Here is a 144,179-nt window from a genome sequence, read left to right as displayed (position 1 = left end):
CCTGTCTCCAAATTAAGGATAAATGATGTTATACGAGTGAGGCCCTGATCCAGTACAATTGGTGTCATTATGGAAAAACATCAGAGGTCTTCTATGCATGTACAGAGAAAAAGCCATGTGAGGATACACCAAAATGGTGGCCATCTGCAACCAAGCAAGAAAGGCATCAGGGAAAGCCAAACCTGCTGACAACCTGGTCTTAGACTTCTAGGTTTCAGAATGGTAAGAAATAAATTTCTGTTGTTTAAGTCACCCATTCTGGGTTGTTTTGTTATGGCAAATCTGGAATACTAACACAGATACCAGATCCCTAATATAATTTCCCCTATTAGAAGATGCTTGAAACTCCACTGTAAGTACTCTTCTTAAATTACTTAAAAGGTCACAACCGAGGAAAAAGTACCTGCTATTTGGGACACTAAAAAACTAGATAGAAACATACAATCTTACAAGCTTAACATGTTAAGGAAAGACTCCAACGTAACCACGACATCTGAGGAAAAAATGACACCTCAGGAAGAAGAGAGCCAGAAAAGAGTGTCCCAAATTCTGTATATAAGCTCTGCTCAAATCTCTGGCAAACTCTTGAAACATGTTTGCACAGGGAAAACTACAATCAGCCTAGATAAGTCTAGAGTAAATAAAATGAAACTTCAGCTACTGCTCTCTTACAGGAAGACCAAATTTTCTGTTTGAGCTGAGCCAAACTGACAAAAAGAAATCAGTATCTTCAAAAAAATAAATAAATAAATAACAACTGACATTACCAAAAATGGCAGAGTAGAGAACTTCAAATCTTCATCCCCCCATTAAAGCGACTGACAAGCTGACAAAAATAGAAAAAAAAAAAAAAAAGTCAGCATCAACTTTTTCAGAACTCTGGAATCTAATCAAAGACTTACAACATCTAAGAGAACACTTAATAAAGAAGGAAACTACTGAATTTTGGTAAGAGAGGACTGTAGCATTTATCTTATTCACCTAAAATTCCCCACCATCCACTCCTAGATCAGGTGGTAACCATGAAGATGGTGTCCCAGATTCCTGATGAAGCTGCTAGTGACAAGAGTGAGCAATATGAACCTTGTTCTTAAACAACTGTGGTTGTGTTTTTCACCTCTCTAGTAGCCCCCTGAGGGATCAGCTCAGGGGCTTCTCTACTCCCTCCCTACCCCATACACTTTGGAGCTTTCTCAGGCCTGAAGGGTGTTGGGAATATAAAATTGTGCAGTTCCTTTGGAAAACAGTTTAGAGTTTCCTCAAAGATATTTTTTTTATTTTTTTTATTTTTTATTTTTTATAAACATATAATGCATTTTTATCCCCAGGGGTACAGGTCTGTGAATCACCAGGTTTACACACTTCACAGCACTCACCATAGTACATACCCTCCCCAATGTCCATAACCCCACCCCCCTCTCCCAATCCCCCTCCCCCATCTCCCAATCCCCCTCCCCCCAGCAACCCTCAGTTTGTTTTGTGAGATTAAGAGTCACTTATGGTTTGTCTCCTTCCCAATCCCATCTTGTTTCATTTATTCTTCTCCTATCCCCTTAGCCCCCCATGTTGCATCTCCTCTCCCTCATATCAGGGAGATCATATGATAGTTGTCTTTCTCTGATGGACTTATTTCGCTAAGCATGATACCCTCTACTTCTAGCCACGTTGTCGCAAATGGCAAGAATTTCATTTCTTTTGATGGCTGCATAGTACTCCATTGTGTATATATACCACATCTTCTTTATCCATTCATCTGTTGATGGACATCCAGGTTCTTTCCATAGTTTGGCTGAGTTTCCTCAAAGATTTAAGCAGAGAATTAATGTATAACCCAAAAATTCCAATCATAGGTACATATCCAAAAGAATTGAAAACAGGTTTTCAAACAAAAACTTGTACATGAATGTTTCTAGCAGCACTATGCACAATAGCCAAAAGGTAGAAACAACCCAAATGTCCATCAACTGGTGAATGGGTAAAAAATATATAGCATATCTATATTGAGCAGAATATTATACAGCCATAAAAAGGAATGAAATACTCAAGACATACAACAACATGTATTAACCTTAAAAATATAATGCTAAGTTAAAGAAGCCAGACATATATATATTTACATCAAATATACAGAGTAGGCAAATACATAAGAAAGAATGCAGATTAGTGATTTCCAGAGGATGGGGAGAGGGGAGAATGAGAAGTGAGTAATCAACTGGCACAGGTTTCCGTTTAGAAGATGACAATGTTCTGGAACTAGACAGCAGTGACAGTTATACAATATTGTGAATATACTAAATGTTAGTAAATTGTACACTTTTAAAATGGTTAAAATGTAGCATTTTATGTTTTATGAATTTTACCATAATTCATTTATTATAACTAATATTGCAGGATATGAAATCATTATACAAAAATCTGCTGCACCTCTATACCCTAATAACAAACTATCAGTAAGAGAAACTAAGAAAACAATCCACTTATAATTGCATCAAAAAGAATAAAATATCTAGAAATAAATATAACCAAGGAGGTGAAAGACTTATATACTAAAAACTATAAGACATAAAGTAAGAAATTGAACTAGATTAAAAAAATGGAAAAATATTCTGTGATCATGGACTGGAATAATTAATATTGTTAAAATGTCCATAATACCCAAAGCAATCTACAGATACAATGCAATCCTTATCAAAATTCCAATGGTATTTTTCACAGAAATAGAAAAACAATTTTAAATTTGTATGGAATCACAAAACACCCCAAATTCCCAAAGCAATCTTGAAAGAAAAGAACAAAGCTGAAGACATCACACTTCCTGATTTCAAACTCTATTACAAAGCTATAATAATTAAAAACAGTATAGTTAATGGCATAAAAACAGACACATTAATCAATGGAAAAAGAATAGTGAGCCCAGAAATAAATTCACACATATATATGCAAGAAAGGATCCAAGAATAATGGAGAAAGGACAGTCTCTTCAAAATGGTGCTGGAAAAACTAGATAGCCATATGCAAAAGAATGGAACTGGACTTTCCTATACCATATACAAAAGTTAAATGGATTAAAGATATGAATGTAATACCTGAAACCATAAAAGCTCAAGAAGAAAACATAGGTGGTAAGCTCCTTAACCTAAGTTTTGACAATGATTTTTTTTAATCTGACACCAAAAATAAAAACGAAAGCAAAAATATCAAGTAGGACAATATGAAACTAAAAAGCTTCTGCACAACATACAACAATCAACAAGATAAAAAGTTAACCTAGTAAATAGGAAAAGATATTTGCAGAACATAGATTTGGTAAAGGGTTAACATCCAAAATATATAAAGAAGTCATACAATCCAATAGCAAAAACACAAATAATCCTATTTAAAAATTGAGAAAAGATGTGAACAGACCTTTTTCCAGAGATGTACAAATGGCCAACAAGTACATGAAAAGATGCTCAATATCCTTAATCTTCAGGAAAATGAGGGGTACCTGGGTAGCTCAGTTGGTTAAGTGTCTGCCTTTGGCTTGGGTTATGATCCTAGTGTCCTGGGACAGAGCCCAATGTCAGGCTCCCCGTTTGGTGGGGAGCCTGCTTTTCCCTCTCCCTCTGTTGCTCCCCTGCTTATGCTTGCTCTATCTCTGTGTCAAATAAATAAATAAAATCTTTTTAAAAATCTTCAGGGAGGGGCAGCTGGGTGGCTCAGTGGGTTAAGCCTCTGCCTTCGGCTCAGGTCATGATCTCAGGGTCTTGGGATCGAACCCCGCATTGGGCTCTCTCCTTGGCAGGGAGCCTGCTTCCCCTTCTCTCTCTGCCTGTCTCTCTGCCCATTTGTGACCTCTTTCTGTCAAATAAAAAAATAAAATATTTTAAAAAAATAAAAAATAAAAAAAAATTAAAATCTTCAGGAAAACAAAAATCAAACTCATAGTGAGATATCACCTCACACCTAGTGAGGCTACTAGAATGGCTAATATCAAAAAGAAAAAAAAAAGTTTTGGTGAAGATATGGAAAAAAGGGAACCTTGTGCACTCTGCATGGGAATGAAAATTGGTGCAGCAACTATGGAAAACAGTTTGGAGGTTTCTCATAAAATTAAAAATAGAATTACCGATATTATTCACCAATTCCACTTCTGAGTATTTTTAGGAAGACAATGAAAACACTAATTTGAAAAGATATATGCATTCCCATGCTCATTGTAGCACTCTTTAAAATAGGAAAGATATGAAAACAATCTAAGTGTCCAATGATAGATGAATGGGTAATGAAATTATGATATACTGATATATATAGAGATATACATATATCAACATATATATATCACATTCTTCAGCTTTAACAAGGAATGAAATCTTGTCATTTGCAACAACATGGATGGACTTGAGGGTTTTATGCTAAGTAAAATAAGTCTGACAGAGGAAAAAAATAGTGTATGATCTCACCTTTATTTGCAATCTTTAAAAAAGTATAAAAAAGATCATAGATACAAAAAACAGATTAGTGGTTGCCAGAGGCAAAAAGTGGAGGGTGAAAGAAATGGGTGAAGGGGATCAAAGGTTAAAAAAAAAAAGTCTTTAATTAAAAAATACGTTAAACAAATTTTTAAGCATAAAATGTCCAGGATATAATCTATAATCACTTAACATACGAAAAAAGAAAAACACACACACACAAAAAAAAAAACATGACTTATACTCAAAAAAAGGACAGGAAAATGTGCCCTCAGGATGACCTGGACATTAGCAAACAATGATTTTAAAGTTTAAAAACTATGCCTAAGTACATAAAGGAAAATATGTTTGTAACAAATGAAAATATGACAAATCTCAGTAGAAAAATAAAAACTATATAAAAGAAACAAACAGAAACCCCTGAGTTAAAAAATGAAATATGTGGGTAAAAATTTCATGTTCATGAATAAGAAAATTCAATATTGATAAACTATCAAGTCTTCCAAATGTGATCTATAAATCCAACGCAATCACAACCAAAATACCAGAAAATTATTGTGGATATTACAAACTGATTTGAAAGTTCATAAGGAAACACAAAAGACCAAGAATAGCCTTACACAATAGTGAAGTAGAAGAGCAAAGTCAAAGGCCTGACACTACCTAACTTCAAGACTTACAATAAAGTTATAGTAATTAAGACAGTGCAATATTGGTGAAAGAATAGAGTATAAGGAATAACACAGAGGACATTGGGAGACAGAGAGGAGAAGTGAGTTGGGGGAAATTGGAGGCAGAAACAAACCATGAGAGACTGTGGACTCTGAGAAACAAACTGAGGGTTTTGTAGGGGAGAGGGTGGAGGGTTGGGTGAGCCTGGTTGTGGGTATTATGGAGGGTATGTGTTGCATGGAGCACTGGATGTGGTGCATAAACAATAAATTTTGGAACACTGAAAAAAATTAAATTAAATTTTTTTAAAAAAGGAAGAAAGAAAGAATAGATAAGCAGATCTATGAAACAGATTACAGAGCCCAGAAATATATCCACATTTATATAATCAACTGATCCTTAACAAAAATTCAAAGGCAATTCAACAAAGAAAGGATATCCTTTTGAGGAATGGTGGGAGAATAACTGCACATTAAAAAAATATACATGCAAAGGAAAAGAAAAAAGAAATCTAAACACAGACTTTCCACCTTTCAAAATATTAATTCAAAATGGCTCATAGACCTAAATGTAAAAAACAAAGCTACATATAAAATATAATATAGGAGAATATAATCTAGGAAAAAAGGTAGGTGACCAGCGTTTGACTGATTTTTTTAGACACAAAACCAAAAGCGAAATCATGAGGAAAAAAAAAAAAAATTGTATGTCATTGAAATTTAAATCTTCTGCTCTGTGAGGACACTATTAAAAGAATGAAAAGAAAAGCCCAAGACTTAAAGAAAACATCACCATCTGAAATAACTTTTATCCAACATATACCAATAATTTTTTTTTAAAGATTTTATTTATTTATTTGACAGACAGAGATCACAAGTAGGCAGAGAGGCAGGCAGAGAGAGAGAGGAGGAAGCAGGCTCCCTGCTGAGCAGAGAGCCCAACGCGGGGCTCGATCCCAGGATGCTGGGATCATGACCTGAGCCAAAGGCAGAGGCTTTAACCCACTGCGCCACCCAGGCGCCCCTATACCAATAATTCTTAAAACACAACAATAAAAAAAAATTGAAAATAGGGAGATTCAGGGGTGCCTGAGTGGCTCAGTTGTTAAGCATCTGCCCTCAGCTTAAGTCATAATCCCAGGGTCCCTGGATCAAGCTCAGCTTTGGGCTCCCTGCTCAGCAGGAAGCCTGCATCTCCCTCTCCCACTCCTCCTGCTTGTGTTCCCTCTCTCTCTCTGTGTCAAATAAATAAATAAAATCTTAAAAAAAAAAAAAAACAGGGAGATTCATGAGATTCTTTGATGGACTCTACCCTATTACCAGTGCCACCATTCCATCACCAAAATTGTTCTAAAAAAACTGAAATGACCCATTAGGGAAAACTAGGGCTATTAGTGTGGGTGATGCTGTGGGCTTGTCATATTTGGCCTGTTTATTACATTGAGGTATATTTCCTCTATGCCCAGTTTGAGTTTTTACCATGAAAGGATGTTGAATTACATCAAATGTTTCATCTACAACTATTAAGATATTTATGACTTTTATCCTTCATTCTGTGAACATGTATCACACTTATTAATCTATGTATGTTGAACCATCCTTGCATCTCAGGGGTAAATCCTTCATGATCATGGGGTATAATCCTTTCAATATTCTGTTAAATTCAGTTTGCTAGTATTTTGTGGGTGCTGGTACCCCATAATAATGTTTTCTTAATCCTAGTATTCAATCTTCATTTTCCTTCATTTCCAACAAAGTATAGGCAGGTAAAAATCACAAGATATTTGCAAGAAATCTACAGCATGAAAGAGAAAACTTGTGGGAAATACAGAAAAAAAATTGTCTCTGGATGAAAAAGCAAGAATTCAGAGAAACAAAGAAAACAATTTCAGAAGTATGCCCTGATTGAAGTAGACTTTGCTGAGCCAAATATTTTAAACTTATCTCTTGTTTGATACACTGGGATTCTAACACTTTGGAACAATATACCATGATAAAATTTGGAATGGATAAAAGCTATGCTCTTCTTGAATTCTCATTAAAAAATCATGTCATAGGGGTGCCTGGGTGGCTCAGTGGGTTAAGCCGCTGCCTTCGGCTCAGGTCATAATCTCAGGGTCCTGGGATCGAGCCCCACATCGGGCTCTCTGCTCAGCGGGGAGCCTGCTTCCTCCTCTCTCTCTGCCTGCCTCTCTGCCTGCTTGTGATCTCTGTCTGTCAAATAAATAAATAAAAAAATCTTAAAAAAAAAAAAAATCATGTCATATATCCTCAGAGATAAAAGTACTCTAAGGACTGTTATATTCAACTCTAAACTATTAAAAAATGTAGATGGATGGAATATTTGCTTGTTATAAAAGAAAAATTAACAAAAGTGACTAAAAAAGAAGTAAACAAACTGAATAGAATAAACTGAAGTGGCAAAGGTCTACATTTCCAGTTTTTATCAATAAGTGAAAGAAAGAGAAAGAAAAAGAAACCAGGCCCAAAAAGCCTTTACTTGCTATCTTCTACAAAACCATCAAGTTACAATTACCATGTTATTACATTTTTTATAAGTGATATTTTTGTTTTATTAATTTAACAGTATTTTCTAATTTCCTTTCTGATTTCTTTTGACCCATTGGTTATTTTGAAGTGTGTTGTTTAATTTCCCCAATTTCTTTCTGTTACTGATTTCTACTTTCATCCTATTGTCATCAGAGAATATACATTGTATGATTTCAATTCCTTAAATTAACAAGAACTGTTTTTATAGACTAACATTAAGATGTTAACGGCAATTCCCAAACCACTGAAGAAAATAACTTTAAGACACATAGTAAAAGAAGTGACAATTGATATTTTCTGTACCAGAAAATATCTATTCAACACAAAAGAAAGGAGTAATGGAGGATTGGAAAATCAAAAAAAAAAAAAGACATGATATATTAAAAACAGCAAAATGGCATGTGTAATACATACCTTATTAGTAAGTATATTAAGTGTAAAGAGATTAAACCCTCCAATTAAAGGGCAAAAATTGCCAAAATGAAACAAAGAAACATGATCCAGTTATATGCTTTATACGAGAGACACACTTCAGATTCAAAGACACGAACAGGTTGAAAGAGAATGGAAAAAGATATACCATGCAAAAGAAATGAAAAGAGCTAGAGTAACAATATTAACATCAAACAAAATAGAACTGAAGACAAAAATTGTTATTAAAGGGTTTCCTGGGTTGCTCAGTCACTTAAGTGTCTGCCTTCAAGCCAGATCATGATCCCAGGGTCCTAGGATTGAGTCCCACATCAGGTTCCCTGCTCGGTGGGGAGTCTGTTTCTCCCTCTCCCTCTGCCCCTCTCCCTAGCTTGTTCTCTTTCTCTCTCTTTCAAATAAACTATTTAAAAAATTGTATTAGAGACAAAGAATGACATTGTATAGTGATAGAAAATGTCAACCAAGAAGATACAACATTTGTAAATTACATAAGCAACTAACAACAGAGCCCCAAAATGCAGGAATAAAAAACTGACGGAATTAAAGAAAGAAACAGATAATTCAACAGCAATAGTTGGAAATTCCAATACCCTCATTTTCAGTAGCTAGACATAAAATCAGTAAGGAAATTGAAGCCTTAAACAACACTATAAACCAACTAGACCTAACAGACACCTATAGAACACTCCATTCTATAACAGAAAAATACATATTCCACTCTAGTACACATGGAATATTCTCTAAAATAGACCATATGTTAGTCCATAAAACAATTCTCATTAAATTTAAGGAACTGAAATCATAAAGACTGTATTCTCTGATGACAATCCTTATTCAGGTAAACTCCATGAGAGTTTATCCCATAGGACTACATATAAATCTATTTAGGTTTGCAGTAATATTATGGCAAACTAGTTTGTTCTCTTTCTCCCTCCACCCTCCTCTCTCCTTATTTCTCTCTTTCCTCCCTCCTTATCAACTGTAAATTCAAAATGCCACATAATCTTGTCCATTCCATTTATAGTCTATGTTATAAGAGCTCCCAAGGAAAATTATATCCATGAAGCCAGAGATCCCTTACTACCATTCAGCTGTGTTCCTCCTCATTGGAAGTAAATGGAATAACTATCATTTGTTCTTTCAAGCAAGGTATGCAAGATTTTCTATGTCCATTTCAAGAAAACGAGCAATATTTTTGCAACAAAGGAAAAAAACTTGTAATTTCTTCATATTTTTTGTTAAGAGCCTTATATTTATTTGTTTATAATCAGATCTTGCTAGTTTTTAATAATTGCTATAAGGAACAAGGAGACTTTGGATTTCAGTGATGGTGGCCAAAGTAATTTAGATCATCCTACCAACAAAGAAAAAAACTGGAAAGAATAGATAACATACATAAAACATTGACCTGGATGAGTCAGGAGAGCTAAGAAGATTATCAAGGAGAGCGAACAAGATTAAAGAGTAACTTATCTGAGATAATGGGGAAGTCAGAGATTCAGAGAGGTTATCCAAACATTGCCTCTTTTGCCTTGATGGCATTTGTCAGTTTTGGGTGAAGTGACTGAGATACTGAAGAACACTTTCTGATAGGCTTAGCAGCAAGGATGACAAAATTGATTCCAGGCTTCCCAATGATAGGAGCCCCAGCAAACTATCTGTCTTTATATTCGCACTCCCAAAAAGCTGTACAATCAGTCTTATGAAACATGCCGTCCATGTGGTAAGGAAATGAGACTTCCTTTCAAAAGCCATATGAGTAAGCCATCTTGAAAGAGCTCCCTTTAGCCACATAAAGCCTTTAGATGACTACAGCTCTGGCCAACATCTCAACTGCAGCCTCATGAGACAGCCTGAGCCAGAATTATGATTGTTCCATAATTCTTGATCTAAGAAACTATGTAATAACTAATATTTGTTGCTTTAAGCTATAAATTTTGGGTTGATTTGTTAGTCAGAGATAACAAATTCACAGAGTTAAAAAAAGCAGATACAGTAAGAAGTTTTTACATGCATCTAAGGTTTCAGAATAAGAAAAAACACTAAACAGGGTAAAAATAATACCTAAAGAAATATGATGGAGAATTTTTCAAACTGAAAACAAAACTCCATAGGTTTATGAAGAAAAACTATCTCCAAGAAATGCAAATTAAAAAAAATACATATCTAGGTATATTATATTTAAATTGCTGGAAAAAACAAAAACTTGAAAGCACATCCCCCCCAAAATGATACACATACAAAATTATACTGAGAGGTTTCTTCTCAACAGAATAAAATGAGAGCTGGAGACAATGAAATGGCCTATTTAAAGTGATAAAAGAAATAAGCTATTAATCTACAACTATATACATAGTAAATATATCCTTTAATAATTAAAACAAAATAAAGATATTTCCAATCAAACAAAAATTGTAGGTCACAAACAGGCCTACAATAAAGAAATACTAAAATTATTTTAGTATTCAGGTGAAAGGAATATGGTCACAGGAAGAGGCATGGAAATAAAAAAAAGAAAAATTTAAAAAAAAATAAAGAACAATACTATATGGGTAAATCTTAGTGAATATTAACAGTAAAAAATAAAAATAAAGTTTTCAGTATTTAAATACATGAATAATTAAAATACACAACACAAGAGGCAGGAAGGAGAAAAGAAATGGCGTTAAGTATTAACGTATATTAGATTCTAGTAAGTTAAAGATCCATACTGTACTATCAAGAACAGCCACCACAAGAACTGTAAAAGAGTATTAACCAACAAGAAATAGAGCAGAGATGGAATTTTTTAAAAATACTTTATTTACTGTGCAGAAGCTTTTTATTGGTATTGATATTGGTCTGTAACTCTCCTTTTTGATAGGGGTCTTTGCCTCATTTTGTGATCAGGATAACATTGACCTCATAGAGTTTGGAAGTTTTCCTTCTGTTGCTATTTTTTTTTAAACAGTCTCAGAATAGGTATTAATTCTTCTTTAAATGTATGGTAGAATTCCTCTGGGAAGCCATCTAGCCCTGGACTCCTGTTTTCTGGGAGGTCAAAAAATGGGCAGAAGACATGAACAGACACTTCTCCAAAGAAAACATACAAATGGCTAACAGACACATGAAAAACTGTTCACCATCACTAGCTATCAAGGAACTACAAATCAAAACCACATTGAGAGACCACCTTACACCAGTTAGAATGGCAAAAAATAACAAAACAGGAAACAACAAATGTTGGTGAGGATGTGGAGAAAGGGGAACCCTCGTACACTGTTGGTGGGAATACAAGCTGGTACAGCCACTTTGGAAAGCCGTACGGAGGTTCCTCAAGTTGTTAAAGATAGAGCTACCCTACAACCCAGCAATTGCTTTACTGGGTGTTTACACCAAAGATATAGATGTAGTGAAAAGAAGGGGCATATGCACCCCAATGTTAATAGCAGCAATGTCCACAGTAGCCAAACTGTGGAAGGAGCTGAGATGCTCTTCAACAAATGAATGGATAAAGAAGTTGTGGTACATATATACAATGGGATATTACTCAGCCATTGGAAAGGATGAATACCCACCATTTGCATCGACATGGATGGAACTGGAGGAGATTATGCTAAGTGAAATAAGTCAAGAAGAGAAAGACAATTATCATATGGTTTCATTCATATGTGGAACATAAGGAACAGCATGGAGAACCATAGGGGAAAAGAAGGGACAAATGAAAGAGGAGAAATCAGAGAGGGAGATGACTATGAGAGACTATGGAGTCCAGGAAACTGAGGGTTTCAGAAGAGCAAGGAGTTGGGGGATGGGGTTGCCAGGTGACAGGTATTGAGGAGAGCATGTGTTGTGATGAATAATGGGTGTTATACACAACCAATGAATCACTGAACACTACATCAAAAACTAACGATGTACTATATAGTGGCTAACTGAACATAATACAAATAAATAAATAAAACAAACAGACTTTATTTATGTGTGAGAGAGAGAGAGCATGTACAAGCAGGGCAGGCAGGAGGGCAGAGGGAGAGAAACAGGGAGAAGCAGACTCCCCACCTAGCAGGAAGCCAGATGCAGGGCTCAATTCCAAAACCCTGAGGTCATGACCTAGCTCCATCCCAGGACCCTGAGATCATGACCCGTGCCAAAGGCAGGTGCTTTACCAACTGAGCCACCCATGTACCCCAACGATGGAATTGAAAACAAGCAAACAAACAAAAAAACACTTGACTAATCCAAAAGAAGATAAGAAAGGAACACTGTGGCTAAATTCTCTGCTCAGGTTGTCACAAGGCTGAAACTAAGGTATCAGCCTGGGCTGAAATCTCATCTGAGGCTTGGGGGCCTCTTCCCAACTCAGTGAAATTGTTGGCAGAATTCATTTCTTGCAGGTATAGAACTAAAATCCCATTTTCTTACTATCTGCCGCTTCCAGTCAGCGACAGGAGAAGAATTAGGCACAAACAAGTCAGCTGAAAAAGATTGGGCCAGGGGACAACAGTCGAAAAGACTGCTGCCACGAGCAACTCCACAGTCACTTTTATTAGATAGAAACAATAGCCAACAGAAGGACCGATGAAAGTCAAACGTTAGTCACCTGTCTTGCAGACAAGCAAGGAGGAGGACAAACTTTAGAGTTAACCAAGTACATTCAAAGGACTCATCTGAAAAACAACGGGTGCTTCTGGGAAGAGAAAGGAACGATAACGGAAAAAGGGAAGCAGGCGGTATTTCGTTCCACCTTGAGCTGACCGGGCGTTCCGGGGTGCTCGGCTTCAAAACAGGCGAAGAAGGCCCAACGTGAGTTTTGCACAGCCGTGCCTTTTTGCCTTTTTTCCCCCCCGCCACTGGTTCGTCATGAACAAGAGGAAGAAGTTCAAATTCGAACCGGTCCCACCTATCATCAACTTCGAGGGTCTCACCTTAAAGAACACTCAGGTCACATTACCTGGGACAGACAGAGCAAAGATTCCAACTTGGAGCCAGATAAAGAAACTGACCAAGAAAGCGGAGGAAGTTCTGGAGAGTGAGCAACGTCCTCTCACCTTTAACAACATGGCGGTAACTATGATGGCTCTCATCACTGTAGCCTCCTCAGAAGCACGCGAAAATCTCTCCAAAAACTGAAAAATCAAGAAGCTGAAAAATCAAGAAGCTGCAAAATCAACTTTTCTACTCCTTCACAAACAAAAGGGGGGAGATGCTACTGCCCCTCGGAACAATTTGTTACTTAAACTATAATCCCTGGAGGATTTTACTAGTTGCCAAGCACATTAGACATTTAGACATTTTACTAGTTGCCAAGCACATTAGACACATTTAGAAAAACATATACTGGCAACAGGTCTTTGGGGAGAAGGACGATATAAGACCGTGAAGCTGGGCAGCTGGGGATGCCTGGCTCACTCAGGGCGGAAGGCCGCCCCTTCAGAGAAGCGGGGCAGCCGGGAACGCCCGGCCCGCCCAGGGCGGAATGCCTCTTGCTTCAGGGAAGACGAGCACCCAGGAACGCCCGGTCAGCTCAAGGTGGAACGAAATACCGCCTGCTTCCCTTTTCCGTTATCGCTCCTTTCTCTTCCCAGAAGCACCCGTTTTTAGATGAGTCCTTTGAATGTGCTTGGTTAACTATAAAATCCTCCAGAGGTTATAGTTTAAGTAACGAATTGTTGCGAGGGGCAGTAGCAACTATCAGCTCCTACAGGTTGTTCTCAGCTCACAAAAGCCATCTTCAAGTCCTAACCATAGGCCTTGTGAACCGTAACAGCTTACTTCTTCAAAGCAAGCAGGAGGTTCTCACTCAGGTCTACTAGACAGTTCCCTACAGAAAGTAATGTAACCACAGGAATGACTATCTAATCACCTTTTGCCATATTACCTAATCTAATCAAGGGGCAATGAGCCCACTGTGTTCACAGGTCCAGCTCACACCCAAGGGGATAAAATCGTAGAGTAGGTAAACACCAGTGCCTGGAAATCTTGGGAACTAACTTAGAATTTGACTTAGCAGAGTGTGGACTGTGGGGAGGCAGATGATCTAAAGGAATAGGAAAACCTCGAATGGACACATATAACTGGAAAATGGAATAAAACAGATTGAGGAATGGTGGCAAGAGGAAAAAGAGCTGAGGAAACAGCACTGGGGGAACTGGGAAAGCTAAGAGCTTTGTTTGGCAATGTATTTTGTGTGAAGCAAACAGTATTCTTTTGACTATTAAGAACTTAGTCCCTCTTCAAATATTTTCTTCAGAGATTGCCATAATTATCTTAATTTCTTTCAATAAATTGTATGTGCGCTTATTTTTGTTTCTTATTTTTATGTTTTTTTCACTGTTGTTCATATCAATGCAAATCTGTGCTCAGAATGAAACAACATAAGCCAACATTACTTACTGGAAATATCAGGCTTAGGACTCAAACAGACCTTAAATCAAATCTCTAGTCCTTCACTTACTGGCTAAATTTTATTTTTTATTTTTAAACCACCACATGTGCCTATGCTAACTGATGTTACTTACTTTAGTGTGTGATCAAGATACTGCCTCTAATAGACTGGTTTATCTCCTATAATCTGGTTAAGTGATAGCTGTGATCACCAGCCTATCCAGATTGACACCAAAATAACTAAACATGGTTAACTGCTTCATTAAATTCCTTATGGATAAATTCCCTAATGTCCCTATGGTCACACATATTAAAGAGGATATCTATTACTGTCTAAAGTATATACTAAATGTCAGCTTCTAGGGACACCTGGGTGGCTCAATTGGTTAAGCAGCTGGCTTCGGCTCAAATCATGATCCCAGGTCCTGGGATGTAGCCCCACATCAGCCTCCTTGCCCAGTAGGCTTCTCCCTCTCCCCCTGATTGTGCTCTATCTCTCTCACTGTGTCAAATAAATAAATAAAATATTTTATAAATGTCAGCTTCTAGTATTATAATTTTTATTATTTCTTCCACCCTGGTAAACAAAGTAGCAAATATGAAGTTGTGATCTAAAAAACAGAAAAGTGCAGCTGAGACATGTCAGGAAGGGAGTTCATAATAAGATAATACTTCCCAGCTAAGACTGCAAAAGCACCAGAGGGGCTGAGGTTGCTGTCCATCTTAACCATTGATGTTTTCTCAGGGCTTTGCACATAATAAGTGCTCAATGAATATGATACCTAATAAATGAAAACAATATTCTATGTGTAATGCCAGTTGTATTTATGGTGCATGATGGCCTTATTAAGGGGTCCAGCTTCAGAGTAAAGGTAGAAGACCCACTTGTCAGAAAGTCAAGGGTTGGAAGAGCTTAGAAGGGTTGGGAAATAAATTATGTTCTTGCTGGAAGATATTATAAGTAATTGATTCATTCCTTTTACAAATATCCTTCGGTCACTTTCTATGTTCAAATATTATAATAGATGACATAGAAACATGATTTCAACTGTCAAAAATCTTCAGTTCAATAGAGAAAATACTCACATACCAATAATTACTATACAAGGCTAGATGTGGGAAGTGGCATGTGTAACACAAACAAAATTATACAGAAGTTCCGAGAAAAGAAAGATCACTTTAGACCATGGATTGGCTAACTAAGGCCCATGAGTCAAATTCATCCTGCAACTTGTTTTTGTCAAGGTCCATGAGCTAAAGATAGTTTTCACATTTTTGATAAAACAAAGAATAAATAGACTATATGAGGCCTATAAAGCCTCATTTTACTATCTGTTCCTTTACATAAAGTTTGCGAACACCTTTCATAATGAACAAAGAAGAATAAACAAAGTCAGCTTCACAGAAGGTACATTTGATCTGGGCCTTTCACGGATGGACAGAGATGAGACCGGTAAAGGGCACTTGGAATAGAGAGAATGACTTGAGTAAAAGCCCAGGGGCAGTGAACTTCAAAGCACATCTGGAGAATGATGGCGATGCATCCTGTTTGGTGGGACAACAGGTTTATGAAGGGAGAAGTGGAAGAGTCTGGAATGACCCTCGTGGTGGGTAAGCTAAGGAAGTTGACTATGCGGTAATCAAGGATATCACACTCTATATATCATGGCGTTTTTGCAATGGCCTCTCTTCAAGGACTCGAAAGATAAGAGTAAAGATGATTTTCCACAGTAGAGCACTATAGTAATGAGATTTTTATAACAATTAGCCAGAAAAAAATCTCATGCTTCATTCCGGCCAAGAAATAACTTACGACGGCAACATGTATTCTCCTAACTTTACCCTGGATCAAACTGAAACTCCCAAATGGGTGCCTAAAGACACCTTGCTTTATTACATCTCGCCTCCTCCATCATCTACCTCCCTGAAAATGTGATTTACAATGGGACTTCAGACAGACCCTCCAGTGTAGCTTTGTTTCACATGACACTATGTTATTAATGCATGACACTATGTTATTAATAATATTCACCAACAAGTCTAGACCCACTATTTCTCCCTCATTTAGTGGCAATCTCCTGCAATCCAATAATTGTGCTTGTCTGTCTGGACCCAGCACAAGATGCACTTACACAGACTGTTCTGTTGGTCAGTTCCATTTTCTGACAGCTCAGCAGGGAGGGCTTGATTTATTCAATGCATAAAGCTGCTACATACAAGTGGAATCCTGGCTAGGGAAGGGGGGAAAAGAACTGAGAAATACAACAGAAAAAGACATGCAAAGATGGAAAGAAATGGAGGATTGGCTGGAAAATCTCCATTTGCAAAAAGGTGCTGAGGCTACCCCAATTTCCAGGTCCCCTGAAATCCTGAGTGATTCAATTTTCCTTCCTCACAGACTGAAAGCAGAACCTTTATTCACAAGTACATGTCTCCTAAATGCTGTCACTCTGGCCAAACATATTTTAGTTCTCTGACTGACCCTCTACTCCTACTGCAGACTAAATAAGGACAATAGTTCTTGTAATTAAAAAGCAAAGAAGGAGGGGGAGGAATCAAGATTGTGGAGGAGTAGCAGGGTAAGATGACATCAGGTCGCAGGAGTTCAGTTAGTTATCAAACCAGTCCAAACACCTACGGATCCAACAGGAGATCGAAGAGAAGAAGAACAGCAATTCTAAAAACAGAAAATTGACTACTTTTTTAAAGGTAGGATGTGTAGGGAAGTAAATCTGAAGCAACGGGAAGATAGACAGCAGAGGGAGGGGCCAGCTCCAATCAAGTGGCGGAGCAACGGAGCACAAAATCAGAACTTTTAAAAGTCTGCTCCACTGAGGGACATCGCTCCAGAGGCTAAGTGGGGGCAGAGCCCCTGCGGGGATAGCATGGTCGCAGGTCCCAAGGGGTCACATAAAGATCAGGGGTGTATGAGTGTAGCAGAGCTCACAGGTATCAAAGCAGGGAAGCCAGCTACAGAGACGGAGCCAAGGAATGAGCTCTCAGCTCCAGGTTACCTTAAACAATGATTCGAGCCACAGTCAGGCCCCTGCTCTTTGAGCAGGGACCCCACAAGTGGCAGATCTGGGAGACCAACCTTCATCCGCCGAAAGGGCAGAGTGGCAGAACTGCTGGGTTTGGAAACTCCAAATGGTGCTGTGTGCCAGAGACAGAAACGCTCGGCCACAGGCCAGGTGAGCTCAGAGCAGCCAGAAACCAGGGAGATGGAAGTGATTGAGCATTTTTCTCCAAGGGCGCACTAAAGAGTGGGGCCCTGAACTCTCGGCTCCTCCGGGCCAGAGTTTGGGAGGCCGCCATTTTCATTCCTGTCCTCCAGAGCTCTACGGTAAGCATTCAGGGAACAAAAGCTCCTGAGAGCAAACCAGAGCAGATTACTTAGCCCAGCCCCTGGCAGGGGCAGCACAATTCCACCTCCAGCGAAGACACTTGAGAATCACTACAACAGGCCCCTCCCGCAGAAGATCAGCAAGAACATTCAGACTAGACCAAACTCACTGATCAAGGAGAACAGTGGATTTCCAGCAGAGGGAAAAGCAAAGCATGGAATTCATGGCTTTCTCCCCATAATTCTTCAGTCTTGCAAAGATAATTAAATTTTCTTAATTTTTTTTCTTATTCTAATTTTTTTAAACTTTTATTCTTTCCTCTTTTAATGTGTTTTTAACTAGTTCATCTTAATAATACCTTTCTTAAAAAAATCTTTTTAAACCTTCATTATTATAGTCATATTTTATCCTTCATTATATTTAAGTTTATTTTTTGTACACATATAGGGTTTTTTCTTTTAAAAATTTTTGGGATACAACTTCTTCTAATAGATCAAAATATACCCTAAATCTAGCAGAGAGCTTTGTTCTAGTCTCCAACCTGAGCAAATTCTCTCCACTTTCTTTTCCTTTCTTTTCCCAACCAACTTATCTTATCAACTCCTTTATTATTTTTTAAAAGATTTTATTTATTTATTTGACAGAAAGAGATCACAAGTAGGCAGAGAGATAGGCAGAGAGAGAGGAGGAAGCAGGCTCCCTGCTGAGCAGAGAGCCTGATGTGGGGCTCAATCCCAGGACTCTGGGATCATGACCTGAGCTTAAGGCAGAGGCTTTAACCAACTGAGCCACACAGGCACCCCTCAACTCCTTTTTTAGAATTTTTTTTTAAATTATCATCTTTACAGTCATATTCCATCCCTTCATTGTTTTTACCCTTATTTTTGTGTATATACATAAGTATTTCTTTCTTTAAAATTTTGGGAGGTAGTTTCTTCTTTTTTTTTTTTAAGATTTTATTTATTTATTTGATGGACAGAAATCACAAGTAGGCAGAGAGGCAGGCAGAGAGAGAGGAGGAAGCAGGCTCCCTGCTGAGCAGAGAGCCTGATGTGGGGCTCGATCCCAGGACTCTGGGATCATGACCTGAGCCTAAGGCAGAGGCTTTAACCAAATGAGCCACACAGGCGCCCCTCAACTCCTTTTTTAGAATTTTTTTTTTAATTATCATCTTTATAGTCATATTCCATCCCTTCATTGTGTTTACCCTTATTTTTGTGTATATACATAAGTATTTCTTTCTTTAAAATTTTGGGAGGTAGTTTCTTCTTTTTTTTTTTAAGATTTTATTTATTTATTTGAGAGACAGAGATCACAAGTAGGCAGAGAGGCAGGCAGAGAGAGGGGGGAAGCAGGCTCCCTGCTGAGCAGAGAGACCGATGCGGGGCTCAATCCCAGGACCCTGAGATCATGACCTGAGCCAAAGGCAGAGGCCTAACCCACTGAGCCACCCAGGTGCCCCATGGGAGGTAGTTTCTTCTAAGAGACCAAAATACATACAAAATCAAGTGGGTGGCTCTGTTCTATTCACCAGTCTAATATATATATATACGTATGTATGTATTTTTTTTAATTAAAAAAAATTTTTTTAACTTCTTTTTATCCCCTATCTTCTCCCCCTGTTTTGGGGTCTCTTCTGATTTGGTTAACACATATTTTTCTGGGGTCTTTGCCATGCTTTTAGTATTTTATTCTCTCATTCATATATTCTTATCTGGATAAAATGACAAGGCAGAAAAACTCACCACAAAAAAAAAGAACAAGAGGCAGTACCAAAGGCTAGGGACCTAATCAAAACAGACATTGGTAATGTGTCAGATCTAGAGTTCAGAATGAGGATTCTCAAGGTGCTAGCTGGGCTTGAAAAAGGCATAGGAGATGCTAGAGAAACTCTGTCTGGAGAAATAAAAGCCCTTTCTGGAGAAATAAAAGAACTAAAATCTAACAAAGCTGAAGTCAAAAAAGCTATAATGAGGTGCAATAAAAAATGGAGGTTCTTACTGCTAGGATAAATGAGGCAGAAGAGAGAATGAGTGATATAGAAGACCAAATGATGGAAAATAAAAAAGCTAAGCAAAAGAGAGACAAACAACTACTGGATCACAAGGGAAGAATTCAAGAGGTAAGTGATACCACAAGATGAAACAATATTAGAATAACTGGGATTCCAGAAGAAGAAGAAAGGGGGGGAAGAAGGTATATTGGAGAGAATTATTATAGAGAATTTCCCTAAAATGGCAAAGGGAACAAGCATCAAAATCCAGGAGGCACAGAGAATCCCTCTCAAAATCAATAAGATTTGGTCCACGCCCCATCATCTAATAGTAAAACTTATAAGGCTTAGTGACAAAGAGAAAATCCTGAAAGTAGCCCAGGACAAGAAGTCTGTAACATACAATGGTAAAAATACTACAATGGCAGCAGTCTTATCCACAGAGACCTGGCAGGCCAGAAAGAACTGGCATGATATAGTCAGAGCACTAAATGAGAAAAATATGCAGCCAAGAATACTATATCCAGCGAGGCTATCATTGAAAATAGAAGGAGAGACAGTTACCGGAGGCGGCGGGGCAGCAACAGCGGTGAGCGGGTCCTTGTGGCCTAGAAAAATCCTGCAAAAATGTCTCTGTACCCATATCTTGAAGACCTGAAGGTAGACAAACTTATTCAGGCTCAAAATGCCTTTTCTGCAAACCCTGGCAACCCAGCAATTTTGTCTGAAGCTTCTGCTCCCATTTCTCAAGATGGAAATCTATACCCTAAATTGTATCCAGAACTCTCCCATTACATGGGCTTGAGTTTAAATGAAGAAGAAATCCGTTCAAATATGGCTGTGGTCCCTGGAGCACCAGTTCAGGGGCAGTTGGTATCAAGACCTTCCTGTATGAACTATATGGTGGCTCCTGTAACTGGTAATGATGTTGGAACTCGTAGAGCAGAAATTAAGCAAGGGATTCGTGAAGTCACTTTGTGTAAGGATCAAGATGGGAAAATTGGGCTCAGGCTTAAATCAATAGATAATGATATATTTGTTCAGCTGGTCCAGGCAAATTCTCTAGCCTCATTGGTTGGTCTGAGATTTGGGGACCAAGTACTCCAGATCAATGGGGAAAACTGTGCAGGCTGGAGCTCTGATAAAGCACACAAGGTGCTCAAACAGGCTTTTGGAGAGATTACTATGACAGTTACCATGCACAAGGATAGTACTGGACATGTTGGCTTTATCTTTAAAAATGGAAAGAAAACATCCATAAGGAAAGATAGTCCTACAGCCAGAAATGGTCTTCTCACAGAACATAACATCTGTGAAGTCAACGGACAGAATGTCATTGGGCTGAAGGATTCTCAAACTGCAGACATACTGTCAATATCTGAGACTGCAGTTACTATTAAAATCATGCCTGCTTTTATCTTTGAACATATTATTAAATGGATGGCACCAAACACTATGAAAAGCCTGATGGACCACATCATTCCTGAGGTTTAAAAGTCATGGCACAATGGAAACTTCACTGAACTGCAGTTTACTTCTTGGGCAACTTAACTTTATATTACGCTTTCCAGAAGCCAGAAAGCATATGCTGCATGAAGACCTTTCTATCTTACATTATGGCTGGGAATCTTACTCTTTTGATTGGATATCTTGTTCACACTTCAAGATTGTTGTAGACTTAAACTGGTTTTACAGATGTGAAACTTTGGACAAATTTACTGATTTTCACAGAGTAGTTTTTCTACTGGATAAACCTGATGCTTTTACAAGCCATTATGATTACAATGACTGATACAGGCTTAGCTCTGTGTTAGAACCAATCACCTTTATCTTACATGTCTAATAGTGCTGTTCATATTACTTTAGTTCTATGGTATAATTGTATTTTTAATGTGTAACCATAGTACATGTAGAATGACTGCTTTTGATGGTTATTTTAGTTCTCTGTGTGTTTGCATGCGCACATGTGTGCATGTAAAACACCAATTAAGTATACTGGTTTCATTCCATGTAAGCATTATACAGTATATGTAGGTTGCTAGAGATTGTGTTGATCATCATTTAATTATAACTAACTTTATTTAATATGCTTCAACTGTCGCCTTAACTGTGTTAAGCATCTAGAATAAAAGCCAAAATATAACTATTGCTGCCTTTCTAAAACTCAAAATGCAGTTCTGTGTTAAACTGAAATAAATGTACACTATCCCAGAACAATGTAATGGTGCACACTGAGCTACAGCATAGCTGCTTAGTTCCATTTGAGATTTTCTAGTCAATTGTGTAATGGAAATTTCTTTCTTCTAAAAGAAATTTCTGGTATTGCTTTCTGAGAAATGCTTCACTACATATTAAATGTAAAAATTCTTATACCAAATAGGATAAACTTTTGACTCCCTTTATTCATTTATAGATTAAGTGGAATAATACCTAATTTTGTCTTTAACATTCTGTAACCTCACTACTTTGGGATGGTCTTAGGATTTTTCCCAGATAATTTGTTCCATTTCCTGACCCCTCCCTACAAAATGGAAGTGACACTTTATCCTAATTTTTTTTCTTTATGGTTTATGCCTATTTCATCTTAATTAAATGTATATGAATAAAGTAGAAAAAAAAGAAAATAGAAGGAAAGATAAAAAGCTTCTAGGACAAATAAAAACTAAAAGAATTTGCAAACACCAAACCAGCCCTACCGAAATATTGAAAGGGGTCCTCTAAGCAAAGAGAGAGCCTAAAAGTAGTAGACCAGAAAGGAACAGACACAATATACAGTAACAGTCACCTTATAGGCAATACAATGGCACTAAATTCATATCTCTCAATAGTTACCCTGAATGTAAATGGGCTAAATGCCCCAATCAAAAGACACAGGTAAGAGAATGGATAAAAAAACAAAACCTGTCAATATGCTGTCTACAAGAAACTCATTTTAGACCCATATTTAAAGTGGGGGGTGGAAAACAATTTACCATGCTAATGGACATCAAAAGAAAGCTAGAGTGGCAATCCTAATTTCAGATAAATTAGATTTTAAGCCAAAGACTATAATAAGAGATGAGGAAGGACACTATATCATACTCAAAGGGTCTGTCCAACAAGATTAAATATTCATAGATATTTAACTATCTATGTGCCTAATATGGGAGCAGCCAACTATATAAACCAATTAATAACAAAATCAAAGTAACACATCAACAATAATACAATAATAGTAGGGGACCTTAATACCCCCCCACTGAAATGGACAGATCATCCAAGCAAATGATCAACAAGGAAATAAAGGCCTTAAATGACACACTGGACCAGATGGACATCACAGATATATTCAGAACTTTTCACCCCAAAGCAACAGAATACACATTCTTCTCTAGTGTACATGGAACATTCTCCAGAGTAGATCACATCCTGGGTCACAAATCAGGTCTCAACTGGTACCAAAAGATTGGGATTATTCCCTGCATATTTTCAGACCACAAAGCTCTGAAGCTAGAACTCAATCACATGAGGAAATTTAGAAAGAACCCAAATACATGGAGGCTAAAGAGCATCCTTCTAAAGAATGAATGGGTCAACCAGTAAATTAAAGAAGAATTGAAAAAAGTCATGGAAACAAATGATAATGAAAACACAACGGTTCAAAATCTGTGAAACACTGCAAAGGCAGTCCTGAGAGGAAAATATATAGTGATACAATCCTTTCTCAAGAGACAAGAAATGTCTCAAGTACACAACCTAACCCTACACCTAAAGGAGCTGGATAAAGAAGAGCAAAGAAAGCCTAAACCCAGCAGAAGAAGAGAAATCATAAAGATCAGAGCAGAAATCAATGAAATAGAAACCAAAAAAACAACAGAGCAAATCAATGAAACTAGGAGCTGGTTCTTTGAAAGAATTAATAAGATTGATAAACCCCTGGCCAGACTTATCAAAAAGAAAAGAGAAAGGACCCAAATTAGCAAAATCATGAATAAAAGAGGAGACATCACAACCAACACCAAAAAAATACAAACAATTATAAGAACATAACATAAGCAACTATATGCCAGCAAACTTGACAATCTGGAAGAAATGGGTGCATTTCTAGAGATGGATAAACTACCAAAACTGAACCACAAAGAAATAGAAAACCTAAAGAGACCAATAACCAATAAGGAAATTGAAGCAGTCATCAAAAATCTCCCAAAAACCAAGAGCTCAGGGCCAGATGGCTTCCCAGGGGAATTCTACCAAGCATTTAAAGAAGAAATCATTCCTATTCTCCTGAAACTGTTCCAAAAAATAGAAATGGAAGGAAAACTTCCCAACTCATTTCATGAGGCCAGCATTACCTTGATCCCAAAACCAGACAAAGACCCTACCAAAAAGGAGAATTACAGACCAATATCCTTGATGAACACAGATGCAAAAATTCTCACCAAAAAACTAGCCAATAGGATCCAACAGTACATTAAAAGGATTATTCACCATGACCAAGTGGGATTTATTCCTGGGCTGAAAGGTTGGTTCAACATCTGCAAATCAATTAATGTGATACAATACATTAATAAAAGAAAGAACAAGAACCATATGATACTCTCAATAGATGCTGAAAAAGCATTTGACAAAGTACAGCATCCTTTCTTGATCAAAACTCTTCAAAGTGTAGGGATGGAGGGCACATACCTCAATATCATCAAAGCCATCTATGAAAAAACCCACCGCAAATATCATTCTCAATGGAGAAAAACTAAGAGCTTTTCCGCTAAGGTCAGGAACACAGCAGGGATGTCCACTATCACCACTGCTATTCAACATTGTATAGAAGTCCTAGCCTCAGCAATCGGACAACAAAAAGAAGCTAAAGACATCCAAAGAGGCAAAGAAGAAGTCAAACTCTCACTCTTTGCAGATGATATGATACTATATGTGGAAAACCCAAAAGACTCCACTCCAAAACTGTTAGAACTCATACAGGAATTCAGTAAAGTGTTAGGATATAAAATCGAGGCGTGGAAATCAGTTGCATTTCTATACACCAACAGCAACACAGAAGAAAAGAAATTAAGGAGTCAATCCCATTTACAAGTGCACCAAAAACCATAAGATACCTAGGAATAAACCTAACCAAGGAGGCAAAGAATCTATACTCAGAAAACTATAAAGTACTCATGAAAGAAATTGAGGAAGACACAAAGAAATGGAAAAACATTCCATGCTCATGGATTGGAAGAAAGAAAGAAATATTGTGAAAATGACTACCTAAAGCAATCTATACATTTAATTCAATCCTATCAAAATACCATCAATTTTTTTCAAAGAAATGGAACAAATAATCCTAAAATTTACATGGAACCAGAAAAGACCTCAAATAGCGAGAGGAATGTTGAAAATGAAAGCCAAAGTTGGTGGCATCACAATTCCAGACTTCAAGCTCTATTACACAGCTATAATCATCATGACACTATGGTACTAGCACAAAAACAGATACATAGATCAATGGAACAGAAGAGAGAGTCCAGAAATCGACCCTCAACTCTATGGTCAACTAATCTTAGACCAAGCAAGAAAGAATGTCCAATGGAAAAAGACAGTCTCTTCAACAAATGGTGATGGGAAAATTGGACAGTCACATGCAAAAGAACTAAATCGAACCATTACCTTACACCATACATAAAAATGGACTCAAAATGGATGAAGGACCTCAATGTAAGACAGGAATCCATCAAAATCCTTGAGCAGATCACAGGTAGCAACCTCTTCGACCTCAGCCACAGCAACTTCTTCCTAGAAACATCACCAAAGGCAAGAGAAGCAAGGGCAAAAATGAACTATTAGGGCTTCATCAAGATCAAAATCTTTTGCACAGCAAAGGAAACAGTCAACAAAACCAAAAGACAACCGACAGAATGGGAGCTATCAGATAAAGGGCTAGTATCCAAAATCTACAAAGAACTTATCAAACTCAACACCCAAAGAACAAATGATCCAGTCAAGAAATAGGCAGAAGAGATGAACAGACATTTCAGTAAAGAAGACATCTAAATGGCCAACAGACACATTAAAATGTGGTCCACATCACTCAGCATCAGGGAAATACAAATCAAAACCACAATGAGATACCACCTCACACCAGTCAGAAAGGCTAAAATTAATAAGTCAGGAAATGACAGATGCTGGCGAGAATGCGGAGAAAGGGGAACCCTCCTACACTATTGGTAGGAATGCAAGCTGGTGCAACCACTCTGGAAAACAGCATGGAGGTTCCCTAAAAAGTTGAAAATAGAGCTACCCTATGACCCATGAATCACACTACTGGATATTTACCCTAGGATATAAATGTACTGATCCAAAGGGGTACGTGCACCTGAATGTTTATAGCAGCAAAGTCCACAAAGGTCAAACTATGGGACGAACCTACATGTCCATCAACAGATGAATGGATAAAGAAGATGTGTTATATATATACAATAGAATACTACGCAGCCATCAAAAGAAATGAAATCTTGTTATTTGTGACATGGATGGAACTAGAGGGTATTATGCTGAGCAAAATAAGTCAATCAGAGAAAGATAATTATCATATGATCTCTCTTATATGAGGAATTTGAGAGGCAGGGCAGGAGTAATGGGGGCTAGGGAACGAAAAAAATGAAACAAGATGCGATCAGGAGGGAGACAAACCATAAGAGACTCTCAATCTCAGGAAACAAACTGAGGGTTGCTGGGGTTGGGGGGGTAGGGACAGGGTGGCTGGGTTATGGACATTGGGGAGGATATGTGCTATGGTGAGTGCTGTGAAATGTGTAAGACTGATGATTCACAGACCTGTACCCCTGAGACAAATAATATATTATATGCCAATTAAGAAAAAAAAAAGAAAATGGTAAGAAATTTCTACTTTATATCCTAAGAGAAATTGTGGTAGAAAATCAAATTGAGAAAAGGAAGAAACATATTAAAAGCTGAACGGGACCCAATTAAGATTCAGTGGTGGAAAAAAAAAAATGGAACTGTACAAGAGTAAACGTGATGATGACTATGAAGATCCCAAAGATGCTGAAGCCATCAAAGAGACCCAGTTGTATATGAAAGACTTCAATCTGCAGACAGCCTGAGACTATAAGATACCTCAACATATGAGAATAAATGCCACCAAGAAGAAAGAGAAACTGGGACAGCTAGACCCCATGATCCTCAAAGAGAATGCACATGAATAGGTGAATCCTCTCTCTCCAAGACCTCACAGTGGCTGTCATCAAGGAAATAAAGTGGCTGGTACAAGAACTGAAGAGCACTCAGTCAATTCTTCTCCTATCCAAGCATACCTCTATTCCCCAAATCCCCCAGATACATCCAGGAAAAAGTCCAGAAAAGAGATTTCAGTATGATGATGAAACTCTCCTAGTTTTAAGGAATAGCAGATGAAGTGTCAGGATGAAAAGGCAGTGTCTTGCAGGCTCAAATGGAGGATTCCTCAGACTCTCTTCTGGAAAGGACAGTGCTCTGATGACACGACATTCATTGTCTAGATCCTCAAAGGCATCAACACTCAGCCTAGATACTCCAAAGTTAATGGAATTTGAAAAAGCAGATCCAACTGATGTGAAGCTGAAGACTGTGAAAAGGAATGAGATTCAACACTTGTACATTCAACAGTATTTGACCAACAGGATCAAGGATCTGTTGCTTTTGATGCAGAACTCTATCTACCAAGACATCAGAAACTAAAACTAGATATTCAGATGAAATGATCTGACCTGCACCATATCACATTATTTCAAGAAATGTTTCTCCTCAAGAATTTTGAGAAACAAAAATGTACTTCAAGAGCACATTAATTCATTAGACAGAGAGGAACCAGATATGCAATGGAAAATAAATGAAACTCTTAACAAGATGGAAGAGAAAAAGAATGAAATTTCCAAGCTCCAGGACCAAGAAAAGGTACTCTATACCAGCGTCCAAGCTTCCATTGGAGAAAACAATAAATTTGCTAATTTCCTCATTAAGGTCTTAAAGAGTATTAAGTGGATGAAGAAAAAGAAGGTTGAAGGAGATGCTGATGATGTTGATGACAGTGATGAATCAAGTGAAGAAGAATCCACCTGGGAAAGTGATGAGGATGAATATGAATCTCATTATGAGGTTTTTGATGATTCTATTTGCCCAACAAATTGTGATATGGGTCTTTTTGACCTGGCCCTTCAACTCTAAGAGAAAGGCTGGACACTAAGGAGGTCTTAGCTGAAGAAAAGAACATTATCAATAACCTCAAAAAGGAATATGACACAATCCAAAAAAGTAAAAATTGTGGCAAGTAACCTGAATGTAGTGAAGAAGGCCCTAGAGGTCTACCAATGAGAGATGCAGAAGTACCTGAATGAACTGCCAGTTGTGATTCCACTCAAGCTCCACTGGATTGAGCATGCGGTATTTGGAGAAATACCTAATGGTCCTTCTGGAACCTTGGTCTTTTCTAACCATTCCTTGGGATGGTCATAAGAACAAATTGTACAACACTATGAGGAAAATTCCAAGCAACGAAAACTTAACAAAGAATGTTGGAAGAGGTGTAAACAGCTTATCTAAGAAGAGAGAGAGACAATGAAAAGGATAAGCAAAATGGAAGAAACAGTTCATCAAATAATGATCAGCAAGTTTGGCTGCGGGATACACCCAGAAACCCTTCAGACAGTTTCTGTGAATTAACACTTGAAGAGCTAAAGATCAAGAAACTCTGAAAGGAATTATTGAATGCAAAGGAAGACATGGTAGGAAAAACTTGCTCAAGTACAGTGGGCATTGATGACAAAGACAAAGGAATACACCAAAAGCTTCATCGGATGAATGATTAATGTATCAAAAAGAGAAACATAATTCTTGGTTGAATATACTCCAAAACCAGCAGAGTAATGGCTTCCAGGCCCAAGGAAAGCAGATACTGTGGCAAGGGAGAAGGTCACAAAACAGCTCCAAGCCCAGACAGAAAAGAGGAAGAGGTTGTTCTTTTGCATCAGAAAGGTGGTCTTACCCTCTCACCCATACAGCCTCTACAAGAGAATAAGATGAAGCCATGCATGGGCCTTTAAGTTTGCCTTTTTTCTCAAATCCATCCAAGATTTCTGACATATAGCTTATCAGAAGTTCTGTTTGCTTGCCACGTGCAACAATCCTATTATTTTAAGTGAACTTACCAAAAAGTCTAAGACCAGATCTAGTCATAAAGTTTTAATAATTTTTCTCCGTTTGGTTATCTTAGAAAAGACTCTAGGGGTACCTGGGTGGCTCAGTCGTTAAGTGTCTGCCTTCGGCTCAGGTCATAATCCCAGGGTCCTGGGATCGAGGCCTGTACCAGGCTTCCAGCTCAGTAGGAAGCCTGCTTCTCCCTCTCCCAATCTCACTGCTTGTGTTCCCTCGCTGGCTGTTTCTCTCTGTGTCAAATAAATAAAATATTAAAAAAAGAAGAAGAAGAAGAACTGACTATAGTACCCAACATCTACTTCCAACTGAACTGAACCATTTTAGATCATTTTGGAACCCACTGGATTGAATATGGAGTCTTAGAAGGCTGTATTTTAAAACTGCAAGAAAGCATCTGTAACATATTGTGTTTTAAGAAATTTGTCTCTTGGTTATCTCAAGGCTTAGCCATTGGCACGACAAACTATCACTTAACAATCTGTGAGAAAACTTGACTTTTTTTAATCCTTGAAAAATAAACTCTGATGTTAAGTATTCTTTGAGAGGACAAAAAAGAAAAGCACAATCCCAAGGGAGAGGAAGTGAATGAATCCCAAGGGAGAGGAAGTGAATGAAAACTTGGACAAAGTAGCCATCAAAAGAAAAAGGGACAAATCAGGCACGTAGGCCAAGCAGCCCTAATTCCTTAGAGTTGGTAATTTGTAGCTGAAGATGGATTCAGGGCCATCAGAAAAACAAAACAATGCAGCAGAACTCATCTTTGTGAGAAATACGACACAGAGGAATATATTTCCTTTTTTTTTTTTTAAGGATTTTATTTGTTTATTTGACAGAGGGAGAGAGCACAACCAAGGAGAGCAGCAGGCAGAGGGAGAGGAGGAAGCAGGCTCCCCGCCAGCCCGCTGGGATCATGACTTAAGCCAAAGGCAGATGCTTAACTAACTGAGCCACCCAGGTGCCTAGAGGAATATATTTCCTCGGTATCTATTGGGTTGACAGAATAACCTCATCTCATTGGAGCCTATAACTGAAAGAATAATGAGACTCTCTAAAATTGTGGGGCCAGGTTAGAGAACTTTGACCTGAGCTGGGAAGAGCTAAATTAGAGAATACAGGGTTGAGGAGAAAAGCTGAAGTAAAAATAGTATGCTCTCTGAGCAGTTATGTTATTTAGATACTATATGCTTTACACATATTATCTAACTTCATTCTTAATACAATGAAGCACTAGTATTACTTTGACTTTACAGAGGAGGAAACAAATTATGTAACTATTCTTTTATTGAACATTTGTTCCATTTTTTCTATGCTGAATTAAACATTCATTTCATATTCTTAAAAAGAAAGGAAAAGCACAAACTATTTGCCAACAATATCTTAGAACAAGAAACGCAAATCAGAATTCTGACATTGTTAACTTCACAGAGCAGTTATTTGAGGGCTCAAAATGCAAGACATGAAGACAGAGCAGTTTGCTTTGGACTTGCAGAAAGCAGGAGACTACCTAGATTCCTGAATCCCCTCTGGTTTCAGCAAACTCATCAGCTCTGAATGGATCAGAGCAGTATGTTTTAACAAAATGGAGGAGGCTTTTATCTAAAGGAGGCTTTTCTCTAAAGATATTTGCAGCTCTACTAATATTCTAAGTAGTCCCATAGTTTCTCGTGTCATGTCATTTTCTTTCAGGTTCTATTCAAGTCATTCACTGGGGGTTTTTTTACTCATTTTTTAAAGATTCTTTATTTATTTGACAGCAAGTGAGCACAAGTACGGGGCATGGCAGAGGGCGAAGGAGAAGCAGGGACTCCCTGCTGGGAGTCTGCTGAGGGGCTGGATCCAGGATCCCAGGACTCTGGGATCATGACCTGAGTCCAAGGCAGGCCCTTAACTGACTGAGCCACCCAGGTGCCCCTCATTTGCTTTTTTTAATACAGGTCTAAAAGTAATGATAGGTTAGGGACACCTGGGTGGCTCAGGGGGTTAAACGACTGCCTTTAGCTCAGGTCATGATCCCAGGGTCCTGAGATGGAGTCCCGCATGGGGCTCCTTGCTCAGCCAAGAGTCTGCTTCTCCCTCTTCCTCTGACTGCCACTTTGCCTGCCTGTGCTAGAGCTCTCTCTCTCTCTCTGATAAATAAATAAATAAAATCTTTTTTAAAATAAATAAAAGTAATGATAGGTTAAATCACTCTGAGAGATCATCTCTAACAATCACTTTTGATTGTGCATAACAATTTAAACCAATTTGAGAGTGTCATTTTCATTTCAGGCTAAGGGGTCGTGGGAATTCATGGCTATACCCATCTAAGAATGATCTTACGGATATTTGGATTCTTATTAGTGATAGAACATAGCACTTAAGATTCAAAGCTCTATGGATACATATTAATGAGCTACTCCACTGAGCTGTCCCAGAATATAAATTGATTACCAAGAAAGAAAGGTGAAGAAGGCAATATAGCATCAATGCAGAAAGTGACTTAGCGATGTCAAGTCCTCCTAACCTGAAAAGGCTTCTGTTCTGTCCCCGAAATTATATAGGATTTGTTTCCTTTCGAAGATTCTTTCATATTCCTATTTAAGAGGTCTGAATAGATTGTACCTATTACTATAAATCTTTGGTGTAGTTGCTTCTCTATTGGAGAACCTTTATCACTTTCTCGCTGTACGCCCTAAACTATGTTTGCCTTTCAAGCACATAAAAAATGTGCTAGTCATAAAAAAGTAACAATAAACAAATAAATACACACTAAATTCAATGTGTATTTGGTGTGCATATGTGTGTGTTTCTGTGTGTGTGTGTGTGTGTGTGTGTGTCCAAGTATGTATTTGTTCTCTGGGTCACAATATAAAATGTATTTCTTACTAAGAGTCATGGTCAAGAAGTATTTGAAGGGCACAATCAAGAACACTTCTCTGTACTCTCACCTCTCACTTATTCCTCCCCAAGAAGTGATTTACCTGACTGGCAAATTTGGGAGAAGAAATTGAGCCGAGTCCTTTCTCATTCTCTTATCCCACAAGTTCTCTCTTTTGTCTTTTCTTACTCTCTGTAGTAGGCTAAATAAAAGCCACCCAAAAGATCAGGTCCTAAAATCAGGAATCTGTAAAGGATAGCTCTCTTTTTTAAAAAAAGATTTTATTTGACAGAGATCACACATAGGCAGAGAGGCAGGCAGAGAGAGGAGGAAGCAGGCTCCCTGCTGAGGAGAGCCTGATGTGGGGCTCAATCCCAGGACCATGGGAACATGACCTGAGCTGAAGGCAGAGGCTTTAACCCACTGAGCCACGCAGGTGCCCCTGTAAATGATATCTTATACAGCAACGTCTTTGCAGCTATGATTAAGTTAAGGATTTTGAGATGTGGAGATTATCTGGAATTATAGGATTATAGGATTAAATCCAATTATATGTATCCTTTAAAAGGGAGGAAGGGGAGAATCTATACACAAAGAAAGCCAATATGAGTAGAGAGTGATTTCAAGATACTGACCTTCCTTGAAGATTGAAGTGATGCGTCACAAGTCAAGGAATGCTGGCAGTCATCAGAAGCTAGAAGAAGCAATGAATGATTATCCATTCATCAGTTTGTGGAAATTTCAAAAGATTACTTTTATAGCTTCCTTCCAAGTCCTTAGTGGGAAGGGAGAAGATTATCAGACTTACAACCATGAGTGAGGTATGAGAATTGGAAGGGCCTCTGCACACCAATTTGTACTTCAACATGCCTCATAATAATAATGGCCAACACACTAAGTGATAATGACATGCAGAGTATACCATGTACATAATTCTCTATCCTCACAAAAATTTGGTGAGGTAGTCGTCATTACCTTTGTTTTACACATGAGAAAACTCAGAGTCAGAAATAACTTATCCAAAGTCATACAACCCTAGTGAAAGAACTAGGTTGTACATCTATTTTGACTTGCCTCCACAAACAGCCCTATCCATTTCAAGTGTCTCCCTACATTGCCTATCCTTGGTTTCCTAAGACTGGGCTTCTGTATGTTAACCTGTTCCTCAGGCAAGCTATGTGCTGTAGTATACATAATAAAAATTCTTTACATAAGAAATTTTGGTTGACAATAAATTACATTAAAAAATTTCAGGGCTAGAATTCTTAAAGACCCAAATGCAGAATCTTTTTACAGATGGGTAAAACAAAGCCAGCAAATTTGCATACTTGTCTAATATGCAGCCAGCTCATCAAAGCAGAATTTCATTGCAGTGTAAACCGATTGCTAATACTTTGTAAGTTCTAAGTGGAAAGCAACTCCAAACTTACTTGATCATCCAAACATTGTTAAACTTCCATTAATGTCTCCATTACTTTCCTCTTCTCAAGCATTTATGGAGGGATATATGAAACTAATACCCTGTAATGGCAACACCAAACCCTAGTTTTGGGGGAGAGGAAGCGAAATTTTAAACAGCATTTTTCAGTTGTGGGGGATTTGGGAATCCCATGATCAGAATATTAACGGACTTTGAAGTGATAATTCCATTCTACAAAACCCTAAATATTTACACAAGGTCCTGCCAAGTCACAAATTAAAATTCTTTGAAGTTAAGAGAATGCTACCGAGCACCCCTTAAACACATTTTGGTTTGTAGTTTGGTTTTCTGGGACATATTCTCGTCTGCCATACTGGCTTGCCACGTATTTATTTCGCTTCACGGTGTAACTGTTACGGCATTTTTAAGGATATTCATTACCCCTGTCAGTTATAAACAAAATAAAAGGCGAATGCAAGTGCTGAAAAGTGAGGGGAGGGGAAATGTGGGCTCGGAACGCGTTCTGAGTAAGGCTACACAGTATTTGTTTTCGCCCTTCTGCACCAATACCTTTCCCCACAGGAATTTCCAAACACCTTCATTCCGGTAGCAAAGGGCAAAACACACAGAGGCACCAGCTGGGAGCCCAGATAAGTAGGCGATCCGCCCACCCACCAACCAATCTGAAGTCGTTTTCTGCACCTGCCCACTGCTTGAACGCCCTTTCCCCTCTGGCCCGCTGCGGCCCCGTTTTTACGACAGTTTTCCGACCTTTTTGCGGCCTCTACTGCCGTATTTCCGGGGGCTTCAGTGTCTGGGCGGTTTGTATCTGTTGGTGGTGGCCGCGTTGCTGTCTGTTGGAGGAGTGGAAATTGGTGGCTGCGGCCTTGGGGCTGGGATGAACCGCACTCTCGGTGGAGGCCGGGGAGCCAAGCCAGAGCCATGGTGAGTCGCCCTTCTGGTCTCCTTAGCAATCTCAGGCCCAGGACTCAATCTCATGTCGCGACCTCGGAGGAGGGGAGCCGAGGTTGTGTCCGCGCTGCGACTGTTGGCTGCAGATGTAGGGCCCAGAGAGCCACACCCCTCCAGGACACAATCCTTGAGGGCCTTTAGGTTCTTACATGGCTCTTCTGCAGGGGACTCCAGTCCCTGGTTCGTCTTCCCCGTGGTTTAGTGATTAGTAGAAACGCATTTGATTATACTTGCCCTTCCCTTGACACAGCTCACAGTACCTTCTCTGCTTCGCTCTTTCTCCTTGGCCCTTGCCGGCACATCTTTTCTCGATTCCTGAATACATTTGGGCTTCCGTACAGTGAGGGTGAGACGACACAGTGCCAGAGGCGCTGTGAAAAGCTAGTCTTCTAGGTAAGCCCACGTTTAACGGTGAAACATGTTGTCAACATACTGCAGTGACTTTAAATAGTTCGCTAGCGGTAACTTTTTTTCCATTGTTCTTGATTGAACATTAATGTAGCTTCATCTGCCCTGAGGTGAAAGAGGTTTTTAAAGGGATGGTAGTCGTCATCTTCACTGTTGTAAAAGTAAATTAAACAAATCCTCTCGCTCTTATCTTTAACAGTGAAAATCCATACTTTACAATGAGTTGGAGATAAAAGTTGCAGTCCTTTTAAAGGATGATGGGCAGACTATTTTCTCCCTATAAGTTGTTTTTCCCTTTGAAATAAAACTTAAAGAGTTTGGGATGGGACAATGGGTATGATAGGGAAGGGTGAGAATTCCAGAAGTCAATTACTTACTCTGCTTCCCCTTACCAGGCAAGTACAGTGGTAGCAGTTGGACTGACCATTGCTGCTGCAGGATTTGCAGGTTTGTTTATGATTTGGGAATGGAAATGAAGTAGGGGAGGTTGAAGATTTTTTAATTATTTTATTGCTTTTGTTTTTAGGCCGTTATGTTTTGCAAGCCATGAAACATATGGAGCCTCAAGTGAAACAAGTTTTTCAGAGTCTACCAAAATCTGTAAGACTTACTAAAAATTTTTGCTAATTCTTTGCTGCCTGTGTTTGAAGCCTAGAGTCACACTTGAAGAGGGTAAATTTCCAAATATCCATGAAGTTTTAAGAGATCACTTTGGGTCCCTTCTCTTGCTTCCCACAAAATGGGTTTAGACGTTCTGAGCTTTGTAATGTTATCCTCAAAAATCAAATGTTTTATATGACAGATTTGGGGCTGAGGTACTAACAATTCCAGTATCATGAAAGTTACTATCACTTTATTGTTTAGATACTATTAACCTCATCATTTGTCCAAATACTTGCCTTATCTGCTCTGCATGACAAACATGGAGTGATCTAGGCATCTGAAGTGATCCATCTTAACTGTGCGGCCCTGGCACTACCTAATAAGATTCTTGGGTAGCTGGAGTTAAGTAGGCTATAAAGTACCTACTACTGGAGTTAAGTAGACTATAGAGTACGAGTGGATGTGATGTTTGGCTGTAACAGCTTGTTCAGTACTTATTTTTATTCTTGTGACTGAATATGACAGAATAGGGTGATGGTAGATTTTACCAATATGATTTCTGATGTAACAGGTCAGCAGAGCTGGTAGCCTGATCTTCTCAATACATATCTTAAAGTCTTGTTTTAGTAGTTAACCTTTACCATCAAAATACCCTTGAACATCTCACCTGAAAAGATCTCCAAATCCTTTTCTTAAAGCACTTGTTTTTCTAACATACAATCATATTCTTAAATTTTTTTTTTTTTTTTAACACAGAAAGATTGAGCACAAGCAGGTGGAATAGCAGGCAGAGGGAGAAATAGGCTCCCCACTGAGCAGGAGCCCAATGTGGGACTTGATCCCAGGACCCTGGGATCACAACCTGAGCCAAAGGCCATCCTTAATCAGCTGAGCCACTCAGGCGGCCCTCAGATCAGATTTTTTAAATGATATTTTAAAGACTTTATTTAAGAGAGCACAAAAGAGGGGAGGGTCAGAGGGAGAAGCAGACTCCCCGCTAAGTAGAGAGCCTGATGCTGGCCTCCATCCTGGGACTCTGGGATCATGACCTGAGCCGAAGGCAGATGCTTAACCAACTAAGCCTCAAGGTGCCCCTCTTAGATCAAATTTTTATCTAATAACACAGCTAACTTTATTCCCAGAACTGGCTTTGAAGCACACTGTTCTTTTGTCTTACATTTTTAAGATGGTTCTTCTGGGGAAAGAAAAATGGATGTTTAATGATCATTAAGATACTTGTTGCTACTTACAAAGCTAAAATGCTGCTGCAAGAGTTGTAGTTAAGGTTCTCTGAAATGTCTAAATTTTTCTGCTAAGAACATTTTCAACACTTTTAGCAATTTTATTTATTCTAATCTATTTTTATGAATGCATTTCTTCTTTCAGGCCTTCAGTGGTGGCTATTATAGAGGTGGGTTTGAACCCAAAATGACAAAACGAGAAGCAGCATTAATACTAGGCATAAGGTAAATAATTTCTAATATTTGTAACATTTTTCTACAACTCTAGAACTATGAGCAAATATAAAAAGACCTTTTATTAACAGTCATAAAAGTGTTACATACATTTTAAGATCTAAACACTCCCTACAATGTCCAATGAGAAGGCACACTGGCACATAAGCACTTTTTAATTCACTGAAAGATAGGCTTTTAAACCAATATTAGCAGTGCACAATGTTGTTATAACATTTTTTTGTAGTGAAAATCTCCATTTCCAGATACTTAAACATGCTTTCCTTTTAAAAAGTCCACTATTATTTTGAGTGAGAGAGAGAGCGCACGCATGAGGGTGGGGAGGAGCAGAGGGAGAAGTAGCAGACTCCGTGCTAAGCTCAGAGCCCAGGGCGGTGCTCTACCCCAGAACACCAAGATCATGGTAAAAATCGTTAAGCCAGAAACTTAACCAACTGAGCCACCCAGGTGGCCCTCAACTAATTTTTTAAGAATGCCCTATTTGGGGCACCTGGGTGGCTTAGTCGATTAAGTGTCTGCCTTGGCTCAGGTCATGATCAAGCCCCAGTTCGGGCTCCCTGCCCCCTAAGGAGTCTGCTGCTTCCTCTTTGCTCCTTCCCTTCATCCCTCTTGTGCTCTCCTTCGCTCTCAAATAAAATCTTAAAAAAAAAAAAAAAAAAAAAGACCCTTTTTGCTAAGGAGCTATTTAGTGCCCTCATTCAGAAGATTCATCATCCTTATAGGTTAGGAAGAGGTTCCTAAACCACTTTTCATAGTGTTGTGTCGACGTTGACTTGTTTCACAGTCACTTTAATTAGCCTTTGTGTACAATTTTTTGATGTGATCCAGAAGTAAACTCTACCCTTTTCTTTTTAAATTAGTCCTACTGCCAATAAAGGAAAAATAAGAGATGCTCATCGACGAATTATGCTTTTAAATCACCCAGACAAGGGTAAGTAGTCATTAAATTCTTGTACATGTTTTTAAGTGACTGTTAACTAGTGGAATAACTTAATTCTTGGCTATTCCAAAGGAAATGCCTAAATCTCTTTGTGAGCACTGTTGCCTAGGCTGGATCCATCCATTTTCCAGTGTCTTAAAGGAATAAATCCTGAGTGAGAAATTTATGAATAATAAGCTTACCTAGTAACCACTGTAATTTTAAAGTAGTGATAAGCATTACTATTTTCAGATCTGCAATAATGATAAAATGACTTCTACTAGTTTAAATACTATCAATATTGCAGTTTTTGGTTGGGGGGGGTCTATATTATTAAAGGAAATGTTAAGTTTCAGTTAAGGAAACTAAAAGTTTAGGTTTTTTCTGTCCATTTAGACCTTTGAACTAGAGGTTACCTGTTTAGAAACCCCTAAGATTTGTTTCTGATCCATTTCTAAGCAGACTTGGCGGTGTTGAAAGCAAAAAATTACTAGGAATACAAAAACTACAGACCTAAAATCCACGTTCCACTGCTCAAAAAAGGATAGGCCCTTCATTAAGAATGTTTGGAGTTTAAACATGGCTGTGATTGTTTGGTATCAGACTGCATTAGTCCCCTTTACAAAATTTAGCTTCTGTTGGAGGGCTTCTGATTTACATTTAGTGTGGAGCCTATAAAGGTATATTTTCTTACTGGGATGTTGATGCTTCCTGCTCTGAGAACTACATCTTGAGAATCAGTGCTCCAGCAGAGTAGTAGGATAGCACCCATAGGTATCATGAAGGCACATTAACAGGAACAGAGAAAAACTGTGAAGGACAGAAATAGAGTGGGGTCTTTCCAACAAAGTTCAGAAACCTCTGAGAACCATGTTTTCAAAGTAATATGGTACAATAAATTCATGTTCATTTACTACTTCTAATCCTCATAAATAGTAACTTATACTATTTCAAGGTCACATATGTGGGTTTTTTTAAAAATTCTATCAGTTAAGTTTTTAAAAGTGCCATTTATGTGGAAATCTTCATGTGAATTCATTTCCCATTGGCCAAATATATTACAATTTGGTCCCGTGGTTGCTATGTCATGGTTATTTTAAAAAGTCAAAATACTATTTCTGCTAATTCCACCTCCCAGATAAGCAGTAGGGATCCTTGAAACAATAGGTTTTCACCAAGCAGAAATTGAGAAGCCATATTAAAACTATTCCTTTTTTCTCTTTCTTCATAGGAGGATCTCCTTATATAGCAGCCAAAATCAATGAAGCTAAAGATTTACTAGAAGGTCAAGCTAAAAAATGAAGTAAATGTGTGATGAATTTTAAGTTCTTGTTAGTTTATGTATATGAGTGTTAGCTTTTTATAATAAAATGCCTCAAAGCTACAAATTTTAAAAATGATTTAGTACAAACTAAAGCAAAGGACTGGTAGAAGTTTTTTCTTTGAATGTGAGGATTTTAAATCACATATAGAATATCTGGATTTAACATTCAGTTATTATAGATAGATAGATACCATTTGAATAGAAATAGACCTTCTCTGGCTTTGGAAGGAGCCCCGAATCTAATGATACACTGAAAAACTGGTAATTAAAATACAGTGTGATCCTATGATGGAATGTACACAGGTTGTTATAGGAGGGATTCATCTTATTGGGAGAAAAGGCAGCTCAAAGTTCAGAAAATCAACCCCACTGCTTGGAACCTTAAATTTAAAAGTGAGTTTAGGGGCGCCTGGGTGGCTCAGTGGGCTAAAGCCTCTGCCTTCAGCTCAGGTCATGATCCCAGGATCCTGGGATCAGGCCCCACATTGGGCTCTCTGCTCAGCGGGGAGCCTCCCTCCTCCTCGCTCTCTGCCTGCCTCTCTGCCTACTTGTGATCTCGGTCTGTCAAATAAATAAAAATAAAATCTTTAAAAAAAAATTAAAAAAATAAATGTGAGTTTAGCCACAGCTTTGACGTTAAGAAACAGAACTATATCCCTATCTATATATAATTGACAGAACTTAGATTTAATACATTAAAAACTGTTAACAGTGTAAGATTTGACAGCAGAGGCCTTGTTTCTAATCAAGAAGTATTTACATTGTATTGAACTAGCACTTAAAGTTTATAAATAATTGAGGGTTTTTTAATGTAAGTTGTTGCATTTGTTATCAAGCTTAAACATAATTAGCAAAACTAAAAACTGATATGCTGTCATTTATGGAAAACATTCAGCATGGACTATTGAGAGAATTTAAGTCATATTTAAATAACATTTATGCTAAGTGGCTGAGACTATTGGTCTAACATAAAATATAGAAGGATATGAACCAGAGGACATGTGAAGACATCTGAAGTAAAAGTCTGTGGCCTGTAGCAGGAATATTATCATTAGCTCTAAGATGGTAAGTCATACTACCTATCATCTGAACTTTACCATCTTAAAAGTTCTTATTAATGGAGAATACATGACTCTCAAGGTCAGTTAAGATTAGTGGCAGTAATCCTGTTTGGTGTTGGAATGTTTACTGGCACTTCAGATTTGGGTTATATCTGTTCTTTACTTTTCCACCATTTCCTTAAAATCTGATTAAGTCTACTTGTTATGATTTAGAGCAGGAGAAAGCACCAGCTTAACGCAGCCATGGCTTCTATGTAGAATAAATATCTCTAGTTATTTCTAGGGATAAGGGATATGAAGGTACACTGTTTTTCAAAATAGTAATGTTTTATGAAATTAACTGAGAACACTGAAATGAGCAAATACTGAACCATGTGTTCATAGGGGAAATAAAGGTTTCCTCTGAACCTCTGGGTCGTTTTTATCAGCCAGTCAATATTTAACCTTGTCTTTACTTAGAAAGACACCTTATGTTGATTCATTAACGTTAAACTTAGAGCCAGCACTAACTCCGATCATTACATTACAGCCTCTTGTGTTCAGGAACATTAGGCAGCTTTTCACTGGGCTTGAAGGCCATCTTAAACAGGAAAATCACCAATAAGCACAAAAATGTGAAAAACTCATTAACTGGACCACAGAAGGGATGTTTATCTACAGTATGTAAAATAAGGCAAGCGTAACTATGGGCATTGGGTTTTTTAAAATTTTCACCACTCTGAATGTCCATGAATGAGCAGGAAAGTACCTTGAGTACTGATTTTGGGATTACAAATTTTAGCAAACAGATGAATTTGCAAATAAGATTATCTGCTAATAATGAGGCTCTATTTTGTCTTACTTTTGTCTTTTGGACTAATCAAATTTCTTTAAGAAGAGATATTATCAATTAAAAGTTAAAAGCAAGTTTTTTAAAGACAAATAAGAACTATGGGCTAATATACCCAGGGCCAATGAAGCATTAACCCTAAAAGGGAAAACGTCACGTAGTGGGTATATTTTCAGGTGTTTAATGCAAATAGCACACCTGTTTTAAAGCACCTATTAAGACAATGAAAAATACTTCAAAATAACACTCAGGAACACAACAGAGCACATTTCTGTCATAGTAATGTTTTATTTCCTCTAGGCTTTAAGTAGAAGAATCCATAGTTCATTGTAGATTATAAGCCAAACCCACCATTTTTCTTGGGAAAAAAGTCACCTGTGTGAGGGGTCTAGAACATAGTGGGTAACTGGTTCAAGTATGATCTGTGTGAGAGCGCCTTCATCTTTTAATGTTTTTTTTTTTTAAACAAAATACTTGATGTGTAATGTTATTGACTACTTACAGTATACTAGCGTTGTGCTATAAGCAAACATTTAAGTATGTTTTACAAGTAGGGAAACAATATTCAGTGAAGTAATGCTGATCTTTCTCAAACCTAAAGTCCACATGTTGTTAACCTGCGCTGTGATACCTGTCACAAACTTGGTAACCAGGTAATGAAATTTGAGTCTGAGAGTTGTCATTACACCTTTGGCATGGGGTCTTTTTATCAGTAGGTACTCAAGACGACTTCTTCTTCAAGGGGGAGGTAGGTATGCACACAGCACTAACAGATAGGAGGTGCAGGTTTCAAGTCAAACTTAGTAATAGCCAGGCTTTGAGTATTACTACCTATATGCTTAGGCCTCTGCCTTCCCATTGGTTAATGGCCAACTTAAAAGGTGAAGGTTCCTCCACATTTTATGGGTAGGGAACCAAAAAGAACAAATTATTTCAGAGGTTACATTGAACTAATAAAACTGTAAGCAAGCCCAGGGGTCTTCAATTTACTGTGTTCATTTGCAACACGGTTCTCCCTATATTAGTCTTGAATATGTAGGTTATAAGAAATTCCTACCCACAGCCTTAATGTTAGAGCTCACAAAGGAGACATTTAGTTCCCCTTCTTTGTCCATTCCATTTTGCCTTCCCTGCTTCTGGGTTGACATTACTATAGGAGTCCTATGCTGCTTTGTAAAAAACTGCTTTGCTGGTAATGAAAGTGGGCTATAATGAGTGGTCCTGGAAGTTAAATATTTTCCCACTCTTAGAATTTTAGGAAAATTTTCTTGCCTTCAAGATTTCCAAATGATGGGAATACCTATTGAAGCATTTAAAAAAAAAAAAAAAGTATAGTTATATAAATCAGCATCCCAGAACACTCAAACCATTTAAGAAACAACAGAAACAATTGAGAACTTGTATGAAAACAGGTGGAGAGGTGCCTGGGTGGCTCAGTTGTTAAACCTCTGCCTTTAGCTTAAGTCATGATCCCAGGGGTCCTGGGATTGGGCCCCGTACTGGGCTCCCTGCTCAGCAGAAAGCCTGCTTCTCTCTTTCCCACTCCCTCTGCTTGTGTTCCTGCTCTCACTCTATCAAATATATAAATCAAAAATCTTTTAAAAAAAAAGACAGGTGGAATACTCATATATTCTAATTTTAGAAGCTTGATTAAAGGTTTTCTTTACTAACCTTAGTTTATAGCGGAAGCAAAAAGGGTAGCTAGAAAAAGGCAGCTAGAAAACCACTAATTGGAAGGTATTAGGTTAGCTAACATCTTACTAACACAAGAGTAAAACCCTAAGCATGTTGAACTGTGCCACACTAAAAAGCTGTACTCAGCATATTGAAAATGTACGCCCTACCTTAAAACCCTGCGTCAGAAATAATTCTTTAAAAAATTCAGTCAGGCATAATGGATCATTTAGAATTGGAAAGTCAGGTTTTCTAAGTTTCCACAGTTCTGGCTAGAATAAAGAATTCTGTTCAAATGGGAGAAGAGTAGAATAGAAAAATAAATTTGAGGTAAAGTACAAAAACACTATTTAAAATGCTAGAATGGGTTTTGGTTATAGAAAGAATCCTGAACTGAGAATAACACTGAGTACCAGGAAACTTCAGTGACCTAAGCTCTGCTTTTATTATTTTGGCACTGTTGTTCAGGGTTCACTGTGTCTGCTTACAGCTAACTGTTGCCTTAGGAACAGGATATAGGAAGAGCTTCTATACAGGGGCACCTGAGTGGCTCAAGACATCCAACCCTTGGTTTCAGCTCAGGTCATGATCTCATGGGTTAAGGGATCAAGCAGAGTCTGCTTTAAGATTCTCTCCTTCTGTCTCTGCCCACACTCTCTTTCACTACCAGATAAATAAATCTTAAAAAAAAAAAAAAAAAGAGGAGGAGCTTCTTATCCAGTGTTATCAATTAGTCCAATAACTATGGACAAAGTCCATAGTATTTATTGTTTAGGTATAATCTGGATTATGTTAACACTTGCTATTACTTCATTCAGTACAGTTACAGTTAATGGAATTTCAAACATAACGTTCAGATTCTTTCTTTACAATCTGATAATGGCAGGTCAAAAAATGAAACTCAACCAGGCTGAGGCAAAAGCTCCAGGCAACAAGACAAACTCGTTTATCTACAAAAAACTACTCTCTGTAATACTCTTTAAAAAAAAAAAAAATTACTTTTGACAGTCCAAGTAAAAGAGGTACAAGACATTTGGAAAGTAACTCTGTAATTTCATTCCAAGAAAAACATACCAATCACTGAAACACAAATTTAAGAACCTATTCACTAGTATACTTAATAGTGAGGCTTTAAGACTGGTAATGTCAGTGAAAAATATTCTTGCCTTTGCTTTTTTTCTGTCCTTAAGATTGCCTACAACATTGGGAATGTCTGGGTTAGGTACACAAACTCCCAATTCTGTACACCTATATTTACAATCTTCAGATTATCAGAGGAAGAAAGAGGCAAGGCAAATGGACTGGTAGAAATCCTCTTACAAAGATCGTAGCTTGCATTATAGCTTATACCCTATTTGAGTACTTGTAGTAATATGGAAAGTAGAGATGATTCTGAATCCAAAGCAATCCACTGATAAAATAAACCCTTCTTACAAAATATATTTCCTTAAAGAATGTACATCCCTCATCGAGAAATAAGGGATTTATTTTCTGGATTAGGCTCTTGCTTGGATTTGTAGAGTAAATGATCATACTTAAAAATGTATTTAGGGGGCGCCTGGGTGGCTCAGTGGGTTAAGGCCTCTGCCTTCAGCTCAAGTCATGATCCCAGAGTCCTGGGATCGAGTCCCACATCAGGTTCTCTGCTCAGCGGGGAGCCTGTTTCCTCCTCTCTCTCTCTGCCTCTCTGCCTACTTGTGATCTCTGTCAAATAAATAAATGAATAAAATCTTTTAAAAAAAAATGTATTTAGGTTGAGCCATAGGAAATTGTCACTTTTCATGGGTCAAAAATGGTCCACTACTGGCAATTTCCTATGGCTTAACATAACTGACTTATTTTCAGTCAACAGTTGAGTGCAACTTCAAATTACTACCACTTGGCAAAGTTTAACTAATATAGACTGTGATTATTACTTTATTGCAAATCCTGAAATAAAACCCCAATATTATCAAAGGTTGTAACTACTATCCATTCAAGAACACTTCCTAATAACTAAAAATTTTAAAAAGGAATCACCAAATTCACTATACCAGATATCCTTTTAAAAGGTATTGGGGATCCAAACCGTAACAGCAGAGATAGGTAACTGAGTGAGGCTTCACACCAAACATCTTTTGCCTTTTGGAATTTTGTCAAACACACAAATCTGGTTCAAATTCAAGTTCCTTGAGGCCTTCTAGAAAATCCAAGTGTAAAGTCTGCTTTACCCTCATCCCAATAGTCATCCAACACAGGACTTACTTCATTATAGCTAGTTGTCCATTCATCTGTCCTTACAAACTAAGTTCATTATAGGCAAAGCCTATGAGAAAACTAGGTTGGTTTCAACCTCAAAAAAAGGTGTATCTGTGGGAAGACAAATGGTACAATTTCCCAATCTAACTGCAACATTTAGTTTATATGCCAACTCTACAGAGACCTTTCTCAAGTTACACATTCAACTCACAGAAAACAATACCTACAAACACTTGTGACTTAGCATGAAGATGATGGATCCCAGCAACAAAAGGAATGGCTGACATGGAGACCTGGAATACAAAAAAATACCAGCTACTTTGCCTCTTCCTCACTAGCTTACTGTCATCTGTTCTTAGATTACTTACATATACCTGTTTTTTTGGTTTTTTTTGCAAAATCATTCAAGTGATCTCCCTCAGCCTGGTTCTAAGTAATGCCTGTTAGGTTTTCATGAACTCACCAGTTTGATGTGCTGCTTCTCAACTCCACATTAAAATACACAACTACTTAAAAACTGGTGTACTCCTACTATAATTTTATAGTAGGACTTAGCTATCAACAAAACCCATTTACACCATTTTGCAAAAGTCTTAAGCCCACTTAAGTCTTTAAAAAGGTGATTCCAGGGCACCTGGCTATCTCAGTTGGGAGGGTATGTGACTCAATCTCAGGGTTGAGAGTGAGTCACACATTGGGTATAGACATTAAAAATAAAATCTATAAAAATGAATAAAAAGGTGATGCCAAACAAAAATACTAGGCTTCCCAAGGTTTCAGGAAAAGATTTTTGCCCCCATGTAATCTTAATAAACTTCTGTGTGTGACTTCACATAAGTATACTGAACAATGTGAGGGCTGCACAAGACCTTTATTTTTTATTATTTTTTTTTTTTTTTGCTTGAGTGTCTTTTAGCATGTCCTAACTTACGAATAAGTTCTTCCATAGCAACATCTTACTTAACTGGTGTAGTAGTAGCCAAAAAAGATACACGCCTCAAAATAATTGGAAGGCTGCCTGAATCAACAATGGTTACTACCTTCAGGGATCGGGCCTTTTCACTTCTAAATCGAAGTATATTGTATTTATCCCACGAAAAGCCTATTATAGGGAGTGTCTGGTGCTCACAGTTAAGCATCTGACTGACTTAGGCTCAAGACATGACTTCAAAGTTATGAGCTCAAAGCATCAGGCTCTGTGCTGGCCCTGTGAAGCCTGCTTAAGATTCTCATTCTCTCTGCTCCTCCCTCTCTCTTGGGAAAAAAAGGCAAGCCTATTATGGTTCTACAATACACAAGCCATGAGGTTTAGTCACTTGTAAATAATGAAATCTTGATACTTCTTACCTAGAATATGGTTACTCAAGAACTGCTTGCACTATGCCCATTTTCTGAGATGGTTTTACATTACTTTCTCAATGAAACAATCTTTATGAAAGGATATTAGTAACATCTATTCTACGTGAAAGAAAACAAGAAATCATTTTTATTTATACCGTATTTACCAATTTGGGAATTCTCATACCTTATAATTTATCTATAACTGTTACTGAAGAGAAGAAAAAAAGGCTAACAATTGTACTTCTAACCTTTAATGATTTAAAAAAAGGTGTCTGTGGGTTAAGTTTTTAAAAATCAGGATATGAATTATTTGATACTGCTACTCAAAATTCAACGACTGCCCTATTCATACCACACCTTACTTATAAATTCTGTTACTAGGGTTTTAGGAAAAAGCATGTTAATACCATCACATCTTAACCTTCAGTGATAATAAATTTGAGGTCGGGGTTATATGGACACTGCCCTGGCAAATACATTTTTAGCCGTACCTTGAAATGTCTTTCAGTCATTATAAATTAACTAAAATCACTCAACAGTTTTATGTATATAACAAACTAAGATTATGCACATAAAAAACACTTTTCAGATACCAAATGACAGAAAGGACTGTCTTTCTTGCTCAGTGGTCTATGTATTTCTATTGTGGGAAAAAAAACCCTCCACCATAAATCCAAATGTGGATTTACTTTACCCTCTAGTAAATCCACATCTGATATGACCTCACATATATCTGCATAATTATTTTATCATTGTTACTCTGAACACACTTTATGTGAAGTCTTTATCTTCCTAAAATTAAGCCATGTGGCTAAAATACATACAAAAAATACAATCATTAACATGACACCCTTCAAAATTACTTGAGAATCAGAAACCAAGTTAATGGTCTACTATTTAAAAATTGCTCACCATAATTATTTTATAAAAATAATTTTTAATATATTATCAAAGGCCAAAACTAAATTCTGGATTTACCCCACTGCCTTCCAAAAGTTGCCTTTGATAAGATTATAAAGACTTTACTAGTATCAAATGTATGATCAATTCCCTAAGCCAATCTATTCTAACAGACTAAATTTTAAGTGCTAAGATTTCAAAGGATGCATTACAAAATGATTAACTAACCAATTAATATTTTAATACTATTTATGAGCAAGTGTTAAATGCTTTTTAAAAAGCAATCAACTATTCTAGACTATTACTAGCTCCAACTATTTTGCTACATTTGGTATAAAAAGTAGAAAGTTAAAAATCAGCAAATGGAAGATCAAAGTTTATTTACTACCTGCATACAAAAACATATTGCACATCAAACAACCAAAATCAAAAAAAAAAAAAAAAAAAAAAGAGAGAGAGAGAGAGAAAAGAAAAAGAAAAAAGGAAAAGATTCCCTACTGAAGACTAACATGTACTTTTATACAGAATAAACCTCCTGGAAATTGATCTTTTCAGTAGTTCAGGTTATGTCTGAAATGGACATGACTAATTCAGCTTAGTGTTTTAACTAAAGCTATGTTTGATTTTTAAATACTGTACACTTTAATAAATAAACCAAACAAAGCCTCAATGTAGAACAGTCACTGCCAATAACACCCAGTGTCCCTGCAGATGAGAATTTAACAAATGTATTCCAGTGGTCTGCAGATTTTCCTCCACATACAGCATTTAAAAAACACATTAAAACAGACCAGTTTCCAGACTAAACTAATGGAGAAATTACAATTCAGTGCAAAATACTTTAGACTGCATTTCATTCTAGTTTTCCTCAGGTGAAGAAGTGGTTGCATATTATTAAAAATGTAACAAAAGCAGCTAATGCTTTCATAAAGAATATTACGTTAGGGATCCCATCCCTCCCACCTCCCCCCATCTCTGCCATATTTGGAAAACAAAATAACATTTCCTATAGCCAGCAACTTTTTTTTAATGTTACATATACTATTCTCAAGGCACATCTGATGATATATTTTATAACACAGTAGGTGTCAAAGTATGTTTAACATATGGTATCTTCAGGATCCCTCCCCTTTCTGAATTCCAAATGGAGGAACTGAAAGTGCGATGTAAAGACTGGCGATCCATATTCTATCTTTGGCAAGCTTGTACAAGCACTATTGTAAAATGTAATGTAAAAGAACTGTAAACTAGGAACTTCTTCAGTTTATGAAACACCATTCAGGACTGCTGCTTCTTGAGTGTTTTCTTCTTTTAAGGTATTAATCTTTTCTTCTCCTGGAGTACGCTGTAGCTTAGAAATTTCATCGCCAGAAGCACTAGTTGGGCCATTTATTGCCTTTTCTGAAGGACCATGCTCTTCAATCACATCTTTTGCCTGCCAAAGGGAGACAACTTTTTCAACTTCTTTATAAATGACATCTACAGCTGAGGAGGAAAACAACTATATAAACATTAATTAGCTAATAAATAATTTTAGTTTCATAACCAAACTGGATCAAAGAATTAAAATGTTAAATTTTCAAAACATATACCAATGTACTCCACCTCTATTGGTCTTTCAACTTCTATCTCTAGTACCTGGCAGTGCTAAATTACAGAATAATCTACTTGTTTACTGAAAACTTGAACCTAATTTTAACCACTGGAAAGCTCACCATGTAAAAGACATAAAGTTAACACACCCTAAGCAAATAAACACATATTTTACTCACCTTTTTTTTTTTGAAACTCATTTACATTTCAAATCCCTTAAAGCATTTAAAGAATTGAAACTTAAAAGGTCTACATCCATCACTGAGAAGAGGTATATATAGCCTACTGCTCCCCAAATTAAGCCAACAGTCTCCATGCCCAATATCTTTGGGTAGACTGAATTTTACAAATGCTATTTGGAATTTTAAATGAAAAGTATTCCAGGCTCAAGCATGCATATCTTCAGTTACCTGGGGCCAAGAACAAAATCAAGAGTAGTCTTTAAAGTATTATTTGTCCAAAAAAAAAAAATAATAAAATATTATTTGTCTAGTTGGGGAAACAAGTGATCGATCACACAGTAAGTTAAAAAGTAAAAATAAAGCTAAACCATACCAAAACAAAACAAAACAAAAAAAAAACCCAAAAAGCAAAAACAACAAAAACCTACAGGTTAAATTCTCCTTACCATTTCTTTCTTGTTTTTAGCCAAAGTTTCCCTTGGGAGGTTTCTTTGTCTGCTCTGAGACTCAGCTCTAGAAATATAATCTGCAACTGTGACTGTTGAAGATGAGAAAAAAATTACAGGTGTTGAAAAATATTTCTAAAGTTTATTTATGGATAAAGAGTAATTTTACTTTTAAGATAAACTGATGGTGGGTAACCCAATTTCAAAATTTTAAGCTGGGTACCACCTCCAACCAAAAACAAAACTTGAAAAATAGGTCTGTGATTTAGTGCTGACAATAGAAAATTCCAAGCTGGAGATCCAAGGAAGCCTAGATTTAAGTCTATTTTCACAGAAATCCAGCCATTGCTTCTGACTGACTCTACAGTTGTGGGATAAAGTTTGATAAGAAATCCACAACCAGGAATAGGAAATGCAGCATTCTAAGCCCAGTGTTTGCAATTCTCAGTGGGGAAAAAAAATGGGACATATCTGGTGCAAATCATGGTGTGCTGTATATATACTTCGATTTGAAAATTTCATCAGATCTGATTTACTCAAATATAGTGGTTGTTTTTGTTTTTGTTTTTTGTTTTAAAGCCTAAGATATCCAAGTGTGGTATTTCATGGTTCCTTTCTCACATTCCACAGTAGAAACCATTCTGAATGATCTAAAATAAAAAACTACAAGCCAACTAACAGAAGATGGCAGACCACCACCCTAAAAACGTGGACAATGATCCTGGTGGGAAAAGGGCCACCATTAATTCAGTAACCACCTCTTCCCTGCTTTGACATTCTCTCAAGGGACTGAATGACGTGTTATGTGTGTTTGCAAGGACATGGATGGCAATAGTGAGACTAAGCAAGCGAACACTTCTGTCAACCCAAGTGTAACATCTCTGTTCTACAGGTACTTGGCCTCAATTTATACCTCAATCCTTTCTCTTTAGGACTTACAATTTAGAATTCATAATTTGGAGAACTATCAAAATAATCGTTCTCTTTCAAAGAATTATATTCTACCAGAGACTGGGGAGGAAAATCTCTCATTATATGAAATACAGTTTAATTTACGGGATGAGAGCAAATTAATGTAAAGAAGGAAAACTCAAGTAAATCTTAAAGTATTTATTAAAAGTCACTAGGGGAGAAATGGTCCATCAGGTTCAAATTATATGAAAATAAGTCATTTTGATAAAGAAGCTGGATGGTATTAACAATTCATTTTTTGTGACCATGAATTAACATACTACTTTTTATAAGATCCAAAATTTTCTGAGACTACTAAATGAATCTTAAATTTCAAAGAAACTACTTAATTCAGAATACAAATCATTTATAAGAAATAGCACCAAAGATGTATCCTGTCTAAAACTGCCTCTTTTCTTCCAAATTGTAATTTAGAGCTTTAAAATAAAAATCTTCACATAAATCCACTGTTAATTTACAAATACATTTAGTAATAGTTTCCAAACCTAGGAAGAGGAATACTATCAAATCCATTTCATTATTACGTCTACATACATGGTAGCAAAACCATCCTAGAAATGATTTCTAGTTTGGGGAGCACCTTAATGAATTAATTCTGTTTCTATACTTTAGCCCTCAGTGACACCTAAGAACTCAGCTACTTGGAAACCATGCTGCACAAATTTATTGCTAAATTTGAGTATGTGACAATTCTTAGAACCCTTCATCCACTATGTACATGCACAGCATAATACACTTTGATATGGTTATCAACTAAATTAAGAGGCACTTAGCTGGCAAGGTAAAAAATGACAGCACCCCTCCGCCATAAAGGGAGGTACAACCAAAAACAAACTAAGGTGACTCAAAGCCTGTTTACAGCCAGTCCTTGTAATAACAAGCCACTTGAAAGGACATTAAAGATTAATATAATACAATTCCTAGGAAAAAAAAATACAGCATTTGTGCAGCAAAATTCGGACTGTTGAATTTCCTAAGGGGCCCAAGTAAATCAACTGGACACAAGTGTGTATAGTCACTTTCTAAGTATAATAAGGAATATTCACTGCTTAATTTATACTAAAGCCAACAAAAAATTTTGAGCAAATGAGAACAAATGAAATGATTGTGTATATAAGGGAATGTTCATATTTTTGGATGAGGCTACTTTTCTAGAAGTACTGACAGGAGCAAGGAGAAAATGATGTGCCTGTTCCATCAATGCTATCTTAGGGGGCTTTTAGGGGAAGGACAGGGAAGGCAGGCAAGGAAGACAAGGATTTCTGAACAGGAGAAGCAGCAATTCCAAGAAAAGAGTAAAACAGGAATAAATATAAGTATGGAACAAATCATCAAATTACTGGATACTCCAAATTACTCAAGTTTCACTTACTATCACACAGAAATCTCTCTGCCTCTTCCTTAACACCACAATGTTTTTTATGTCCATTGACTTGGTAATAAACCACCATCCACCTAGTTAACAAAATTATGTTGTTCTTTACCCTATGTTAAGCCCAAAACAATAGTCTGAATTTTCTTATTTATAAAGTACAGCAGTATTCACTGCCATGCCAACTTTACTTTAAACAGTGTAAATATGACCTCTTGATCCCAAAGATATTTCTAACACTATAGAGAGAGGGAAGAGCAGGGAAAACAGTAAGAAACATTTTCTGGAAACTTTCTATTTTTGACAATATTTAATTCCTTTTAAATTTACAACTATCTTTAAAACATGAAGTTTTCTTCAAGAATGGGAACACCTTTAAACCCGTTTTCCCAAATGTCTCTACCACTAAACTTAAAATATTAAAGATACTTGAATTTACATTCTTTATTTGGGGAAAACACATTCAAGAATTTGCTTTGGAAAGAATGCAGAAATTTATTAGTTTAAAAGGGGTTTATTTTTGGTGCACACAATTTCTTCATTGTGAATATACACGTGATTCTCTGTATACAGGAAATGGAATAATGTTCAAAATAATATAGACACAGCAAACAAAGTTTCTTTGAAGTTACGAAAAATTATGACTACTTAAACATTCTAAAACTAATAAGTAAGTACTATTAATTTGAATAGTTAGTAGGTGTAAGGGAAAAGGCATCACACTACAATAAACAAACAAAACATAACATGCATTCCTCTTATTAGAAAAAAGACACTTTCAAGTATTTTTCTCATTTATACTTTTTTTTTAAACTGTGGGTATTACAATGCCCACAAAAATGAGGTGCTGAATTCAGATATAGTAAGCAGCACCATGCAAAAGTTGTCCCGTTTTGCCAATCAACCTCAATCACAATCTATAACAAAGTCCGTGGGATGGCAGGCCCAAACTCAAGTATGCAGAATCTGCCAAGTGGACAAAATAATGGTCTTCTCAACAGTATTTCCATGTGAAAAAAAATTAAGACACAACATTAGTTCAATTAGACAGGTTACTAAAACATTTACGGAGTGAAGGAAGAATGCATTTTCTTAAGTAGTCTTATTAGTTGAGTAAAACAATTTATGCAATGCACATCTTGAATGTATATGCACACGTGTACATGTTAAGTGTAATATATTTAGAAAGCAGACACATGACATTTTTTTCATGCTTGTGACCTGGTGTTGTCAACAGGTCCACTCAAGTTACCTGGCTGTCTATCTTCTGCCTGACCCCTGAAACGACGCCTGCGGCTACGATTGCGTCGCTGGGGTTTTTTTTCACTATCATCTGTAATTGCAAAGTTTACCATGAACTATTCTGACAAAAACAAAAGCAAAACAAAACAAAAAACTTCTTTCCTTTAAAGATTTAAGAATGGGGAAAGAGAACTTTCTAATTAAACAGGGAAGATAAAACAACATGCATTACTGACAGGAAAATAATTTTGTAGTTTTAAGCATTTCAAATAGATTAAAAATGGAACTATCATCTGGAAATTAAGAGGGTTTTAAACTCTTAATTGAACAAAGTCAACAATTACCATCATTCAGGAATAAAGTCTTCCTTTCCAATACAATTCAGGTTTTTTTGGTTTTTTTGTTTTTGTTTTTAAGCAAAGTTAACATTTTAGCCCTTTGGAAGTTAATGTCTACTCATTATACATACCTTCACTAGTGTCATTTATAATAAATTTTAAAGAGGCAAGCTGAAAGCCCAATTTTGGTTTAGGAATAATAAGAGTATTAAGTGCCTTGCAGTTTGAATATCCATACTGAGTTAATAGCATCAAAGGGCACTTTAATAAACCCTTCTGATTTCCAATTTAGCTATACAAATCTGAGAACTAGACACTTCAGACAGACACAAAGCTATCTATCTTTGTTGAAGTAAATACTAAGAAAAATTCAATATGCGAATTGCATTACTTTTTTTTTAAAAAAGCATCATACATTGGTATTATACAATAATATATCTTTTCCCTAAGTGCTTACATACCTAGCCCATTTTCATTAACTGAAGCTGTATCAGATTCAGTCATCCCATCCATCAGAACAGCATCTTCATCAGTCCTTCTTCTACGAGACCGCCTACGACGGTTAGTACTGTGATGAGATTCGCTGGCATCAGTGTCTGCAGTCTGATCAGATTCTGTATTATCAAGTAAGCTGTATGGATTGCTGTCTGGATCTTTGAGCACTATATGCATGTCAGAGGCAAGAAATATTTGTTTAAGAGAGCTGCAGTCATTAGTAATGTTTTGATCTATATTGAACAATATCTATTAATGATAAAGAAACTTCAATTCTCCCCCTATATTCTGTATTCAAATAAAATGTTTTCTGTATCACTATTTTCCCTGGAAAATAACAAATATGAAGAACTTTAATGGCAATGAAAATTAAAGCAGAAGATGAACAAATACCCTCAGCTTCCTACCATTTCTTGGACTTGTTTTGAAAATGTATTAGGAAATAGTGTATTATTATATGCTACTTTTGACATTCTCATTCTTAGCTAATCCTGCCCAGAAGCCAGAGAAATGAAAGTGAAGAGAAATATTAAACTTTGTCTCCTTTATGGAGTTCAACATGTCGCTGCTTCTTTGTTATGTTATGTTCAATATTAATGAACCGAAGCAATCAAAACAAGTCTACACAAAAAAGCAAACTTAAAAAAAAAAAAAAAAAAAAAAAAGGTTCAAATTCTAACTGGTAATAAGAAAATAGAGAAATGAATGTTGACTAGTACTCCCATCTCCAGAAACAAAAGAGTGAAGGTCGGGTAAGGTGGGATGAGGGTGGAAAAGGGAAAGTTTTAAGATATAATTCATAAGAAAAAAAATACCCATCTTACCTATGTGCATTTATTGCCTCCACCAATCAAATTACAGAAGAAATTCACCTAATCACGATTTTTCCTTTCTAAGTTTCCTTTGGTAACAGCTAGCAAGCTAGCATCTTTACAAAAGACACTAAGTTTATCCATTAATCATAAGCACTAGGTAAAGTACATTTATTGTGAAATTCAGCATACTACAATTTTATAAACCCCAGAAATAGCAATGTAATGTAGTTAAAATATAGAAAGTATTTCCCTAAATGCCTATCAACTAAACTTAGGGCTTAAAGAATATCACTGGAACCAGAGTACCTTTTTAAAAGCCCCTGAAATTTTGTGATTTGTTCCAAGTTTTTTGTAGTTTGTAAGCAAGTCTGGTGTACATTTAATTATATATATGTATGTTCTACAACATTTAAAATACTATATAAACTTTCATAGGGCATATGTGGTAACATTAAGAGTGGTTTCCTTAAAGTGGTATACAAAAAAATATGTAAAGGTTGTATCTGATATAATCTAGTCCACATATTGCTGACAATTCTCCCCTCTAAACCATTATACTAAGAAAAACATTCTCTCAACTCCTATAAAAAGATGAGTAAAAAGTTGCTTATGCACCTCAGTTTTCAGTCTTCTAAACAGCCTTCTTGACAGCTCAATTCCTCAAACAGTTAAAAAAAAATTTTAATTTCACAATTTTTCCTCTGTTCCCAAAATAGTACATAGTAAAGCAAAAATTCCTCTAAGTTAATTTTCAATATTAAGTATGTAAAGTTACTTAGATCTTTCTGTGCATTAGAATTTTCTGGGTTGGTCTGGCAAACAAATATATAACGCAAATACTCTAGGGAAGAAAAACACTCTAATTACATAAGCCCCCCAAAATTAGAGAAAGAAATCTTGGACTATCAAAAGAGAGAATCAGTCAACCAAAATTTCTCTGACCTGAATATTCTAGCTAAACCTTCACTAAGAAACACCCTAGTTTCTCCTTATCTTGCTATATGCTCCACGACTTTCCTCAACGAGAACACACTTCCCAAAATGGGTGGCCTTGGGAAATGAATTAGCTTGTATAAAGTTATACTGTTTACAAAGTAAGGATGCGGACATAGTATATAAAAAACTACCAGAACTGATGGAGGATTTGCCACCACGTGGTCCACCACGACCTCGACCCCCTGAAACACTTCTCCCTCTTCCTCCTGGGCGTCTCCTGCTGTCACGCTGATGTCGGCTCTCCCGATCATCTTCTCCTGCCAATGACCAATCACTCAGCTCATCTTTACGCTCAGATTCTGTTTCAGAGGGGTTAGACAGCTCAGAGTTTGTACCTTGGGAAAGAGAACATAGGCCAATTAGATTCCAATTTTTTTTTAAAGGGAAAAAGAGGAGTGAAATTTTCCAAAATTATTTCCTACAAATCATTATTTTAATAACCTTAATTGGCGGATTCAAAAAAAGCTAAATAAAAATTGAGTTTGAAATTTACTAAGAAACAATTACATGTTAATACTGGATTAGTAATACAAAATCTACTAGTGGAAAATTAAAAACTGGTTTGGATGTGCAGAAACAGAGCCAATACAGTATTATAGAAAACACACAAAACTTTACATATATAATATGCAAATGCAGTTAGTATGGGAAAATAGTACAACAAATTTGGCCAATTTCTGTTTTAAAAACAAATTAGTATAATAAAACTGCTACCCAATATTTAAAAGGAGATTTAATCGTATTTAGAAAAAGCAACAGTTTAATTGTACTGTGCTCCCCCATTATTTCAGTGATTCTAGGAAGCACATTTTTCACACTCTTAACATCTCTCAAATCACAATGTTTCTTATAACTGATGGTCTCTTATAAACTTAGAGTGTATTTTTAGTGGCTGTACATAAAATAATTATGTTTTACAAGCAATTGTGGCTTAAATTAGAATACACTATGTGAAATTACAAATTTTAAGAATGCTGAGAACACAACTTTAACCTGACAAAAGAAGAATTCATCATGACTCTAAAGGTTGACAGAGTATTTCTAAGGTTTCAATGACCTATTTTAATACTGACCTTTTAAAAATTTAAACAACGCAAATATTCTATAAAAGCCTGCAACATCATTACTATTATATCACAATTAAAGTGCCAGACTTAGATAACTCAATCACTGCAATACTCACTCCCACATCTAATATTTAATTCTGGGATGCCACTTCCACCCCTTCTTATCGTATATGTCCAAATCTATCTCCTTCAAAGCCCAGTTCAATTCCTAGTTTCAGACCAATTTAACTGAAAACAGACCTCTTCTCTCCTTTTATTTCCTTAAAAGCAATGTGTTTCTATCATGCAATGTTGTCATGTGTTGTCTTCCATTTTTTCCCCCTTTGGATTTACAACCCACTTGGATTTACAACCCACTTGGTCTGTATTTAAAACAGTGGACCTCTAAGTGCCCCCAGACACCTAACAATGTGCCTAACAAATCTCTCTTGAGAAAAAGGAATCTGTTGCATGATTTTGAAGTTCCTTTATCTCCCAAATAAAAGTAATTCCATGATAAACTACAAGTTCCCTACATTTAAACTCAAGTCCCTTGATGATGAAAGTAAAATGTAAGAACTCTTCCAATGTACAAAAGTAGTATTAAGGTACCCAAAATAAAATTTAACAAATGAAGGAGCCTAACAACTTCCTTTCTCCTTTACAGGTAATTCTTTTTTTTAAAATATGGATGTAACCACTCAATTATATAAAAATGATTAATACATTGGAACTATATTTTAGGGAAAAAATAGAGCAAATTTCTAGTATTCCCAAGTGTCTGGGACTGAGGATCTCACAAAAGAAAATGAATCTCCCAAACATTTATCTCTCCAAATGACAAAAAATGTATTAAATGATGTCAAGATTTGTTAGAGTAATGGCAATTTATTATTCCAAGAGTCATGAATACACCTTTTAGAATGTGTAAGAATTTCTCAATTTACTGACAAGTACATAAAAACATTACCAAAATGTGAAGATAAGTATTTCATTTTTAAGATTTTTACAAATGTCCCTATTTTATTTTCTCTGGAAATAGAGCATAATATTTAACTCATTATCACAAGCAAGGAAATTTTTGCTAAACTTTAACCTTAATCTATTATTCTAAATACTTAGGGGAGTGGTCTAAAACATAAAAAGATTTCAACAGATAAGACAGATACTAAAGTCAAAAGCAAAAAGGGCTAATGAACTGGCTAATGTTCTTGCTTCAGCCATATTTTAAAAAGCTTAAATGTTTCTGGAATGGCAAAACGACTTTGCAGATGTGATAAGGTTAAGGATACTGAAGTAGAGGAATTATCATGGATTATTCAGGTGAGGCCAAACTAACCATGTGCATTTCAGCTGCAGAGAACCAAAGAGAGAGCAGAACTCTGCAGTCACTGGCTTTACAAGACAAGAGGTAGGGCGTCACATGCAAAAGGAATGAAGGTTGTCTCTAGAAGCTGTTACAGGATCAGATTCTATTCTAGAACCTCAAAGAAAGACACACAGCCCTGCTGACAATTTTAGACAACTGAGGGTGCCTGGGTGGCTCTCCACTGGTTAAGTGACTGCCTTCTCTCAGATGATGATCCCATAGTCACAGGATCAAATCCCACATCCTGCTCCCTGCTCAGCAAGGAGTCTGGTTCCCCCTCTGACCCTCTCCCATCTTGTGCTCTCTTTCACTCTCTCTCTCAAATAAATAAAATCTTAAAAAACAAAAATTTAGCCCACTGAGACTCATGTTTGACTTCTGACCTAGAAAACTGTAAGATAAAAAAATTTATGTTAAGCTTTTAAGTTTGAGATTTGTTAAAGCATCAAAACACTGCTGAAATCACTACAACCATCTCTTAATTTTGTAAAATATTAAGTTCATGAACCCAAAATTTTTTTAAAATAGAGCTCTAAAATGAAAAAAGAAAACAGGCCTAAAATGATTCATGAAACTAATCCAATTTTTAATGACTCCAACAAATAAAACCTGTTTTTAACGGAATTGTAGATCAGATTTTCCCCTCTGAAACTTCTAAAATCACGCCTGAAGACACTTCACATCCTTTTTCAATGTTCACGTACATTAAACTTAATAGCTAAGTACTATATTTCATCAACTTCAACATGTCATCCATTCATTTTAAGACTTATTTTGTGTCTTAAAATGTTGCCCATTAGCTTTAAAACATCACCCACTCTAAGGAAAATACCAACTTCAGAGACACTATGAACAAATGTTTCTTTTTAAAGATTTTATTTATTTGACAGACAGACATCACAAGTAGGCAGAGAGGCAGGCAGAGAGAGGAGGAAGCAGGCTCCCTGCTGAGCAGAGGGACCTGAGCTGAGGACCCTAGGATCATGACCTGAGCCAAAGGCAGAGGCTTTAACCCACTGAGCCACCCAGGCACCCCTGAACAAATGTTTCTTATACAACTTACATATTATCACCTAAATATCCTGATATTAAGTAGGTAAGAGATGATCTATAACCAAATTCAAATGGTTTTTCTCTCAAGCTCACTTAAATTCAATAGCTATTTCAAGAAATGTAACACTATGACCAGTGTGCAAAGTTTCAGAGGTAAGAGTGCCATCTACTGAACAACTTGCATAACCTTCTTCAATCCAGATGTTATTCCTCTACCACTCATTACAACTTACTATCTAACTCATAAAAATTTTATCTACTGTTAACAAAGGCATTTTGCAAAAAGACTGGCCTCATCAGTAAGCTGAATTCCCACAGAGGCTTATAAAAGTCTTCAATGAATTCATCATCCTATCATCGAAAAAGCCAAATATGATTATCTGTACTAGTAATCTGTACTTCCAGAATCATTCACTATAATTTCTCTTTAATTACTGATTAATTGTCAGGGCGCCTGGGTGGTTCAGTCATTAAGCATCTGTCTTGGGCTCGGGTCATGATGATCCCAGGGTTCTGGGATCAAGCCCTGCGTCAGACACCCCGCTCAGTGGGAAGCCTGCTTCCCCCTTTCCCACTCCCCCTGCTTGTGTTCCCTCTCTCACTTGTGTCTGACAAGTAAATAAATAAAATCCTTAAAAGAAATTACTGGTTAATTGTCTTTTGTAGTAAACGTATTTTCAGGAAATACAGTAGTACTTCACAATTTTCTGCCCTTCAAATGCTAATAAGCACTTACTTTACTAGAATGTTGCTTTCAAGTTTCAATAGTTAACTTTAAATAATAAAAACTATCAAGAAATGAGAACATGGAAATATATGAAAGGGAAGGTATAATTAACCCTTCAGCTACACAACAATCAAAGGCAAATTTAATATAGTTCTGGAATCACTAGATGATCCTTCAAACATGAAATCTGGGTGTGCAATCTGCACACTGTAAGCTTTGTTTATCCATTTTTCCCTAAATGCCTTCTATTTTGGAAAACACTTATGAATTATTTTTTCTAAAGCAGTTATCATGAGCACAGAGGAATGGAGAAAAGAGAAAGAGAAAGGGAAGAGAACGAGGGAAGACAAAAATCAGGTCACTGCTAAGATCCAACTCCAAATGCAGAAAAATGGAACAACTCCAAAGCTGAAGAAGAATAAGTGAAAATTCAGGATTAGAGAATTGTTGACCACCACCATCCACTGGCCCCTTCCTACATGGGCTAGGGCCCCATCCTCACACTGAAATACATTTTAGAAAAATATTCATTTATAAAATGTTAATTTGGTTCTGGCTTTTTTAAAAAGCCCTCATTTTAATGAAGTGTCATTTCGTAAAATAATTTCAGATGTGAGATATTTATATTCAAAACTGCCAAGTGAGCCAATAAAGTGTATTTTATAAAGCTAGTACAGATGTACTAGTAACAATGTTGGCACACTGATTAGCATTATTTTTCATTATTACTTTCCTAGAGAGTAGGCAAAAGATGATTCCTAGCAGTATCATCACAATTACTAGGTTTTTGATATGTAAACATTTTTGTATACAAATATGTATATAGAAATGCCACCTAGATTTACTCTAAATACTTAGAACAAAAATGATCATGAACTGCCAACTTAACAAAATGTCAATGTTTGATCTCATTACAAAGTGGCTTGGAATATCATATACCTTTTACTATCATTAACATAAACTATGCCTTCACTACCACAGGTGTATCTCAAAACTATCTCCTGCCCCCAAAGCCAAGACAGAATAACAAACTAAATAACAATGAGCAAAAACTTTTGAAGTGTCTAAACTAAAACAACTAACAAAAAAAAACTTTTTTTTACCATAACCGGAGGTGTAATTAGGGCCCCGACGACCTCTGCCTCTTCCACTATAAGACCTAGAACCTTGTACAGAAGAGACGGTACTTTCATCAGTGGCATATCCTTTTTCTTTTTCAGGCCCTCTGGTGGAAGAAGGTCTGAAACCCATACCAATCTGTCGTAGCTGTTCATCAATCTGTAGGCGTTCCATTCTTAGCTGTTCTACTTCCTGTAATAAGCAAAACAAAAAAGGGTAAATATTCTTTGTCATACCATTTTTACCTTCTTAAAACCTACAGTTAAAACTATACCCCCTACCAATGAAAGAAGCTGTGATCTTAGTCAATTATTTGGTAAAATATAACTGTGTACCTAGTAAATAGAATTCACAAGGGGATCTGCTGACTCATTTCACTGAACATTTAGTGAATACCTTGGTAAGCACGGAGTATGCTAAGTGCTACAAAGCATACAATATAGAGAAAAACGACTCTCCACCTTCAAGAGTTATGTTTAATAGACAAGCCTAAAAGAAACTATCTTTTGGTGCTTACAGAGAAGAATAAATGTTTTTTATGCTAGAGCAATATTCACAGTTCAAGTTTTAGTTCTGGCACAATGAATGAACGGACGAATGTTTTGTTAATTAGCAAATAATTACATGATATTACCAGACTCAGCCCTCAAGAAATTAAAACTCTGATAAGTGAAATACAGGTGCCATGTAGGAGAGGGACTATTAACCTACTTTTCCATCAAAACGGTGACACCTGAGTTGTGGCCTAGATGAATTAGGAGACTTGGTCATTCAGAAACCGAGGTCACACAGAATATGAAGGTAAGGTGATGAGACCAAAGCTCCTGGCTAAGAAGTAGTAGAGTACTGGAAGATAAAGCATGGGCTTTAAAATGCCAAACTGAATGGAGATTAAACATGAGTTTTAAAAGAATGACATCATCATGTGTGCTTTTAATATATTAACATAGCAGCAATGACAGAGTGACTAAAAGGAAAACCTACTAGAGACAGAGGTGCTGAGGGTATCAGAAGAGAAACCTAGTAATAAAAGTAGAAAATGACAATTCCAACTTTTAATAATTTATGGTTACGAATTATCAAATGATGGCTATGGGGTATCACCTCTGATCAAATACCACAGTTATGAAGAAAGCCCATCTTACTCCCTTCCCCATTTGCATTTAAAACATCAAGCTAAAAACAAAATGGTTTCAGTATAACACACATATATACGTAAGGTGATGACAATCAAACTACAGGAACACAAGTGAGACCATTTCTTAAACAGTAAGGGAAGAACGTAAAAATTCAGAGAAAAAGAGAAACAATGTGCATAAGACCAGTAATTTTATTATGGCAACAGACCTTTTACTCCTAAATTCTCATATAAGAACAGAGTAAATCTGAAGCTGAATTAACAAAAATATCTGATGATTTGAAATTTAATACAAATATAAAATTGATGTAATTTAAAGTTTAACATATAAAGCAACAGTGATATGAATGTGAACAGTATACAAACCTTCAAATAAGCAATATGATACTCTAAAAGAACTTGCACATTTCCGATGCTTTCTTTAGTGCCAACAAATACAAACGGAACCATACCCTGTAAGAAAACAAAACATCCTCAGTATTTCATACTTTAACAAAGTTCTAGCCTAAATTTCACATACAAATATATAATTTGGAAAACTTTTCTAAAACAAGGGATTTATAATTAAATACTAAAATTCAAGATGTAAAAATAAACTGCCAAGGGAAAAAAAAAATCAATAGAATTTACAATAGGTTTTCAATAACACATAGCATTTGCCCTACAACTTAAGTAGGCTGAAAATTTAAATTACTTTTAAAATACCAGATTTTCTAATTTCTAATTCAGTCCTTCTCCATATATAAACCACCTTTTAAAGAAATTTTCCTTCAAACTGGTATAAATTTATAGACCAGACAGATCACCTGGTAGTGATGGTTTTAAAAAGGTAAAGCACATTAGGTAGGTCATCCTTAATATGTGCTCACATAAAAAAACTGTTATTATGTGCTGGAAGTAGTGCTTCCTGACCATTAACAGAAGTGCCACAAACAAACATTTACACAATGTAAAATAAATACTGATATGGGCCAATATTTAGTCACCAATATTAAAGCAAATCAAAGGATTAACTTCACTCAATTTACAAAAATATACACTACTAGCTTCCTAATGGCTAAGGAAAAATGAGTAAAGCCTAAATAAACTCCCCTAGTTAGTTTCAGTGTCTCTCGTTTTCTTAATTCTACAGATGAGTTCCTAACAGCTATTTTAACAGAATGGCTTAAGAGGGCATGAAAAAAAGGACTATAAGTTAAGCTTAGGAAGTAAGAAGTCTTGACCCTGTCCTCAGTAAGTCATAGGCAGGTAAGAATGAATGCAAATTTAATAAAAAATGAAGGAGGGGTTTAAAAAAAATAAAGATCTAAAATGTTTTAAGCAGATACTGTATTTCTAGGAGTGTATTATTCTACACCTGTATCTAATTTAATAGTCATTAGAAAGTAACTTTAAGAAATACTCCAATTAAAAAAAATACTCCCAGTTTTACAGTTGAGAAAGCAATCTGCCCAAAGTCAGACAGTTAGCAAATGAGTCAGCCAATTTCATATCCAGTTACCTAATTCCAAGTAACAACTACTTGTTCTTTGCCTGAATCTACACTAATGAAAAAGGATAAATAAAACAAAGCCTCTATTCTAAAGGCAATCACAATCTCAGAAAAGATACTAAACATTACTGAATTATGCATAGCATTAGTGGTATCAGTGAAAAACACAGGAATATTAAATAGAATTTGGATTATGCCACCCCAGATGTGGAAACTTAAGCGGAACTCCTAAGAATATTATTAAAGTAAATGTTAAAAACAAATAGAATTTTACCAAGTAGGTAAAAAAGGGAAAATCATTCCAGACAGATTATCTGCAAGGAATAAGAAATACAATGCACCTTGTCCCTGAATTTGAGATGCTATCACCAACAGCTACCTCCAGAGAAAAGCATAGGTAAGAACATAACCTTAGAGACACATAGTTTACAAAATATTTTAATGGTTACTAGTGAGCCATAATAAAAAATTTTAAAGAGTGATTAATACTGAATATACAAATTTGTTTCTAAAAGTTATTTCAGCGAAATTTCTAGATTTTAAAAAAGATACTAATAACTGATGATTTACATTTAATAGATTGCACTGACATTACCAACTAGCACTTCAGAAAAATAAAGCAGGATCCCTGGTTTCTAATATCTTACACCGCCCCCCCCCAAAAAAAATTCCCATTGGGAGTTAATAATTTATACACTTTTAAAAAACCTGGAGAATGAAATATAAATGGATCTCTAAATGATCTATATATAGGAAATATCTTGCCAAGCAGGACAAAATGCAGAAAATCTTAAGTCATACAGAAAAAAATCTAAAAACAACCAACCAAACAACAAAAAAAAATTTTTAAATTTATATTGGGGGAAATAATCAAAGTAGTAGTATTTGTTACAAATAAAAAAAGACTAGCTCCTTAAAATGCAAAACTTCTAATAACTTAGTAATAAAGACAAAATATATGCAAAAGAGAAGCTGCTTAACTAAAAAATTCAAATGTCTTCAGCATATAGAGAGAGAACATATACACCTTCTGGAATGGCACTAATTAAAACTCTCTATTGGCAAGTATGTGGAAAATAGACCCGTTTCTGACACTGGTGGAAAGAATGTGTGGGAAAACTAAAGTCTAAAAATTTAAATGCTTTTTACCCCTTTGATCTTTTAAAAAAACCCACTTCCAGGAATTTACTCTCCAGTGAAGGGATATTTGCTGTAGCACTATTTTTAGTAGCAAAATAAAGACATGAAAAGGCAACCAACAACAGTCTAAATTCTATCAGACACAATGGAGACAGGAGATACACATACAGGACATAGATACACATTTACTTTTCACACTATACCCTAACTTTTACATAAGTATATTTCTTTTAATGAAAAACTCAAATCCAATCTTAAAAACGGATTGAAAATATTGAGCAACTGTACATACATGTCACTGGGCCAGAGAAAAAGAGAATATGGGAATTCAGACTTTATTTCTTGGTCTCAGAGTTCATAAGGTGGCTTGGTAAGATAACAAAAAAATTTAAGATTGAAAGAAAATCATTAAATACATAATAATATAGACAATAACTGCTATGATACCTAGGTGGGCAAGATCATCTCAGGCTAAAGGTGGTCACCAAAAACTTCAGCGTAAACAAGCTATCAACAGAGTCTGTCAGGGGATTTTGACAGCTTAAATTATGAAATGGTGGCCCCAAATAAGTGAATACCAACCTTCAAATTTGTTTTAACATGCAATGTTCTGAAAATTTTTAAATTTTGTATATTATTGTAAGTTTCCAGTTTCTCTTAATATCGAAAGATATAGCAACCAGATTAAAGCTAAGCAGCGTCTGCTTCTTTTATAGAAAGAGACCATGTATCTTCTTATCCCTGTATCTTGCTTGTATAGTCCAACCTGCTTCATCATTTAATAATCTGCTTGGTTTCTATAAGCATTTAAGTTTCTTAACCCTGGCACAGAAACGTGGGTAACAATAACCAAAACTACAAACAGTAAAGTACACGGAAGTTCCTATTTATGAAAAAAGACTTCAAAGAATTAGCTTTGCAACCAAGTGTTAAATACTGGAAACAACTAGGGATAAATCAATCTAAGAGAAGAGCAGTTACTCCTATCAAACTAAGAAATTCTTAGTTGACTCATATAAGGCCCTGACCAATAAACATTTGATATCCAAGCCAATTTTATGGAGTGGTTGTATGCCAAATGGATCACCATTCTTTTATACATTAAAATTAGGGGGTATTAAAGGGGAAGTCTGAATTTTAATGACACCTCAATTTTAATACTCCTCTCAAAGGCAAGAGGAGGGAGGGTTGCTTTAAGAGTAAAGGTTACTTGAGATTTATGGCAATTTTGGAAGCAGTGTAGGATGAAACCAATCTCAGCTGCAAGTACTCACGTCTGTAATACTAAGTCATGTGTTTCTCCTCATTTTTTTTTTTTGTCTCTACATTCTAATTAAAAGGAATAAAGGAAGTGGCTCCTTAATAGGCATCTTTACAACATCCAATACTTGATATGAGGTTATCTGGGCTAGATTTCTGACCAGTTTTCATTCTTCTAGGGAAGACGCATTCTTTCCAACAGGCTAACGAGCTCTCCAAGCAATAATCCATTGTGCAAAACTGAAGCTGCTTCCTGAGAGATCATTTGGGAGAAAATCCTTGCCTTATATTCATTCACAGGCATACAAAGTTTAAGCCACTGGAGCCACCGAAGTTAAGATATCCTTAAAGTTATGTTTGAGGAGTAAAGAACAGCATTGTAGACAAAACATGAACATGTGAGAAGAGACAGGAAAGGAAATTTCAGAAAGTTGCTGTCACAATTAATAGCAACATGAAAGGTTACAGATTTCAATTAAGAAATGATCGGTGTTTTCAGATTCTAAAATAGGTTTAAGTACATGGTTATTTACTAAGAAAACCTTTATAACAAACTGTTTTGTTAAGTACAAAACTTAAAATTCTCAAACTGAAACCATTTTATCAAAAATTGGCTTTTTACTGAAGTACTGAGAAACCAACCAAGATCTCATGGCTCACAACTGAAAGAAGACTTGTTTTCTTGAGCATGGAAAGCAGTATTATAAGAACAAAATTAAAAAAAAAAAAAAACACTGCATCAGAGACTAGATATAACTCACCAAAATGATCTCCAAAATATAAAATAACATTATTAAGTCAGGCAGGAATAGAACAGTTTACAAAAAAAAAGAAAGAAAGAAAAGAAAGAAAGAAAAAAAGAAAACAAAAGCAAGCAAGACAAATTAAATTACACATAATACTTACATCTTCTCTAGGTAGTTTATTTTCATTATCTCCTTCAATTCTCACCCGAACCACACCAGATTTGTCCACTATTTCCTGAATAACTTTGCCATTTTTTCCAATTACTTTTCCTTTAATAAGAGAAAAAAACATAACAGTAAGTTAAAACCAGTACTGCTAATCCTTCCAATACCAGCCCCAATAATTTGACTTGTTATCAAATTAAAAAAAACAAACAAAGCTCCATCTTTTTACTCTCAATATATTCACCCTGAAAACTAAAGAGGAATTTTATCCTTGATCTGAAACTTCCTTCTCTTCAGAATGCCTAAGGCTATTATTAACTAGGACTGACAATGCTGCTCACACTTAAGTCATTTTCCAAGTCTAAAACATTTTTTTAATGTGCTCTATGTCATTTCTGTATTTTTAAAATATCAGTGCAACCCATTCCAAAACTTGGACATATAAATAAAGGCAAATGAAACACTTATTTTGGCATTAATCATACCAACTTGTTTATGTATTTTTAAGTTAACAAATTCAATCTTGCTTTCATATTCAAGTTGCTATTCATCCACAACACATCTGTAACTTAAAGATACTTTTAAAATGAATACTCCTCAACAAAATAAAATGTCTGCATTTAACATTCTTCACAGTTTTTAAGTACTTCACAGCTATAAATACATATAGTATGTATATGGTATGCAGTCTTCCTAAATATGAAATATGATATACTGACATAAAATCCAAATTATTTACCTTCTCCACACTTAACATTTAAGTGTGTCAAATAGCAGTTATTAAGTATCCTATAACTAAAAGAGAAACTAAAAGGAGGGTATAAAATTCTCTTCCCCTTAGGAACTTAACTCTTACAAAGGTAGCAAACTTGTAAAATAGCAAAGCAGTACTAGACAGTGTTACCTGGTAACAGAAGTAAATATTCAGGTAACCTTCCCTGTATGAAACAGATGCATCCCTTATAAAAGTTACTAAGTCCAAGTCCCTCATTCTTCTTTAACTAAATCAGCAGTCTATGTCCAGAATAAATTAATTTTGGTTGAAAGAGGTTAAAATGGAAGTTATTCCTATCAAATGCTTGAGAACATAGTTTCCATTAAAGAATAAGGGAACAACAATAGTAAGAGCAAATGGGTCAATACAGCAAAGACACCATTACAGGATTTTCTATCCCTATTCTCAAAACTCCTTCCCCATTAATAACCCTAAGTTTAAAAGCAGCAGCAATTGAAGAGGTTCAAAGAAAAAATAGAGTAGGACAGGGAATTCACATGATGTAGGTCTTCTCTGAGCAGCCCTAGCAGCAGTATATAAAAGCAACCTTCATTGTTAAGACAGTGAAGCTCAAGCAGCAACTCCATCCTTGACCCTGCTAAAAATAAGCAAATGTCTTTTCGAAAAAACAATAATCAGACTGATGTATCATAATCCCTCCCCCAGAAACTTTGCCCCTTCCTTCTATGAACTATACCAGTGGTGAGTGCACATCCATCACCCTTCTGGGGTCTGTGGCAGGGACCTACCTGCAAGTTTTATTTAGTCCCACCAGAGACCGTCAATATTTTAACTGATCATTTCCATTAAATTCCAAAGCATATTGACAAACTGAAGCACACCTGTAGTATAAATTGAGCACTGAGCATAAATGCTGAAGGGACAGAGTAAAGAAGTGATTAAGGAAGGCTTCCAGGAGGTGAAAAGTTTCAATTCATTTTTAAATTAATGTTCACATAATATTTTTCATCTGACTTAGGAGGGGTGGGAATGGTCAGGGTCTAGAACTCGTAGAACCTGAATGTGTAAGAGAATTCTCTTGAACTTACCCACCAAGTAGTCCTCATTCCCTTTTTACTCCTCAGTCCACTTTTTCTTTTTCACTTGGACTAAAAATGTACTATTTTTCAAAAGACTGCTTCACCCATAAAACATTTTGGAGGGAAATGTAGTATTATTATATACAACAACCAAGAAATCGTTATGCTACCTTTGAGTTTTTCACCAACATATACTAGTTGCTGCTAATATCTATTTTCTGAAGAGTCCCAAATAACCCAACTCACCAAAGCAAACCAAGACAGAGTAGAGGAAAAAAGAGATATGACAAGTACTCACATCTTTGCACAGATAAATGAATAAAGAGAAAAACCAGAGAACTACAAAAATAACCAATTTCCTTATATCTGAAATATCAGGAATTTTTACTCAAAATTAGCACTACCAAAAACTCTTTAAGACCAAGGCTATCTTCTATAGAACTGCTGCACTGGAAAGAACCCTAATTTCCTTTCACACCCTCATCTCCAAAACAGTTTTACAGGTGAAAAAACCTAAGTTAAATTATGCTCTGTAAAGCAGAAACCACAATGTTAGTACCAATAGGTGTCAATAATTGTGACTTAAAGAAAATAGGGGATTCGTTTTCAAAAGCAGCTTGCCAAAAGTGATTTCATTTGACAATGATAAACATTTGATAATATTTTGTATCTATAATCACTTGCTAGAATTATACAGAAATACTTCAAGCTTACACTCAATTGTAACATCTCATCTCCCCAGCAGTTCAATCTACAGTGAACAAGAACCAACAATACGGAGCTTACTTATCTGGCAGTATGTCACACCTATACAAATGCTTGGGAAAAGTAAGAGGTGAACAGCTGAATACCAAGAAACTGTCCAAGTTCTTGTCCCAGAGTATACGAAGTTGTTAACTGGGCCCAACAAACATCTTTCTAAAGTGGAAGTTCTGGGGGGTTTTCTGTAATTTTTTTTTTAAACAGGGTTAGACCAATAGAACACATATAGCAAAAAATCATTTCCAAAAGGCAAAACAGGCCAAATTATATATAAATGGAGTCCAAAAGGCCCTGTTTCATTGAGGTCAAGAAACTCATGAGACACAGCAGTGGACAAAAACTCAAGCCCCTCCTAGTAAATGTCTTTGCTTTATGTTAATGCTTACTTTTTTAGTAAAGGTTTAGGATAATCACTGAGTATTTACTTAATATATGACCAAAATTTTTCCATTTGTTTCAAACAGCATTTAAAAGGACAGATAACACCGATGTAGAGAATATTAATAACAAAGCTATTAAACAACTCATCCCAAGCTGTAATGCTCCTTTAACTACAGCTTCACACTCAAATACTGTCATTTAACTTACAGCCCATGGGTAAATAATATCCATTAATGGTGTCAGAAACTTAGAAGTGAAACCTCCCCTCCTATCATCACCACCATTCTTCTCTCCTACCCATGACTTCTTACCTTATTCTATGCCTTTGCAACAACCAATTATTATTTATTCAGGGCCTACTGTGTAGAAGTTTATTACCCTATTGTTACTCCACTCTTACTTTTTCTTCTGCACTAAACAAAAGAAAAAAAATATCACAAACACCTTCTCAAAAAATACTATGACAATTCTGATGGACATATGAGTGATAAAAACACATTAAATGAATAAGAAGAGCAAGCCCAAGGGGTGAAATGTCTTTTAAAAAACGTAATGACGAACTGTTACAAAAATCATGGGTCTTATAAGCGAGTCACCCTGTACAGAAGGAAGTATCTTTACTTTATCATATGATAATAATGAGACACAAGTCACATACTACTTTACTAAAAACAGAAAACAAGTAAGGCTATCAAATGCTCCATGTAACTATAAATAAAATACAGTATCAGACAAGATTAAATTTCAATTAGATTGCTGTATTAGTAATAACATTTAACTTATTTAACATTTAGTAGAAATACCTACCAACAAGATTCCTAGGAACCTGAATAAAATCCTCAACAAATTCCAAGAAACCTCTAGCCTTTTTTACAGCATCAGCACTCTGCAGGAGAAAATAAACATAAAATATAACCCTGAAGAAAACCCCAATCCAAAAAAAAAAAAAAAAAAAAACACACATACACACACAAAAGAAATGAGAAATTCTGAATTATTATGTTCTAGTACAAGATTCTGTTCAGCCCACTAAAGTGACACTTCAGGTCAAATAATTCATGAAGTACTTTATAAAGAAAAAAAAATTATTAAGAGGCTAGGAAAAAAAAACACACTATTAGAATATCTCTAAGGGAAGGGGGAAAAAACCCTAAGTTGAGAAAACAGAATTTACCTTACTTATGTTAGCCAAATTTTAACCCAATCCTAAATATATTCCGTCCATACTCCCATGTTAAGTTTCTCTAGGTGAATGTTAAATACAAATTAATCATATTGTCTACACTGTCACACTTTTTTTTCATTCTCAACATAAATTATTTTAAAAGCTGTTTTTGTGGAGATACTTTTTAAAAGTACCTACTGATAAGATTAAAATTCCTTACTTCTAACTGGTATAATTTTAAAAGACTGGAAGACTGGAGAGAAGGGAGCCTCTCTACAGGGAATCTATAGTTCTCAGGAAGTTACCTTCCACTTTTACTGTGTGTTCTTTAATAGCCCATAGATGAAGTATATCATGCACCCATCATGTCATATAACACAAAAAATTTTTAAGCATTTTTAATTCTCACAAACTGCAATGTAAGCACAACTATTTTCATTTTAAAATTAGGAAAATTATGCAGAGAAGTTAAGTAACTTTCTCCAAGTTCACTCACTTGGTAGAGACCATTCCAATCAGGTAGTGTGGCTCCAAAGGTTTCAGAAATAAAATTAAAAAATCAGGCCTCTACTAATTCACTTTATGACCCAACTTTTCATGAGAAGAACTATGCATGAAAAGTCAAGATGTGAGGGGCGCCTCAGAGACTCAATTGGTTAAGTGTCTACCTTAGGCTCAGGTCATGATCCCAAGTTGCTAGGATGGACTGGGCTCTCTGCTCAGTAAGGAGTTGGCTTGTCTGTCTGCCCCTCCCCCTTCACTTGTGCTCTTTAACTCAGATGCACACACTCTCATAAATATCTTTTCTTTTTTTTTTAAGATTTTTAAAAATTTATTTAATAGAGAAAGGAGGAGAGCAGAGGGGAAAGTGAGGTAGCAGACTCACCGCGGAGCAGAGAGCCCAACGTAGGCCTTGATCCCAGGACCCTGAGACCACGACCCGAGCCAAAGGCAAATGCCCAACAAGTGAGCCACCCAAGCACCCCTCTAATAAATATCTTAAAAAAAAAAAAAAAAAAAAGTTAAGATTTGAAATCATCACCCTAAAAACCTCATCCACTTTTTCTAATGTGAAGCATGGTCTTAAGGAAAGTCTGAATTATTTCTCAGATTTGTTATTTTCCAATTCAAACAAATGTCATAATTAACCAGTGACAAAATATTATCCAAACTCAAGTTCTTCAAAAGCTCTTCTATTATATGCTATTCATAGTTGCCAGTGTCTGGCACAGTAAGCACTCAAAAAAAGCAAATTATTTGTAATGCACATATAACTGAGTTAAAATCAGACGCAGTTGCTTAAACTTCCAAGAACAGTATGTATTAAATACTCTATAAATATTTTATTGACCCATATAATACAACAGTTCTTCAATCTACCTGCATACACGTAATGGTTACTGGGGCCGACTGATTTTTAAAACTATTTTACTGGGAAACTGAAATTCCAAATAATATATAATCAAGCAAGTTATAATAAAGTTACTAACAAAAAAATTCTTTAAATAAAGTTACCGACATGGGGGACAGACATTAGCTTACCTCTCCATAGATTCTAAATGTTCCAGTATCTTCATCTAGCTCAATAGCTGTAACTCCAGGAACCTTCCTAGCTTGCTGTATGTTACTACCATGTGTTCCTATTGCCAGGCCCATCAAATCTTCTCTCACAACAAATTCCTCATGAAAAGCTGCTGCAAGTTGTTTTGTGCACTAGTAAAAGAGGTATATTAAAATTTCTATTACAAAAGATCAAAAACAAATGGTTTTTCATATACCCATGTTTGTAGTAGTAATAATCATCAAGAAGTAAAAGCAAACCAAATGTGTACTAAACAGATAAACAAAATGAGATATATGCATACAAAATTATTTAGCCTTCAAAAGGAAATTTTGACACATGCTACAATGTGGATTGAGGACACTGTGCTTAGTGAAGTAAGCTGGTAACAAAAAAAAAAAAAATGAATACTCTATGATTCCACCCACATGACATTTCTAGAGTAGTCAAATTTATAGAAACAAAAAGTAGAATGGTGGTTGCCTGAGGGGGTTGGGGGGGTGGATATGGGAAGTTGCTGTCTAGTGGATATAGTTTCAGTTTTGCAAAACGAAAAGTTCTCGAAATTGGTTGATTAACAACATGAACAGACAACACAACTGAACTCTACACTTTAAAATGGTAAGGTGGTAAATATTATGTTGTAATTTACCATAATGTTAAAAAAAACAAAAAGAACTAGGAAAAGATTAAAGAATACTCCTTTGGGATTATATAATAGAAGGGGAAAGAATAGTTTGGTAAGTCTATTTAATCATGATTACAGAAAATAGTTAATTCTAAAACAATTTTCTGGAATTACTGATATAAGAAGTTCTCCAATAGTGTGGCAATGAAGAATAGGAGACAACAGGAGTACCTTAGGATGGGATAAAAAGCAGTAATAGGCTCTTTTTTAGAACCTACACGCTATGTGTCTTCCTCTCCTCTTACATGACAGTTATTATAGTGCACTAGTTAACTAATGGAAGTGTGCTTTGAGTAATAGCTGACAGGGTAATTAAAGAAAAAGTTAAGGACAGAGTAAAGAAAAACTAGTAATATAGTTCTACTGGATATCCCTAATGAGTTTCTAAGTTCTTTGGCACCCGTTATCTATGTCCTAACAAAAAACTCAGTAAGTATTTAGCAAACAAAAGCTATTTGGGGAAAGTAACAGAAAAAAAAAAATTGCTCTAAGGGCACAATGACGCCTGGAATCAGACATAAAACAGGTCCCAAGGTAACTTTTAATAGTCAAGCAGTTTAAGCCAAGGAACTTGATTAATATACTTATGAAACTAAATAGGACACACAAAAAAACTCTGATAAACCCACTTACTTCTAAATGCTTAGTGGCCTCTTCATTTCTGGACATAAGCATCAACTTCGTACGAATACTTCGCAAATGCATGTCACTTAAAATATTTACTCTCTTCACAGTTGCTTCGCTGGCAGACTATAAACAAGCAAGTTAATCACTCAAAATCATCTTATTTTTCAAGACAATACAAACAAGAACCTTCCACATAAAACCTTCCTTTTCCTCATCTACTACACTTCTCTCCCCACCATTTCCCCCTCCCAAAGGTAATCCTACTCCCCAATCCCCTTTCTGAATTCCATTATTTAGTTCTGCTATTCAAATTATGATTGGGGTTAGGAGGGCAGGGGAGGATCCAGGATCCCACAAATTCATAATATCATGTTGTTCAGAATGCCTTATTAAGATTTTTTCTTCCACAGAAGATAGAAATTAACATTTTATAGCTGTGAAAAATTTTTCTTCCATATGTATTAACAAACTTACTGCACACCAAGTTAATTTTTATCTTTTCAAATATTTAATTATAAAACCTGTGAAACATCCACTGGCTACCTTAAAACATGTAGTTATCTTACCAATATCATTAGCTGTGTGGTTTCTGGATGGTAAAAAATTCTGCATGCTCCTACTGCTTTCTTAAAATCTTTATGTGCATTTTCATTAGCACACCTAGGGAGAAATTGATTCATATTTAAGACCTAAATGACAGATTAAACCAGAAGGCAATTATAATGCAAACTAAGTATTTCATTTTGACACTACTCATTAAAACTTTGTTTACTAAAAAGATTTTCTATCCGAAGTTTTTGGGTGTTTGGGAAAAAGATTTTTGTAGCACTAAAAAATCTTCTTAATTCACAAAGCAATTCAACAGTAAACAAAATTACTCACGCCTCTCTCAAATCCTCAGGAACATCCACTGTGCATTTAAAGAAGGTATTTTTTTTGACAGTTTTATTTTGATTGACAGGCCGAAGTCGTTCAAATGTGACTATTTCATTGTAAGTGGCATCACAAGCAGCATATTCAATGACATAAAACTAAAAGACATCAAAATACTTTAAAAATCCCATCTGAACAAAAATAAGGAGCTTTAAATGAAGTTCTAATTGCCTTGCTCAGCTTACCAGCAGACCCTCCCCCTTGTGGCACAAATACTAAACACAGATTAGTTACATCAATCTGATTTGCCTAAACTAGATTATAGGCTCTTACAAGCATGAACCTTGGTGGTCCTCACATGCTTGAAGCGTATTCCTGAAGAGCAGCTTTGAGGTTTGCAAACTCAGAAAACAAATAAAAATAAATGGTCTAATGAATTTTTAAAATATATGATCAACTATTTCCAAATTAGGAGTTCAGAAACAAAACTAAGAACTGAAGTAACATTTACAGAAACCAGGAGTTGAGGTATTTCTTTGGAAACTAGTCACAAAGCAAGTGTAAAGATCACTTACTTCTCCTTTCATCATTCGAACTTTAGCCAACCACCATCCACAGGGTTCTTGGTCATTTGCTCTTGAATATACCTGAGAAGAAGAAAAAAAGGCCCTTATCCATTTATCCTGGAAGATTTCAACATTACAATGACTTACGATAAATGCCAAATCCCATTAAATTCTAGAATCAAAAATGTCACTGCACTAAAATTAGTTAACCATAACTTAATGAAAGAGTCATGTCTGTTTAAACTTTACTACTGAAAAACAAACTGAACCCTTTTGAGGCAATTTGGCTCTTTGGAAATCTAATTCCAAATTCAGGAGATTTTCCAAACATAAATATTATTTTAAAGAATGCTCTTCACAAGGCAGTTTAACATAGTGTAAAACAGAGTTCTTTCACAGTTTCTGTCAATCCTGTTCACTCTTAAGCACTGCACTCTGATGATTCCAGTATCAGACACAAGGTTAAGCTAGAAATTACTAAAGACATTTTAAATCTCACAACAGTATTTCTAAGATGCTGAAATCAAGAACGGTTTTCTTAAAGAAACCCAATTTTAAAACCTTCAAGGATATGATATTTAGAATTTAGATTCCTTCCTGAAGAGCCTAAATCAAATGCACTAAAATTGTTCAGCTGACCAATAAAAATTTAAATTATACACATTTAGTACATGTAGCACAGTTCATAAGAATCTTACAAACCTCTTCTGTAAAAAAAAAATTATCTTATATCCTCTGAATTTGTAATTATCAGGTATTTTGTAACATAACGTTAACATTAGAGAAGTTTCCCTTAGGGATTAGAGTTATTTCTTATGGTACAGCATCTTGATATATTTTCATTATGTGGAAAACAGGGGGGAAGGTGTGTGGGAAGAGACAACCAAGAAGAACCACGTTAAAATCTTTATTATATTAATAATGTGTCCACAGAGTACAGAGAAATCTATCAATATATGTTAACACCTATCTTTGGGTTAAATGCAAACAACCTGATAATAAGCAAATAGTTTTGGGGGAAAGCCCAAAGGCTCAGTGAGGTGATCGGAAAGTAATCTTGGAAGTAGGAGAATACTGGAAATGTAACTGAATAAGCCAAAATCTCACATCAACTTCACTGTGCACTATGATCAGAAAAAAAGACCTACATACCAATTAGGCTCCAGTGGACTCAATTTTAGCTTTGCAATTCTTTATGAGCAAATCTATTTTGTTAACTTTTATCTTTTTGGTCTCCAAAAAACAATAAATTTTACTTTTCTTTAGAATAAAACAAAATTCATTCTATCTTGCAATTATTTTATGTATCCATGGAACCTCTTATAAATCTAGAGGGAAATCTAATGATCTTAGTTTTTCTATATCTTGAAACACTTCACTATTTCATCATCACTCATCAATTATTCCCAACTGTGCTTTAAAAAAGGCTTAAAAAAAGAAAAAAGAGAGAGAGAGAGACAGAGAAGAATGATGGTATCACCTGGAAGAAGAACACAACAGTGAAATATAGCAAGCGTTACTATTACATCATCCTGGTTTCTTTACTGCATAGTCTTTCAAGAAAGTATAAAGACTGGAGACACCATTCTTGCAGTCTGCTTTTGGTTTTCACTGAACAGTTACGAATTCAGAATTTTTAATTTTCCACCCATAACTGCAAAGACAAAATTTAGAGGAAGGGCTTTCACAATTATTAGAGGAATCTGGATTGATGCAGAGACAGACAACAGCACTCTAGATTCTGATGATGAATGTGAAATTACAAGCAGAATCTCCCCATGAAGCCTTTAGATGATGAATAGTCCCAAACAATATACTTCTAAGAAGAAAAAGGAAATTTAATATCCTCACCCAGTTAATTATTCAAACTGTGACTTCATCATACAAAATCATGCAACGAGACTCGGGACCATTCTGTTTTTCTAAAAGGACATGTGATCATATTCTTTCATCTTTTATGACTGTACACCAAAATGTACCCCCATACAAGCTCACAAGTGGGCAAATGCCAAAGGCAGCTGTGTATACAAAGATGACTAGAAAGAAACAAATGATGAAGACATGCAAAAAATGCAATGGGTTAGTCAGTGCAACTGGTTAAATATGAAGATGATATAATTATAGCACAAAGATAACTATGCTCTGTTCAATAAAATTAGAAGCCACTAAGAGTTCCAAAATATTCTTAAAGTACCGCATTTCTGATAACCCAAGTGTAAGATGAACCAGAATGAAATGATAAACTAGAACTTACTAGATGTGTTTTAAATTTAATTATCAGTATTTGTGAGAATTTAATCTGCGTTTATGCATGACAGCTGATGAGCAGTAAGTAGTATTTAGAGACTTGTACTCATTTATATATATATAATCAAAACCAGGAAAATATGGCATAAAAAGTTGTATTTGCTATGTTTTTTTTTTTTTTAAGATTTATTTATTCAGGGTGGGGGAGGCATTAGAGGGAGAAGGAGAAACTCAAGCAAACTTTGCTCTGAGCAAGGAGCCCAACACAGGGCTCTACCTCACCACTCTGAGACCACAACCTAAGCAAAAACCAAGAGTCAGATGCTTAACTGACTACGCCACTGAGGCACCCCTGTATTTGCTATGTTTAAATGCTCATTAAGATACTTAATGTTGACCTTCAGCATTCTTTTATTCTTAACTTCAGTGAAATTATATGTAAACAGACTTAAATTTTTTTAGAAACGGCCCACCGGGACCAAATGGTAAGTGCTGATGACCATTCTCCCTCAGTATGCCGCAGATTAAAAGAAACCCCTAATAACAAGAGGGAAAATGCCCATTCCAAGTACTATCTCAGAAAGGCAAGTTCAGCTAAACAGATTGGAGTATCTGTTGATACCTAGTGAATGGGTGTCTTAAAAGTTTCGGTTGGGGGGCACCTGGGTGGCTCAGTGGGTTAAAGCCTCTGCCTTCAGCTCAGGTCATGATCTCAGGGTCCTGGGATCGAGCCCCACATCGGGCTCTCTGCTCAGCAGGGAGCCTGTTTCCCCCTCTCTCTCTGCCTGCTTCTCTGACTACTTGTGATCTCTGTCTCTGTCAAATAAATAAAACCTTTAAAAAAAAAAAAAAAGTTTCGGTGGGGGCGGGGGAGGAAGAATGGGTCTTTAAACTACCTAAACCCCTTTGCTCTAATTCTACTTTCACCAAAATAAAATTTTCTAGGAATGTGACTTCCTATGTGAGCTTACCACCAAATAAAGAGAATAAATCATTCTGGATTGCCTTGAAGCTTTATCTCTCATTGAACATTAAAATTCTGGATTTCATTTTATACTTACATCTACCTCTGTAAGCTTCATTAAAAACTTTACCCCTGAAAGACAAAGTCATTCTCATAAAGCCAACTAAATCCAAGTTCATGAGCTTGAATCAAACACTATGAATTTGGCTCCACTTGAGTGCAGTGGGTCAAATCACATTCTTTCCAAAATGAACAGTTTATCTTACACAATAAAAAATCACTTTAATGACGCATTAAAACTGTGCCATAGTATACTGTGTCCCTGATGTTGATCACTGTATTTATGACTCCATCACTGGAGTAGGAGCACCTCAAAGAAATTACCTTTATTCAGACTTTAAATTTCCAAACTATTCCCAAGGAACAAATCACACTCTAAAGCAACAGCCCTCATTGTCTTAACATTCTAAGTTTCTACAAATCCAAGGAAGAGCTTTAAAAAAAGACCAAAGAGGACCCGTGAGAGACCTAAAAGCACAACAGTACTCAGACTGAAGAAGTCCAATTTCATGGAGTGGAGAATGGAACATGAAAAATCAAATTCCAGAATTCTATTTCAGGGTTCTTTCCGCCAAATAACTCCAAGTCAAACCCTACTACAAAACAGCCTCTAAATTCTAACACACAACCAAAGTATTATTGCTTAAATGAATTACAGTCATGTTATTAACCTTTCAATCAAGTTACTAATGTTTAACTATGCTTTTCAAAGTCACAACCAAATATGAACACCAGAAATAGTTTTTTTACTAGTTTTCACCAAATTAACTGAAAAGAGTATTTCTAAATAATGTTAACCATTAAACTGAATAATCATAACAGCCAGTTTTATAATTATTATTCCTCTATATTCACTATTTCATCTCATTACAATTATAACCTATCATAAAGAAATGGAAAATGTACATTAGGAAAGCAAGTTTAACATCTAGAACACACTGAGGTGATTTATCTACCTATACATAGTATTTTCTCATTCAACTATGTCACTGATACTTTTAACAAATGGGTTTAAAGTCTTGGAAAATAGCCATTTCCCATGTAACAACAATCAAGAATGTTTACCTCTTCTTTAAACATATGCAAATTTCCCAAGCCCTAAGACTAACTGTAAACTTGGCATTATAAGAAAGACTAATTACAGAGAGAGAAAATTTTCAGACTGGTTGCAAGAATCAAATTGAGACATTTTTTAAAGGTAGAACAGAGGGGCGCCTGGGTGGCCCAGTAGGTTAAGCATCCTTCAGCTCAGGTCAAGATCCCAAGTCCTGGGATCAATCCCCAAGCCGCATAGGTGCTCTCTGCTCAGTGGGGAGCCTGCTTCTCCTTCTCCCTGCCATTCCACCTTCTTGTGCTATCAAATAAATAAAATCTTTTAAAAGATAATTAATAAAGGCAGAATGGAAACTACATGTATCTTCATCTTTTATATTAAAAAAAACCTGAATTTTAAAAATTTTAAGGTAAGGGTGGGCACCTGGGTGGCTTAGCTGGTTAAGCATCCAACACTTTTTTTTAAGATTTTTTTTTTTTATTTGACAGAGCACTCAAGTGTGCACGCCAGCGTAAGCAAGGGAAACAGCAGGGAGAGGGAGAAACAGGTTCCCCACTAAGGAGGGAGCCCAATGAGGGGCTTGATCCAAGGACCTTGGAATCATGACCTGAACAGAAGGCAGATGCTTAACTGACTGAGCCACCCAGGCACCCCTAAGCATCCAACTCTTGATTTCAGCTCAGGTCATGATCTCAAGATCCTGAGAATGGCCCCGCCATTGGGATCCTCAGCATGGAATCTGAGAATCTCTCTCTCCATCCTGCCTATGTCCCTCTCCCATCTCACAGGGGCTTACAGGTCTTACCCCCGCGTCTCCCTCTCTCAGTAAATAAAAAAATGTTTTTCTTAAATTTTCAGATATGGGAGTCTCTTATCTCAAATTATTCTTATTAGTCTTGTTTCTCTCAAGGAATCTGTCCCAACATTATAAATGAAATATAAAGACATAGGAACATAATGTCTGACAATTCACCATTTAAAAAAAAAAAAGGTTTATGCCACAAGAACAGAAACTTGACAATTCTTATCTCAACCAGAAAGCACAATTTCAAAAAAAAAAAAAAAAGATTTTTTTAATCAAATATGTTAAACCCAAGAGAAAAACCTTGTAGAATTATATACTGGCTTCAGTGTCAGCCTTCCTATGGAATGTGTGTGTGAGCTCATGTACTAACTTCCTGAACAAAGCAGGTATCTATAATAAAAAAACAAAACACTTCACATGTGAAATCACTGGGGAAAAAAACATTCTCTATTGCACTTCCAATATCCCAGAATACTGTATTATATATCCAGCTTAAGAAAATTTAAAGAAATCATTTTCCCATGATTTCCAATTTCACAAGGTGAGCATTTTCTTAGCAATCTTTTTTAAGATTTTATTTATTTGACACAGAGAGAAAGAGAAAGAGAACACAAGCAGAGGGAGTGGGATAGGGAGAAGCAGGCTTCCATCCCAGGATCATGACCTAAGCCGAGGGCAGAGGGCAGATGCTCAACAACTGAGCCACTCAGGCACCCCTTTCTTAGCAATCTTAAGTTAGCAAAGTCAGCAAAGCAAGCACTTACTGAAAAAAATTTATTCTATCAAATGTTAAAGATCTTAAAACATATGCCACTTTTTTAAAAAGTCAAAGAAAAAGGCGCCAAGAGGTTTAAAAATAAGGCTTTGGATTTTAAACCTTTCAAAACCTTCTTTCTCTTATAAATCATATAGTTCTTCCTTAAGGACATTAGAACATGACACTAATTTATGTTATATAATTCCATGTAAGCCCCATATATTGACTGGAAAGATGAACCTCAAGTAGCCAAACATTTTTACAGTAGTAAAATTTTAGGATAAACCATATGAAATTGTCAAAATTCAACCATTCCTGACTTACAAGAAAGAAACTGTCATACTGAACTTTAAATAAATGACTGAAGAGACTCGATAAAAAGCTCCCTCCTGTATCCTTTTTGTTCTAAATCCATTAGTGATGACCAAATCAAAGTCACCTTTCCCTTCTTAAAAGAGAAAGGGTTCTTAGCGGTACAAAAGAACAAGAGTTAAGAGTCTGGCACAAAACTAACAACACCCTATGAATATAGTGTAATGTATCAGAGAATAACATTCAAGTCAAAAACTGGAACTGGTTCTCGGTTTCCCAACCTTCAGCCTGTGTGACCTTGGAAAGCTTAGTAAGTATTCATAGAGCTTAGAAGAGGCCCTCAAGAAACTTATGTCAAACTCAGATCATTTTTTTAAAAAGCCAGTTGGGGGTGCTAGGTGGCTCATTCAGTTAAGCATCTGCCTTCAGCTCAGGTCATGATCCAGGAGTCCTCTGACTGAGCACTGGGTAGGGCTCCCTGCTTGGGGGGGGGGGGTCTGTTCCTTCCCCTCTGCCTCTACCCACCTCAACCCACTTCACCCCCACTTCTGGCTCCTGCACATGTGAGTGCCCACTCTCTCTCTCAAATAAATAAAATCTTAAAATTTTAAAAAGCCAGTTATAGCTTATACATGTTAGTGCTATACAAGTGTCAACTGTCATTTAATGCTATATGGTATGTGACTGACAGAAACAGTGGCTGATGACTTAAGTTAATATACTAAAATATACTGTGCAATGAATTTGTCTAGAGAAAAGTATCAAGTTAGATTAAAAACCTAAATACTCCTGGGGAGCCTGGGTGGCTCGGTTGGTTAAGCATTTGGCTCTTGATTTCAGCTCACGTCATAATCTCAGTGTGGTGGGATGGAGCCCCACACATCAGGCTACACACTCAGCAGGTAGCTGGCTTGGGATTCTCTGTCCCACTCTTCCTCTGCCCCTCCCTAACCTGCACACCACTCACCCTCTCTAAAATAAATAAAGCTTAAAAAAACAAAACAAAACAACAAAAAAATACTCCTTAAAACAAAAAAGACTACACCTGTAGAAATACAGAAAAAAGTACCCTGAAGGCCACACCAAAATCTTAGCAGACTAGAATAGAATAAACTTCATGGGAAAAGCGATTAAATATACTTTTTAACTGTCCAGGAGAAAGCACCACAGATAAAAAATTATCCATAAAATACAAAGATTTCCTACATCAAAATCCACATAAACCACACAAAATTCATAGAACAAAGGGCTTACAGCCAATAAACTAATTTAAAAGATGCTCCATATCACTAGTGATAAAGGAAATATTAACACTGAACACATCAGCTTTCCTGTTACCAGGTTTATAAAACTTTACAACTTAATAATAACCCAGGCCAGTCAATCTATGAGGAAACAAACACCTTCATGTATTAGCAAAAGTATGAAGTAGTAAATCAAAATACACTTTTGGAGGACAAAATTGTATGTTCTGGTACCATCAAAATTTTAAATATATATGACTCCAATTTAGCAAGTGAACCACTTAGATTCCATACAATCAGAAAAACGGTTTACTTAAGGACATTACTCTGGGTTTATTTTTTGGCAACAGCAAAAAATCTGCCAGTAATTTTAATTTCTAATTGTGATACATCTGTACTAAAAAATATTATGGGGTGGTCAGAAAGAATCAAGTAAATCTGTTATGTGCATCATGAAAATGTCTATTATATCCCAACTGACTGAATACAGAAATCACAAATATGTAACATATTCTCAATTTAACTTTAAACTCTTTAAAAACGCAAAGAAAAATACAATTCTCGTAAATGAGATTTAAGCTAGAGTGTACAGACAAGCATATCTACACTAAGAGGGAAGTTCGTTTTTTATTTTATATAATACTGTATCATTTCATTTTTTACATTAAACTTTATTACAATTTAAAGGGAGAGGAGAGTGTGCCTGGGTGGCTCAGTGGGTAAGCCTCTGCCTTCAGCTCAGGTCATGATCTCAGGGTCCTGGGATCGAGTCCCGCATCAGGCTCTCTGCTCGTCAGGGAGCCTGCTTCCTCCTCTCTCTCTCTCTCCCTGCCTCTCTGCCTACTTGTGATCTCTGTCAAATAAATATAATCTTTAAAAAATAATAATAATAATAAAATAAAGGGGGAGGAGATTAAAAAGAGAACTACCCTAAATACTCAGTAATCACACCACTGGGTATTTACGCAAAGAATACAGAAACACTAATTCAAAGGGATATATGCACCTCTATGTTTACTGCAGGATTATTTACAATAGCCAAACTATGGAAGCCGCCCTAGTGTGCATCAACTGATGAATGGACAAAGATGTGGGGTGTGTGTGTATACACATAGATACAAACACAACAGAATATTACTGAGCCATTAAAAAGAATAAAGTCTTGCCATTTGCAACGACATGGATGGAGCTAGACAGAACAATGTTCAGCAAAATAAGCAAGTTAAAGAAAGGCAAATGTCGTATGATTTCACTCATATGTGGAATTTAAGAAATAAAGCAAAGGGGAAAAAAAAAGAAAGACACACCAAAGCACAAACTTGTAAGTATAGAGAACAGAAGGTTACCAGAGGGGAAATGGGTAGGAGAATGGGTGAAAGAGGTGAAGGAGATTTTGAGTACACTTACCTTGATAAGCCCTGAGTAACACATATAAACCTACACAATCACTATATTGTATACGTAAAACTAATCAAACACTGTATGTTAACTACATTAGAATTAAATTTTTAAAAATTTAAAAAAAGAGTCAGGAGTTTCAATAATTTAAAATCTATGGGTGGCAAGATCAATTTTAAAATTCTTTTATGTGAATTTTCAAATTTTTCAAAAGTGGAAAAAAATGACAGCTTAATTTCAAATAATTTAAGGAGCAAACTTCACCAAAATGGAACCATAAAAGACAATGTGAAAGAAAACACTCTGCAATCATCAATTTCCAAATCATTCCATCTCTTACACCAATATTTTGTATACAGCTGGGGAGGCAGGCAAAAAAGATGGTCCAGGAACTTCTTAGTCTGAGACAGGGGAAAGCACAATATAACAACACCACAAGCACACCACCAAGTTTTTCCTTTAATCCGAGCCTTGACACCATCATTATCTAAAAAATTTAAAAACTATGAAAAGCACTAGTCTCACAACTAACCACCACACATTTCTAATTCCAGAACATTTCCAAAACGAAGTCATTCCTTGCCTAACCCGATTCATCACAAGAATTCCAGAAGAAAAAACTTCTGAAACAGATATAAATTTTTACCCCTCCCTACAAAAAGATGTTGATTAGAAAAGGATTCATTGTTGAGAAAAACGTTTTCACTGGAGTCTAAAGTCCAAGTGAACAAGTACAGTAGTGATCAGCAGCATCACCGCTACAATTCACAGTACCCACCAGCAGCCTATTTCATACTCCTTAATTTACTGCAAACACTTCACCACTTTGTTTCCCTGTGTCTTCCCATACGATCTATGATACTTCCCTAAAAGACACAAATACACATCACACCTAGACTACAGTTACAGGGCTCCTTAGAAAGAAGTCCTTAGTTTCCACTTTTGGTGGATATGAACTATAAAAGAAAAAACAATTAAGTCGTAACAAACTCTGATTCAGCAAAAGCAAAAGGGTTCCTAGTGAATTTAGAGCATGTAATTAAAATCTAGGCCAAATTTCAGAATGGAAAGGAATTTAGGCTACCAGGAATTAAAAGTGCCACCGTTCTTTGGGTTCCTAGCACATTAACATCTACGATTAATAGTAACTCGAAATTTACCATTAGAATTTACAAAAAGTAAAAAACATACCTAAATGAGTTCATATGCCAAGACTCAGAACCCTGTCTGGCACAGAATACATACTGCTAAGTGCTTATAAAAACATTTAAGACAGATTATTTCATCTGTTTAAGTGTTCCTATACCTCCAGATCCCCAACCCAACCCTACATAAACTAGAAAAACATATTTAGCATATTAGAGCACCTTGAAGGAATTATATCAATTTCTTGAAAATCACAAGTTTCCTATTTCCAACAGACTCACAACACCTCTATTTGACAGTTACTTCCATGTTTCATTTCACATAACAACAGGCATATTTAACAACATTAACATATTGAAAATAGACATCCAAACTCTACTAGTGTGAAAAAAGCAACATACAAAGAAGTCGCACTATATGATCCCACTTTTATTTTTAAAAGTAGGGGACAGCCTGTGACTGACTGACAAAGAGAGTCAATATTGGTTTTTTCTTCTCATGTAATTCCTATTTAGTCCTTTTTGTTTTTCTGTACTTTTAAAATCTTCTGGACATTTCTAAAGTATACAAGGCTGTATACATATTACCATATTTCATATTTTTATGTATCAACTATATTAATGATCACAATAAAGGATAACTATTATTATAAAGATACTAAGAAAAAAAGTACAAGAAAAGTTTTAAAGTAATTAGCAAAAAGGAAAACAGCAACCAACACCACACAGCTCTCTGTGCCATATTCTATATAAACCAATTCAATTACACTATCATTCTTAACTCCCAAATTATTATTTTCATGGTAAAGAAACTTGACCAAGGACACAAAGCTAAAAATGTTAAAGCTAAGACATGAATCCCAACTGACTCCAAAACTCAAGCCCTGCTATATATATTACGCAGCCAATTAACAATAGAAAACCAGCGAAACTATCAGCTAAACAGATTTTCCTAAAAGTGTATTTATTTAAAACACATACACAAAAAAACTTAAAATACATACCTCTACTTCATCTCCTTCACTAATTTCTTTTTTTATGTCAGGTGGTGGTGGTAATCTAACTTCATTAAATGGAACCTGGCGTTCTGGCTGCCAGCTGAAAGATCAGGAAAGGAATGAACAATTTTGAAACAGATTATTCGAAAAGCCCCTAATATGTCAGCTGTAATCTATGCTTAGTAGTGTATATTTGAATTAATCATTTAGCTTTCCTTAATGAAAAGCAAGCTTCATTCATATTATATTTTTCCAAGTAATTAGTCTGTTAAAATTTTTGCATGACTCTTGATGAAGTTCATAAATTAACATCATTAATACTAATTATGTGTAACTGTCCAAATTACTCATCCTAAAGTAACAATACATACAGTTTTCTAAAAATGAAATAGGCTAAGTTCATAGTAATAATTCAGACTTAAATAATGTCACATCTACATTGTCAATAAACAGCAGTGCAACCAACTTACTTCAATCTTACAAGTATATGACTTCTCAAAGGAACAATTTCAGAGCTTACAGAATATTAACTTCATAATTCATGTGCACATGTTCACAAAAATGCAGAAAATTACTGTTATTTTACATAAATGAATTTGAAGATTTAATTTTCTTACACAGAATTTACATTTTCTGCACTGAATATACATGTTAATATCAAAACTTGGGAAAAGCTGACTTCTATCTTTATAGCAAATATGACCAAATTAAAACAAACTTAGCTATTGTTTGACTAACATTTTTTGTGTCATACTGTATAAACTGGGTTGATAAAATTAAAAATTCCTCCCTATTCTAATAATATTCATATGCCTGGGAGGTACACTAGCACATAAAATATCAAATAAATTCCTATGGCTTCCAACTGAAGATGTTGTGCAAAACAGGAAACAAGACTTTTGAGTGCTTTCTTTCCACCATTACGATCTAAATGGCAGCTGCTGGGAATCATCCCAACACATGTTTCTACATGCAAAGCTGCTGGGCGGATCTCTCTTCAGGCCATTCCAGAATCAGCTTAAAAGTGAAAGTTGAAGACATCTTTTGACCTTCAATTATACAGTGCTCCTTTACAACTCCTCCGAACCAAGCCCAACACACTTTCACATTTACTTGGGAAAGAGGATTAGGAGCAGGGGAATGGGCAGGATCCCCGCTGAGTAGGAATCCCCCCCACCCAATGTGGGCTCAAACCCAAGGACTCCAGGGTCATGACCTGAGCCAAAGGCAGCTGCTTAACCGAATGAGCTTAAGCGAATGAGCCACCAGGGTGCCCATCTTTCACATTTTTTAAACAAGGCCTAGGCCCTACAACAACTATAAAGCTGATACTCCTAATTAATATCAAGTTTAAATTAAAGGCAGCCCAATACAAACCAGCAGCCATTTGGAAAGCCTTCGACAAAGCGTTTCAACATTCTGGGATTTTAAGAATTAGGCATAGTATAATCCCATTTGTGCCATCTGATTTTTGCAAAAAATACTAATTCATGTTCACATTATGTTTTTACAAAAAAAAGTCATGAAAAAAGTAACAAGTACACTGTGGGAAGAAAAAGAGGTGAAAAGTTATCAAAACTAGAACTACCTGAACTTGTAAGATGATCAAACAACCAAAGACTCCCACCCAAAAGCAAAATCATTTTTCACTGGCAATCAGAACACCCAGAAGCAAACACGAATTTAGCACAATCAATCTTTAAGATCTCTATCGATCAAAAAATGACTTACTTGTTCTCAAAAACAACTGTGAGGGAGTCTTCATGAACATCTTTGATAAATCCCTGCAAAAAACAAAAACATTATCAAAAGCATGTCAATATCCAGTTAAACATTACATTAGGGGTACCTCGCTGGCCTGGTCAGTAGAACATGCAACTTTTGATCCCAAGGTTGTGAGTTCAAGCCCCACTTTAGAGAGAGCACTTAAAAAAAATTACATTAATTGCAAAAGCCTATATTACACATACAAACATGGAACACTGAAAAGAACACAAAGCTTGGAATTAGGCAGATGTGGGTTTGATTTCCATCTCCATCATAATGAGCTATACAGCCTCACAAGTTACTTAGCCTCTTTGAATCTGTTTCTACATAGTGTCACCTACCCTGGAATTAGGAAAAAAAATCAATGTACATCCCTGAAACATCATAGGTATTAGTCTATACTCAAAGTGAGCAAGGCTGTCTTTAGTACCGTGACTAGGAGTTCATGCTCTTATCATCAGGCTGCTAAGGTTCATATCCCAAGTTCTAGCATTTACACATTCGTGGGCATAATTTTAATTTAATGGTTCATTACAGCATCATACCTTTTGGAATTACGAAAATTGTGAGATTTAATGTTCACCATACTACTTGGTGAAATACTCCGCCATTAATAAAAAGCATTATTACATTTTGAATACTAAGCTACCATTAATTTATTTTTCCTACCAAGTTCCCTTCCACCTTCACTTAAAAACAAAAAATAAAACAAAACAAAAAAACTACAATAAGTACACTGCCTCAAAGCCATTTTGGAATGAATGTAAAGATTTGTAATAAAAATCAGTGATCATTTTCTATTCTTAAAATTAATTTTGAAACCAGTATTTTTAATCTATCTTCATTTGACTGATACAGCTGAAACAAACTGTTAAGATCTGACATTCAAGAAAGAGCAAAGGACTTGGGTGTAGAGTAACTTCAAATACTTGCTCTGCCACTGTGTAACCTTGGGAGTGCAGTCCACATAGCACTTGTATGATTACAGCTGAAATTAAGTGACCCTTTATATTACTGTCAAGAAGACAACCTTAGTCAAATCCTACACACTTTGAGCCACAAGGTATTCACAGTAAATAACTTTCCAAGACATCTTTATCACACTAGACTCCATAATATCCCTAAGAACTAGCTAAATAAACACACTTGCAGTACCTGGTTAAAACAAGGCAGGGATGAACATTTCCAGTTCACCTCATCTTCCTGTCCAAAAGTCAATTTAGTAATACTAAAGGAACTTTTTTTTTTTTTAAAGATTTTATTTATTTACTTGACAGACAGAGATCACAAGCAGGCAGAGAGGCAGGCAGAGAGAGAGGGGGAAGCAGGCTCCCCCCAGAGCAGAGAGCCCGACGCGGGGCTCGATCCCAGGACCCTGGGATCATGACCTGAGCCGAAGGCAGAGGCTTTAACCCACTGAGCCACCCAGGCGCCCCCTACTAAAGGAACTTTGAGGCATAAACCAACAATGACAATAAAGAGAAAAGAAAAAATTGCAACAAAATTTCAGAAATTCAGAAAACAGAAATCAGTAATTTAAAAAACAAAGCAACAATTATTAATATTGAAATGATTACTCTATGTCAGACATTATTCTAAGCAAACAGCAAACCAAAAACTGAAACAAAGGCGCAGTGAAAAGAGCAGAAAAGTAAGCAGATCACTACTACTACCCCAGAAAATTTAAAGATAAAAACTCTTGGAAAGGAGAGGGTAATAGATGTGGCTAAATATAAAATCATTTTCCTTCATAATATAGATTCACCAATCACAAAACGTAGGTAACTAATAAATCTAAAGACATTGCATTCTTCTCACATTTGCTACTCAATTGCATGATCTTGTATTTGGCCCTATCTCACTCCAGCTTCAAACGTCTATCACCTGCTTTAGTTGTATGCTATGGGACATTTCAGTGCAAATATCCTCTTGTGAGGCTAAACACGGGATACAATCCTTCCGATAGTGCTATAGCAGTTCCTGCCATGCAATTTCACAGACAATTTTTTACTCCTCTTTCTTCCCCAAAGGTAAAAATTAAGAGCTGCCATTCCAGTTCTGATTATCTGACCATGTTATAATAATGAGGGCCTGACGAATTTCTCTATTCCTAGTAGGTTCAACCACAATCACTTTCTGCAATGATTCTGATCAGCATTTTAACAGTTATGTTACCAGCAAATCTATCTCTATTAATACCCTTAACATTTGTAAGGAATATTTCAGAAACAGAATTTCCAAGTTCATGAATATGAAGTAAAACATACCTTACCACCAGAGGTTAGTCCTCTTCAGCTTTCATTAAAATTTTCTACTCCTTCACAAACAACTTTCAGAGTCTAGAATGTTTCACCAAGAAATCTTTGCCATTTCTGTATAATTTACAAAATGACTTCCTTCAAGTCAGAGCTCTAAGCCACTGGGAAATTCTACCCTTCATTATAACAGAAACCTATTTTTCTACCTAAATGTCAACATTTATTCAACTCTTTCCAACCCATCCCCCCACTTTACTTCCACCACCACCATCAGCTTTGTTTGGGTGCACATTTTCCAAAAACTTTAAGAAAAAATACAACTCTAGACACATACTCAAATTACTAATATCCTTCACGTTTAAGATTAAATAGATTAGGAATGAACTCTTAGCAAAAATGCTCTAATCCCCAAATCCTAGATTCTAGGGATAATGTGCTTCTAATGGCCAGATCTCTATGAAATTGTGTCCATCTGACGCAGGACTCCGATATCACTTCTCATCGTTATTTCTGTATGCTCGGAAGTCACCAAAATGATGATACTAGGTCCCTATACACTCAAGCCCCCAAAACAGCAGGGTAAGGCACTGCCAAAATCTTTTGAGTCAGGGGACAGTAAATAACAATGGTCATATTTGTCTGCACAAGACAATAGCAGGCCTTATGATTTTGTGTCTCCACAACTTCTGTACCTCCTTGAGTTCTAATCCAACCTTTGGGGATTCTGTCTCTTCACAGTCACCATTCATCCTGCGCAGGACCTGTTATTTCTCAGAACAAAATCTTTTACATTTCTTTTTCCTCTTCCCACATATATGCAAACATGCAAATTCCAAAACATCATTATAAAATGGTCCTTTGTATGTTTATATGTGAAATTCTTAACTACAAAGTATCATCAATAAGCAACAAGGCAGTGTAACACATCAAAAATGTGATCAAAATATCTTTAGAAGTTGTCCATAACAAAGTAACAAATAGAATGTTACATAGTAAAAACCTAGGAATGTCACAAACTGTGTGAAATGAAGGTAAGGGAGGAAATAAAGAGAACAGCAAAAATCCCTAAGCTTAGTAAGTACTATTTGAAGAACTGATTTTTTTCAAAATACAGCCTTAAAAACAGTTTAACTTAATAACTCAAGGTAGCAAGTTGTGTTCTTTTGTTGGTGGTAGTGGTTTTTTGATGACAGAGAACACTACAGCTGAGAAACAGGTTTTCAGCTTGATGAGAGCAGTCTTGGAGGGAAAAAATCCTACTGGTTAAGCAGAAAGAAACATGGTATGAATTATTTCAGGAATTGGAAGACCAAGATTATAAATATAGCAATAAATAAGGACAATAATCAGGGACCCTGTCTACAGGAAAGTTACCAGATTCTAAAAATAAAATTTCTATGGGGCACATGGCTGGTTCAATCAGTAGAGCATGGGATTCTTGGACCTCAGGACTGTGAGTTCAAGCCCCACACCGGGCAAAAAGCTTACTTAAAAAAAAAAAAAAAAATTTCATTTACAGACCTTCCAGAGCCCTCATTTTAGTGAAAGGAAAGCTAAAACCACATGTATCTACATAACCCCCAAATTCACCACCTAGGAGGCTGTAAATGCTGAATTTAAACACTCATCTCTCTGGAGCTCTTCTCAGTAACTCTTTTTCAATCAGATGATAAAGTGCTTTTCCTGATTTGTACTTTTAAATTCCAAAAGGCTAATTTTAGTAGCAATACTAATTCGAAAAAATAAAAGCATCTTTCCTAAAAACCTTTTTAAGACAAAGTTCTGGGGGGGGGCCTCAATATACACTTCACAACTGGAAAGGCAAGATGTATTACCCAAAAGAGGCTCAAAATAAAACAAAATTTTAGTGTTTAAAACCAATTTATCAAAACCCTTGCTTGAACTGTGATTTACAAATCCAAGAAGATGCATGAATCCTTTCTTTAAGAGAACTTAACCACTAAATCACTAAGAACACACCTTAGTCCAGAACAATTCCTTTGACTGCAAGGTAACTGTCCTTTCAAATAAATTCAGCCTTTTCTTTAAACTTCTCAAAAATCCACTAGTAACCTCCTATAATTGCAACTAATTACATCACAAAATTTACATTCCTTATCAAAAGGAAAACAAACTCAAACACCTTAATACTCAGCACACCACCCAGACACCAGACAACTTGAATCTTCTATTTAAACTAAGGTTTTAGACTGGAAACCCAGATCCAAAACCTAAGATTTAGGCCCTGAAAATTCTTTTTTTTTTTTTTTCTTTTTAAGATTTTATTTCTTTGGAGAGGGAGAGAGGGAAGGGGACAGGAAGAAGGAGACTCCCTGCAGAGCAGGGAGCCTGAGGTGGGACTCCATCCTAGGTTGGTGGGATCATGACCTGAGTCAAAAGTAGATGCTTAACCTACTGAGCCACCTCAAAATTCTTGTCAGAAGAGTTTACTGATTGCCAAAAGACTGAGCCAAAAACTGCCAGCAAGAAACCATACAATCTTCCTAAAAGGAGGGTAGTTTTTTTGAGACGCCAGTCTCAAGTAGTAAAAGCAAAAAGGATCCATCAAAAATCTCTAGTTCACTTATTCTCCTAAGCAAAAGGTAAAAAAGTTCTCACACAGCACTCCTCTTTCAAAATATTCTTATATAAGATTCACTCTAACTTTAGTATTTCTATCAAAGTTTTTCTCTCTAAAGTCTTTCTAAAACTTTCTTGAAATTTTAAAATTTCATTTGATGACTTAATTACTGAACCAAACTTGTGACAAAAATACTGTATTTCTAAAAATATGCGGACTAAAATAAATTCTCCATAGAGACACTGAGCTCAGTTTGTTAAATTCTGTTTCCTCTAAATGGGCTACCTCTCCGTTTTCCCCAGCTGTATCAGTTACCGTTGTGAATAAAAATTATTATGAAAACCCAAGGGGCACCTGGATGGCACAGTTGGTTAAGCAACTGTCTTTGGCTCAGGTCATGATCCTGAAGCCCTGGGATCAAGTCCCACATTGGGCTCCCAGCTCTGAGGGGAGTCTGCTTCTCCCTCTGACCACCTTCTTTCTCTCATGCTCTCTTACTCTCAAATAAATAAATAAATAAATCTTAAAAAAAAAAAAAGAAAGAAAGAAAGAAAGAAAGAAAAGAAAACAACCCAAGAGAAAGGAAAAGTTACTAACATAATTTATGCAAAATTCACCTCAGGTCCTTCCATGCACCCCTCCTCCCTCCTCCCAAGAAATGCCACTGGAGATTTCATTATCACTTGTTATCCTTTGATCAATTATCCATTTATTTACTGATTTCATCCTTTGGCCCCAGTCTACCTTCCCAGTCCAATTTGTTAGATACTAAATCTAGTAATTTACCATTCCTGAAATCAAGATACTTCTTACAAACGATGGCAAATCTTAGAGAATACCAGATAACCACACAGCAATCAGGGTATGTCACTGTTCAAGACTGTTCAAACTTGGTTTGCTTGCAATTTTCTGTAGCACTCGACTGCAACCTCCTGACACTTCATTCAGCAAGCCAATGAAGGTCAATTTTAGGAAGGATTAAGTTTTCTTACCAGAAGGTTGTTCTGTTGACACCTTCTGATAAAATCAAGAAAGCACCAGCACCAAAACTTGCAGAGTGGATGAAAATTCTTGCAAGAAAATCCTGGAGATAATAAGAGAGCTCTTTTAAAGTATGCTTACAACATCAATGCTCTCCATGGCACTGAGGAATATACTGTAAGAAGAAACACAATCACCTGAATAAGATGTTTTCACCAATTTATTTTGTTTATATCTTCCATTTTATTCATGCAAGCATTTAAAAGACATCTTTCAGGGACTCCTGGATGGATGGCTCAGTTGGTGGAGCATGGACTTTTATCTCAGGGTTGTACTTCTGAGCCCAGCTGACTGTAGAGATTACTTAAAAGATCTTAAAAATAATGGTATCTTTTGATAAGTATGAAATAGCACTCAGATTAACTGACAACACTTCTTAGGGTCTCTCAGAACTAATACCACTTTAGATGAAATTATACAAGATCTTCCACTAACTTCCCAAATCTGTAGAGAAAACTAACCTATTCCTTAGACTTTAAACCGCAATTTAAGCTGTAGAGACACCTCTGTCACTGGCTCACTTTCATACCTCAAATCAAACATGTCAAAAATCAGAATCATCTCTTGTCCTGCTTTGCACTCTACAGGTTACGATCCACTTGACAAGAGTAAAAATAAAATAAAATTGAATACAGCACAGTATTTTTTAACCAGGCTTCTCATAGAATACAGCCCAATCACTAAGGCATTCACAATGGGTAACGAACTAACTTCTCTTCCATGCATCTAGAATAGTACTAGCTATATGAACTATACTTACAAGAATTGAGGAAATAATGCTTCTGTGTAATAATTTGAATGAGACACCCTATTATGCTGAGAAATTTAGAGGTTCCTAGCACAGATGATCGCCACTGCCTAAGTAATTTTGTAAATGTCTCAATTTGCAAAAGGAATGGAAGCTTCTTAAACTAAGGTATACCAAGACACTCAAGTGCCAAAAGTACTTAAAGCTACTCCTCTCCCCAAAAATACCATGAGAAATCTTCTTCCTGGTGCTCTTATATCAAGCAATGTAAATAATTTACAATTAAACATTTTATGTTATGTTCCTGGACTGTGTATTCAGGTAACAGATACAGAAAGAACCCATTAGGGAAGGAAAAAAAAAATCTCACTACGGTACAATAGTTTCACTGTTAAGACTGGGTCTCAGATCCATGACTTACTATGTGATAGGTAAAACAAGAGGGCTAAAGGCAGTAAGGTAAGGATAATAAAACTCCCAACTCGCTGTATTCTTGCCACAAAGCAAGTCACAATGTCCTCCTTCAAGGAGTCTCTACGTTCTTTCCAGAGCACTCCAGAGACTTTCTGGAGCAATTCTCAGGAGGTTCTATCAACCCCGAAGGAGACGGAGCTTTTCCTGGATGCTGGGCATCCTCCTCCTAATTCCCTCACATGCAAAAACAAAACAAAAAACCTGAAAACAGATTTTTTTTTTAATACACAGTAGTAGCACATTTGCCTAAATATTAAAAATTAATTCGTGTAGTGAAGATAAAATAAATAAAAACACAAAAAAATTTAAGAAATTCTATGTATAAAGATGACACATGCTGCATTTAACCAGGACTGGAAACCCTGGAGCCCTGATAGGGAAAAAACAGTTCACTATGTAAAAAATAAAACTTCTCTATGACCAGAGATACCAAAAAGTCAACAGGTATTAAATGAGAAAGGGCACTCAAATGAGTCCTAAGAGGTCTCAAAAAGTGACAAAAGACATTCAATAGGAAAACAGGTAAACAATTTATGGAAAAGCAAATCAAAATGCCCAACAAACATTAAAATTCACAAGAGGGAATCTAAAATCTGCAAATGAAAGTTCCACTGAGAAAACCATTTATATCCAACCAAATGGCCAAAATTAAAGATTACAGAACGCATTTTCTGGCAAGGATGTACAGAACAGCTTTTATATTTATTGACAGAGAAAACAGGAAGGGTTAAGCCTTTTGGAAAGTAACGTTAACATTCATTAAAGCTAAAAAAGAAAAGTTCCCTTCCACCAAGCTTCCCATTCTTTGAAACCTCTCCAATGGAAACAGGTATGTGGAATGGCAAAAAACTGAAAATAAAGTGAGTGTCTATGAACTGGGGAATGGCTGGATAGCATAACTCTTGCCATGAATTATGTAACCATTTAAAACTAAATGACGGGACACCTGGGTAGCTCAGTAGGTTAAGCATCTGCCTTCAGCTCAGGTCATGATCCCAGAGTCCCAGGATATAAACCCTATCTGAAATGGGAGTGGGAATGAGAGAAGATTATGTGGCAAAGGGGAGCAAGGAAAAAAAGGGAAAAAATTTAAAACAAAGCAACTTCATGAATACTTAATGCCTACATGTTAAATTATACATGTGCTTACGTACGCATATTCTTTAAAGAACTAAGATATATCCTAAAGCATTCTGTCAACCAGCACCACACATATACAGCACCACTCTGTTATCTTTTTTAATTTTTCCACCTCTAGGGATCTCAAATCTACACTCTAATTAACAAACTGGTTTGATGCCTACAACACCTACAAGGTTTGAATTGTAATTTGATTCCAGTAACAAGCACAAATATTTAAGACTAATACTACAATCAAATTCAACTTCAAGCAGTGCTTTTTTTGAAGACCTACATAAATCAATCTACAAGTGGAAGTCATTTCAAATCAATGGACAAATGTTCTCCAAGTAAAGTCCAGAAATTTACTGATTACGTTAGAAAAGTTATCGCATTATGGAATAAGTTCTAACACGGGAAAAAATTCCAAGTCAACCTTCAGCATTCACTAATATTGAACATTTAACTATTCTGGGCTTTAAAAAATGACAATGAAGATATGAAGATTTCATAAGAATGCATAAGTACCTACTAACACTTGTACATCAATGTTCTTGGCTTGTTAATTTCACATATACAGCAGTTCTTGAAATGGAATTACTTAATGGTTCCACATAGCCACCTGAAACTATTACGACTTTCCAGTTGCAAAGGGCTGAAGTTACCCATAGTTCTATGTATCTGTAAAGTTCTGTGACAACACCAAAACTCGACAGGGTCCATATATTAATAGCTAAAAAGAATTTTTCAACTGCGTAAATTAGAATCAGAAATGAAGTTAATTTTGCATGTATGCCATTATATTACCTAAAATTAAAAACAAATCAGTGTGTCCCAAAGCCAAGAATGAGAGATTCATCTGTTCATTCAACAAACATGTACAAAAGCCCTACTATACACTAAAGACACATACAAGCCACTGGAAAATTTAAGACTTGAAAAACATCCTATAATCTGAAAAATTTCATATAAAAGCAGAAAGTTACAAAATGGAAAGAAAAGTTTTACTATAGATTAATTAGCCCTGGAAGAAACGCAGAGATACAGAAAGCCTGAGAGTCTTGATCCTGAAGAAATCAACAGGGCATGCATGCCATGTTCATCTGCCAAAAATAACTATAAACTTCATCAGTTAATACTGGAATGGACCTCTACTCATTCTCCCAAAAAAGCTTGGCAAAAAATGCTGAGGCTAAAGTAAAGAAAACAAGTTAAAACAACTGATATTTAAGATTCAATGCTGTCTCAGTTTTGCCACTGCTATCAGCATCTTTTAATATACGACAAACTATAAAGTTGTATGTATAAGTAATATATACGTTTGAATCAACAAAGCAATCCTTTGTATTCATTTTGTTCTGCTTTATGAAGACTTGATATTAGAAAATTTAACAGATCAAAGTCTCTTACTACTAATAAACATCTGCCAGATAATATTCTAAAGCCTTTAAATATGCAATACCACGTGGCAAGATTACCCAGAGGTTGCCTCACCATAAGAATATTTGAAAAAGGGGCGCCTGGGTGCCTCAGTGGGTTAAACCCTCTGCCTTCGGCTCTGGTCATGATCTCAGGGTCCTGGGATTGAGCCCCGCATCGCATCGGGCTCTCTGCTCAGCAGGGAGCCTGCTTCCCTTCCTCTCTGCCTGCCTCTCTGCCTACTTGTGATCTGTCAAATAAATAAATAAAATCTTAAAAAGAATATCTGAAAGTTTCATGTACACTGACCCTGTACACTGACCCTGGAACAACACAGGAGATAGGGGTACCCACCCCAACATAACTAAAAATCCACATTTAACATGTGGGCCCCCCAAAACTTAATACTAATAGCCTACTGTTGACCAGAAGCATTACCAATTACATAAACAACCTATCAACACATATTCTTCTAGTAAAGCCAGAAAAAAAATTGTAAAATCATGACAAAAACACATTTATACATATAAGCAGATTCATGTAGTTCAAACCTATGTTGTTAAATGGTCAAATGCATATGCATACACAAAAGCATTTCAAGTATTTCCCAAAATACTTTCTACAGCAAGCAATATGAGGCTAGCAACTGAGAAGTGTTTTTAAAAAACTGTCTAGGGACACCTGGGGGACTCAATGCTTAAGCGTCTACCTTTGGCTAAGGTCACGATCCCAGAATCCTGGGACTGAGCCCAAAGTCGGGCTCCTTGCTCAGCCTGCTTCTCCCTCTCCCACTCCCCCTGCTGGTATCCCCTCCTCTCTCACTCTCTGTCAAAAAAAAATAAATAAAATCATTTAAAAGGTGGCAAAATCATTACACTGTTAATAAATAAATGCCTAGCATAAATTATAATTTGAAGGGGCGCCTGGGTGGCTCAGTGGGTTAAGCCTCTGCCTTCAGCTCAAGTCATGATCCCAGGGTCTTGGGATAGAACCCCGAATCAGGCTCCCTGCTCAGCCTGCTTCCCTCTCTTCTCTTCTCTGCCTGCCTCTCTGCCTACTTGTGATCTCTCTGTCAAATAAATAAAATCTTTTAAAAAAAATTATAATCTGAAGCATATACCTAGTTTTAAGATTTCTACCAGCCATATTCAAATAAGTAAAAAAAAAAAGATCAATTAACTTCAATAATAATTTTGTTTAATCCAACATATTCAAAATACTTGAAAGGTAATCCCATTTTAAAATTGTTTTACTTTTTTTTTTTTTCATACTAACTCTTTGAGATCCAGTATAGATTTTACAATTAAAGCACATCTCAATTCACACTAGCACATTTCACTCATGGCTAGTGGCTATCACATTGAAAAGAACAGATTTTTATCAAGTGAAGACACAGATCAAATCACTTCTCCAGGAATCCTCCCAATCAGTTCTCTTTATTCCAACTGTATTAACACTTTATTAGGAATAGTATGTAATTAATAACTTCATAAGCCATACATTTGAACTTAAAAAAAAAAAAACCACTTTGAAGAAAAAAGAGCCCTGGCAGGCCAAAAGGCTCAAAGGATGAGGAAGATAATAATGATAAGGAAGATGAACAGCTATCCTGTGATGTGAGGAATGTGTATGTATATTTAGAAAATTGTTCTGCTAAGAATGTGTATTGAAGTGCAGCTCAGTATTAGCTTCAGTATACAACTGTTCAGACTTTTTTATGGCTGACAGGACTCTTTTTAGAGAAAATATATATATATTTTTAAACCCAGGTTGTTGGGGCACCTGGATGGTACAGTCATTATGCATCTGACTCTTGGTTTCAGCTTAGGTCATGATCTCAGGATCCTGGGATCTAGCTCCCCCCATCCAGCTCAGCAAGGAATCCACTTGAGATTCTCTCTTCTCCCTCTGCCCCTCCCACTCATGCATAGCTTGCTCCCTCTTAAAATAAATAAGTAAATCTTCAAAAAATAAAAAATAAAAATGGAGGTTGCAAATTTAGAAGGGCTCCTATAGTTAAGATTTTAAAGCTTCTGATGTTGAATGTTTCTAAATATTTAGCAGTTTTCTTAATTTCTTGACTTGTGTACTGCAGCACAGCAAACTTGTAGGAATTACCGTCAACAGTAGATTTTCAGTTTTTTAGAATGCTGCATTTGGGGTTTCTTTAAATATATGTATTTTAAAAAGTCATATTTTACTGAAGTCTGAAAAACCAATCTGAACCTTGAATCAGCCTATTAATTTTATGGATCTAGATTCACTTGGCCTCAGTTTCCTCAGTTGCTATTAACATTACCTCCCCTTCACTGTGATTCAGAAAACTAAATGAGATAAATTCATATAAAGTACCTGCACAGTCTAATAGGTAGCCTGAGTGCTCAATAAGTAATAGCTTTCTTAGAACTAGACAGGACCTTAAGCAACAGAACCTAGCAGATACTACCACTAGATAAATTGTTAAAAGCAATCAAACTACTGCAGATGAAAGAAAAAAAGGGTCTTATGACCACCTAGTTCAAGAATTAGGATCACTCATGGAACACATATCCCCCTTTCCACTATTTAAAAAAAAAAAAAAAAAAAAAAAGGGTGGCTCAATCGGTTAGTGCATGACTTTGGCTCAAGTCATGATCCCAGGGTTCTGGGATGGGGATCCTACTTCTCCCTCTCCCCATCTCTGCTTGTGTTCTCTCACATCATCTCTCTCTTTCAAAAATAAAATCTTAAAACAAAAGGCACGCTAGTTTGGGGTACCGGGCTGGCTCAGTCAGAAGGACACGCAACTCTTGATCTCAGGGTCAAGAGTCTGAGTCCCATGTTGGGTGCAGAGATAGCTAAAAATAAATGAGTAAAACTTACAAAAATAAAAAAAATAAAAATAAAAACCTAGTGTGTTACATCCTTAACATTGTAGTAGAGAACTTGCTTCTTGAATTATCAAGTGTTTGCTTTTTTTTTTTTTTTAAAGATTTTATTTGAGAGAGAGCACAAGCAGCAAGAAGGAACAGAGAGGGAGGAGGAGAAGCAGGCTCCCTGCTGAGAAGGGAGCCCAAAAAGGGGCTGGATCCCAAGACTCTGATATCATGACCTGAGCCGAAAGCACTTAACAGACTTAGCCACCCATGTACTCTGCCCTGTCTCTGTAACGAAAGTACTTATGTATATGCCCACTACTCTGAGATTTCCTTTGAAGAACCCCTAATGCTATACTAAATTAGGCACTGGAAATGAGCCGCCCTCGAGTTAAATCTTATTTCAGCTCCAGTGTATGTATGGATAAGTTACCTGTTACTGTCAGTTTCCTAGTATATAAAATGGGAATAAAAACATCTATCTCATGGAATTTTTGAAAGAACAAAATCAGAAAATACTAGTATAAGCTTCATAGACTAACAAGTAACAGACACAGTAAACTATTATCTTGCAAAATGCACACAGATATGTGATGTTACAAGAAACATACAAGTGCATGAAAATATGGAAGAAAGTATGTTTTAAGTACATAAAGCCAAGGCCTTGACAATATATATCTCTAGGTAGATAAAATTTTTCTTTTTTCGTTTTTCTGTTTTCAAATTTTTCATACTTACATATTGCTTTTACAATATAAAAATAAGATTACAAAAAAGTATAATTTCTAAAAATTAAGTGACTTCTTCAGTTAAATCTTAGTTCTTTTATGTTTTTATAAAAGCACATTTTAAAACATGTATGATTAGGGCAATCTTTGGAATTACCATGTGTGGACTCCCCATACATACAGTATTAAGTTAAATCTTTTGCCAAATAACAATTTTCAATTAAAAAATGTACAACTGGGGGCGCCTGGGTGGCTCAGTGGGTTAAGCCTCTGCCTTCAGCTCAGGTCATAATCCCAGGGTCCTGGGATGGAGCCCCATGTTGGGCTCTGCTCAGCGGGGAGCCTGCTTCCCTCTCCCCCTCTGCCTGCTTCTCTGCCTACTTGTGGTCTCTCTTTCTGTCAAATAAATAGATAAAATCTTTAAAAAAAAAAAAATGTGCAACTGGGAATTATCTTTAAAATACGTGGAAATGTGTTTTTAACTTAACAGTGTCCCTAATATTAAAGCAGCCACCATCTATCTTTTCCTCAATTATTAATCTGCACAAAGAAATCAATATTCACTACTAACTTTGAAAACTCAGTACTCTCAAGAACTTCTACTAAAATTCTATAGGTCATCATTAATTAATGCTAATAAACCTACTGCATAATTGAATTATTCTCAAATTTCATTTTAATATCAAAGTAACAGGAATTTTGGAAATACTGTAGCTCTCTGAAATTTGTAGTCAGTCAAAGCAGAAATTGCATAACTCTGAAAGTAATCCTGTCTTCTACAGAAGGCCTGAAATTTCACTCAGCCACCTCAGAGATTACACATTTCCTTAGAACACCATGGAAACTTTCCTCTCTATCAGCCAGAAATTGAGGGACTTACTTTCAACCTCTACTTAAATTATATTCTGCCCATGGCAATGCAAGTTGGAATGCTATTACAAAGTCAGTATCAGAACACATCAGTTGCTAAGCATTTTAATGACTCCAAATGGGCAGAAGGTTTTGGGGGGATAACTGACATGTTCTACAGTAAGGTTGTGGTAATGGTCACACAACTCTATAAATACACTAACAACCATAAAATGTAAATTCTATCTTAAATAAAAGCACCTTCAATGGCCAATAGTATAAACCCTAAGATGCCTCACTCTAGGTAGAAAAGGCTATAAACAAATTTTTATATAAAATTATATCCCCTATCAAGTACTTAACATCTCTTCCCAATTACTTAACATCTCTTCCCAATTCCCAAAGATTTAGAAGCTGAAGAGCAAAGAGAAGCACATCAAGCTTTTATCTCCTTAACAACTACAGATTCACTGTTTAAAAAAAAAAAGATAGAAAACATAGTATTTTTTTTTTAAGCGATCCTAATTTTAGGTCACATCTTCTTTTAGCTTTTCACTGGTTCCAATTAATTTGTAAGAAGTTTCAGTTCCACCAGAGTATCTTTAATAAATGTCTACAGAGTACTGCCTCAAGGCATAATGATACAGGATACTAAACCCATGATTTTGAAATTCTACTGTGATTAGCATTTACAGCTGTGTCTGTATATGGGGGAAGGGAAAAAAAGGAGGAAAATCAGAATCACCTGCACAATGAACACCACCGAAAGAATAAACCAAAATGTTAACAGCTGTTATTCAAAGGCAACTTTTCTTTCCAAAATGCCTTCACTGACCACTATTATTGTTTAGAGGATTTTACTTAAAATTAAATTGCTGCTATGCTAAATGAAAGAAGCCAGACTCAAAACACTCAGCATACTGTATGAATCTACGTACAGGACATTCTGGCAAAGGCAAAACTATGGGGACAGGAAAACGCTCTAGGATCTGACGGTGAGAAGAGAAGGTGACTACAAAGGCACGTGAGAGAAATTCGGGGAACAGTGGAACTCTTTGATTTCCATCGTGTTGGGGGTTGTTACACTTGTACTAAGGCTCATGTAATTATGTACCAGAAAAGGTAAATTTTACCACATGCAAATTAATCTAAAAAATCCATGTAGTTAAAAATAATAGTGCAGTAAATCAATTTTTTTCCAAGTGAGCAAGCAGTTCCATGGGATCAAAAAATTGGGGATATGAACAAACTCAAACCCTTCATTTTACAGAAAATATATTCTCAGGCGTGCACAGATAAATACATGGGAATTCAGTTTACCATTACCTAACTTCAAATCCAGGGCTCCTCCCACCTCACCATTCTTGCTCTTCCAGAGTTCTGAAGACCCCAGTTTCCACAATGTGCAAGTGGATTATGGTAGGACATAAAATTCCAAACGTTCAAGTGCAATTATTTTAGTACAATGTGGCTAGGGTCCCTCCCAACCTTTGCCAAAGTATACCTTTCTTTGTGAAGTAAAAATGAGTCGACTCAAAGTCTAGGTAGACTGAAACAGATCTGCAGAGTAAGGATAAGGATCAACAATACTTCAGAGTTCCAAAACGGGGACATTCACTGAGAATTTGATTTTTTAAAAAAAACCATGGGGAAAAAAAAAACAACCACTCCAGAGGCCCCTGGGTGGCTCAGTCGGTTAAGCGTCTGCCTTCAACTCAGATCCCTGGGTCCTAGGATGGAGCCCCCTGCCGGCCTCCCTGTCTACTACTCCCTCTGCTCCCGCTCGAGCTCTCTCGCTCTCAAAATAAAATTAAAAACAAACAAAAAAATGCTGTAAACAATCTTAAGACTTTCAAGCTGATAACCTTAAATAATCTTACAAAATAAAAATAAGAAATGAGTATTTTCTGTAGTGATCAACACCAATACTTGACTAAAAAAGGAATGTTCTACCATCCACATGCTACGAAATAACTAAAGGCAAAAAAATTTTATTTTTCAATTTCCTAGAGGAGGGGAAAAAAGCATACATCCATTACACAACTGTATCACCATACAGTGAGAATATGAAACTTTTCCACACGAGGCGGTGTGCAAAAATGATGAACCTTACCTACCCTCGACAGTAAAAGTATGGCAAGCCCATTCTTTGTGCATCGTGCCACAACTGTATCTGGGCTCAGAGAAGGCAACTACTGTATGTCAGTAAGAAGTCAATGAACTATCTACTCAAATTTCACTTAGATCTTTTGAGACCAAATATTAAATCTATATCGAGTCAAGCAAAAAGCCTCCTTTCCACCCGGCAGTCACTGTTTTTACTTTGCTGACCACCTAAGGCAACTTGTAAAAAGCTTAGGGAGATCCTTTTAGACGCCAAATGTGACTCCCCACCATGCTATCAACACGTGACAGTTAAACCAAATCCATACAGCTTATCAGTAACCTACAAAACGAAAACAACACTAACAAGAGGAAATTACGACCACCAAATAAAATAAATCCCGTGGGACAAAAGGTAGGCTGAAATGAAACCCAGAGAGAATATATTCTGAGTACACACAACACTCCCGTATTAAGAGAGGCCCTTCATAAAAATAGCCAGGACTCTCAAACATTTGAGATCCTGGCTTACTTAGTAAGATTGACTGACAGACACAGCTGGGGAGATTTTGTATTGATCTTGTAACATACTTTTGGAGAAAAAATCAGGACAAGGAACCGTTACAATGGCAAAACTAAACTGAAAGGATTTAATTTTCAGTAATGTGACCCCCCCCCCCGCCCTTACACTGGAAGCCCCGACTGAATTCCTCTACTCTCGAATTCCTCTTCTGTTTTCCAGTCCCCATCCCATAATAATGCATCTCCCGGTGCAAGCAAACAAACAAAAAACCTCGTGGGGAAGAAACAAAAAGCAACAATTCTTTCCAAAAACACTGAATAACTAATATAAAGAAATTAGTCACCTCCCCACCAGTCTCCCTGATCGATTTCATTTTTTCAATCTTACTTTAAAGCCTTTAACTCTAGCCTTTTCTTCCGTAATAAAGGGGCTAAGGCGCCGCCCAATTTCCCAGGCCGTAAAAATATTTCAACCCGCCACCTTAGGTTTTCTAGTTTTCTCTTCGATCCTAACCCTCAATTCGGAACCCGATTCCTAGTCAGACACTAAAGTTTATTAGCCCCAGACCCTAATACAAAGGTGAATTCTTAAGATTCCGCGACGCACCGCCCCCCCCCCGCAAAAGGGTGGGGAGGGGTCGGAGCAGCGGGCCGAGGCGCTCCCGCTCGGCCCAGTCCGAGGGGCGGGGGAGCGGCTGTGACCACACAATCCCACCACCTCCTTTCACGACTCCCCAACCTCCCGGCGCACAGGCCTGCTCCCAGGGAGCTCCTCGACGCCTCGCAGCGACTCGGCTTCTCCTCACCGGCCCACCAAGGGCCGCACTAGCATCCAAAAATAAGGTTCATAAGTAGAAAAACGCAAGAGGTATCCGACGTGTTGTTTCAAAACATAACGGAGCCCTGGCCCCCGAGACCGTTAAACCGCGGGTGGAGGGGGGAGAAGCGAGGAACCCAGCAGCCCCGGCTTCGGCCTGGCCGCCCTTTTCGACTCCAAACCTCACTCTTTGGGACCACCAGCCCTCCCCCAAACCTGCCTTAGCTCCCAGAACACCCGACAAAGCGGCAACAGGGTCAATACCTTGTAGAAAGCCCCGTTGGAGCCGCGAACCTCCACCGTCAGCTCCGCCATGTTGGAACCGCAAAGGCCGCTGGGAAGAGATTCTAGAAACTTTCCAACCAGAGGGGAGGAGGGGGGAGGGGCGTAAAGGAGGTGGGGGAGGGGCGGGGAAAACAGGGCGGGGACTGGGATCCCCCGCCCCACACCCCTGGAGTCTCACAGTGCAACCCCGACTCTCCAACTGGGGTCCCTCCGCTCCTTACATCACTGGTCGTGGGCTCCGCCCGCCGCTGCCAACGCTCGGTTCGCCTCCCGACACAATCGCCAGACCTTTGCTTACCCGCCCCTACGTCCCCGCCCTCCCGTACCCACAGCTTCCCCGCTCCAGCGGGTGGGTACCTCCAGCCGCCCCGGCGTGAACTGCCCGGAGGCCGTCTGCCCCACGCATCGGCTCTCCGCGGCGCTCGGGCATTCTGCCCCTAAACTTCTTGCAAGTGCTGGCAGCCCCGGACTAGCTTCGTTACCCAGGGTAGAGCAAGTTTGGGGGCTCCAGTTGCCCACTGGCACAACCTTTGGGCGGGAGAGGGAGCTTAAAAATGTACACACTGTGTCCCCCAAATTCTTTCACCTGTTTTTTATTTAAATCGGTGGCATTCTCTTCACTCAAATTCACAGTCCCACGCCTCCTCACACAGTTCTCTGGAGCCCTCTCCCCACCTGTTAACATTTCAACTGATTAAAGTCAGGCTTAAGTATTGAAGCTAGTTTTTTCAGACGGTTTACAACTTGCGTGAGAGTTTGCGTTAATACCCATTGTTAGAAGTAGTCAGGGAAACTTGGTACTGAGCGGGACACCACGTTTTCCCCTTCGGCAACGCCTGCAAACTTCCACGAAAAGGATCAAAGCAGAATCATCTTGTATGGCTTTCTACCAAGCATTATGTCGGAGAAGGTTTGAATATCTATTTTAACAATACCAAAATCTTTTCCCAAAGTAAGGCCTTTGAAAAATGCTAAGTCTCTTTGATGTGTGTGTTTTATCACCATTTTGACAGAAAAATTCTTTTAAAAAAATCTTTGCTAGCGCCGTATACTCAGAGAATTGTCCATGGGTCCAGCCCTTCTGAGGACACGGGGTCCCAAAAATAATGTACATAACATCTCATCAACACATCTACATCTCCAAAGGTTCAGAAGGAAAACAGTCCGCAACAGTGTTCAGTATTATTTTGCTGTATATATAAAATGATCTTTTTAAAATGTTGATTATGGTGAGGAAAATGTAAACAAACAATTCCTTCAATGAGTTAAGGCCACCATTTGTTAAGAACTTTATCTGTCCAACACTTTATATACCATCTTATTATGATCCTTCAGAATTACAATGCCCTAGTTTGCTTTTTATTCCAACAGCCTTATTGAGATATAATTCACATACCAGCATTTCATCCATTTAAGTGTCCAACAGGTTTTAGTACATTCACAGAGTTGTGCAACTACCACCACAATCAATTTTAGAACATTTTCATCAGTCCGAAAAGAATTCCTGTACCTGTGGGCAGTCCCCCCATTTCACTCATGCCCAGGCTCTATGCAATCACTAACCTACTTTCTGCCTATAGATTTGCTTAGTCCAGACATTTCATATACATGAATAAGTCATACAGTATGTGGTCTTTTAAGACAGTTCTTTCAGTTAGCATAGTCTTTTCAAGATCCATCCATGTTGTAGCATGTTACTACTTATTCCTTTTTATTGTCAAATATACCATTGCATGGATATGTAACATCATTCTATTAATTCATTCATCTTTTGATAGACATTGAGTTGTCTACATTTTTTTGGCTATTAGGAATAATACTGCAATGAAGATTCCTGTACAAGTTATTGTAGACAGATGTATGTTTTCGTTCTCTTAGGTATATACTTAGAATTGAAATTGCTGGTTCATATTGATGCAGCAGGCTGGGACCAGCCAAGAGGGTCCTTGGCTTCACACAGGATGGAAATCAGACATGAGCCAGCAGGAGGTAAAAGCAGAGTTTATTGAAGATAAAGAGAAAGCAATTAGCAGAGTGAGTGTCTAGGAGACTCAGAAAGGAAAGGAGGGAGTCTCATTTTTGTTTGGAGCTTGGGGGGGGGCGGTTTACTGAGGGCAGAGTCTGGTGTATCCTCCTCTCAGGCATCCAGGAACCTGTTAGAACAAAGACAAGAGCCCAGGTGTCATTCCTTGGAGTCAGGGGGTCTTGCGTTCAGATGTCTAGCTCCAGTGGTCTGGAATGCTCATTAGGATAGCTTCCCTGGTCCTTCCTTAGATGCCATTTATTCTAGAGAATGATTAATTCCTTGTCCCTTACAAAGAGGATAGATGCTGTTTATAAGACATGTGTAAAATGGGGTGGAGGTGCAGGTCCTAGCAAGAAAGGAAGCAGGAAAAAGGAGCAAAAAGCAGATTTTTATGGAGTCTTTCACTTTCCCTGTCTCAGTGTGGTAATAACTCCATTTTCTCTTTTGAGGAATTGCTAGACTCTTTTCCAAGGTGACTACACCATTTGCATTTCCATCAGCAATGGATGAAGGATCTGGTTTGCTTCATGGATTTTTCTTTCTTTCTTCCTTTCTTTGTCTTTCTCTCTCTTTCTTCTTCTTGTTCTTCTTGTTCTTCTTCTTCTTTCTTCCCTTCTTTCTTTCTTGTTCTTTTGGCCTTCAGTGTATTGTTTTCTTCTGCTTCCCAGTGTGAGTGACTTTGGGTAGGGCTGCAAAAATTCCATTTGGACACAAACTAAAGCATTCCATATTATCTGAAATTTGAAGAGTTAAAGTTGGTCCTCTTCAGGACTTGGATGCTAAAAACATTTGAGTTTATCCCCACCCCAACCTGTTCCTAATAACACTTTACTACTACTGCTAGGTAGACCTCATGATTTCCATTAAGCAATTGAGATTCACAGCAACCAGTCGTTTATCTAAAATCACACAAGTTTTAAGTAGTAGACTAGGATTTAAGTCTTCCTCTTCACTTTTCTTTTCTAAAATTTATTTATTTGGGAGAGCGGGAAAGAGCATGCACCAGCATGAAGAGGGGCAGAGTGAGCAGGAGAGAGAGGATCTCCAGCAGACTCCCTGCTGAGCACAGACCACCCACCAACCCACAGATGTAGCTCTACCTCACAATCTGGAGATCATGACCTGAGCCAAAATTAGGAGTTGGACACTTAACCAACTGAACCACCCAGGAACACTCTCCCCTTTCCATTTTTAAAACCCCCATCAATGACCCTGTTATATTCACAATGAAATATTACACAAAGTTTAAAATTTTGATGTAGATCTATTTTCATCATCTTGAAAAGACTTTTGTTATTAAAAGAAAAGAATGTCAATTATATCTCAAAAAAAACTGGAAAAAAAAGTAAAAGTAAAAATAGTTTTCTAAAGGAAAAGAAAGGCACAAAACTGCATGCATAATCACATTTAAAACAGTGTGTGTTTTAATAGTATATATTTCCAGAAAGCAGACTTACGGTTGACATAAATTTTGTAATTGTTATTTTTTTTGCACTGTTTGGAATTTTTGGAATGAGCAAATTACTTGATTCTCACATAAAAAAGTATTACCATGTTTTAAACACTATGCCACGGATTATTCTGCAGTAATTAGAGATGAAGTTTTAGAGTAATATTTATTGATATGAGAAAATGTTTATAATATACTTATAAAAAGAAGATGGTTAAATACTGTATGTGGAATCAATTTTGTACAGAAAATATATACATATATTGCATAAAAATCCATTGTAAAGACTTCTACCAAAATATTAACAATGGTTATCTTAAGGTAATAGCACGATGGGATCAGTTTTCTCCCTGTTTTCTGTTTTACAAGTTTTCTGTCTTGGTAAGTAGTAACATTTCTAATTTTAAAAAATTATAAATTAAATAAGAAAGTGTTTTTTGGATGCCTACGTGGCTTAGTTGGTTAAGTGTCCAACTCTTGATTTGATTTCAGCTGAGGTCATGGTCTCAGGATCATGAGATCAAGCCCCTACATTGGGCTTGGTGCTCAGGGAGGAGTCGGCATGAGATTCTCTTTCTGCATCTCTCTCTGCCCCTCCCTCCTTCTAAAATAATTAAATAAATTTTTAGCGGGGAAGAAAGTGTTCTTTAAATACAGAATTAAACATAAGCGTAATGAAACTTTGTATCACAGATACCAAAACACTAAGAATTCAAGATTTTTATCAACTTTGTGGCACTAAGAATAGTAATAATAAAATGTGATATGGAAACATGCTATCATTGTTTTAAATCTTCTCAAAGTACTGCCTTGGAAAATAATTTTAACTTGACTAAACTGAGACTATGAGTTTTCCTTGATGAAGAAACAAAGATTTAGAAAGTGTGGAATATGAGTGCCTGTTTGGCTCAGTCAAAAGAGCTTGTAACTCTTGATCTTAAGGTTGTGAGTGTGAGCTCCCTGTTGGATGTAGAATTACTAAAAAGAATAAACAAATTCAAAAAAATGTGTGAACTAACTTTTAATATTTCAACCAACAGCTTCCAAAACAAATTGCACCCTGTTTTATGAATAGCTAATGAAAAACTCAGGAGTCATAGTTTAAAGCTTTTGTTCCACAGTTATCTTTGATTTTCTTAACTAGATATTATCAAACATAGAGTATAAGAATTAATATTAAAGAAAACTACATTAAACCTAACTATTGAGTTCATCAACTTCATATTGTAATAAATCCTTCAATCTATTCTTAGGATGTCAGAAAATCAAGGTGAAATAAGAAAGAAACCATATTGGTTTTATTTTGCAAGTCAGAAATTGAATTTCCTTCCTCCCCAAGGCCCTAACCTAATGCAAAGTTGAACTTAAAGCAAAAAGGATTAGATCACATGTCCACCTGAAGAATAATTAATAGAATTAAGAACATGGGCTCTGAAAGTGGATTGCCCTTTTGAAGTCTACCTCTGTCATTTTCTAGCTTGAATTATGTGTATATGAGAAAGAAAATTTTATTAATGTGTAATTTTAGGCTACTAAAATTTTTACTCTACTACTTGCTTCAAAATAATTGAAACAAAACCAGCTGTAAAAATAACCATGAAAATACTACAGGTAATTATGGGTCCCTTTAAATGATTCCACCGAAGCAAAATACCTACAAACCAATGGGGAAAGACTTGTAAATTTGAATACATGAACATTTAAAACTTCTCAAGGGAAAAAAATTATCATAAAGTCAAAAGGTAACCTGGGAAAGGGGACTTTATTCCTTACCAAAGATCTCTTGCAAATCATAAGGAAACACAAATAGTCCCAAAGAAAATGAATAAAGGACATGAACAGTTGATATAATACTAAATATAAATGGTCAATAAACATATTAAAAACACAACTAAAACTCTCAACAAAAGAAATACATCTAGATACCACTTTCTCCCTCTCTGAAAAATATTTATAAATAATATACATATATAAATAAAAAATATATAGAAGTATATAAAGTTTGATGAAACAAGTGTTAGAAAACATTTGGAAAAGGGTCATATTAGTACACAAATGTGTAAATTGGTTCAATCTCTGTGGAGATATTTTTAAATGATATCAATGTTTAAATTAATCATATTTTTTAAGCCAGCAATTTAAACTGTAGGACTTTATTTTACAAATCTACTCAATAAGGTTGTAAGGTTCTTCATAAGGATTTTTCATTGGGGGAAGGAACTCACAGTCACAACTAAGAACAAAAAATAAAAGAGGAAAGGAAATAAAAATCAGAGCCTAACTTAACTCTTCATATAGCAGTACTTAGAGCAAACTTATCCATAAAACTGAATAATACACACCATTGAAAGGAATGGGGTAAGGCCTTTAGACTTAGGACTACAACAACTATTGCAGAACTTCCATCATGTTAAGAGGTTTAGAATTATTATATTTCTGAAAGGTAGCTGTAATGTAATACAAAAGTAGCAACACTACAAACTGTTGGCTCTGCCACTTGCTAGCTGTAACCTTGAGGGAGGATTAAATGAAATAATATGTATAAAGAATTTAGAAGAATGCCTGGCATATACTAGGTGTTCAATAAATGATGATAATGAAAGAAGTAGGGAGATCATTTAACCACATTTGGGTCTTAAGGAAGAAAATTTTTATCAGTAGAGAGGAAGATAGATTTTAAAATCACAGTAGTGAAGACAGAAACCGGTTAAAAGGCTATTGCAAGCTAGGTAAGAGATAAATAGAAACCAAATAAAAGCAATAAGAATGAAGAAAAAGAGATAAAACTGAGATATTTAAAATGTTAAAGTAATGGGATCTAATAGCTAAAGACATAATGAGAAATGAAAGACTCAAAGATAAATGTTAGCTTTATTTGGGCAATTGGGCACATAATGATGCTATTAGTTTAAAACATTAAGGAAAGAGTTGTGGAGGCAGATAAGAAATTCTATCGGAAACATTGCATTTGAGATGTTTTCAAAACATTCTGTGAAGTTTTAATAGAGGTGCAGCATAGAGATTAAGTTTTGGGAGTCTATGGTGAATATTTAGCATTTCAGAACAGGAAATTAGGAGCACCTGGGTGGCTCAATCGATTAAGCTTTGGATTCATGGTTTCGGCTCTGGTCATGATCTCAGGGTTATGAGATCTAGCCCCACGTCAGGTTCTGTGCTCAGCATGGAGTCTGCTTGAGATTCTTTTTTCCTCTCCCTGCCATTCCCACTTGTTCTCTCACTCTCTCTCAAAGAAATGAATAAATCTTAAAAAAAAAAAAAAAAAAAAAAAAAAGATTAGAAAAGCAGATGAGATTTTCTAGGGAAAGCTTATGAGGAGAAGTAAAATAAGAGTAAATGTAATTTATAGGTGGAACAATTTGGAAAAAGAGGATATATAGTATAGTATAGTATCTTGTGTTTGGTAAACACAAGATAATATTATCTTATCTTATATATATCATATTATCTTATTAATATAGACTAAAGTATTTAAAATAATAATATTAATAAAAGATAGAAAGCAAAGTGTCTGACTAATGTAAACTAGATATAAACTCCTCTAGAGCCACAATTTTGTTTCTGCTTTTGTACAACATTATCTTGCCTAGAACTCCAAATATTGTAGATTCTAAATATGAATGAATGTATGAGATAGTAATAATAAAAATAAACACCTAATCTATGTAACAATATGGGAAATGCTTAACAATATGTGAATAAAAAATAAAGCAGAATATAAAAGTCAATCTGCATAATGATTATAACTATGTAAAATTTATATGTGCAAATAGGTAAGAATAAGTGCTTAGACAAGTGAAAAAAGTTTAATTTGTTAGTATGATTGGAATGCTGCTTTTTTCCTGCATTTATTTGGAGTTTCATTCATAATGTAATTTAATGAGAAAGAAAACTATTCAAGCATATTTGACCAGATGGTGAAAGAACTGTTTTCTTTGGCAGGCCCCATTCTGTTGTGGTTACCTTAGGGTAGTCAGTTCACCTCTCTGAAGAAGTGCCATTATGCAGAAACCTGAGAAAGATGATTCCTGATTTAGCCATGTAGAATGGGGACAGTAGTAAAGTGCACAATATTCTAGTCAGGAAAAAGATTTCATGAAGGCTCCCGAAGTGTGGAATGGCTGGAGCATAGAGGATAGGGAATATAGAACAAGAGATGAACCTGGCTAGAGATCCTTGGCAAAAAATTAAGAGAATTAAGAGGTTTAAATTTTTTTTTAAAGATTTTATTTATTTATTTGACAGAGATCACAAGTAGGCAGAGAAGCAGGCAGAGAGAGAGGAAGGGAAGCAGGCCCCTGCTGAGCAGAGAGCCCGATGTGGGATTCGATCCCAGGACCCTGGGATCATGACCTGAGCCGAAGGCAGCGGCTTAACCCACTGAGCCACCCAGGCGCCCCAAGTGGTTTAAATTTTTAAGTATTTTTTTGAGCTGGAGAGAGAGAGAGCGAGCAAGCACAAGCTGGGAGAAAGGCAGAGGGAGAGGGAGAGGCAGACTCCCCACTGAGCAGGGAGCCTGATGCAGGGTAATCTCAGGACCCCTGGATCATGACCTCAGCCCAAGGCAGATGCGTAACCTACTGAGCCACCCAGGTGCCCAGGGGTTTACATTTTATCCTGAAAACAATAGGAACCCACTAACAGTAAAATAAAGCAAAGATGTGGCTTTATGAGGCCAGAAAGCTCATGCAAGCAAGTATATGGTTTCATCAAAATGTGGAGCTTAGAGCAGAGACTATCACAAAATAGCTGTTCGTGTGACTTGTCTGGCCAAGTGTGACCTTAGGAAAATTCTCAAACTCTCTAAATATGAAAGACTGAAAATGGGTGATCTCAATTCTTCTTCTTTTTTTTTTTTTTTAAAGATTTATGTATTTATTTGACATAGAGAAAGAGATAGCGAAAAGAGGAACACAAGCAAGGAGAGTGGGAGAGGGAGAATCAGGCTTCCCGCTGAGCAGGCAGCCCTAATCAGGGCTGGATCCTAGGACCCTGGGATTATGACCTGAGCCGAAGGCAGACAACTTAAGGACTGAGCCACCCAGGTGCCCTGGTGATCTCAAATTCTTATTATCTGGGGGCTGTGATCATTTCTAGAAACTTGCTGGCCTCCACATTTCTCTGAGTATTTTCCGAAACTTGGATGAAAGATTATGGGCTTCCTTATACAGAGGTCTTTGCTTTCAGTTCTTTGTTAACATTTACTATTAAGTTATATTTGCTTCTTTTTAAAAACATTTTATATTGGAATGATTTTTATGTTTGTCTCATAGTAGGCTCCACACCCAGTGTGGGGCTGGAACTTACAACTCTGAGATCAAGAGTTGCATGCTCTACCGACAGCCAGGTGCCCCTGGAATAATTTTAAATTTACAGATAAATTACAAAGTTAGTACAGAATTCCCATATATCCTTCACCTAGTACCCCCTAATGTTAATATATTACATTATCATCATAGATTTGCTAAAACCAAAAAACTGACATTGGTATAGTGGTATTAACTAAACTCCAGACTTTACTTATATTTCAGCCGTTTTTCCACTAATACTCTTTCATTGTTCTAGGTATTCTGAATACCAGACTGCATGTAGTTGTCATGTCTCTGTGTCTCTTCTGGTCTGTGACAGTTTCTTAGTCTTTGTTTTTCATGACCTTGACCATTTTTGAGACATAGTGGCCAGACATTTTTTACAATGTCCCTAAGTTTGGTTTTATCTGATTGTTTTCTCATGATTAGACTGGAGTTATGAATTTAGAATAATATCATTGAGGTGAAGTGTCTTCATCACATCATATCACAGAGGTAAAATGTCATCAACTTGACTTATTACTAATGATATTAACTTAGATCACTTGGGTAAGCTAATGTCTTCTGGATTTTTCCATTCCAATTCTTCCTTATCTATACTTTATTCTTTGGAAGCCAATGAATCCAAACCAGGATGCCTGGGTGGCTGTGGCTCAGTTAGTTAAGTGTCCAACTTTTGATTTTGGCTCAGGTCATGATCTCAGGGTTGTGAAATGATGCCCCACATCGGGCTCCATGCCCAGCTTAAGATTCTCTCTCCCCTCTCTCTCTGCCCACCTGCCCACCGCCCCACCGCCACCACCACCACCATGTGTGCATTTGTATTCTCTCTCTCACTCTCTCTCTCTCAAAAAAGAAAAAAAAAAATCCAAACCATACTCAAGGCAAGGGGTAATGGAGAATAGAGAGGAAGAAGTGGGATTAAGCTTCATTCTAGAAAGACAGAGTATCTACATATGTTTTTTGAAATCCTTCCATAAGGGAAATTTGTCCCTTCACTCTCATTTATTTATTTATTCATTTAATTATGTAAATATAGAATCAAGGTTATTTATCTTATACTTTGGATATAATCCAATACTACTTTATTTATTTTGTTCAAATTGTTCCAGCTTTGGCCATTGAAAGCTCTTTAGGTTGGCTCCTTTGTCTTTTGATAAACTCCCATCGTTTCATTTTTTTATGTGTATTTACTTGTTTTCTATTACTATAAGATGACCCAGGTTCATTTTGTATTTTCCCTACCTCAGCCGAATAGTTTTCTAAATATTCCTTTTGATTCACAATTTGTTGAAGAATTAACTAGCAGGAATCTCTTCAAACTAGCTAACAAGTTCTTTTAACATGGCTCATCACTATTTAAACAATATCTACTTTCTTGCACAACAACATGTTCCAAGTTCATTTTATAATTTTCCACCCTCTGTTATGGAAATAGCCATTTCTCTAGAGAGCCCAATTCTTTTTATTGTAGAATTAGATCTAGAAACCACAGTCTGGATAATAAATATATACCTTTAAAAATATGAAATTTTATCAGACACTTGTATAAACTAAATTTATTTATAAGATCTCCAAATTTTATTCTTAGGCATGCAAGATGAGCTAGGATCCAATGGACTCCAAAAAGCACCTTTTTAGACTTCAGTAGTTTTGAAAACTTAAGAGTTATCTTATTAGACTTGACTTTAGATTTTATTATAATGTACTATTGCTGCAAAAACTTTGAAAAACAAAATTATTTATAACATCTTCAACCTATTTTTCTGCGATTATGTTTTTACTTAAAAGGAGAGAACCGGGGGTGCCTGGGTGGCTCAGTGGGTTAAGCATCTGCCTTTAGCTCAGGTCATGATCCCAGGGTCCTGGGATGGAGCCCCACATTGGGCTCTCTGCTCAGCGGGGAGCCTGCTTCCTCCTCTCTCTCTGCCTGCTTCTCTGCCTACTTGTGACCTCTGTTTGTCAAGTGAATAAATAAAATCTTTAAAAAAAAAAAAAAGGAGAGAACTGCCACTACCTTCAAATAGCATGCTTCATTCCCATCAAGGCTTAGGCCAATGTTTCTCAAACATTTAAATAAACACCTATTAGTACAAAACACTCTGGTTTATTAATTATTACTTTGTTTTTTTAATGTTGATAATGATCCACTGAATTGATTCCATAATCCCATAATGAATCAGTCTTAAAAAGCACAAAGACCCATAGTGATTTCACATAAATTACTCTCATGCTTAAATTAAAATACTGATTCTAGGGGTGCCAAGTCGGCATGGTTGGTTGAGTGACCAACTCTTGGTTTTTGGCTCAGATCATGATCTTGGGGTCTTTTTTTTTTTTTTAAGTTTTTTTTTATTTATTTGGGGGGGGGAGAGAGCAGGAGGGGGGGGGGGGGGGGGGGTGGAGGTGGGTGGATGCAGAGGGAGAGGAAGAAACAGATTCCCCGGCTGAGCAGGGAGCCAGACACAGGACTTGATCCCAAGAACCCTGGATCATGACCTCAACCCAAGGCAGATGCTGAGCCACCCAGGTGTTCCTTGAAATAATGTTTAGACAACTAGTGAAGAGTTTGGGATTTAATTGTTGATTAGTAATTAAAACATTAAGCAAAATTAAAAAAATATTAAAACTCTAGGAAAAATATAAAGTCATTCCAGAAGGGACACCTGGGTGGCTCAGTGGGTTAAAGCCTCTGCCTTCAGCTCAGGTCACGATCCCAGGGTACTGGAATCGAGCCCTGCATCAGGTTCTCTGCTCAGCAGGGAGCCTGCTTCCTCCTCTCTCTCTCTGCCTGCTTCTCTGCCTACTTGTGATCTCTGTCTGTCAAATAAATAAATAAAATCTTTAAAAAAAAAAGTCATTCCAGAAAAGTAACTCTTATTTATCTTAAGGGTCAGCTCTGAATATATGAATATATATTATGTACATATATATATTATATGACTATAATATATGGATTCAACCTAAATTCCAATCACACTAAATAAGAGGAATAACAACAGAACAATAGAAAGTGTGCATGTAAAGTAGAGGCAGTAAAAAGAAGAGGGCTGAGGCCTACTTTTCCACAGTGGAAAGTTAGTAGATAATGCCCACATATTATTTAGAAATACAGAAAATACAAAATAATAAGCTAAAAAATTAAAAGTGGTTGTCTCTGGGAAAGGGGAAATGATTATAGATGGGCATGGGGCACTGAAGTTTCTAAATTCCTTGAGAATCAACTGATTCTTTAAATTAGGTATAATTTTTGACAAGAAGAAAAACTCAAGAGGAGCTATATAATTTTTCAAATGAAAGAGTATCCTGTGTGCTCTGCAGAGAATCCAGGACTGAACAGTTTGAGGTCTGGCAACACCAGTGGTGACTGAAAAAAGTGGAAGCATGTTCAGAAGGTCAATAGATAAGATTTGGTTCTCAGATTCAGATTCCTGTCCCTGGTTCACTTTATGACATTATTTGTCCATTTTTTTTAAGATTTTATTTTTAAGTAATCTATACACCCAACAGGAGCGTCAAACCCACAACCCTGAGGTCAAGGGCCACACACTCTACTAACTGAGCCAGCTGGGCACCCCATTTAGCCACTCTTAAGCTGACTTCCTCCACCATCCTTTGAGGAAACTCTTTATCATCTAACCCTTGTGCCCATTCCAGTTAATTAGCTTACTAATGGTACAAGTGTTATAATGTAGCAGTTCAGTGGATGAACTTTTAGAAAGACTGAATTTGAATCCTGACCTGAATTTCTATTTGTTATATGATCTTTGGCAAGTTAGTTGGTACCGCCGTTAAAAAATGTTTAACATTTTTTAAACATTAAAAATGCTAAACACTTAAAAACTGTTTTAAAGATGATTTACAAACTAAAAAACTGATCGGCATTTCCAATTTTACTATTCAATTCCTTGTCTTTTGGACTTCTTTGGCTAACTTTGACTATGCCATTTCTATGAGACATAACTACAGATAACACATACTTCATAACACTTTCAAAATACAATTGGGGGGTGTTTGGCTGTCTCAGTCAGTAGAGCATGTGACTCTTGATCTCAGGGTCATAGATTCAAGCCCTATACTGGGCCTAGAGTTTACTTAAAGATAAACAAATACACACACACACACACACACACACACACATATGTATATACATATAAATATATCTATTAAAATATATCTATATATATTTGGGATAAGTAAAACTATTTTGAAACAGCTGAAATTTAATAGTGTTTTCTCCAATTTCCAATATAAAGGAAATTTCAAAACCAAAAAGATGGAAATAAATAACTTCCAAATTTTTTACTGTTCAATATTCTCAAGACTTAGTAAGACAGGAGAGGGAAACAATTTTATAAGACATATTTTTAAACAGGCCATATCACTCATAATGATATGAAATGTGCATCAAAGAAAATTATTCTAAAACTCTATAAAGCATGGCAGTACCACAGTTCTGGTCAATTATGGTAAGAGGAATTGGCTGGAGTCCATATAATCTGCATGTGAATTTGATTAAAATTGTTTTGCTTTAAGTCTATACTTGGTGATGTTGAGAGGCATATACTTCTACATAAAGAAGATTAAATCAGGTAGATTCATTTAGGTGAAATGGGAAAGAAGATTTCTGCTCTAATTGAGGGTAGACAAAAATTTTTGGTTGTCTTAGATCTGATGCATCTTTTGACCTGGTTTAACTATTTTGTTTGTTTGTTTTTCTTTTGTGAGTTTTCCATTCTGCTTCCCATGAATAAGCTAATGATTTAAGAAAAAGGAGTTGCGGTAATTGTTCTAATGACACACTGCTTTTAAGAAACCATAAAAGCGGGGCGCCTGGGTGGCTCAGTGGGTTAAAGCCTCTGCCTTCGGCTCAAGTCATGATCCCAGGGTCCTGGGATCGAGCCCCGCATCAGGCTCTCTGCTCAGTAGGGAGCCTGCTTCCCCCTCTCTCTCTGCCTGCCTCTCTGCCTGTGATCTCTGTCTGTCAAATAAATAAAATCTTAAAAAAATAATAAAATAAAGATTCCAAATTAAAAAAAAAAAAAAAGAAACCATAAAAGCAGGATGTAGAAGTTGTATTGGATTCAGTCCACTAAATAAAGCTAGGTTCTTGTCCCCAAGTAAGTTTTTTATCTCTGCCAAGTATTATTAGATGTATTAGTTAATGTAAACAATATAAGCAAATCCACATTTGTATGGAGATTAAAATAGCATTTTTGAAAATTCTACTGTGATCTTAAGAATAACAAATTCTTATAAAAACTGTTTTTCTTTCAACCATCAACTAAACACTTCTGGGATATATATAATATGTTAAGCATTTGCTAAGTGCCAAGTACATAAAGAGCAAAAATGCATATATGTGGTTAATTTCTTTGACTCTCGTATTCTTTTGATGGGTATATGTTAAGTAAAATTTTTTTTATATTATGTGAATTATCCCTTCTCTCCCCAGGGAGTAAACAGTGAGCGAAAAGAAGAAAAAAAGGAGATAATGCTTGGATCTCCAATTTCCTTTGAATTCTCCAATTTACAAATTACATTGTGCATAAGCTTAAATATCAAAATAGAAACTATCATACTCTTATTCATAGGTCACATTGTATTTTTAAACTAAGATAGAGTTGATATTCATCATAAGAAAGACCAAAATGTATACAATTCACCTAAGAAATGGCTTGAAAACTTTAAAAAAATGTTAAAGAAGCAATGCAGTCTTAATATTTTATTACAATTCTGTTTTCTGAAAGTTGCTTACAGATTTATTTCTTTTTTCAAAGATATATATACATTTTAAAGATTTTATTTATTTATTTGATAGAGAGAGAGATCACAAGCAGGCAGAGAGGCAGGCAGAAAGAGAGGAGGAAGCAGGCTCCCTGCTTAGCAGAGAGCTCTATGTGGGGCTTGATGCCAGGACCCTGAGATCATGACCTGAGGCGAAGGCAGAGGCTTAACCCACTGAGCTACCCAGGCACCCCATAGATTTATTTCTTTTTGTGATTTTGCTTTGTAAATTCTTTTTCCACCATGGCTAAAAAATAGAAACATTTTTTCTTCTCTACTAAGTATTATCTTCTTAGGGAAAAGGATGTCCTTGGTAAGATGACATTTTTAGAGAATAATATGTACTTAGTTCATAGCAACTCAACAAGTGTGATAACTCTGAATTCCATCTTAACGACTCCTCATTCAAAGACACCAATTTTCTAGGCAAATATGTTGTGAAGGCATTTTAATATTATTTTGTTATTATGATTGCATTTTCCATGCAAAAATGTTCATATTAATGGGTTAGAAGAAGAGTAAAGTGATCAAAATCTTAGAGGATTGCATTACTAACAAAATTATTTTTTTAAATAATAATCTTTAATAATGAAAATAAAGTTTTATGAAAAGGAGAAAGAACTCCAACTTTGATTTTTCATTCACCTTGCAAGTATTTATTAGGCCTTTATTCTGTTGTATGTTATGCTGAATAGAGTCCTTTTTCCCTAAGAACTTTTGTTTTATCAGGCGAGAAAGTGAATGAACAGGGAATTACAATAAAATGAGGCGGGTTCCAGATGGGGAAAGGACTGGGTTCTATTCGACCCCAGGGCAGTGTATCATAACATAATCATGAGAATATGCAATGCATTATTTCCCAGAGGAAGTGAGGTTTAAGCTGAGATCTTACAGTAAGAAATTACACAATACATCTATAATTGGAATATATGGAAATTACAGTTGACCTTTCAGCAAAGAGGGGAGTTGGAGGTGCAAACTTCCTTGTACATTAAAAAATCCTCATAATGTTTGACTCTCCAAAACTTAACTACAAACAGCCTGCTGTTGACCAGAAGCCTACTGATAACATAGTCAGCTAACACATATTTTGTATATGTATTATATCCTATATTCTTACAACAAAGAAAGCTAGACAAAATAAAATTTTATTTAGAAATCACTAGAAAGAGGGACGCCTGGGTGGCTCAGTCATTAGGTGTCTGCCTTTGGCTCAGATCATGATCCCAGAGTCCTGGGATTGAACCCCACATCGGGCTCCCTGTTCAGTGGGAAGCCTGCTTCTCTCTCTTCCATTCCCCCTGCTTCTGTTCCCTCTCTCAATGTGTTTCTCTCTGTCAAATAAAGAAATAAATTTTTTTTAAAATAAATCATTAGAAAGAGAAAATACACTTATTGTGCCATGCTATATTTATTGAAAAAAATCTGCATGTAAATGGACCTGTGCAATTCAAACCCATGTCATTCAAGGCTAGGCTGCATAAATAAAAATACTTAAAGACACATCCATAAGCCTTCACAAACTTGACATTTGACAGGTAATTAATTTTTACAAATATATTATCCTTAGGTGAGCAAATTTATCCCCACTTTACAGAACGGGAAACATGTTAAGGTATAATTGGGATTCTAACCCCTTGAAGAATCAGTGTATATGGAACTTAGGTATGTTTCAAAAAAGGTATGAACATATAAAGTTGACATAAAAAAGTTTAAGTCTTTCTTGCTTGGCAATTTAAAATCAAGAGAAACAAAAATGTAAAATGTTTGGTTTTTCAGGAAGCCTCAAAGCATACTGATTAAGACAATGAAAAAGTTTAGGCTTATTTCACCATCATTAATCATCAATACATAATTATTCTGAGATAAATTGCAAAGGATTTTGGTATTACCAAGGAATCCTATATTTCAAAATATTTTCTCGATTTCAGCATTATTTTAAGAACATATTTATAAAGGCACTTGTGTGAATACCCCTGAAGGAAAAACCAATTTAAAAAGAAAATCACATTCTTCACCAAATTATCTAAAATCTCTGCCAGAACCTATCATACAGGATTGTTTGAGAAAATGAAATGTAGTAATGTGTTTTATAAACTTCTAAAGGCTGTTTAAATTTATGCTCCTCCAGCTTCCTCTTGTCCCCTGTAGGTTGGCACCAATGCCAGTAAGTAATAAAGTAAACAAGATTGAAGACCTATTGAATTGTTTCTAATAGTATAACAATCGGACACTGTTTGGTAGGGAATGGTGTTGCTCTATGTGACCATTTGTTGCTACGTAATTAGCTTTGGTTTTATCTTTTCTCCATTTCAGACTTCATTGCAAATTTGCCACAGAGGAAACTGTGAGTTTTGTAAAATTATGAAACACCACTACAGGAAACCATAATTACTTGATGCTGGCATTCTCAGCCATTTTGGTCCAGATTTACACATTTTAGAGTGAATGGGTTGGGAGGAGGCACACAAGCAGTGTTTCCTAGGGCTATTGCAATCTTGTGATATGGGAGCTATGACTTCTTTGAAATGCTTTACAATGCTGTATGTAACCAGACCTAACTGGAATTATTTGAATTCGATAGCAGTTTTCTACAATTTGACTTTTGTAGCAGTTCTCATAAAGTCTGCCAAAATTGATTGGCAATCAATTTTGTCTATTTCGTGGGATTCCTTAAATTTGGTAGTTAATTTCTATCCTAAGTTTTCACATGTTTATTTTCTTTCTAGAACATGAGCATATAGTGGGCACTAAAAAAAATATATTATTGATTAGTTAATAAATGTGAACATCACAGTTCTACAGCTCTCCATGTTCTGGGATTTGGCAAAGTAAGTCACATAAAAATTTGAGAACTAATATAGTGGATAAGGTAGAAAGTCATGAGTTTTGAATTCAGAGGGATTAAAATCCTAATAATACCTCAACATCTCTAAACATGTTTCCACTTCTTTAAAATGGGAATATGATAGCTACTTTACTACAATGTTGTGAGAGGAAACACTGAATACATAATACTTATAATTCAGTTCTCTTTCATCAGAACACATATCTCTTCTAGATCATGAACTCTTGGAGCAAGGACTGTATATTAATTACATCTCTCCCTTAAACACCTAGCAAAATGCCTGGCTTGGCATATAGTATTGAGAGAATTTTTTCATTTAATTTCATGATATTGAGCAAATAAGATAAACTAGACCTATTATAATTGGGTATTTCATTGATAGATGTATTTTCAGCTAGCACTGCCTTCATTTTTCTTCAGCTGTATAAATGTCAAAATGGCCAATGTTTATTAGATACTTAGTAGTGTATTGTATGTGTTAAGATTTTCAGTAATGTTGGTCAATTGAATGGTGGAGCTGTTATACAAAAGGTAAATGAAATGAGTCCTTTCCTGCAAATAGCTTACAACTAATTGAAAACATAAAAATGTTCTTATAGAAAGGACTAAGAGCATTTTTAAAGCAACAAACAACTAAATGAGATATATTAGAGTGGCTTTCAAAGTTTTTATATATTGAGCTAGAGTAAGAAATACATTTTACATGGTGACCAAGCATATATACACATAAATAACCAAAACAAAATTTCATGAAACAATATATAACATTATTTTATTTTATTCTATTTTTTAAATCCCATCCTATCTCTTTGTGTTTTGTTTAATTAACACACTTCTAGAGTCTGCTAACTAAACTTAGCTTGTGACCTATAATAGGTCATGGCCTACAATTTAGAAAACACTGAGCTTGTTAGATTACTAATAATACTTTTTCATTTATCTATGATAACATGCTTTCTGTGCTTTCACTTTTTAGAGCTACAAGAGTTAAGGACGAATACATAAAATGATTACTCAAAAGCAATCACTTATACGAGCTAGAAAGTTTTTGACAGGAATAAAGTCAATAAAGCTATAGGTTTCTGGAGAGAATAATCCGGGGCCCTAAATGTGAACTAGACAAAGTTAAGAAGAGAAACGTGGGAACAGAAATGGTGAAAAAAAAACATTGCCCCCAAGAGCAAGGAAAATAAAATGGCATTAAATGAAACCAGACTAGAACTGGAGACATAGAGAGGGAAAGTGGCTTGTTCAAGACATTTGAGATATGGGATCAGCTAGGAGGAGCTGGGGGAAAACAATTTGACCTGCGGTCACTTGAATGACTCAAAAATACTTGGTAAAGTATTGGGTAATAAGGGAAGTATGATACTCAACCTAAACATAAAGCAGATTTGATGTGAGACCCCATACTGTAAAACTCGTTTCTGGGATCATGTTTTTGTGGCAAATTGGCCATTTAGATAGGATTTCTGCTCTGATGTTTCTTTATGCGGTCTCAAAGTCACTGAGTTGCTTTTAGAACTGTAATGTATACTAATCTATCTTTACTGTTATGCATAGTCTCCTTTTAGTCAGCCAATTTGTGTCAAACCAGAAACATTCGTTTTTGAGATAATAAAGCTACCATTTGTTCAGTGCTTACAATGTGTCAGGCATTGTTGTAATCACTTTGCACATGTTAGTTCCTCAAACTTTGGAATGACGTTTTGAAGTTGATGGTGCCATTACTCCTGATTTTATGACTAGGTAGCACAGGCAGAAATAATTTGCCCAATACCACAAAGCTGGCAGGTAGCAGAACCTGGCTTCAGAGCCCTTATACGTTTGAGAGAGAGTGTGGGTGAGCATGGGGCAGGGGCAGAGAGAGAGGGAGAAAGAATCTCAAACAGACTGCACTAAGCAAGTTGCCCACTGCCAGGACTGATCTCATGAGCCTGAAATCGCAACCTGAGCTGAAACCAAGAGTTGGACACCTGATTGTGCCACCCAGGCAACCCCAGAGCCCTTAATCTTTTTTTTTTTTTAAGGTTTTATTTATTTATTTTGAGAGAGAGAGACAAAGAAAGGGGGGAGGGATAGAAGTAGGGGGAGAAAGAGATTTATTTTAGAGAAAGAAAAAGAGAGAGAGAGCTGGGGGAAGGGCAGAGAGAGAGAATCTCAAACAGGCTCCACACTCAGCACAGAGCCTGATGCGGGGCTCCATCTAGCAACCCGGAGATCATGACCTGAACCAAAACCAAGAGCCGGCTGCTTAACTGACTGAGCCACCTGGGAGCCCCTCAGAGCCTTTATTCTTAAGCATTGTTCAATACAGTCTACCTGCGGCTAGTATCTGGGGACCATAGCAGTTTTCAACATTGTCCAGGGCCTAGTCATCTGACCTAGGAGGTCACAGGCCTGCTCCTTTGTATGACTCAGCAGTAGCTCACATGAAATTCATACACTGCAAAAACTTAGAAACAATGATATGCATGAAAGAAATTATAAATTAATCAGGCATAGATAAAATATTTAATGTCATTGCAATTTGTATGAAGAAGTTACATGAATTTTGGTGGGATTAATCAGGAAAAGCTATTTCTGATATTAGCAAAAATGAAAGCTTCTGATAGACAAGGAATTACCCCTAGCTGGAGAAGCTGTACTGCCTCTTCTTACCACAATTTAGACCTTATGCTGGATTATCTTCGGTTTGCCTCCCTAGCCCCTCTCTTCATTCTCTTTCAGCCTGCTCTATGAGCTGGGAGGCCGATCTGCAGACACTGCCTCCGCAGGCTTTTTTGCTTTTCTAGCTTTGAGTGGTTGCCACCAAGAGAGAGCCCCTGCAGGAAATGGTAGGAAGACAGTAGCCATGGGGAACTGGTTCCACCATCTCACATGTTTGCATCCACTGGCTGAAGGTTAGAGTACCTGTCAGCCCTCTCCACAGAACTTCCAGTCTCCTAGTTCTGGAAGCCACAAACCCCCTCGCTCTGTAGGCCTACCAGTGGCAAGGCAGCCCAATTCCTACTGCACCATCTCATATGATAGTTTCCCTACATCCTGAGGGCACTTTAAAAATAGTCTTTTTTTTTTTTTAATTGTCCTTGAATGGTCCAGTTTGAGTATGTCTTCAATTTCCCACCAGTCCCTCACTGATAAAATCCTTTAGGACTCTGCTGCTTTTGACCTTTATGCTAAAGAATTTGAAAGTAACTAAAGTAAAATGTCTAGGACACTTATAATTTATTTTTCCCAATACAATGAAGCTATACTTGTTCTCTTGTGTTTTTCCATTCATTTTGGGAAAGGAAAGGAAGAGGGGGTGGGGGAAGAAAAAGAAGTAGGATAAAAATAAGGAAGTTAACATAAACCAGGAAACAAGAGGAAATTAAGATCAATCAGATGGGCATCAGGATATAGTCATGAAGGGCTGAGTTTCTGAAGTCACCAATCCTGGGTTTAACCACTCAGCGACTTAATAATTGTGTGACATTGAGAAAGTTACTTTCCTTCAAATTTAAACTGGTGAAAATAACATTTTTGACCTCATAATATTATTGTAGGGATTGAAGAAAAAACATTTGTGTTCAATTCCTGGCAAATTAGGCTTTAACAATTGTTACTGATTGATTGATTGATTTCCCCTATCCTTTACTGAAGACTACTAAAACAATATGGGAATATTTTGTGTGTATTTTCATTGACATTAAATTAAATCAGAATTTGAAAGAAAACCCAAACCTACTCTTCTGATTCCTAATACCATGGCAAAATTAATTAATCATTCCAACCTGCTCCAATTAACTTGTATTTCTTAAGTTCAGAGTTTTAGGCATGAATTCAAGACTTTCAGGATTAGTTTAGTTCATATTCCGTAAAACAGAACTTCTGGCTCGAGAAGGTAAAACCAAAAGTAGAACTTAACAATAAAACATCATAGAGAATTCCAAAAAACATGCCTATCAGTTCTTGGATAACTATTTAATTTTACCAAGAAACTTTTAAAAGAATCATGTGTACAAGAATCAAGAGTATTTTGATTTACTTTGTAATATATAATTCACCTCACTCCCAGGAAAATGTGATCTTAAAAATTTGGAATGCTTAACTGATAAGTATTAACATTTGAAAAATAATATTAAGTACACCAAGAATATTCTTTCTTCTAATATTAAGAAATCATTGTCCACTGGTATTATTTTGCCTCTTTTCTTATTTGCTAGTTAAATAAAGTGGAAAAAAATACATACATATAATACATAAAGAACGTATGTGATATATGGTTACATATGATATATTTTAACATATTATAAATATATATAAATATTAATAGATTCGAATATATACTATATATAATAAAATATATTTTTCACAATCTAAGATAATCAAAATGAATGTTTAATGACTATATGATACAAAACTCACCATCATATGTGGAATAGTTTCTATAGCATAATTTATTGTATTTAATAAGAATATAACTGATTGTTATGGATGAGTACTTGGAAATTAGTGTTTTCATCATTAGGACTTATAAAGTACAGGATATATATAGCATTTTGAGAACTTTCTCGTAGCATTTAAATCAAATTCAGATAACATGTATCATGCAGCAGAGAAAATCTTCAAATATACACTTAAGAACATTTAAAAATCAAACCTAATTGTATCTACCCCATGGATGGTATGGTGTTCACATACATATCTGAACACATATGGATACATATCATGTATACGTCTGAAAGTCATTTGAGAAATATGTGTGTGATCACAAATAAACATTAGAGCCTTTTAAGTGTGAAACAGTAGAAGCCACTATTTGATAATGGAAAATATTAAATAAGAAATAGGAACTGGCTCTTGTAAGAAGGGAGTCAATTTTTAATTAAAGGGAGATTTTGAAGCCATCTGTTGGCCCCTAGGTTTATTCAGCTGTAATGCAGTAAATGCTCTTGCTCTGGAATATGTACAATTACCTTGTTCAGCAAATTAGCTAAAAACAAGTAGGACTAAGATTCAAAGCTTCAAACAAAGTCCAAACAAGTTGGACTAAGATTCAAGGCTTCACATTGTACTATTTTATACTCTCATTTCCTTCATAGGTTTCCTTTTCCCATGTTACCTGACACCAAGTTACAAAAACATACAAGTTTCTTAAGTATGCTCCAGAAACCGTCTTCTATTACAAATATAAACTCTAACTCCAGTTCTTGGTCTACTTTTAAGTTTTGTGATTCATCCTTTAGATAACATTTTGAAATCATGGAACATAGCTAGTGTTGGAGATAAAGACAGTTTACTTATTATGATATTATCACTAACTCCCATTTTTAATTTGTTTTGTCCCTTTTCCACCTTTGCATGGGCTTTTCCCCCCTAGTCATTGAAAACAAACAAACAAATCTACCTTGATGTAACTTATGTTGCTTGAGAATGCAGTTCTCTCGGCTAATTTTTTCTGCTGCAGTTAACATTAAACTTCCATTAAAGGTGTTTCAGCTGTATTTTGAACTCCAGTATAACAGGAGCTGAATAGAAGCGGAATAGCAACAGGAAGTTTTGTTCACTGATATAGTCCAAATACAGAGCTGATACCATAGAAGCTCAGTAAGTATTTGTTGACTATCATAGTTTTTGATTAGAACAAATATAAACAATACAGAAATGTTTTAAATTAAAAAAAAAAAAGATACGTCTTCAACAATTCTGGTTCCCCAGCGTAATTACTATTAAAAGTAGTAGGTATTCTTCCAGCCTTTGTTCTATGTAAACCTATTTTTTAAAAAGGGTTTGTTTATTTTAGAGAGAGAAAGAGAGCAGGGGGAGAGGGAGAGAGAGACTCCCAAGCTGACTTGCCCACTGAGCATGGAGCCTGATGTGGGGCTGGATCCCAGGACCTTGAGATCACAACTGGAGCCAAAGCCAAAAGCCGGAAGCCCCCCCGGCTGAGCATCCCAGGCACCCCTGTGTATACCTACTTTTTTTTTTTCAGTTCTTAGTGAGAGAACATATATATTTTTAAATTTTATTTACTTCTTTGACAGAGAGGGAGAGCACAAGCAGGGGGAGCACCAGGCAAAGGGAGAGGGAGAAGCAGGCTTCCCCCAAAGCAGAGAGCCTTATGTGGGACTCAATCCGAGGACCACCCAGGTGTCCCTAGAGTACATATTTTTATATGCTAATTGGTTATCTATTATATTTTTTATTCTTTTTATATATTTTGCCCTTTTTTTACTCTTAGGAAAACTTAAATATAATAAGCTTCTGCTCTATGGCATCAGCTACAACTCATTGCTATGTTCAATCAATGCATTAGTATTTTAAGATCATTTGGGATGTTAAGTCACATCCTGAAATTTCCAAAAAGACTATTCTGATTTGTCACTAACATGTTACGTGGGATTGAAAAATGTGTTCAACATCCCCACGCCTCATATTCCTTATTCAACATCTCCATGCCCTTTATTTATTCTTTATCTATTAAAAAAAACAAAACACAACACAAGGGGTTAATGGTGAATATTTGGCAAACTTTGGTCACAGAAAATGAATAATGAGTGGAACTTTCACCTCTCATGATCTAAATCATACACCACTGAGCAGGAATCAAATAAATTGCATATGCTGATGGGGTATCTGAGTGGCTCAGTCGGTTAAGCGTCTGCCTTGGGCTCAGGTCATGATCAAGCCCCATGTAGGGGCTTGGCTTCTGAGAACCTGCTTCTTCCCCACCCTCTGCTTGCTGTTCCCCCTGCTTTTGATCTCTCTGCCAAATGAATAACTAATATCTTTATAAATAAATAAATCAATAAATAAATCAATAGCACATGCTGCAAAATTAAGAGCTGATAGTATTCACTTTTTGCCCCTATGTTATTAAAATACAAGCTTCAAAAATTTGAATCATTTTGGAACACTATGTCATCATATAATCAAAACTTGAGAAAGCATTTATGATTTATAAATCACAAGTGATATGAAATACTTGTGACAGCTACCTAATATTATTTAGGGTGAATCAAAATTAGAATGAAAATCTCTTGTGGATTTACCAGTGCTTTTTAAAAATTCTCCCTAATATAGTAGGTGCCTTTGGAGATGCAAATGAAAACCCAATTCTATTTCATTACATTTTAAAACAATCTTTGGTCAAAGTACAAAGAGACGGCTCTGGATGTCAGTTTGAAAATGCTGAGAGAGTATAATTAAGATTTTTAAAAAGACTTAACTGAGAGCCAAACCAGTTTTATAGCCTTCTAAGAAATCTATTTACAAAGTCTCTGGGAGTTTCCTTTATTTAAGTTAGATCAACCTGGCAGGGAGTCTTGTTTAACAAAAATTCCTTACACATGCAAGGAATGTTATCTGTCACCGCACTTGACTGCTATCTAACCTGGCATTTGTGCTCATTGGAAATAGCTCAGTGTCCATTTCTTTATGGGCTCTTATACTGCCAAATCACAGAAGCCTTTTACAACTGGCTGCCTAGGAAGATCTAGGGCATAACAGTAAACAAGTTGAATAACTACTGAAAACAGTATTGGAAATAAAATTAAAATCTATCCCTTGTTACTGTTTGGGACCCCACAGAATTTTTCGTTATGCATTTTGCCTTAAGGGCTTTATGAAGTTGGGAAAACTAGTCACTGAATTTTAATATATGAAATCCACACCTAAAAGGAACAGATCATGACCCCACTGAAGTCTAAAAATATCCTCTGATGCCTTCAGACCTTGATTCTGTTACAATATTCTTCTTAGGTTGCTAAACTAAGAGTTACTGCTAATGCAGTCAGTAGTTTATGAGGGAGATTTGGTGTAGTTGTTCAGTTTGTTGACCCACGAACCATAGGAATATTGGATAGTTTATGTAAAACCTATCAAATTTCTGCTTCCTTTCTGCTGAATGAGAAAATCTACTTACAGATTACATGACAACATGAAAAGCATGGCAGGTTGTTTTTTGTTTTTTGTTTTTTTTTTTCAGGGAATGAAAAAAAGCTTGACAAGTGTAATTCTGTAATTGCTTAAAAGAGGACCACTTTTTAAAAACTGATCTTCTGGTCTTCTCAAAATTGTGAAAATTAGAAACACCTCTTAGTAGTTTTCCATACATCGTAACTGTTTCATAAATATATCTCAGTGGTTAATCGAAGTACCAAGACTTGAAAAGTGTATTCAAACATTTAATAAATGGTTACAGATATACAAGGGTGAGGAGAAGGAAGGAAGGAGGGAAGTAGGAAAAAAGGGAAGAAGGAAGTAAAGGGGGAAGGGAGGTAGGGAGGGGAGAAGGAAGGAAAGAAATTTGGTCTAGTAAACCATGTCTAAAGTCAGTCTGCATTCCCAATCAGATTAGTCAGCTCATGAACTTGTCTGTTACAGTTCCATTTTGAGACATGAGACTTTTCTTAAGCATACTATTTAAGGTAACATCCACACAGGCAGTGATCCATTTGTTCAATTAATACGTTATTATAACCTGTTAGATAAATCTCTATATGTAATGAAGCAAGAGCTTTAAGCAAGCATATGTGAGTGATTCAAGGGATATTTTGTTGTTCTAGGTATATATTATATATATATATAAATATATGTATATTTTGATTTTTCAAAATCCTGCAGAAAAATATGAAGAAAGAAATGTTTATGGTTTGTTGTAGCATTGTTTGTAATAACTAAAAATTGGAAGGAATTAGATTAAATATCCATTAATAGATATGGTTGAATAAATTATATGCACTCCACTATTGAATATCATGCAGTCGTTAAAATGAGCTCTGTACAACTACAAAATTCTCAAAACAAATTATAAACTAAATATGTAAGCCACAGTACATTTACGATGACTCCACTTATGTAAAATATTTAAAGTTATATGTGTGTATGTATGCAAATACTTAAAAAAGGAAAGGAACTTTGAGATTGTTTGAATCTTTCATAATAGAACATATTCATGGATTACTTAAGAAATTAAACAGACATCTGAAAATAGTTATATTTGGGTTCAAATTGGTTCATTGTGTGTTTAGCATGCAGCTGGGTACAAAATTAGTGCTCTTTGTTCTAGCTCTTTTAGTTTCTTGTCAGTTTTTAAGGCAAATGTATTATAGTTACTGCATACAACATATGGGCATTCCATCTGATTTCCAAAATACAGTGAAAATAAAATCTGTCAATCATAGAAAAAACTCACTTAGGGAGGTTTAAAGAGAAAAGTCTGGGAACACTGCCCTTAGTTTGTTTTGGGATGAGCTTCTCAGGATCTTAAAATATAATTCCTTTTTATAATGTTTATTTATAATCATGATCAATTCATTAGACTTCTCAACAATTAGCAACTCCCCTCCAATAAAATAAGCAGGATACCAGGAAGAAAAAAATAAAATTTGATGTATTACTATTATCAGTAAAAGTGCCTTGGTTGCAGATAACCTAAGACCATGACTCAGTTGACTTAGACAAGAAAAATCTATAATTTCACAGAGCAAGAAGTTTTTCCAAGAAGATTGCCAGGAAAGGTAATTGGTCACCAATGGAGAATCTGAGAAGTGGGCTATTGTTTTCACCAAGAGCTAAGGTGCATCCAGTAGCTATAAGTACAGAAAGAATGACTTATGTCATGAGAGTTGCAGTTGGGACGGTTTAGCTAAATAGTTTCCAAAGAATCCATAAAACCATATTTAAGGATGACTCAGCTTTAAACACCTGCCAAACCAGAGAGTGCAAAGACATTTTAAAATAGTACCAATCATGGAAGAATTTTTCTGCCTCCTTTTTCTCCCCTCCCTCCCAGTACTCTAACTTAGAGAGGACAGCAAAGGGAGCTGAGAATGTGGGAGGAGGTAAACAACAAGAAAGAAATCTAACATGTCCCCTTTTGCAAAGGCCTGACTACAATCATATTCTTGCTAAATGAGAAGATGAATAGAGAAAATCATATTATTAAAGGAAATTGAAGTGCTAGTTAACAAAATGATTTTTGATTCCAGTGACTGTATGCTGAAAATATGATTTAAACTGGTGGTTCCACCTTGTATGACCCAAGCACAAAGAGGAAAGTTAAGGGGGAATCTGGGTTATTTCCCAAGTACCCAGGAAGAAATTCCTTTGTTGAATATATTTTCTGAGAGAGATTTGTAGATAATTATCTCTTTAGGTTCATTGGCTATCTTACTAGATAGATAGATAGATATAGATATAATCTCCCTCCCTAGGATCATGACCTGAGCTGAAGGCAGACACTTAACCGACTGAGCCACCCAGGTGCCCCAAATAAAATCTTTTAAAAAAATAATGTTTTAGGGGCACCTGGGTGGCTCAGTGGGTTGAGACTCTGCCTTCAGCTCAGGTCATGATTTCGGGGTCCTGGGATCGAGCCCCGCATCAGGCTCTCTGCTCAGCGGGGAGCCTGCTTTCCCCTCTCTCTCTGCCTGCCTCTCTGCCTACTTGTGATCTCTCTCTGATAAATAAATAAATAAAATCTTTTAAAAAAATAATGTTTTATAATTTTCAGTGTACAACTCTTAGAGATTTTGGTATTTTCTTCTTTTTTTGTGCTATTATAAATAGGATTGCTTTATTCATTTTCCTTCAGATTGTTCATTGCCAGTGTGTATAATTGATTTTGTATATTGATCTTGTATGTTCCAAACTTGCTAAGCTTGCCTATTAATTCTTACAGTTTTTTAAGTGGAGTCCTTAGGATTTTCTATATATGAGGGATGCCTGGATGGCTCAGTCTATTAAGTGGCTGCCTTTGGCTCAGGTCATGATCCCACGGTCCAGGATCAAGCATTGCATCATTGCTCCTTGCTTAGTGGAGAGCCTGCTTCTCCCACTCCCTCTGCCTGCTGCTCCTTCTGCTTATGCTCTCTCTCTCTGTCAAATAAATGAATATAATCTTAAAAAGAAGAGAAAAGAATTTTTTACATACAGGATTTTATCATCCTCAGGCAGACATAGTTTTGCTTCTTCCTTTCTCATTTGGTTGTCTTTTATTCCTTTTTCTTACCTAATTGCTCTGTCTAGAACTTCTAGTACAATATTGAGTAGAAGTGATGAGAACAGACATACTGTTTATTTCTGATCTTAGGAAAAATCATAATTTTTCACCATTAAGTTGATGTTAGCCATAGGGTTTTCTTTTCTTTCTTTCTTTTTTTTTTTTTCATATGCCCTTTTTCTGGTTGAAGAAGTTTCCTTCTGTTTCTAGTTTGTTTAGTATTTTCATCATAATAGTGTATTTGATTCTAATTATTTTTTTTCATCTATTGAGGTGATCATGTAGGTTTTATCCATTCTTCATCGTATGTGTATTTTTTAGGTGGGGAGGGGTAAAGGAAGAGGGATAGAATCTTAAGAAGGCTCCACACCCATCATGGAGCTCAATGAGGGACTTGATCTCATAATCCTGAGATCCTGACCTGAGCCAAAATCAAGAGGTGGATACTTAACCGACCGAGCATGCTGGTGCTCCCATATGTGCATTTTTAAAAATAAATAAATTAATTAATAATGAAATTAACTGATCTATCTATCTATTTATTTAAATTAATCTCTATGCTCACTATGGGGATCAAACTCAGGATCCTGAGATTAAGAGTTGCATGTTCTACCCACTGAACTAGCCAGGAATCTGCTTATGTGCATTTTAAACTTTAGTAGATAATGCTAAATTGCTCTTCTTAAGCTACAGCAATTTATATACTTGAAAGAAATTTCCCACTTCCCTCATTGTCAGCAATGGTCGTTACTAAAGTCTTTTACTTGTGGTCAATCTAATAGGTGAAAAATGCTATCTTATAGTTTTACTTTGCATGTTTCTGTTAACTAGTGAGGTTGAAGAGGTTTTAATTTTTTTTTTTTTGCTTATGGACATTTGTAATTTCTTCTTGTGAATTCTTGTGAATTATCACAAAATCAATAGCCTTTGTTCATTTTTCTACAGCCTCATTGATCTTGTTAATTTGTTGAAGCTCCTTATATATTACAGATATTTATTTCATGTCATTTATGAATAATATAGATATTTCATCCAAGTTCAAGAAAGATAATTTTGAAGAATACAAAAAAAAATCATTCACTTTGCCTTAATCACTGCATTAAAATTACTTTTTAGTTAACATCTTACGTTAAATATATATAAAAATCAGTGACTCCTTTTTTTAGGTCTTAAAAAAGTCAAATACTTTCCATGGCATCTTTGACACATTTAAGATTATATTCTACTGATGTCTTTTTGCAAAGAGCTGATCATAAAGGAGCTAAACATTTCTGGGTGTTAAAAACTATGATTATGACTATGCCCTATAATTTTTCATGTTTCTGTGCTCTTTCAATTATATCCTAATCTACTCTTGCTTACTGAACAGAATGGGCATTTCCAAAGGAAATGCTTTAGTTGTTCATGTCTTTCAAGGAATTTTAATATTTTATGTAAGTTGTTGAATTTTATGCCAAAAAGTTTTTCATAATATTTCCTCCTTACATTTTTAATATCCATAGAATCTGAAGTCAATTCTCTTCTCTCTCATTCCTCTTGGTCATGTTTCCTGATCTGTCTGACCATAAGTTTGTCAGTTTTGTTGATCTTTTCATATAATCAGTTTTTGTCTTTATTAATTTCCAATGTTATTCTACCTCTTATTTTATTGATTTCTGCTATGGTTTTATTATTTCCTTTATTCTGCTTATATTTGGTTTCATTTGATCTTATGCTCCTAGTTTCTTTTTTTTTCTTTTTCTTTTTTTTAATCTTTTGAGATAGAGCGCAAGAAAGAGTGAACACAAGCAGGGCAGAAGGGCAAAGGGAGAGGGAGAAAAGGGAGTCCAATGCGGGGCTTGAACCCAGGACCACAGTATCATGACCTGAGCTGAAGGCAGACGCTTTACTGATTGAGCCACCAAGAGCCCCATTTTCCTAGTTTCTTATGACTGGAGCTAAGGTAGTTGGTTTGAGACCTTCTTTTCTAAGATAGGTATTTAATTGCTATAAATTACCCTCTAAATACTGTTTAAGGCGTATTTTATACATTTTGATATATTATTTCAGTCACGAACACTTTCTAGTTTCCTTATTAATTGACTCATTGGTTATTTAGAAATGTGTTTTTAGTTTCCAAATTTTAGAGGATTTCTCAGATTGTGTTTCTATTATTAATACCCAAAACAATTATATATTATTTAGAGAACATACTTTTTGCATGATTTTAATTTATTTAAATTTTTAAGTTTTGTTTTATGATCAGGGCATACAGTCTAGTTTTGTTAATGTTTCAGATGCATTGAAGAGAACATGTATTCTGTTGTTGTTGGCTGGCTTGTTCTGTAAAAGTCAATTAGGTCAAGTTTGTTGATAATGGTTTTCAAGTCTTCTATATCCCTACTGATAGTCTGGCTTCTTGTCAGTTATTCACAGAGGGGAATTGAAATCTCTGACTCTCATGGTGAGTTTGTTTTTTTCACCTTCCAATTCATAAATTTTTGCTTCATGTATTTTAAAGCTCTGTTTTTAGGTGTATAAAGGCTTAAGATTATTATCTTTTTTTTTTTTTTAAAGTAAGCTCCATGGAAATACAAATCAAAACCACAATGAGATACCACCCGCACCAGTCAGAATGGCTAAAATTAACAAGTCGGGGAATGACAGGTGTTGGCAAGGATGTGGAGAAAGGGGAACCTTACTACACTGTTGGTGGGAATGCAAGTTGGTGCAGCCACTCTGGAAAACAGTATGGAGGTTCCTCAAAGAGTTGAAGATAGAACTACCCTGCGACCCAGAAATTGCACTATGGGGTATTTACCCCAAAGATAAAATGTAATGACCCAAAGGGGCACCTGCACCCCAATGTTTATAGCAGCAATGTCCATAATAACCAAAATATGGAAAAAGCCCAGATGTCCATTAACAGATGAATGGATAAAGAAGATGTGAGATTATACATACACACACACACACACACACACACACACATTGGAATATTACATAGCCATCAAAATTTGAAATCTTGCCATTTGCATTGACATGGATGGAATGAGGGTATTATACTAAGTGAAATAAGTCAAATAGAGAAAGACAATTATCATATGATCTCACTGATATGTGGAATTTAAGAAACAAGGCAAGAGGATCATAGGGGAAGAGAGGAAAACAATGAAATAAGACAAAACCAGAGAGGGAGACAAACCATAAGAGACTCCTAATCATAGGAAAGAGGAAGGGGTAACTGGGTGATGGACATTGGGGAGAGTACATTTTCTAATGAGCACTAAGTATTCTGTAAGACTGATGAATCACACAGACCTGTACCCCTGAAGCAAATAACACATTATATTAATTTAATTTGAATAAAAAATAAATAAAATAAAGTAGGCTTCATGCCCAGCATAGAACCCAACATGAGGCTTGAACTCAAGAGCCCGAGATCAAGACCTGAAGTGGGACTAAGAGTCAGATACCCAACTGACTGGGTCACTGAGACACCCCAGGATTATTATGTCTTTTTGATGAATTGACCCCTTTATTATTATAAATAATAAATACTTTATTATTATAAAATGGCCCTCTTTATTTCTGGAAAACAGTTTTTAATTTGAAATGTATTTTGTCTGATATTAATATGGCTGCTATAGCTTTATTTTTATTATTATTAGCCTGGTATATTTTTTCCATTTCATTCTTTAATATTTAACCTATTTATAACTATATTTGAAATGAGTTTTGGCTATTGTTGAGTCTTGCTATTTTATCCAATCTGAAAAATCTCTGCCTTTTAGTTGGGGTGTTTAAATCACCTACATTTAATGTTAGTATTGAAATGTTGGTATTTAGGAGTCCCTGGATGGCTCAGTCAGTTAAGTCTGCTTCTCTCTCTCCCTCTGCCCCTCTCCCTGCTCATGCTCCCTCTTTTTCTCTCTCTCAAATAAATAAATAAAATTTAAAATTTTTATTTTAAATCTATCCTCTTGCTATTCATTTTCTATTTGCGCCAACTGTTCATTTACTTTTCATGCTTTTTCTGCCTTATTTTGGACTAATTAAACATTTTTATTATTCCATTTTATCTCTATTGTTGGCTTATTAGCTATAACTCTTTGATAGTTATTTTACCAATTGCTTTAGAGTTTACAACATACATCTTTAAGTCATTAGTGATTTAAGATATCTTCAAGTGATATCAGTGATATAAGTGATAAAACAACCTTATAACAGTATATTGTCATTTTTTTCTTCCCAGTGTTTGTATTATTGTTGTCATACATTTTACTTCTACATATTTTATAAACCCCAAGGCATTATTATTTTACTTTAAACAGTCAATAATCTTTTTAAAAGACTTAAATAATAAGAGAAAATATTTTTATGATTACCTATGTAGTTACCATTTCTGGTGCTCTTCGTTTCTTTGCATAGATCCAGATTTCCATCTGTTATCATTTCCTTCTATTAAAGGATTTCCTTTAACTTTTTTATAGTGCAGTTATGCATGCTGAAGATGAATTCTTTGAGCTTTTGTATATCTGAATGAGTTTCCTTTTTGCCTTAATTTTTGGCAGGTATTTTTGCTGAATCTGGAATTCTAGGTTAGTAGTTTATTCCTTTTAGTATTTTAAAGATGTTACTCCACAATCTTTCAGCCTCTGTTGTTGCTAGTGAGAAATCTGTAGTCTTTGTTCCTTTGGTACATAATGTGTCTTTTTTCCTCTGGGTGCCTTTAAGATTTTCTCTTTCTCGGGGTCACCCTGAGAATATGAGCATCTCTGCTATGACATTTGGGTTGTATCTGTTGCCTGGACCCTGTCATATAAACAGGTAGAATGATCACAGTTTAACAGTCACTAAGAAAAGCTTCTTTAGCTTACAGATAAACTCTTTTTTTTTTCAGTCTTCCCCCTACTTTTTTTTTTCTTTTTTTTAATATATTAAAATTTTATATATATATATATTTATCATTTTTTGATTTATTTTCAGCATAACAGTATTCATTGTTTTTGTACCACACCCAGTGCTCCATGCAATCCGTGTCCTCTCTAATTCCCACCACCTGGTTTCCCCCAACCTCCCACACCCCCACCTCTTCAAACCCTTCAGATTGCTTTTCAGAGTCCATAGTCTCTCATTGTTCACCTCCCCTTCCAATTTCCCTCAACTCCCTTCTCCTAACTCCCCATGTCCTCCATGTTATTTGTTATGCTCCACAAATAAGTGAAACTGTATGATAATTGACTCTCTTTGCTTGACTTATTTCACTCAGCATAATCTCTTCCAGTCCCGTCCATGTTGCTACAAAAGTTGGGTATTCATCCTTTCTGATGGAGGCATAATACTCCATAGTGTATATGGACCACATCTTCCTTATCCATTCGTCCGTTGAAGGGCATCTTGGTTCTTTCCACAGTTTGGCAACCGTGGCCATTGCTGCTATAAACATTGGGGTACAGATGGCCCTTCTTTTCACTACATCTGTATCTTTGGGGTAAATACCCAGTAGTGCAATTGCAGGGTCATATTTTTTATTTCTTTTCAGCGTAACAGAATTCATTGTTTTTGCACCACACCCAGTGCTCCATGCAATACGTGCCCTCCTTAATACCCACCACCTTCTCCCCCAACCTCCCACCCCCCACCCCTTCAAAACCCTCAGATTGTTTTTCAGAGTCCGTAGTCTCTCATGGTTCACCTCCCCTTCCAATTTCCCTCAACTCCCTTCTCCTCTCCATCTCCCTATGTCCTCCATGTTATTTGTTATGCTCCACGAATAAGTGAAACCATATGATAATTGACTCTCTCTGCTTGACTTATTTCACTCAGCATAATCTCTTCCAGTCCCATCCATGTTGCTACAAAAGTTGCTTCCCCCTACTTTTGCATTTTTCATTTGATAGTTTTTATTTTCACATTCCTTTTTTCACTAATTTTTTCTTCTGCAGGGTTTTGCTCTAGTTAATTTTAGACATGTATTTTTCATCTCAGATATTGTAGTTTTCATCTCTGGATGTTCAATTTGTGTCTTTTTATTAATTTTTTAACAATTTTATTTTTAAGTAATGTCTACAATGAATGTGGGGCTCAAACTCACAACCCCAAGGTCAAGAGTCATGTGCTCTACCAACTGAGCCAGCCAGGAACCCCAGATTTGTGTCTTTTTAAAAATATCTGTTATGTCTCTACATTTTCAATCATTCCTCTAACTTACTGAACATATGGTATATAGTTATAATGTGTGGAATACACGTTTTAAATGTCCTTATCTACTAATTCTATCATCTTTGTCATTTCTGGTTCAGTTCCTATTGATATTTTTTCTTTCCTTGCTTATCTGCAATACCCAGTAATTTTTTAATGTTTTCCGACATTGTAACTTTACCTTATGGGGTAAAATGGACATTTTTTCCATCCCTAAGAAGACTCCTGAACTTTGTTCTGGGTTATAGTTAAGTTGCATGGGCACCCTTTGATCCTCTTGGATCAAATTTTGATAGGCAATACCAGCAAACCATTTAATCTTGGGATAATTTTGACCCATTTCTGAGGTAAAATTCTTCTGTATAGTTGACCTTATATTGCATAAATCATGAAGCTTTCCAATCTGAGTGTTGGGAACTGGAACTATTTCTGGTCCTCTATGGGGTCTAAGAATTATACTTCTAATCCTTAAATGCTTTTCCTCCTGGGCTACAGTGGTTTCCTAACACGTAACCACTGATCAGTGAATGATTTTTAGTTGAGAGGACCCTCAAACATTCCTCAAATATCTCTGGTAGATCTTTTAAGCAGGTAAAATGATCAGTTTATCAGCCACTAAAGAAAAAACAACAATAACCTTTGTACTCTGATGGGGAATGAAAATTTTCTACTTTGATTACCCAATGTACATACAGATTGATTGTATAATAGTAGGTGAGGTACATTTATGAAAGTAGAAAATCTAGAAAAAGCATAGTCCCATTATAGCTTTCTACCTACTGTTGCATTTTGTGGTGAGACCACCTAGAAGATAGTGATTGCTCACCCCTCACAAAATGTTGTGGTCAAATCAATTTTAATAGAGAGCTGTGGGAGAAAGTATTATGAGCAACATAATGCCACCATAGTAAAATGATTCATTTAGTGTCCTGTTAACTTTTTTCAATGATAGCCACGGTGGATTATTAATCATTAATTAAATTAGCGACGACCAAAGTTACTCATTATAAAGAATTTACCTATCTGTAATCTCTATTAAATCTTGGTTCTGGCACTTGCTCAATGCAAGACACCACTCAGGGGGGAGCAAGGTCCAGAGTAGAATATCATGATCTTTCATTTGTTATTTGTCTTTCATTAGTTCCATTCTACCTAGTGGAGTGTGATTCAAGAGGTCATGTTGCTTCTACTTAAACACTATATTCATTGATATTTGACCCTTGGGAAAGAGGTTATCCATAGAAGCTTTCCCACATCTAACAAGCTCTGGTTATAAATATCCTCTCTGTTCTCCAGGCAATAATAATGCCCGCATTTGGGGGCTCCAATTGATTCTGTAGTAATCATTTTGTGAAAGGTGGAAATCGCTGAAATTTCACCTGTTGGTAGAAAGGTAAATATAAAAAAGGTACTGGTTATAGTTACGAAAAAAAAGTATAGTTATTCTGTATGCTTTAATTAATTTAAGATGTTTGTAAATGTGTTGATTTCTGGATTCAGACTGCTCATGAATGTTATGTTTTAGATAAATATGTAAATCAAAAATCCAGTCAACATTATGTGTTGATCCCTGGGGGGGAAAGAGAACTTAGATGTGACATAAATTCAGCATTTTAAAACAAACACGTATTGTATGGTTTGATGTAAGATTGATTTACATAAGAATTTGGAGCTTCCAGTTTCAAGTAAATGCAAGTTGGCTTGATGCACAATACTTTTAAAAGATGTTTGTCTTCTGGCCATCATCTAGGTAGGGCTTACATCTTCCTTGATTTGTGTTCTAGACAATTTATTTATAAAATTGGGCAAAATGTGGGAATACAAGAAAGGGATTAGTCTTACCACTCAGCTATATCTTGATAATATTTCTGACATGTTAGGATTATTATTCATTGACATTAGAAATATCTGGGGTTTTCCTTTAATAGTTAGTTTCAAGAGTAAGAAAGAGGCTGTGATGAAGTTCAGGAATGGCTTCTGCCTAAAGGACAAATGTCGTGATTGCTCTTATGCATAACCTGCAATCAGGAACAATACGAAATATAAGGATATAAGAATTTGAATCGTAAGTACAGAAGGGTGGCATCCTGATATGCCTGAAACATATTTCATACTCCCTTGGCTTTAAATCTGTCTAATTTTTCGTTTAGATTAGAAGTTATTCATTTTGGGAGCAATAAAGAAATTCCAACTTGAGCTGCCTCACATCTTTTAATCGGAATTTTCCCAAAGCACAAAAGTAAAAAAATGTAAAAGTTGCTGTATTTCATTAGTTTTATTCTTTTGAATGTTGCTACACTGAAAGCGCTGTGTGAAATTATTAGAAGACAAGTTTTCAAATGGTTGTAAAAGAAGATGCATATATGGGGACTCACTCAAAGGGCATTATTTAAAAAAGAAATTTTCCAGCCACCCAGATCTCAGGGTGGCGAGGCCCATTCAAGGATAGAGAATCCACCATCTGTATGATTATTTTTACATCTGAACTTTTTTTATACACCAGAGAGACTCAAAACTTTCAGGGTCATTTGCCCAGCATGGAGTGGAATGTCCTGTGCAATAGATTCCAATTAATATGAGCACGTTCAATGGCCCCGTACCACCAATGATGTCTAACTGCTTTCCACTTGGCTTTATATGGCACTTCTTTGTTGCAGCTGCAGCCAGGTCTATCGCCCCTTTGATAAAAATTTCAGTTACCCCAGGGAGAAGCTTTTAACTTTATTAAGCATTGAAGTCTGCACTTGTGTTCTTCTTTGGAAGAGCAGATCAAAAGCACACTTTCTAAGGAAGTAATCTGAAAAATTAGGGTAGCACTTGCGGACTTTGGCAGTAATGTTTTTCTGTAATTGAAACCGAAGAACCTGTGTTAACTGACTAGACTATTATGAACTTCTTAGCATTTAACAAACCTTTCTCTTTTTTTGAAAGTAAATAGGGTTCCTTGATTCTATTTAACCAGTTCTTTAGCACGCTGTGTCTTTTTTGTTGTGGTTAAGAAAACCTCAGTCTAGATTTAAAGATAGGGAACAGACAATCAAGGAAAAAAGCAATTAAATGATCAAGTTGTGGTACAGAGAAAAGCCTGTGGCTTTCAGTTCCATCTCCAGCATTAACTCACCATAAAAACAAGACACTTAATTTTTCTGGGCCACAGTTTTTTCATCTCTGAAAACCGAGGATACGTTAGATGATATGTAAGATTTCTGCTGAATCTGAAATCTTTGAATCTAAAAGTTGGACAGAATGGGACCAGACACTGGCAACACCTCTTATTTGCTTTACATCTCCTGTCTACTTCCATACCAGATCCAGTTTGGCAATGGAATATGTGCTGGTATACCTTTGCATTGAAATGAGATCTATCTGGAACATTGGTTAAAGCCAGAGTAGTAGTACCTCACAAGGAAGATTTGAATGAGTCCTATTTCCCCCACAATCCCAAGCTGCTAGAATTTTGGAAAAAGCACTAGACAGACTTCTTCTGAGAAAATTGCTTCTTACACACACACACACACACACACACACACACACACTCTAGGGTATGTCTGCACTCTGGAATATCTCCACAGCTGATGGAAAGAGCTGCTTGTCTTCTATGTCAGTCTGAATCTGATGGCTACTTCTGTTATTTGCCATTTTAAAGGCTTAAAGACCTTTGAGTTCTAATTTGTGGGATTTGGGTCCTTGGGGTCCTCTGAATCAAAATGTATACCAGATATTGCCTATAGGCTGAATATAAGCCCTTGTTGCATTTTGTCAATGGATGTTTCTTATATAAGCAGTAAATGTAGAAGTACTCAAAATGTTTTAGCATTAAAAAGTTACAAAATTGTAGATTGTACAAAATTGTAGACCAATTC

The 144,179-nt window shown here is 36.2% G+C and overlaps 3 protein-coding genes and 1 pseudogene across 10 annotated transcripts; 3 read left to right on the top strand and 1 right to left on the bottom strand.

Moving 5' to 3' along the window:
- Positions 1-20,402: 20,402 nt before the first annotated feature.
- On the top strand, positions 20,403-21,365 carry LOC116878196 (syntenin-1-like). 3 transcript variants are annotated; one of them, XM_032875433.1, is made up of 2 exons: positions 20,403-20,601; positions 20,698-21,365. In XM_032875433.1, exons 1-2 carry the CDS (start codon positions 20,435-20,437, stop codon positions 21,299-21,301), a joined length of 771 nt encoding a protein of 256 aa, XP_032731324.1. In that variant the 5' UTR covers positions 20,403-20,434; the 3' UTR covers positions 21,302-21,365. The 3 variants fall into 3 exon arrangements, with proteins under 3 accessions (XP_032731324.1, XP_032731325.1, XP_032731322.1); XM_032875434.1 differs by having other exon boundaries at positions 20,403-20,680; positions 20,852-21,365; XM_032875431.1 differs by having other exon boundaries at positions 20,403-21,365.
- Positions 21,366-21,771: 406 nt separating this feature from the next.
- On the top strand, positions 21,772-28,878 carry LOC116878155 (annotated as a pseudogene).
- A 5,202-nt stretch (positions 28,879-34,080) lies between these two features.
- Positions 34,081-39,032, top strand: DNAJC19 (DnaJ heat shock protein family (Hsp40) member C19). Of its 2 annotated transcripts, XM_032875428.1 has the most exons (6): positions 34,081-34,212; positions 35,043-35,094; positions 35,174-35,247; positions 36,637-36,716; positions 37,586-37,656; positions 38,876-39,032. In XM_032875428.1, the coding sequence occupies exons 1-6, from the start codon at positions 34,210-34,212 to the stop codon at positions 38,944-38,946; spliced, it is 351 nt and encodes a 116-aa protein (XP_032731319.1). In that variant the 5' UTR covers positions 34,081-34,209; the 3' UTR covers positions 38,947-39,032. The 2 variants fall into 2 exon arrangements, with proteins under 2 accessions (XP_032731319.1, XP_032731320.1); XM_032875429.1 differs by lacking the exon at positions 35,043-35,094 and having other exon boundaries at positions 34,084-34,212.
- Positions 39,033-47,374: 8,342 nt separating this feature from the next.
- Positions 47,375-105,883, bottom strand: FXR1 (FMR1 autosomal homolog 1). 5 transcript variants are annotated; one of them, XM_032875425.1, is made up of 18 exons: positions 105,685-105,881; positions 87,871-87,923; positions 86,146-86,239; positions 75,165-75,236; positions 74,599-74,747; positions 74,283-74,376; positions 73,723-73,839; positions 72,383-72,553; positions 70,483-70,561; positions 66,713-66,822; positions 62,281-62,367; positions 60,911-60,968; positions 60,761-60,823; positions 55,594-55,797; positions 53,618-53,818; positions 52,829-52,909; positions 49,233-49,324; positions 47,375-48,446 (listed from the first exon to the last, which is right to left on the bottom strand). In XM_032875425.1, the coding sequence occupies exons 1-18, from the start codon at positions 105,733-105,735 to the stop codon at positions 48,276-48,278; spliced, it is 1,947 nt and encodes a 648-aa protein (XP_032731316.1). In that variant the 5' UTR covers positions 105,736-105,881; the 3' UTR covers positions 47,375-48,275. The 5 variants fall into 5 exon arrangements, with proteins under 5 accessions (XP_032731316.1, XP_032731313.1, XP_032731317.1 ...); XM_032875422.1 differs by having other exon boundaries at positions 60,761-60,968; positions 105,685-105,883; XM_032875426.1 differs by lacking the exon at positions 52,829-52,909 and having other exon boundaries at positions 105,685-105,880.
- Between the last annotated feature and the right edge of the window lie 38,296 nt (positions 105,884-144,179).

This window comes from Lontra canadensis, unplaced genomic scaffold, assembly GCF_010015895.1.
Source record: "Lontra canadensis isolate GAN:19392208 unplaced genomic scaffold, GSC_riverotter_1.0 scaffold56, whole genome shotgun sequence".
Lineage (NCBI taxonomy): Eukaryota > Metazoa > Chordata > Mammalia > Carnivora > Mustelidae > Lontra > Lontra canadensis.
The sequence above is the reverse complement of the archived record's forward strand: the minus strand, read 5'-3'. Positions and strand labels throughout refer to the sequence as shown.

Excerpts from the sequence above, each read along its gene's own strand:
- LOC116878196 (XM_032875431.1), top strand. The coding sequence starts at position 20,435 with ATGTCTCTGTACCCATATCTTGAAGACCTGAAGGTAGACAAACTTATT.
- DNAJC19 (XM_032875428.1), top strand. Across the intron at positions 35,095-35,173 it reads TGCTGCTGCAGGATTTGCAG|GCCGTTATGTTTTGCAAGCC; the intron begins GTTTGTTTATGA and ends TTTTGTTTTTAG. Across the intron at positions 36,717-37,585 it reads GCATTAATACTAGGCATAAG|TCCTACTGCCAATAAAGGAA; the intron begins GTAAATAATTTC and ends TTTTTAAATTAG.
- FXR1 (XM_032875422.1), bottom strand. The coding sequence starts at position 105,735 with ATGGCGGAGCTGACGGTGGAGGTTCGCGGCTCCAACGGGGCTTTCTAC. Across the intron at positions 86,240-87,870 it reads ACAGTTGTTTTTGAGAACAA|CTGGCAGCCAGAACGCCAGG; the intron begins GTAAGTCATTTT and ends CTGATCTTTCAG. Across the intron at positions 55,798-60,760 it reads TAATTACACCTCCGGTTATG|GTACAAACTCTGAGCTGTCT; the intron begins GTAAAAAAAAGT and ends CTCTTTCCCAAG.